Raw genomic sequence first — 144,179 nt, forward strand, 5'->3', positions numbered from 1 at the left:
TTCGCCTCTGCCTTCTCTCACCCTTCCATTTAGCCAATGCAGACAGGAGCAACATCTCTCTCACTCAACATCTTTTGGGTCCCAGATTCCCTCAGGAGCACCGACACCCTGCTTCTGGAACTCCCAGCCTGAACCACTGCAGGGCCCCCAGCTTCCATCCCCACCCTCTGTCTTCGCACGCTCCCGTACTGTTGTGTCAGTACAGGAAACAGAAGCTCCTGGCAGAGGGCTGTGGCTGCCTGTTTGCTCCAGCCGCCCAGACTCATACAGATGACAGGGAGTTAACACAAGGGCTACCAGGAGAGCTCAGTCTTTCTGCAGTGCTTCTCACTACACAGATTTCTGCAAAGTCCCAGGATTGCCTGGGACTTTTCCCTCCTTCCCTCTGAACATAAAGCCACAGAGAAATGGCTGGAGGGGAGCGGGGGGGGGAGGGAAGCAAAAAGATGGCGTGTGGTGGTTTGAAATGAGCAAGATGTTAACTAATTTTACTTTTAATCTTCCCTTTTGCTGCAAAGTGAGCCATTCAGGCATCACATCTTCTGCATTTTCCTTGCCTCTTTCAGAGAAGCATATTGGGGCAGAACTTGCCAGCTGTCTGCCTCCTTCGCCTTCTGCTACCATTATCCTGAGGTACCACCCCACCTTCTGGCCCTCCAGCTTGTGGGGGGGAAGGAAGAGGAGGGAGGGAGGATGGGGAACACAGTTACTCTTACAACACATCCATGGTGGGGAAGCCAGAATGAACCAGACAAATATTCCAATAGGACATGGCATAGATGGAGAGCTCTGATTTCTCCAAGCAGAGTTTACACCTGCCTCCATCCATCCCTGTGCACACCCCCATGCACAGCCAGAGCCCAGCACCGCAGTTTCACTGTCACTGCCTTGTGACTTCATTAACCCTTCCCCATTAAACCCTCCCATCAGACACAGAGTGCGCTGCCCCTGCTCCCACCACGGGAGGATACTCTGATGCCCACACTCAGCCAAAGCGGTGACTCAAGTTAGAATGATGCATTTCACCGCCTGTGGGCTCCGAGAACATCCAGCAGCCTGGCAATCCCAGCCCAAATGCCTCGCGCTGCCTTCAAGTAGGTGTAGCTGTTTGCAAAATACGCAGCACACAGAGCCTGTGTGTGGCAACAGCTCTGCAGACACAGATGGATTTAAGAGATGTGGAGCATGAACACATCACTGAAATCTAGCATTTTTTCTGTACCACTCTACACATAAAGCAGCATGAAAAAAAGGACACAAAAGAGCATTTCTACTTATCCACATGCTCAAATATTCCCCTCTGGTTTGTTTGGGTTTTTTTATGTAATCAAGCCCTGCCAATCTAGCGTTTCACCTCAAACTGTTTTAACCCCTTTGGAGCTACAAGTAAAGTGCATTTTAACTACCATGTCATGCCCCAGTGGCATAAAGGGGTAGCCTTTTTTTAGCAGTAGAACTGCACCAAATCAGACTTTCTGCCCAATCATGCTGTAAAACTGGACAAAAACCCAAAATGCTTCATGAACAAGTGTGAAGTTGAGAAACAGGGGTTGTGTACCTTCCCCTAAATTCATTTGCTCCTCTGTTCTCTCTTGTCATACCCCCAGCATTCACCCAGAACCAAAAAGTAAATAGAGGTTACTTCATCAATGCCTTATGCAATCAAAGACAATACAAAAGACAAAGACAAAAGTGGCTTTTGTCTGCTGCTGATTTTCATACATCCCCTTCTGCCTCCATCCTTCTTGTCAATCTCACAGTACCTCATCCCACCCAAAGCTCCGTGGCTGCTGTCTTTTTCTCAGCTGGAGGCACTGTATGGCCGTCAAACAGTCCCACCTGACCCAACAAGCCACTCACACCTCTAAGGACACCACCTCATCACTTAAGTGCTCTACAGCTTCCAGAACTGAGCAGTAGTTTGACCTGCCACAATATATCTACACAATCTCGTCTAAATCAGGTTTAAAACTTACAGGGGGGATAAAAAAAACAAAACCACCACACTAACAAGATCAGACAGTTGTAATGTAGAATTCTCATCATAATTATCAAGGTCATCACACACTGGGATGACTCTATTCCTTCTGGAAGAAACTGGGGATTGGATTTCAAGTCCTCAAGTCTTCCTTGAAAAGCAATCGGCCTCTCCCATATACCACTAAGCTTCTAACAAATGCCAGGCAAGATTTCTGCTGACCAAAACAAGCTTTCCAGACAGAATTAGCAACAGTCTCCAGTATTTCCTTAGAGACAAAGAATGCTTCAATTAAGACTAATAAATCCAAGGAATTACAGCTGAAAGGAAGCTCAAGAGTCTTTCAGCCCACCCTTCTTCAAAGCAGAGTTTTCTACACTGCAGAACTCCTTCTGATGTGAGACGGTAGCACACATCTCCGAAGAACTTCTACAATTGCAGTATTTTGCATTAGCTTCTGCCATCAACTCTGCAAAGTCTGGGTTGGTGCCAATATGAGCAAGGGAAAAAGGCCTGGTTTTCTACCTACTCCAGCCACAGAAAGAAGTCCAAACAGAAACTGAGAAACAAACCAACCCATCAGGATCTGAAATACTGCACATTCTAGACTGCAGCTGCTAGGCAAGCCATAACATCAAACACATCCCAACAGCCATAAAAAAGAGTCTGTCAAGAGTCCGCTCCATCTTACGAAAGCAACTCACACCTCGCTGAATTCATGTGCTTTCCAAACTAGGCATTTGTTAGTTCCAAGTAGCAACAGCAGTCATAAGGTATCAGTTGTGCTCAGTTGTTACCAGTGGTCTCATGATAATGCTGAAAACTAGAAATCCTGCCCAAATTAACAGCCTGAAAAAAACCAGGGTACCACAAAACCACAGAGAAACATGTCCTGTGTACCAGCACTGAACTGGATCACCACCCATCACCGCAGACTGATGAGCAGACACAGCTCTCACTCTTTCCCTCTGCACTGCTCTCTGCTTTAAAATCGACTCTTGAAACAATCAGCCATTGCAACATAAATGAACTAGTATTCTACTGAGCAGAACTCAGAATTTACACATGGCTTTAAGTACAGGCTTTTTCTTGTCCATTGAGTATATGGTGCCTTTCTTGTACTTCTGGTATTTTTCAACTATGTAGCCATCTAGAAAACACACAGGAGGTCTTAAAAGTATCAGTCTTCTCTAAATATCACCAGAAGGCAACACCACAACACTAAACACAACTCCACAGGAACATTTTGGTTTTCTCTTCTAACATGCCTTCTCCAACACTGCTACCTCTGCTTGCTTTCAGGGATAATAATGCCACTGAAATCCATGAGGTGGCATTCATTTTTACCAACAGATAGCTTGAGCAATGACTAAAGAAGGGTTCCCAGAGCTGCAGAACAGGCTCTCTTTACATCCCCTGTATTCTGGGTATGGAGAGGGCACAAGAGGCCAACACTGCTTGCACGTTTTTCTTCACGTCAGTGTTTCTAAGTAGTGCAAGCAAGTGACCGCAGATGCACAGGACTCTGCAGTTCAGCTCTCCATGTGCCGACAGCAGAACCATCTCAGGGGTCTGACATGCACAGACAGGTGACCCTTCCCCACACGTGGCCCAAGAGCTCCCCTTTCTCTCTAGCTGCGCACACAAACAGCTGCTGAGTTACCCCAGTTTTCAGACATGACTGAGACACTTGCTGTCCCACCAGGCAGGCAGCCATAACCTCTGCAGCCATCCTGTACTGCAGTGGCACTAATATCAGTAAAAACAACATAGGAAACACAGGGTGCTAGGTCAGTGAGAACGCAACAGAATAGTCATCCCTCTTGCTTGAGCCTTCTTCCTACTCTTCCGTGAAGGTTCTGCCCTTGGCATCTTTTATTTTTCAAACATCTTTTTCTCCAGCCTTTTGAGAACAGAAATGCTTTGAACGCTGCATTTCCAAGGCCCTTTATTCTGAACTGCTATTAAGCAAAGCGACCCAAGAGACATTTCCCGCGCACAGCGAGTTCTGCAAACGAGAACTGAAGGGTTAGAACCAGCCTGGCTGTGAGGAAAACACCGCTGATGCTAAGGGGGACTGACAACCTCTGGTGTTCCTCTCTAGTTAATCTGATGACTTACTCTTAGAGCAGACAACATGAAATCTTTTTTATGCTGTTACAACTGAAGAAAAATTAAGGACTGTTCCTTCCCATTGCAGCAAAAAGCAACCATTTTAAGTGCCTGCACAGCGTTTAGGAATTTCACATCTGCACTCTACCATTTAAAAACCCGCCCTGAATTTTTCACAGAAAAAACACCACCTATTTATACATTCACAGAACCTTTGCTGTTCTCTTTTTTCAGCATTACATAGGGTCCCTACCCAAATTCAGCCCTGGTCTTCTTGCTGTAACTCCGTTTTTGTTTCTGAGATAACATGCTCATTGCCAACTGCACCAGCACTCACCAGAAGCATCTGTACAAGTCAACACATCTCACAGACCTCAGACACCTCACCTGCACACAAAACACAGGACGGGAAGGCAATGCCTGAAAAGCCATCTAAAATGGCAGAAGGATTTTCATTTTATGCTTATGAACAGATTTTCAGAAGTGACTAGCAATTCCATGTGTTTCAGTTTCTACTTTTTTCTCTCCAGGTAAGTATTTAAGAAGCTGGATTTCAAGGCACTCCAGTTTAAATCAGTTCTCCCTAGGATGGAATTGCAGCACTTGTTATTTCTGAAAAGTCTTGACTAAAACAAAGAGACTCAATTTCATGTGAATTAATGATGCTCTGGAGAAAATAATCACCCACATATGAAGTAGTTTTAATCTACCTGGTTCATACGCCAGAAACATCTTGTGCAGACTGCATAAGTATCACTTTATATTGCAAGGAACTAGGGAAAAAGGCCACCCTCAAACTCAGAGCATAGCAAAAAACACAGGGAACCCCTGCACCACACCACAGCGCACGCCCTGCTATGATCCCTAAAAACTCCATTCACTTTATACCTGAAGCACTGCTAAACAGCAAGTTACCATGATGGAACAGCACGAACCAGACTTTTCTAAATGCAGCCATCTCTTAATTTCTTATTTGTCTCCCCCACACTGATGTCTTGCAGGCTCCCCTTTAATGCCTGCGCACGAGTTATTAAATAAATGACTGTGTGCAGTGGCAGTGGCCCATGACACGCAGCCACTCCGCACTCCCGATGCAAATGCAGCGGGATGGATGAAGCTGTCACGCTGCGTCCTCGGAAGGGTATTTGTTAGCCTCATTTTGCTGCTGTCATGGGCTGTAGATGTTACTCCAGCCTACCCTCATGCCAACAAGAGTTCAGAAGGCACTGCAGGAAAAACTCAGTGTGGAAAGCAGCACATAGAGTGCTCAGCTTCTCTACAGAGCTTTCAGAAAAAAACAAAGATGTTTTAATACATAGAAAATGCATGTTTACAAATGTACATACATGTCCAAAAAGGTGTCTCATGCTAGGTTTTGAGGCTGAATTACCAAGTGCTTTTGCAGTTCCTTGATAGAGTTCTCAACATCAGCTGCTCCAGTGCATCTCCAATTGACAGAAGTTGGGGATAAAATTGGGATATGAAGGATACAGGCAATGAATAACTACCCCCTAACCAACACCAAGAATGGAAGAGACGCACAGTTCAAGAGAGGCTAAGGTGGCTGAGCACCTCTGTGCCAGCTCTGTGGAGCACAGGGACCCATCTGCTGTCCACCTTCAGTCAGCTGCTGGGCTCTCCACCAGGACTGCTCATCCCAGCAGTGATTTCTGAGGCAAGTACTTGCATACTCTAAATGGCTGTGATGCAACCAAAGTTACTTAAGGACAGCCACTAGAAGCTGGCAGCTTTTGACAGGGTAACACAGATAGGACTCAAGTGTCTCTGAGAGAAGCCAGGATTACACACTGTATTTCTCCTGGTAATTCAATCTTCAGAAAATAACTACTTTTACACATCCTACTTTCCCCAATCTGACCCAGTCAGCGGCACCCTAATGATCCACGCACAGACACACACAACCACTCCACCATATACACACAGACACACATCTACAAATTATAAAAGCCAAAATAACTTTGGCACAACACAAAGAGGTGGTTGTCAACAAAAACAGATGGTCAAAGAATTGGGCAAACACTCAGAGTTCCAGAAATGAAGCTTTTGCTTTCATTCTAAATGCCACACTTCTTACCCAGCTCCAGACAAGAGGATACATGGAGCCAGTCACAAGCTCGCTTCCTGCCAGGCTTCTCTGTTTTCATGACAAAATTAAGAGTCCACAGATGGAATAACTCAAAGCTAATTTTTACACAGGTTGGTTTTCCCTCTCTCCCTCCTCCCCATGATTCCAAACAACAAGAATAACATATTGTACGAAATTAAAGAAACAACTACAAGGAGGGGGGAGTAAAGTTGCAGTGAGGTCATTTTGTTGCTATGACTTCAGTTATGCCGGGAGTTCTATTTAATTTGAGAAATTATTTCTTTTGCACTGTGCCTAGGAAGTCTGCTTCAGCCAAAAGCCTGACAGTATCACACTCCACTATTCCAAGTTCTTGTTTTTATTTCCTCCTGCAAACTCAAGGCAACTATCTTATTCTTTCACTGGCCTGTGATCTTACGGCCAACAACTTACAACAGTCCAAGCTTTCTCCCAACAGTCTTGCTCTCACTGTTTCCTCCCCTCTCCCAATGGAACTCCAGTGGAAGTTGGATTCCCACTGGATTCAACAGAGCCCAGTGCAAAGCAGACAAAGGTAAATCCTAGATGTTACTTATAGGAGAGGATGCCTCGCTCACAGCACAGTCTATTCCAGGTACTTGCTGGACACCCCTCTGAAACTCTGGATACAGGGTATTGAGTTCATTGAAGGAAAACAGACAGTATTAAGAATCAGGAATATCTAGCAAAGAATCCTTACCTCTTAAATATGTAAAGTTCAGAGAGATCCCATCAGCATATTGAATTATTTTTCATTTTTTTCAGATGGGCATTCCCAAACACTTGGCCAGCACCAGGGGTGTTCAAATATGTGGGCTGAATTAAGGTTGATCACCTCCAAGAGCCACCACTTGCCAATCGGCACTGCCCTCTCAGGCTTCATTTAACAATAAAAAACCTGTGCTGCAGTGCATTTTAAAACTTTGGTAAAACATGGTTTTGCTGGGACACAGAGAAATTACTTAGTTTTAATGTGAACACCCAAAGCTTTGAGCAGAAATGAAGGTGACTGGCCAGTTTAACATTAACAGTTTCCTGGGGGTCAACTTGGTATAAATCCAGCATCATTTACAGAAGCTCTGCCCAAATGTCTAATTTTCAAATTAATTTTTTTCAGGCTTGTTACCGCTGAAGATGAATAGAGCACACGGACATAGGTCGAGGTGTGGTGAAAGGAAGAGAGCAGAGTTTATTTTTCCTCCCAGGATTTATAGGCTTCTTACCACAGCCAGGGATTGGGTGGTCAGGATAACACTTTCCCACTGCACTGGCCATGAGAGATGCCCATCACAAGATGTGTAACAGAAAGAATGTACACATATCTATGTTTACAGTTACTCTCCTGGGAAAGTCCTTAGAAAACCATGTCAGCAAGCTCAGAAGCTGAGTTTTCAGGGTGACAAGGCTGAAATAATACAGTTCAGTGCTGACACTGTAAACAGCCCACATAAAGGGCCAGCAGCTGCCATGGATTTTGGTACAAGTAATGAGTGACTTGCAACTGGTTGATACCAACATTTAAAGCAGTTGAAGAACAGCCTATGAGGAGACTTGACCACTTTCCCTCAGTCTTTTGTCAGCACTGACTGCACTGTGTGGATGCAGCTATATATTTCCATTTACCATACCCAAGTAATTACTACTCCACTCCAGCTTGAAACCACCATCCTGTTACACATGGGCTCTGTGCATTTCACAAGCTCAAGCAGAAGCACTAAGACAGCAACAAATTCCTCTCAGGTGTGAGGTGTGACTTTGTAGTGACATTCCTGATTCTTAAACACCGCATTCAGCCCCTTTTTCTCTATGTTAGAGAGTTTGCACATCCCCCCCAGCTATCATAAAGAGCCAGTTTGCCCACACACATCCACTATCTGGATCTGCCCTCCATAAAGCTCCCATTATGGACTGAGCAGAGTGCTCATTAGCCAGAGCCAACGCTACAAACGACTGAGGTCAGCTGACTGAGAGACTGACCTTTCCGAGTATCATGCCTCCAAAATAAACTGCACCATCCACACCATTTGATGTCCCGGTTAATTGGAACCTCTTTTTCCTGCATTTTGTCAAACACAGTAAATGTCACAGCAAATTTTAAGTGACAAGAACTTGGAAGACACATTTAATTTCCCAGTGGCATACAACAAACTAATCCAGTTTGCATTACGCTTGTTAGAGCTGATCTCAAAGGTCCAATGGGTAACTAGAGTTTGAGGAATGTTCATCTACAGATTAGCTCCTGCCCTCTGACCTCAGCAGGAGCTTAATTTACCATGATGCAAACTCTCCTCCACAGAGCAGAGTTGTGGGGAGCTGGAAACTCCTGAACAATGCACGGAATCTGCTGCAGCACTACTGCTCTACAGATCACTACAGAGCAGGTGGGAAATCCAAGGATGGGCCAGGTGAGAACCTTCAGGTCACACAGCATTTCCCTGTGAGATGCACAGAGCAAACACATGCTTCAGCTTGGGCATATTCAGATACAGCTGAAGAGCTCAGACCCTCACTTTTTCTTCTCGATGTAATTAACTTCCAGGTATATACGGGTTGAAACACTCTCCTACAGAAAAGTAACTCCGGATGTTGCTATGGACCAGAACTCCTCTGCTCAATCTCATATTCTGGGCCTCTAGGAGCTTCTGAAGTATCTTTATTAAATATGTCTTGTACTAAACCTTCCCTTTTCCATCTTGGATGGATATTCACCTCCTTCCAAACCCACTACAGTTATTGCAGCTCAGTGGATATCCACAGGAAAACAGTCTCAGCCCATGATGGTTATTTAGGCAATTGGGTTTTTTCTATTTCATTAGTTATTTTCCCTGCTTTCTAACTTCTACACAACCTTAGTCAGTTTGCTCTTGAAGCAGTCCATAATTTACTACATACTCACTTTCAGTACATATAGTTACTTACATAAGCATGCACTCAAACGCCAGAGGCAAGTTTTAGGATTAGCTGACTGCTCTTAATATGTTAAATCCCAGTGCACCTTTGTAACACAGAGACCTTTACCTGGTTGAGAAAAAAATCCAAAATGTCCTTAGGAACATGAGACATATTTTAAGCAAGCATTACCAAAAGCACCTTTTCAGAGTCCCAGCTGACAGGAAATATAACTCCACATCCATGATAAATTGTCTCCTTACTAGATTTAATGGCTGTCATTTAAGATGCTGTTTTCCTTCCTGCTGGCTGCATGATACAAAACCATCACATATCCCTTTGCTGGTCTGGACAGCACCATGGGGGCAGGTGCACAGAAGGTTCCACAAAGGACAGACCACATCCTACTCTAGGTACCATTCTCACTGAGATGTGAGAGAAACAATGACAGCAATGGCAGCTCCATCCAGACCAACCCAACACTGCGTGTGGCTTCCTCACCTTCCCCCAACTGCAATTAGGGCAGCCTGCTCCTTGGGAGATTGCCAGGCTCTGAACAAGTGTTTGGGTAACAAGGAATAAAACTGCAGCCCACATAATCCACCAAGAGCACTTGATATGTATGGTAGCGCAGGACTCCATGGGCAGACCTGGCCACACCCTGGTGCTCATGGGGCTACAGATGACACATATTCCATGGAAAAGACCGCTCTTATCAGAAAGGTGAGCAGTCAAAGACCACTGCAAAGCTGGGGACAAAGCCACAACTACACAAAGCAAGAACGAAGTCTTGAATCAAGCTTTTCAGAGTCGTTTAGGGAATCAGAACATGACACATTTTATTCATGACTAGCTCAGATATATTTATGAGCTTTTGCATACTCCCAGTCATCTACTAACTCCATTATCCTGCTCTGCCTTCAAGATGCCACCTTGATTTACCACTGCCATGGGCCCAGGATCCTTCAAAGTCAGGGGAAAAGTCATCTGCCCCTCTTCTCTAAAGCCCAAAGACCAGAGAGCTTCCTTTCAACCACCAGTGAGCCAGGAAAATTTAGCTAAGTCAGTAAGAAGTCATCAATGTACTTCTAAGAAATCTCAGCTCCTTTTGTTTTACACCATTTCTGCAGTAGCTTCTTTCAGAAAAACATATGCTGCAGCTCAGACCAAAGAACCATCCAGCCCAGCACACTCTGACAGAGGCCAGGAGCACACACCTCAGCAAGGGACACAGAATAAAGCAGGCCCACGGGGATGCTCGTTCAGGACACGGGCCCGGTCCCTAACAACATGCGACTCTGGGACAACCTGAGCTCAGGACAGATTTTCTGTGTTTAACAATCCCCCACAGGTTTCTATTCCAGGCACACCTTCAGACTTCACCCCTGCCTGACAAGCCATCACTCAGCCAAGTCAGACCTGTCTGCAAACCTTCACTCAGCTCCCCAGAGCCCTCCTGGCTGCCTCTTTGTTCAGCCACACCTTCAACTCCAGCACCCAATTCATCTGTTCAGATCAGAGCAGACAGCTCTCCCAAGAATCCTCTACCACCTAAACAAAGGTCCCATCCCCTCCATACGTGGGAGACAGACAGCAGATGTATGACAGAGAATCCTTCAGTCTTAGGCACAGTTCTGTCACACACTTGGAACCTGCTGTGGCGTGGGAAGATTCTGACACAACACGAGCAAGGCAACTACCCAGTGCTGTTCCCAACCGCGCTGTCTCACAGTCATCTCAGCTTCTCGCCCAAGCTTTCCTGACAAACCTCCTCGCTCCTACCCTAACAACTTCCTCCATCTCTCTTCACAGAGCAATGCTGTATCTGAAGAGTTAACTCCCATAGGGACTCTCCAGATTTCAGCATCTTTATTGCCTTGCAAGAAGATGAAAAGCAAACAGCAAAAGAAATGGGGAGGAGGAGGGAATGGCCAAATCCTCAGTGCAAGGTCAGACACTAATACACCATCAAACTAGTAACAAAGAAAAGTTAACATGTCCCTTGGGTGACATCATGTACATTCCCTGATATCCTGTCTCCTTTCCCCATCTGTCCCTTTGTCTCTGCGCTGACTCCTGACAGGCCAGACCTACTGAGACACATCTGACAAGGCCTGCCCAAAGAGCAACACTGCATGGGAATTTGATAAAACATCCAGTGGACACCCCCCTGACCCTTCCACTTTCTCCTTCCCTCCATATCCACTTGGAAATGGATTCCTTCGTCACCCTGCTCATAACTGACCTGCACTGGATTGCATCCTTTCTCTGGGCAGCTTTATTACTAATTCTAAGCACTTGGTAGCTGGTCCATTTCCTTCCCCATAGGAAAGGAGGACCCTGCCACATGACCAGAGACACTGCTCAGACAGCACAGAGCTTTTCTGCCCAGTCACCAGGATCAACACTTCCCAACTAGCGGCAACTGTTCACTCCACCTCTTTCAAGCTCAGCTTAATCCTTTGCAACACAATTCTCCAAAAGGTGCAGAAGGCAATTTATCAGCTTGAAACCTCTGCTCAGATACTCTGCTTGGGATGGAGATTGGCTTTCAGCACCAGCAGCTGAACACATGACCTTGACCATCCTGCTCTTCCACTTCTTCACCACCCAGCACACATCCAGTTCGTACCCACCTGCAAGCCAGAGCCCTCCATAGCAAGCGTGGCAACTCCACATTTTGCATGGCATTAAGATCACTGCCTTTCACCCAGAACAGAGGAATGCTGCTCATGTGTGATTTACTCAAGTCACTGACCACAGAGGAAGAATTCCCATATCCTGAAAGAGCAAGTGCTCATTTTCAGCTCCTCCATCTCACTTCCCTAGGACACCAATTATTAAGGCCCTAAGTTCTACTGATATCATTTAAAACAAGTCCCTTGGAATAATTTCCCTTGCTCACTCATTCTCAGGTGTCAACTTTTAGGATCATGAATTCATGTACTACACAAAAAAAATGTAATAAAATAGAGTCTGTAAGATATACAAAATGGACTAGGCTACACTGCTCCAGAAGCAAAAGAGCCTCCAGCACTACAGATACATTAGCCAGGAGGGTCCTTAGCAATGTCCCCCTACCCCTTACACCTTTTTCCCTGGCATTTGCCTGCTTCCTCCATTAAGAGTGCAGGCACTGCAGCCCAGCTTGCCTTGCACTCTCGTTTCCTCCAACATGTGATACAAGGGGTCTCCAGCCACCGAACATGCAAGCAGAAAGCGAGCAACTGACCCTATGCAGACTCCCACTTTCACCTACATTTGCCAAACAACCTCTCCAGCCACAGCACATTCCAGCAGTTTACAGCTTCAGCAAGAAACATCGTAGTCTCTGAGCAACAGCCTTACAGAACACAACCCTGTTCATCTCCAGCCATCATGTTTGCTCAGACATCATTTTAGAAGTCTGCTCGCTTCATTCTGCCTCAGGCCCAGATCACATCAAGCAGACCAACCCCAACCAGAAGCACGAGCTCTCTAAAGCCTCAATTAGCAAAGCAGAGGCTTCTGTACAACTGAGAAAGCCTCTCTAATGAGAGCTTTCCTTCCAGCTCTTTGATTAAGCAAAGTGGCCAGAACAGCAAAAGTGACAGAAATGTTCACTGGGGGCCTTGCATTTAGCCTGTGTAGGCAGCCAAGCCAACAGCAGCTGACGGGGTATGTGAGCACACACTCCATGAGTGAGAACCCTGGGAACAGACAGGCAGAGCTCTGCACCACAGTGCTGCCCATTTCTAACAGCGGTTACCCCAAAAACGCTACACACACAGTCCATTGAGCTTGGAGCTCTCGGTATCATGAATGCTTTATCTGAAAAATGGGAGCAAGACAGAACTGCAGAGATTTTCTCTGCCAGCAGGAGCAAAAATGGGAAGGGGAAAGACATATGCAGAGTAAGGAAAATACCGTATCAAAGGTAAAAATGGCAAATGAAATACAACTCAGTGAAAGCTTAGCTCTTTACCAGAGGTTAATAGCTCTTTATCATAAGACTTTCAAGAGTCAATATCAAGGACAGCAGGGGAAGATTCATACTGTGCGGGTTCTGACACCTGCAACTGGGAGGTTCCTTCATAGCAAAACAAATCACAACAGGTCTTCTGGAAGACCGAAGTGGTGGATGGCCAGGACTCTCTGTAGCTCTTGGAATTTCCTTTAAACACCCTAGTGCCATAGCAAACGGAGCGCTGGACATTGCTTTTGAGCTGAGGCAGTCAGTGGGATACACTGGACACCCAGCTGCCTCTCCTTAAAACAGCCATCATCATCTTACTGAACTGCCCCCTGTCTGTATTTCACATTTCCCCACAGCTGGCAATGAGTTCTCTCATACTGAGCAGTACAGAGCAGCCCCAATAAGCACTGCCACTTGCAGCATGTGCCTCCTCCAGCAGAGGCAGGAACAATTCAGTTACTCAAGGAAAACACCATTAACAGCTTCCTTTTACACCATTCTTCTGGAAGCCAGAGTCCAATGAAATCCATGTAAAACATTAGGTTTATCCATAATGTCCTGCAGAAGCATGGCTACGCTTCCCTCTGGAAGCTGTGGCTGCATGCAGCAGCCAGAACCAGACGCAGTCAGGCAAGTTCTAAAGAGCTAAATGCTCACTGCCAACAGCCGCTCCTGCTTCCTTTCAACCTTCGATAGCCAGAGGGTTAGCATGTACATCCTGCACCTTTAGAAATGGTCTTAAATCTAACATTTTTGCTGCCTTTGTCCTGTCAGATAGGATAACTTCTTAAGTCATCCACTGCTGCATGTTACACATAATTGAAAAAATTATTTCAGATAGCTATTACAATGCTCCAGTGACATTTCTTTCACTTGACCAGCAATATCTATAACAGCATCCATCCTCCTCAGGATTTGGAGCCGTAGATATTGTCCTACCCAAACAAATTTCCACAGTGATAGGCAGTTGGTTCTGCCTTTATTTTTCCCATCAAACACAACTGAAGTAAAACTTTCCTGCTTGCTAGACTCCGATGTCTTCCCTACACAGTTAGTTTACATATGTTAAAAGATTTATCAGCTCCTTCTTCTCAGGGAGAACAGCCACATCATGTTTTCCTGAAATTACCATACAGATTGCTTATAGAGGGACTAATATGATTTTCCTTATTTAGAAACCAACAGCTGTGTAATATCACATGTTCTATTTAGCCTGGTTTTTGTCAAGCTTGAGCTGTCAAAAGCAGACATGCTGGCCACAGAAACAAAAGCACAGAGTTCATCCCTGGACCACTGGGCTTGCAATAGACAGACCAGAGCAAGTTAAGACATGAGCAACCAAGAATATTCTAACTTTTGGCTAGGAGCTCCTATGGGAACCATGGCAACACAGGAGGGCTGCAGTCCACACAAGGCTTGGCCTCACTGGGAACACCGGGCTAGCCTGTTTTTGGGAGAACCCAAGCAAAGCCAGCTGGCCAGGAAACAATCCAGCAAGGGTCACAAGATTGCAAAACCATCAAGGAGCCCCTGCAGCTTGTCCTAGGGTGGCTGGAATCCACTCAACTGGCACCTCCTCACGTGTCTAAAACAAAGCTGGAGGCCAGACTTAGGGTCAAACATCAGCCCCTAAACCTATGCCAAGATAACAAGGTTAAACAGAGGGTCCTGAATTATTCCGCATGAAATCAAACTCCCCTTTCCCTGGCCTCAAAATTTGTGACCGGACGCACATAGTTATTAGCCAAGTGATACCAGAGGTGTTCAACTTAACTCTACTCCCTTAGAAGAAGACTCCTCTGCAGACAGCTCTGCATGAATAAAAAAAAACAAAAAACAAAAAACAAACTCAGTAGGTTTGAATAGCCAAAAAAAGCATCTAGAATTTGAAAATAAACCAGCAGGAAGTGTTTAGGGAACATTTACACTCCATTTGTCTCATGTGCTAGCCAGCTAACATCACATCCCCCAAACAGCAAAGTCTCCCATTGCCTTTCATTCCTCATGTCTCTGTGTTCACACACCAGAGACATCAGCCAGAAAAACATCCCTTTGTACCACCACGATCTACCTTGTCCCAAGGCACTTTGGAATACAGTTAAGCACCTGCTCAGACTAAGACCAGTCCCAGAATCCTTTCTTTCACCAGTGCACACACTCCGCAGCCCTGCAGGCACAATTCCTAGCAAGCTACAAGGTAAAGGCTCCTCTTGTCTCCCTAGTTCTTAAAGCCCAATAAAAATTATTTACAGCGTCTCCGGGCTATCTGGTTTAATCCTTTCCAGCTCAAGTATGACACTTGCTGGGACACTATTAGGTTTCTTACGGTGCTCTGACTAGCAATCACATCTGTACCTGACTGTCAGGGGACACTCTTGGCTGAGCCGGCCACCCTGGTCTATGCTGAGAGCTCTAAAATTTCTCAATTGAAACATTTGAAAGTTAATGAACCCTTCTAACACAAAGCTCCCACAGCTTGAGAGTTCTTTTATGAGCGCAGCACACCGTGGATGCACAGGAAAAGCTCACTTCAGGCAGGCCTCTCTTTTCAGAACTCATGCAGGCAGAAGGCCAGACTCTCAGGCACAGCAAGAGGCACTCAGGACCAAAAGGCACCACCCCGCAGGATAGCTGGGTGGCTCTGCCACGTGGTACTCCAGGCCACAGCCCGCCCCAAACAGGGCTGGCTACAATCACAGGCACTCACTGGACTAATACATGGCTGCTATAAATGGCAAACCACTCTTAACTCTCTGAAAACAGTCATCAACTCCCAGCCACTGTCCAAATGTGAAACAATTACAAAAAAAGGTCAAGAGTCACTAACAAAGAAACATCATTGTGGGGGAAAAAAAAAACATCTTTTCAAAGCAGTATTTTACTTACGTCCATCTTCATTTGAACCTCGGGTCCTCTTTCAGGAACGCTTTCCTGTCCTGTGAAGCGGGATCTAGAACCAAAGCACCCCCCACAGTTCCACATGACCATTGGTAAACCCCAAAATCCATCAGTAACCCAACACACAGAGTCAGACACAGAGAACTGGTGCCGTTTTTACAGGCATTGAACAGGTTCTTCCACTGAAGGCAAGTACGTGAGGCAAGACCAAGGAAACCCAGTGCCTCTGCTCCAGAAGCACAACCTTCTTCTGGCTTCCACTCATGCCAGCTCATATTCCTCCCTCCAGGACCGCGCACCTGGCCCAAATGACACCATCCAGCCCGGGGATACCACCACATTTAACTGGGAGCATTGGAATGGGGCCCAACCCACACCCAAGCACAGGGCAGACTAGGCTATCGTTGCCATAGCAGAGAAAGGGACTGGCTTTTGTCTTTCAGGTTTTGGGTCTCATTTTTTCCCCTTGTTTTTTAATTGCTAAGCCTGCAGTTGGGGCTGAGCATGGGGAAGGGGGAAGGGAACAGAATCTGGTGAACAGCTGGGGCCTATCACTTTTCATTGCAGGTCTTGGAGAGATGTGGTTGACAGAGTGATGCACAGAGGCTGTCCCAGTTAATGACTTCACCATTCTCCATCATTATCCCCATCATTAGGAAATTAGGAGGACAGAAGGTATTTACTGTAAACCTGCCACCTCCCAAGGAGAGATAAATAGAAACTGATAAATGGGATCTTCTGGTGCTGTTCGTCTATTAACCTTCTGCTTCCCAGTTTAGGCATATGCACGCTATCCTGCCATTAATATCCAGTAATTGGCATAGCAGTGGGCAACACGCTCCTACCTTGAGCGTCAAGCCACGCGCACCACGGCGCTGCGGCTGGCTTCGGGGAGGGGCTCCCACGCACTGCTCACACCTCAGCCCCGAGGCTGAGCGAGCAGCCAGACCTGCTGGGTCTGAGCATCAGGCATGGGTTTGATGGCAGGAGACTTGGGAGGAGGAGAGGGCACTGTGTGTGCATGACCTGCCCTGCATGGAACCAACAAACCAGCACAAAGGGACATCGGCACTCCCAGCTGAGCACCCACCTGTTTTGTCAGCATACCTGCATCTACAGCTCACAGACACCTCTGCGGATCAGAGTCCTACTCACTGCAATCTCTCAGCGTCCAGCAAAGAAGCATTTTCCTCACCATCTCAAAGCCATGTGTTTTGCAAGCTGCTAAAAAAAAAAAAAGGGCAAGATTCTGAGGGCTTGGAATTTACTAACTTACCTTGCTGGTCAAAAACCAGCTAAGGTTTGAGCAACCTGGACCGACAGTTCTGCAGCTCCCTGCCCACACAAAAAGCTCTCTGCACGTGCTGACTTGCTTCACTCCTACAGCCTGAACATCTGCAAAGGAACAAGTTCTCAGATGGACAAAACAAGCCACTTCTTTCCTCAGCAACCCAACCCTCCAAGGCTGAAGCAAATCCCTACTTGAAGACCAGGATTTTACCCATCTGGAAAGCAGGGCCGCTTGCAGGTCAGTCAAACAACTACAACCCTCTTCATTGTTTCTTCCACCTACAAGATTACCCCACCACTTTGGAAAAACTCTGATCTGCTGCAGCTTTCCTCTGCTACTTGACATTATTAACTGCTTTACTTACCCTACCTCTAGCATTTTCACATGGTGTGCAGGTGACTATAATTCAGAGACACCAGCCAAGACGACAGCTGCATTTCTGATGAGGAACAATCAGAAAAACTTAACACAAGTCTTAAGAGTCCTACACTATTATGGCAATATTTATCAACATAAAACCTTTTCCAGAAGTTCAGGGCAAACAGAGGGCCTGCTCTTGCATGTACTAACCTGGCAAGCAGCTCATCTGCTCTATGCTGGATGGATGGCTCCAATACCCTGGAAGTCAAGTGCTGCAGGCAGGAGCCATGCTCGCTCCTTCCTCGCGTACTCTCTTGCACACATCAACCCACTGCAGGAGACCAAAGCCAACGTGACTGTGATGGCGAGTTCTAATGGGAACACCAGTATTAATTCCCATCTGTCTAAGCAACTGGCAGTGTCCATCAATTACAGCAAGAGCCAACTAACAGTTGCAGCTGCAAAATAATAAAAGCAGAATTAACATTTCAAGTTCCTGTCATTCACCTGAATTTTTTACAGTTGTAATTAGCAAGCTGCAGAAGCTGTCAACAATCAACATCAGCCAATCTGTCTGCACCAGGAACCCAACTGCCTGCCAGAAATTGTCTTCGACAGGTTTTTTTCTCCCCTTGCTTCCCTCTATTAAAATTTTCCCTTCAAACCCCCCTAACACTCTCGTGCTTTTACCACCAGTCACTAGAATTGAACATGTCAAAACAGCGAGAGACAGAATGACTGACACTTAACTGATAAAGTCATAATTATTTCCTTGCTCCAAAGCTCAGTATCAAAACATGCTGCTGTCTGCCTCCCCAGGCCTCTGCTTCCCTGCCAGTGAAGAACTAGTGCTGCAGCCCCTTCCTAATAATGTGGCTCTTACTGAGCCCCAAATATTCCATATGTGGAGAGGCTGAGACAGCAAAAGAACCTTTCCAGCTAAAGGCCTGCTCTTTGAGGAGCAGGTGCAACTGTTTCCCAATCTTTAGAAGAAGACCTTGTTACACACATTAGAACACACAGGGGCTCCATTTCCTCAGGAGCACCTGAAAGCCCAGTGCTCCCAGGGCTTCAATTTCTTTTTTCTGTTGTGCCACACCAACAAGAAACAAACCAAAAACTAACAAATAATCAGAACGAAACCAACAACTCCAAACATTTGCTCATTTTAGTGTCAGCCAGAAACCAATTCTTTTTTTAAAGACCCGAGAGCAAGCAAAGCATCATCCTTGGAGACTACAAGCACCAGAACCAAGATGCTGTATTTTCAGGGTAAAGTCAGGTTCTGTTGTATGTTGGCGGTTTAATGCAGATTTGGGGTTTTTTTTACTAAATCCTCACATTTTTAAAGCTATTGATCCTCCTTGAAACCAAGCTGTGATACAGGTGAGATACAAGTCACCAGCAGTTAAGAGCTGATTTTTAACCTCTGCATTCAAAGCTGGCTAGAACACACTACACAACAAGCAGGAACACCTGTAAATGGCCTGGGATAAATGGCTCTCACAGGTGCATACTTTCAAGTAATTATCATCATGCGAACTCGGCGCAGCTGGGGGAGCTCTCACCCGCCGCAGCAGCGCTGCGCTCATCCCCAATGTCGCCACCAAAGGCAGCCGAGCGGGGCACAGCCGTGGGTAATGGTTAAAACAAAGCACTGCTTGGAAGAGAAGCCCTAACAGTGCACTCCACACGCCCTCTGCTACCCGACCTCCACTTAATGCATTAATCCATCTGCCAGCTGAGTAACCACAATGAAAGGATAAAGCTACGTAAAAAAACCACAAAACAAAAAATCCAACAAAAAAACCCCAAGAGCCTCAACGATTTGTATATCCACCAACAAAAACCGCATGAACCACTCCTTTTCTTCAGAAAGCACTGCACAATAGGTTTCATAGACAACTTGTGTAGATAGTTGCAAACCCGGTAGACTTAATGTAACATTACTACGTTAATGCACATACTTGCTCCGAATTACTGAGTTACCACTGTCTTAACAAACAGTAATAGTGGAAGGAACACAGGGCAGAAACCCGTTCCCCGGCACGTTTATACACATAATACTGATAAACTGAACAAATACTAAGAGAAAAACCTATTTCGTAACACGGAAATATCTGAGGAGCACACTAGAGGAAAAGCTCCTTAAGCACAAACATCACCGACCTGAAAGCACAACAAAGAAATACAAACTAAAAACGTACTTCTCCAGAAACTGAGACTTAAACCTTTTAGCACAATATCAGGCAAAATCCACATACTTTGCAAAGGAACATAAATCTCTTTTTCCCCAGCTAGGCAGTGAGACAGGCTTCCAGCCTGGGGCAGCGCCTGAAATCCTTGCGCTGCCCCTTGGAACCAAACCCATCTGCTTCCCAACACAGCAAAAAAGTTTTTCACAGTTTTTCTCAAACCCAGCCTATGAGACTGGTAGCAGCAGGAAGGGTACAGGACCGTCTCTTGAGCTTAAGCAACTGCGGCTTACACTCCCATCCCGCGGGCAGCCGCAGCCCAGGCCAGGCACCCCTCAGCGGCTCAAAGTCCCAGGAAACAATTCCCTCCAGAGCAAGTAAAGCCTTCTTACCGACAGCCGGAGTCCCAGGGATGACGGGATGTGCAGGACCAGAGCTTCCCGCCGCGTCCTGAGGGACGGGACCGGACCGGACTTTCCCGCCGCGCTCTGAGGGGAGCAGCGCGAGCTCTGAGGGACCGGACCGGACCGGATTTTCCCGCCGCGCTCTGAGGGGAGCAGCGCGTGCCTGAGGGCAGAACTTTCCCGCCGAGCACCTGAGGGCACTGCACGTGGCCTCGGCTCCAAGGCCACGTGACGGGGGCGTGAGGGGCAAGTGCGCGCCCCCTGCTGGTCAGTCCCGGCGCGAAATGGCGGGATAAAATCCCCGACCTTCTCCTCATCCTAATGTTTGAGACTAGAAATGTACTAGAGCACGACAGATTCTTTCAGATCAATAAACAAAGTGAAGGCAGTACAGGAACTGACACAAGGGAAGCCTAAGGAAGCCTTGAAGCCCTGTGGCCTGGATTCACAAATGGAATTAAATATATATATATTTATATATAGCGCCCAAACAGTGAAAACATTTTTCTGGTATCTAATCTGAATGTCCCATTTCAACTTAAAGCCACGATAAACACTCCAACTGCTTCCCCAGCAGCAGAGGCCATCTCCCAAAGGCTGGTGGTGCAGTTCCAGCAGTCAGATGTTCCCCAGAACGGCAGAGGGGCACACAGGACGAGCTGTGCCGGGTGCCAGGGGGTGCCAAGCTCGGGCCCTTGGCCCACGTGTGCCGGGTGCCAGCGGGTCCCGGTGGGCCCACGGCGCTGGTTCCGTGGCTGGAGCTGCTGTCTGGAGCAGAACCCTCTCAGGAGCTAGTGCAGATGCAAAGCCTGTGAGAGGAGCAGATGACAGAGGTCAAGGCGTGCCTGGCTGTGCTGGAGTCACAGTGTGAGCCAAGCTGTCCGACTGACCGCGAGGGGCCCGGGCCAGGCTGTCACTCTGGCAGCAGCAGGGGTGCCACGGCATTTAAAATTCCTGTAAATAAGACAACAGTGAATATTTCACATGGAGCATAAACAGGTACTTTCACACACACACAAAAAACCAAACCAAGCCATTTCACACAAAAAAAAATTTAAAAATATTTTAAAAAATACCCAAAACCAAACCAAAACCAAACAAAACCCAAAAAACAAAATGAAACTGAGCAAATAAGCAAACATTGCTGTATCCTGGTCTCCTGCCACAGATCCTATTTCAAGGGATGCTGCTCTTATAGTCCCTGACCTCTTAGCAAAGGGCTTGGCCCTGGCTTTCACTGCTGAATATTATTTCTCTTGGGAATAAGAGATAATGAAACTGAAGTGATGGGAAAAATATTTATGACTCAGGAGGGCAACTACAAGATGTTTTGAAGCATTTTCCCCTTTTAAACTCTCAAGTCCAGGGGAGGGAAACTACAGACCAAGTCTTTTTAAACCCTAGGAAGTCTCGAAGAACTGTTTTATCCTATTTTAATCTTATCAACAGCAAACACACCCTAAGGTGTTCAAGAACCACCCACCACCAAGTACTCATGGCTAATTTAAAAAAAACAAGTTGTTTTTAAAATTGTATTGTGACCATGGAATGTCTGGAGAGCCTGAGTGTGCTGAGTGTTACATGAACATTGCAGACTCATGAAGTTTGAAAAACCGTATTTGTCAGCAAACAAACGTCCTGGAGGCTGGGTTGTGGAGCTGAGGGGTAAAGCCTCATCACTGTTTGTCACGGGTCCCTGCAGTGTGCACAGAGCTCAGCTGCACAGTGAAGCCAGCACCCAGCTGTGACACAGCTGGAGATATTTACCTGTAATCCTTCCCATTGCTCCTGCCCTTCCCAGGCCAAGGCAATGCAGGTAACTCACACAGTGGCCAGCTCAGCAAGTAGAGAACATTGCAGGCAAGTGTCTGTTCAAACACAAGGGAACTGGGATTCTGATGGACAATATTTACACCTTGCCCCAGCTGGCACCCTTGTTCTGGGACACCACCCTTGCAGAGAACAGCACTGCAGAGTCTCAGGATGCTTTTCCCCTTTGCCAGGGAAAATGGGGCAATGTGCATTCAGCAGCAGGGAAAGGAGTTATTAGTAACAGAGCCTGGGGATGAGGAGGGAACTCTGGGCACAGGATCCTGTCTATGTACCTGCATTTGCACCCATTGCCCACACAGTGAGTGTCACCCAGTCATTCACTCACCCACCCTCAGCATCTCTTGTTGAAGCTGCCAGCAAGTGTCCCAAAGATGGTAATAGTTTTGATCAAAATGACTGAGTTCACCAAAAAAAATAAAATCACCATTTTCTTCCTTCTTTAGTTCCACTGATTATTATGATTAAAGGAACAAAGGAGAGGAAAAATAAATCCAAAATAATTTCAACACCGAGACCTTTCAACACCAAGACCCAGCTCTAAGCTACTGAGCTCCCCACTCGCACACTGCCTCCTTCTGAGACTCCAGCATACAGCCTGAGCAGAGTGTCAGGGAGTTTGTGACACTCTGTGACCAAAGGAGCTGTGGCCCACGTGACTGTGGTGTTTCCTTCACCCTTGAAATCACGCATAACTCCAGCAGAACAAAGTGCCCTGGACAGTGTTCATCCTGGGACAACTCACTAGGAATATTTTGCCTAATTAAATACACTCCATTCTCCACCGCACAGCAGATCTCTCGGTGCTGGAGAAATAATATAATTTCTTTTCAGTGAGATGGTTGTGCTTTTCCTAGAATGTAAATTAATTCCTGCGGGGAAGGAGAGCGAGGTCTGGCCCAAAGAGCGCTATTTGGCATGATCAGCTCTCCTTGCTGTCTCACAGTCATTCCTGCACAAAATCTGATGTGGCAGCTTGTTTGAAACTTGTTTATTGGGAAGAGGTCATAAGCTGAGCACTGTTCAGAACAGGTCAGGCTTCTGATTAAAGGGCGAAAAAACTGAAATGCTTCACATGCATCTCTGAGACAGAAGCTTGATGAGGAGAGAGAGCTTGTTGTAGAAGAATGTTGCCAAGTACCTCACATGGCAGGCAGCAGCAGACTGCAGGACTGGTTAGAGCAGGGGAAGATTAAATAATTCTGCTGTCGGCATTAACAAATAGTCACTGTTGTTCTTCTGTACTTCAGGACAGGTTCATGCTGGAAGAAAGGAAGAAATGCTCCTCTCAAAAAGGGAGATAATATGAAACTGTGTCAGCCCCGAAGACCTGAGAGTCAAAACAGATGGGGAGAAAGAAAAACATCGTGAAATGATCTGCAAAACAAAGGAGAGGCAGATCATCTGCCTATCCCTGGTCTTGTACCACCCCAGTGGCTGAATTCCCATGTCCTGAGCCCCAGCTCCGTGACTGTTTCCCCAAGGTCTTCCTTCCATCTGTTGTGCTTTTTGCAGCGTGTGGAGAAAAAGAAATTCAGGGCTTTGCTACGTTATGCATTGTTGCTCTTACACATTCCTGTCAGCTCCATGTCAGCTGTGCTGTCCCAAGCTTTAGAGGCTGCAGCCTCCAGCCTGGTGACGTTACCAGGCTGCTCTCAGCGCCATTGAACCGGAGCTGTCATGCACTCCAGAAGCACCAGGCAAACAGCCATGTGCTTCCTCTCCTCCTCTCACTCTGCCCTTCTCCTTCCAACTTCATGGTGACGCTATTCCAGGGAGCAGCCTGCAAAGAGAAATTCCTTGTTCCCCGCAGTGCTGGTGTAACAGTTTTCTTCTTGCCAAGCTCACACACTCTCCTGGTCAAGCCCTGCAATGTCCTGCTGGGGGACTCTGAGTTATTTGCATCTGGAATGGAACAGCAAAACCATTCCAGGGCCCCCTGTAAATGCTGAAGTAACTGCAAGTCAGGAAAAAAGCAACTCCCAGATTTTCCAAGAAGAAGAAAATGCTTAGGAAACAGAGTAGGGAGAAACAAATTAAAACATGAGAAATCAAAGTTCTGTGAGAGGCTTGAAACTCCACTAAAAAAGTAAAATCTGATTAATTTTTCAAGGATGATTTCCTGATCAACAGCTGCACAGAGAAGGGATGGCCCAAGCTGTTGAGTACAAGTGCGTGGTCCTTAGCTGCACTTTCCCTGGGAAGCTGTGCAGCACTTCCCAGGATCTCCTGCTCTCCTGGGGCAGCCCACTCCCAGGAGCTGAGCTCAGCACTGCGTGCCCACAGGATTACTGAACCGGCAGAGCTTTTCCAGGAGCTCTGACCCTGCATTCCTCAAAGCTCTCTCACTCCTTAGAGCGTTATGTCCCTCTAACCTAGAGAGCACCAAATAAATCTCTCCAGCTGTTAATCCCAGGCAGGCTCTTGCTAAGTGCTCCCTGGAGCATGAGGTGCTATTTTCTTCAGCATACACCAGCCTTAACTGTACTTATAACCCAACCACTCCTCTGGTGAGAGCCTAGAGCTGGGAGCAGGGACCTTCAGCCCCACTGCTGCCCTGCAGGGATGACAGAGTAAAACCCCAAACCTGTCGTCTGCTCTGTTCCACACAGGAGCCAGAAGATACCATTTATGCCACTTAAAGTACAATTGTTGTGTGTTTCCAGCCGGGCTTCCAGCATGCAAAGTGCTGGAGATACAGGGAGTTTTTAACAGATACTTAGAAGCCCTCAGGTGAGGCATTTATTATTAAGAAACCAGAAAGTCATAAGAAGCCCAAGTAAAGCAATAATGCTGCTTCTGACACATATATTTTGCCTGCAGCCTTCCATGCAGTGCTTCTGAAAAAACAACCAACCAAGCAAGCAAGCATATCAGCATCCCACACAGCTCCTCGCCTCTTACAGTGCTGAACTTAGCCCTGGGGACAGCACAGCTCTGGCCTGAGCCTGGGCCTGAGCACCCCAAACATCTCCTCTTGAACTACACTCCAGCCTGAGCAGGTTTTTTGCCAATTAACAAATCAGTGTTGGATGCAGAAATTACAAAGGCTCCAAAGCAGTATCACCTTTTGAAAAAACCAACCAAAAAGTGTTCTACTCTAAAATTAAAGTGGGGAGGACACAGGAGAATTGCCCTCCCTCGTGCCTTTCCCTTCTGCTCTTTAGAACCACTTGAAGGACTTCCTTCTGCCCCACCCCCAGTTAAGACACTGCTCTCTCATGCACTCTCACACTCCCCCTGTCTCCCCATTGCAGTCTCCAGCAAAATGTCAGAGGAAAAGAAAAGTGACAAGCTCCCAAGAAACTGAATAGCTCATTCTGTTTGAATATCACATTAACCCAAAGCTCTGCTGCTTCATTTGTCAGCTTTTTCAGCACTCTCCATCTCTGCAGCCCCCCTGACCCGGGTGCTCTGATTAGCCATGATCAATGGGCACATTTGTGGGAGCTCTGTGCACACTGCTGGACCCTCGGCCTCGCCCGCTCATGCAGATAATAACGGCTCTTCGAGTCACTTGCCCATAACTCCAAGCTTCATTAAACAGGGGGGATGTCACCAAAAGTCCCTTTAACTGTCTTTTCGTTTGCCCGTAAGGGAAAAATTGACAGTGCTGAAAAATGGGATTTGGAATATAAATAATCCCTGGTTTGGGTGTTGTAGTGAATGTTCACAGTTGCCTGAGCCCCCCTGCAGGAGCCTCCTCGCTGGCATGGGTGGGAGGAGAGGCTGTGCAGAGTGGGGAGACTGCACAGAACAGGTACAGCTTCCATAGGAATGATTTTCCCAGCACAGAGCAGGCACTGGGCAGAGAGTCAGTCACCTCTGCTGCTGGCTGACACACTACTTTCCATCTACCCTAAAGATGAAATGAAAGTCTGATAAATATCAAGGGGAAAATAAGAAAGAAAAAACTATTTTCCCAAAGCAACGAAACCCAAACCCAACCTTTGCATTTATAGGTCATGCCAGATATTTCCCTGACAGGCTGTTCACAGGGGTCTGAACCCCAATTACGGTAAAGAACTACGTAACTCCTTATCTGCCCCCCCAGGATGTCCAGGACTATTCTCCTCTGATCCCTGAGGAGCTTTCTCCAGTGCTCTGTACAGATCATCCCTCCACTGCCTCAGTGTGTCTGAGCCAGGAATTCTTTCCAACAGAGCCTTAGGGCAAGCCCTGCACCCCTTCCATCCCCCAGGAAAGTCTCCAAATAGATCCTCCCATACACTTCAGCCAAGCACTGTGCTTGTCCTGCTGCAGCACATTCCGTGACACAGACAGGCTCCCAGTCATTTCCATGGACTCCAGAGCAGGTTCATGCACTGTCACCTCTGCTGGGAAGAGCTGCAGAACCAGGCTAAACAGGAGCCCCTTCCTTTGGGAGACTCCTGATCCCAGAGAGAATTTCCCTTGCCTCCAGAGCAGAGCCTGCAGAATAAACCACTGTCTTTAAAACAAACACTCCAGCATCGGGCTTCTCATTAGCCCCAGACTTTTGTCCCCTTATTCATGGGAAGGAGCACCCTGGCCACGGAGCAGTCGTTCCAGTGCTCTCCCTCAATAGGGTCTTGTTTCTCTGTCGGAGCTCGCGGCTCTGCTGGGCTGAACTCCCCAAACTGCAGCGATTATTCTGGCTGAAACAAGACAGAGAGCACATCGGGATCAGGCCACAAAGACTCCAATAAAGGCAACAAGCACATAATAAAGCCCCGTGACAACTGATCCTTACAAAAGGCTGTCCTTACGGAGTGATGTATGGCAAGAGTTTTCGGCCCGGTGCTCCCTGCTTTATCCGGATCCAGTCAGCCCTGAAGCTGAGATGATTTCTGTGCTGTGCTCTCGTTTTCTCCCTCCTGGCAGTACTGCCCACGGGACAAGGGACAGACTGACAGAGGCCAGCAGTCTCAGCAGGGACACTTCTATCCCAAACCTGCCCCTCCTGTCCTGCTGTAAAAGTCTGAAAGGAGGAGCAAGGGGGAGGAAAGGAATGCTGGACACACAAAAAAAGAGGGGGCAATAAAGATGACATGCTTGTGCAGTTTGAGGGAAGGCAGTCTGAATATGCAATGGGAGTGCAGGCTGAACCCCAACACCTGCTGGATGTAATGGACTCTGAAGTGTTGTTTCAGAATTAATCAAGTCATTTAAAATCATAGCTGTAGTCTCCATTCACTACTCCTGTGCATAAACGCACTGATCCCGATACTCATCCATGTCGGGTGACTTGAGCAATATATCACCATAATTGCCATTTTAGGGCTGCAAATTGGAGCTAAAATAACCAGATGCAAAAGAGATGGCCATATCATACTCTCAAGATGGATCTACAAAGTTCAAGGAGAGTTCAAGCATGGAAGAGGCAATAGAGAGGGGTCAAGTGTAAGGAGATTGTTCATGTTCAAGAGGAATTAACTTTACAAATATATTGTTTCTGAGGTGGTAATTGTACCATCTTACAGCTATTCATACCTCATTGAATCTTTGCATTCTTCTCAGCCATTAGAGTGATTGTTCCTCGTTGAAATAAATTTGATTTTGACAAAATATTCTGTTTCAAAACTGCAACTGCAGTTTTGCAAAACTGCAAATTTCCCCAGGATTTTCTGCTTGAAGACAATTCCTTCTGAAAGCCCAGAGCACAGAACCAGGTATGAGATCTTCAAACTACAGGCTTAGCACCCATGCGAGTAACAGAACTCAGAATTTGAGATCTCATCAAAAAGAGCCTTTAGAGCACAGCTCTCACCCAAAATAATACAGTGTGGCTGTGGGCCTGGTGTGGGAGCTTGGAAGTATTCAAACACTTCAGCTACCATGGATTTTACGCTTGCCAACACAGGAATGCCTTTCAGCACTCAAGGATAGTATTTTCCAAACAACTTGATGAACACAAGTTCACATAAGAGCAAAGTCAGTTGTCCTCTGAAGAAATCAAGTGACAGAGCATCAGGGCAAGGACCGTAGGAGCAGGAACAAACTGTCCTGCCTTGTTTGGCCGAGGCTTACAGCCAGGTGATGCCCCACAGGAATACAAGCACTCCTGTCCTCAGAAGTCCTCAGCAGTCCTACACATCTCTGCAAACCAAAACAAAGGGCATTCCAATCAGTTGTAGGGCAGGTGCCTACGGAACTTTTAAGCCTCTCACCAGCACTAGTTCAAGAAATTGCTTATCTTTTACACTTCAGAATCAGGTGAGCCCATTAATTTTGTTCCTCTTCCCAGCTTCAAATTGCACTATTTAAAGTCTGATTTCAGCTTATTACTGAACCACCCCCAGACCTAAGAATTACTGGCAGAGTCTAGTAAGCCACCTGCACAGCCAGAGAAAACGCACTTCCCGTTGTTCCTGTAAGGCTGGCTAAGTGTCCCCTGCAAAGCTGTGATTCCAGCGTGCTGCTGAAACACCCCCAGCAGACAAAGGGGCAGCTTCCAGCCCTGTAAATCAGCCTAGCACCATTGTGCAGGGAGAGCCGTGCTAATTCATCCTGCGAGGAGCCGGTGACCTGAGCCCTCCCCACAATGGCAGTACAGAGAGCTAATGTGCTATGGGTTACTTGGTAATTCCTGCAGCATAATTGGCCAACATGGAAACGGTAGCAATGACTGAAGTTCATAACTAATTGCAGCCATTACCGAGACAGCATTATTTATGATAAACTGCATGCACTAGGCCTGATTCCGATTTCACTCACATCTCATTCCAGGCAGTTGTTTGACAGGTAGCTGGTGATGTCTCCCTGCTGGAAGAGGCTAACCCTCATGGCTACAATTGTGTTTTCAGCATATCAATTCTACATCACGCTGAGAACACCAGGAAAGCAAGGGTTTTGGGGCTTGAACTCTAGGCTGAGGGGAAAGAAGTCTGCATCTAAATTGTTCTTTGATTGCCTGACAGCAGAACTCTGCTAGCCCATTCCTGGTGCTTCAGGCAGCCTGCTGACCTGTCTGCTCCTTTACTCCCATGTTTACCTGGCTGTCAGGTCAGGTGGGACTTCTGCAGCCCCACTTGACAGGTTCAGCACTGGCAATTCAAGTGTTTCAAATCCTCACGTGCTGCTTTGTATGGAATGGGAACAGAGAAGGCGGATTGCCTCAAGAAGCTTATATGCCATTTACAGCTCAAAATAAATGGCTTCCGTTTCCCATTTCTTCCAGAGGTCTGGCTGTTGGGTTTCAGCAGGAGTTTTTGGGAAGTGGCCTCCCCTGGAAGTCTGTTTTCAGCTACTGGTGCTCAGCACAGAAACCCAGCTGGAGGGAAGGCGGCTCAGGGCAGCATCACTTGGGTACTGCCCTAAACGCAGACTCATACACAAACATACAAGAATGTGTGTGTGCACATACATAAAATGTATGTAAATCAGGTCTCCATAAAGTGCCCCAGTTGGACACGCTCATTACATTTGATCCAGGCAGGTCAGAGCCTGGAGTCCCTTGCGTGGAATGAACAGTTCCGTATCTTGTCTAAAAACCATCATCTGCAAATGGTAATTTTTCGCCACCTTTCATAAACACCAGCAATAGTGCAGCCCTCTCTCCCCCTCTCTTTTTCTTATTCAGGATATCAGGCAGATAAGAGTTATCAGTAAAGGTCATCCTCAATTTCTGTACAGAAATGATCTGTCTCCGGTATGTAATAAACATTTATCCATGCCTTTATTAGCTATATTGGATCTGACAGTTCTGTTAAACCATTTTCTTTCATTTTGCTAGGTCATGACGGTTAATGCTGCTAAAAAATCTCATCACTGCTTTTGATCACTGTATTGTCTTCCCAGCGTTAGCAGGATTTTGTAAAGGTAAGCACTGGCTGGAATGACCTATTAAAGTTACAGCCCGTTGAGCTCCTGGCTTTTTTCTCCCCACAATAAAAAGCGAAGGAGTGCAAAGCATAAATTCTACTCCCGGGGTTATATTTAGTTGGGCAGCTGACATTTAGGAGAGCAGCCACTTCAAGCCCACTTTGCATCGGTTTCGCTCCATCTTTTTCACATCCTCGAGTGTCTGAAATGGTGCTGGGAGCCACAGCACGGCAAATGAGCACAATTAGTGGGACCAGGAGGTGATGTCCCGGTTAACCCCCACCATGCCAGCAGCATGTTAGGCAGCTGCTCAGAAAGCAGGGGCTCAGTATAAAGCCACAGGAAATACCAGAGAGTACAAAGACCCTGCTGAGCCTTCCCAGAACTGGGATCTGCAAAGGCAGCAAGAGGAATGCAGCTCCCTCTCGTGTACCTGGGCGAGGTTCATGGTCAACGCAAGTCTGCCAGCCTCTGGAGGAAGTTCAGTGTGTGAGTTTAACCTGCTGCTCCATGCAGTAAGCAGAGGGCCCCTTAGCCTGCTGTCCTGCCAAGCACAGCAGCCAAAAACAACAGGTTCACAAGGTACAGGTATCCCTTGTTGATGGCTGGCAACAGAAACCTATCCTCAGAAGGAGCCTGCACTGAGTTGTGAACAGCTTACACACAGTCACAAAGCCCAAAAGACCACTCTACTGAGGGCAGAACAGGGCAATTTGGGGATACTGCAGCCACAGTGGCTACCTTAAACATGTCTAGCTAAGAAGTGCCTTCTACCTGCAGTCCTGTTTTCAGACTGTAACAAAGGCTTGAGATCAGTGGTACAAAAGAGCATATCATCTCTTTCTGTAAGCGATATATGGCTTTTCAATTTCCTCAAGCAGCCCCTTAGTCAGCAGCAACAACCCACACCATCCTGCTCTCTTCTCCAGCTGTACCCAGCTGTAGCTTCACCAACTTCCAAAGGAAAATGGGAATGGATGACTGCAGCTACTCACGAGAACAACAGCAAAATATTTTCCCGGTCTCCACGACAACAGGCATATCAAAGAGACAAATCTCTCTGACTGCTTCTCCCCACGCTCTCCATCTCCCTGTGTCCTGCCCGTCTGCGCTCCCCACTGTCCATCTGACATGTACCTGCGGCAGCAGAACACCTCCTGCCTTCCTATAAAAATGACTGCCAGCCTCGTATACACAGGGGTTGGTGTCCCTGCTGCCAGGACCCTGGTCAGCCCCAGGGAAATGCAGCAACTCCCATCCCTGGCTTTCCTCTTGCCAAAAATACCGCAGCTTCCAACAAAGGAAGATCAAGGGTGTTAACCCTGCCGCCCCAGCTGGCTCGACCCAAACCTTGTTCTCGGTACCCACGTTCTAAGGGAGAGGCCTCTTTCCCTTGCTCCTGGGTGGCCAGCCAGTGTCAGCAGCTCCCTGTGATAATTCACGACCAGGCACGGCCAGTGCCGAGGGCTCGGCGGCGGGGACCGCTCAGGCTCCATTATCCTTCTCTCCAGCCCAAGCTGCAAGGGCAGACAATAGACACACAGCCCCAGAGACGCACTCTGACCCCGATGCCTCGGACCACCAGGCTGCTAAACAAGGGGCAGGACCCCTGTGGTCATGGGAATCGCCAGCCTGCCTTTAAAATTAACTGTGTTTGTTGGTGAGCTTGGCCAAAGCTGTCTCTAACACTTCCAGGTGTACACTCTCTGCAAGATATTCTCAATCTGGATACAGACAGGTGAGCACAAAGAGAGGAAGAGAGAATGCCTCAGAACAGCGTTTGGATGAGCAGCCGCTGCCTGTGATTTTTTGTGTATAGCTTTAGTTTAGCTAGTAAGTCAAAATTTGCTACTGATCCTTTCCATACTACAGTCAGCCAAATCTGTGCCTTGTTGAGGACAGCAGCTCAGGCCCAGGGCTCTGTTTGCTGTGCTCTGCTTAAATCTGCTTAAACGCAGTGAAGTGCTTTCTGTTGGCTGGGAGCAGCTCACACGCTCCAGAGAATTCATGATCAGCAGCCAGCTTTGACCAGCTCACCTTGTACAGCTCCTCCTCTGCACATCCCAACAGGACTCAGAGGGTTGTGTAACAACTGGTTTGGAAGGGCCAGTTCTTCCAGGAAGATGGCAGTCCTGATTTCTCTATGAGCAAGCAGATTTGTGCAAAGAAATTGAACACCTCATGGACCAATTTGCCAAGTTGTCTTTACAGTGAGATATGCAACATATCTTAGTATATGCTGATGGACTGGAGAACAAACACAGTGCTAAAAAGTAAAATGCATAGCCAGATAATGCAGCTGGTAGTTAATGGCTACAGTATGTGACACTTCATATCCACCGAGTCAACACTGAGCTGATTTGCCTTCCCTGCTTTCTGCTAAGCAGGCTGGCAAAGAAGGAGAGTGGTTGATCTAGTAATGTATTTAACACAACCTTGAACTGAACTACAAGCAAAAGCCAGAAGCTTGCCTCATTTTAATAGTTAAATCATTTCTTTCTAGGACAAAAACATAAAAACATAACCCCCAATCCTGCCCTGAAGTCATTACCAGCATGATCTTCTATTTGAAGTCTTGCAAATGCTCAAGGAATGGCCCTTGTGATTTGGCCAAGGCAAACCAGGCACTCAGCAGCTCTACACAGGCCAGAGGAAATGCAGATCCCAGTATGAGAAGATTAAATTATTATGGCTTTTGCAACAGGGGGCACAACTGTGAGTGGCCCCCTTCCTCTGCTGACCAGGCTGTGCTCCTCCCTGCCGTGAGCACTCACTGTCACACCTAATATTGGCAGGCTTTGATAATTATAACATTGTCAAGATAATAGCAGGGAAGTTTCAGTAGAAACTCCATATTCAAGAGCCAGCTGTGCACAATCCCAGTTGCTTTTTCTAAGAAGATGCCTTCAAAAAGCAAAATTCAGCCTTAGCTTCTGAGAAAAAAAAAATAAAAATAAAAATAATTCCCCCTCACCAAAAGTAAAAGAAAGGAAAGGAGGTTATTGGACAGGAGAGGGATAAAGACATTATTACATGAGTTTACATGTATTATTACATGAGTTTAAATTTCTCAAAGTTCTCAAAGGCATTTTGGTCACATTGCAAACAGAGAAGCAGGCCTTATATCAGAATAATTATCTTTGTGAGGTATACTGATTGCTCTGATCGAGCTGGAAGAGTTTGGGAGCTTTGCTCCCTCATTCACCTTCTTGCAGGACATAACCATTCAACAGCTCAAACGAGATGGGATATAATGTGATTTATGGCAAGAATGGTACTATTGCTCAAGTCCAAAAACTCTGTATTTCTTAGGGTTTTGGCAAACTTGCTGCTTTGTCCACACAAAATAATGGCTTAAGAAATGAAAGGAGAAGGAAAAAGTCTGCTCCGTGTCCTCTTTGTCCTTTCTCCCTATTTCACTCTGTCATCCTGAGTTGCCCAGGCTAAGGGCTTCAGGACTCTGGTGAAAAAGCCCAGCAAGGCGAATGCCATGCACTGAGCCCTAAGGGCACTGGAAGCTCCCCCTCTCCTGCATTGAGGGCACCCCTGCAGCCCACAGCCACTGAAGGGCTGAGCTATGGCACTCACACAGTCTTCATCTGCTTCTTCTGTGCTTTTTGCTCACCTTGGCCTCATTCTACACTTCAAATAGTTTTCTTTTTGAAGTCCTCTGAATTCAAGTGACTTCGCCAGTGCTTTACACACCTCTCCAAATATGTTGAGACATCAAAACTATATATTTGCTTCTAGATTCAGGACCTTTTGGTCAGTGGACTGCACTGAGCAGTGCTGGTCTGTAACTTCAGTCCCAAAGCACTTTTCACAGAGGGAGAGAGAAAAAGGATCAGAGTTTAAAACCACCTCAAGCAAAGCCAACCTTCACTCTCTCTTGCTGACACCTCTGAAATTCTGACAGGTCTGTATACAGCTCTTTAGCATATCTCAACTCACACAGTGCAAGTTACAGTCCAAAAGGCAGGTGATGGGGGGAATCCCACAATATTTTACATCATTTGTCCTGAGCAGCGTTTATACATTTCTAGGCCCTTGGAGGAGTCAGAAGAAGGTAGTGGAGGCAGAGAGACCTACCTGTGATTCACATAAACTGGGGATGTGTCTGTTCACTGGCTGGTGTCCTGTAGAGTTATATATACAGCAAGAGTGATGTGAGCATAAATGACCAAGCAGAGAAATGCCTTCCCTGACTCTCATTTGCAGTACATTGCTGTGTGAGCAAGTACCAGCACAGAAGATGCAGCACAGAACAAAACCCCACAGGACAGAGCTGGAGCCTCAGGCCAGAACCACTGGAAAGAGTATTCCTTGAAGGTGGGAAGCTACTGAGGGAATAACAACCTCTAAAAGAAATCAACAGAAATGAGCAGAGATGGTAGCTAGCTGGATATGCCTAGGAGACATAAATACCAAAATAAGAATGGCAAGTCCTTCCCCTGCTTCTGGCAGTACTGCCTCCTTTGGAGGCCTTTGAAAAGCAGATCACAGCGCTAATAATCCATCATTTCCTCCCATGGACCAATCCAAATAATTGTGTCCCACCACCACCTCCCTGTCAGGAGACTAAAAGACAACAAAACATTTATTAAATGCTTTTGAGTACACCCTGTAATTCCAGCAGAGTAAGGACAGAAATATATATATAGATAAATAAATAAATAAATAAATAATTATATTTTTATATATATATATTGCAAACAAAATATGTCTCAGCAGCACAGGCTCACTGCCCCAAAAGCACCAACCCCAGGCAATGGGTTACCTGCATGCTCAGCTCTTTCTGCCTTTGGCACCCCTGTGCCTTGGACAGCCAGCCTCCCATAGGAGGCCGAGAAAGGGGCTGCCTCAACCCCCAGTACTGGGAGTAGCACTCCCAGCTCAAGTCAAGAGAGTGGAAAGAGTCTGAAATCCCTGACAACTTTACTTCCTTCCCTCTCACACCAGGCTCTGCTCCTGCAATTTAGTTCAGAATTCCTGCTGTGTCACTCACTTGCCCTTCAGGACTAACAAGTGGACATCACAATGGCTTGCGGAAGGAAAGGTATCAGCAGAGCATAAGGAACAAATCCAAGGGATGGAAAGCAAGGAATAAATTCCAATGTTTCAGCCCAAAACATTAAAGTCCTTATACAGCACATAGATTTTGAGGGGTTTCCTGTTTTTTTTGTGTCTTGGACAAGCAAGGGAGCAGGCATTTTGCTGGGAGCTGCTGAATGTGGAAGGGCAACTTCAGGATTCATACCCACAGCCCAAGTGTATCCCCAAGCTGGCTGCTCTCTCCTTTGGGAGGGGCACTGTGGGACAGGCAGGAGAGGGGGAAGGAGGGAGGCTTTTCTTTACACTTGTGCTGTGCTGAATGTGGACCATCTGTGCCCCCAGCTGGAGTGCTGGAGATGGTCTGGCACTTGAACCACACCATATTTACAGATCTAAACACAAATGGCTACTGCCTGATTGTTTCATGATTCATTAGTCAGACAAGCTCTCCTCTCCCGCCAGCACAGCTGTTACAGAGTAAACCTTTGTCACTTAATAGGCCTGATTATTACTTTCCATCAAAGGTATTGATCTGTGTCATCTCTACTTAAGGGAAAAGGGGAGAAGCGAAAAGGGGACCAAAATGTGTCGGGAAAACAAGAAAGGGGGGAAAAAAAATTCTGAAAGAATGACATTTCTCTGGTGAGCAGGGGCAGCGGTCAATGCATCTCATCTCTCCTGCCTGTACTGTGCTGGTGTATTCATTTGCCACGGTGCCGAGGTTACTGGTGGAGATGAAACGTCTCACATGATGTGGCGCTCCTTGCGCCGCACCAGACTGCTGCACTCACACAATATGGCCATGCATATAATTGCTCGGCCAAAGACACTACGTGAATTAACAAACAGAATTTTTAAAAAAATAGAAATCAATTAAGACAAGCAGCAGAAGGTAAAATACAGGTTCATCTCCAAATGGCACTGCAGAGATTGATGGCAAGACGTGGGTGAGCAGCCCCGGGGCTGAGGCCTCGGCCGCCGTGGTCGGTGCCGCTCCCCCAGTTTACACCCATGGAGAAGCTGGTCCTGTTTGTTCAGGGCTCGGGTGGGATGTGGCTGTTACATCATTGCCATGCAGTGCTCTACCACAGCTTGAGAGCTCCTCGTTGCTCCACAGCCACCTGCCAAGCTGCCATTGCAGCAATCCGGGGTTATTGTGGAATCACTCGCTCCGCTGGCAGGAGGAGGTTGGCATAAGCCAGACTGGGAGTTTCATGGGCCCTCTGACTCCCAGCACCGTTAACAGCAGCATTTTTGCTTCCTGCTGCATCCAGCATGCCAGCAACTGGGAAGGCAGTTCAGAACCACAAATGTGATGCTGGGGAGTGAGCAAGATTTCCAGCAAAGAGTTTTACTCTCCCTTTTCTTTGCATTTAAGGCATCATCTCTCCTGAGGCCCATTCCCAAAGCCCTCAGCCAGTCCTCTTTGAGACCAGGTGAAGTTCTGGGAGGTACAGGACAGAAGAGACTAAGTGAAGTCTGCTTGGCTTGCACCCACAGCAGCACAACAGTGTGACAACTGGGATCACAGAGGAATAAAAGCAATAAATGTGTCTTCAGAGCCAAACATGATATGCAAAACCAGTTTAGTGTTCTGAGTGCTGCATCCAGTTCTCTCTCCCAATTCCAGAACAGTTTCAGAGCAGTCCCAAAATGACTGCTGCTCAGCTACCCCAGAACATGTTCTTTCTAAGTAAACCCCACTCCCTTTGTTCCAAATCTCAAGAGCTGTAGAGCAGGGCAAGGAATCATCCTGTAAATCCTTTTGGAACAGAGAACTCCAAGACCCAAACACATTCCTACGCAGTACAGTAGGCATTTTCCTCCCCCAGCACCTCTCAGGAGCAGTCTAGATGTACAAGGAGCTTGTCCTCAACCCCAAAGTGTATTTTCCAAGCAAAGAGGCCAGCAGGACATACCACAGGGAAGACCAGTCACTAAAGGCAGAGCACTGGTGAGAGAATGAAGAAGGAGTGGGAATGCACATCATTGCTGTGGAGACATGCTCAGAGCACATGGTTTCCCCTGAGGTCAGCCTACCTTGGGGCCATAACTGCCTGTCCAGCCAAGGTTGGAGAGGGCACTGACAGACACTGTCCCAGCATGTCCGTGGACAGGGAAGGCATCCCCACTCCCAGGAGAGGAGGACACAGGCAATTGTGCAGCTCTGACATGGAACATTCTCTTCCCATCCAGTTTCCACCCAAAGCTCTGAAACAGACCAAAAAACGCATGACTGAATCCGTGCTCCTCAGAAAACCTGCCATCTCCATCCCAGCATTTCCCCCAGCCGACCCAGGTCCCATCATGCCCCCTCTCTCCCCGAGGCACCTGCACTTCAGCCCCATGGAAAGGGAATTCAGAAGGCTGCAGCACGTGTCACCAAGCGAGAGCCGTGGCACACACAATCCCTGGAAAGAGGAGCTTGGCAATGCTGCGTGAGCTGCGCTTCCCGCCAAGGCCCGGCGCTGTGCCGGTGCCAGGACATCAGCCGTTCAGCCAGCAGGCACAGCAGCAGCCACGGACACGGAGCAGCAGAAGGGAGCCGTCAGACCCCAGAGACACGCTTCTTCTCTTCTCTTCTCCTCCCTGCTACAACAAGGAGCAGGGGGCCGGGGGAGTGAGGAAGCAGCGAGATGCTGGAAATGTTAGCTTAAGCCATTGATCTTTCCAATGCATCAAAAAAGAAAAGTGCTTAGTCAGTGCTTAAAGAGAGACCCAAACCAACAGACTGAGGTGATACCTTAGAGCTCAGGTTATGAGCAGAAACCTTGCCATTTGAGAGCTTCCTTGCCATGGCAAAAGGTGCCCTTTTGTCTCTGAGGCATTCAGAAGGAGGCTGAGTAACACCATCAGGAACAGGCTGTTGGGAACAATCCTGCAGCAAACAGGTCCTCACCATTGTCAACGCTTCACTTCCTTCCCTTGGAGACCATCTTTGATTCTGGCAGTTGGTGACAAGACCAGAGCAAGGAGCCAGCGAGGGAGATGGAAGACACAAAAAACCCCAAACCAAATAACTCAAAAAACCCCAGCCAACCAACCAGCCAATCAACCAACCAAACCTCCAGCCAAGTAGCTCTTAAAGCCTTAGCTTTCCAAAATCAGTCCTTTCCAGGGACTTGCTGAGATGAGGGGCTTATTAGTGATTTTCCTTCCTGACCTCACTGATGCAAATCAGGAGCAATCATAGGAGACCCACATCACACCTGCTGTCAGTGCAGCCCAGTAAGACCTTGCAGAGACCCCGCAGCATTACCAGCAACATCTCCTCAACTTCACTGCACAATTCAGACAGCAACTTCTTCCTGGAATACATCACAGACTACATCCCAACACCCAGCATTATGGATCCTCCTTCTAAAGTCAGCAGGCACTGCTGCCTGGGGTGGATTTCCCATCAACTTCCAACACTGATGTTCTCCCTTCCCTGATCTTCAAACAACCCCCCTGGACGTCCTTGGCAGGCACCAGGGGCCTAAGGCCTGATGACATGACCCACCTGCCATAAGCATGGCTCTGACTTCTCTGCAAAAGGCAACAGCTGGCCGAGTCTATCCCCAGATTTTCCATATAAATACCTACATTGCTGTTGGTATAAATTGCAGTGGGGCTTTGTCAGGTTCCCTCTGTGAGCCTGGTGAAGTACTGCCCCTCGCAAGTGAATTGTGTCATCAGCCCAGGACACCATCCCTGGGAGGGGAGGGAGGAAAGGGAAAAAGAAAAAAGGGAAAGCTTCAGGTCAGACAATTGATTACGGCTCTGAGTTACAGGGGGCTATTGATTTTTCATTAAACACCATGTACTGCTGTAAAGCAGAAAAAAAGTAATTCATTGATCCGAGCTGTGGGCCATGTTCACTTATTGGCTTCCTGCCACTTCCCATTATTCCCAGTTCTAAATGTATACTGAGGTCAGTTCATTCTCATCATTGCCTCCTGTCACCAGAAATGTCTTTCAGTAACTATTAGTTTAATCACCCCTTTCTTACAATGATAATGAGTGATAATATCCAGCATTATGGCAGATTCACGAATATTATTCGATGTATTCTGGTATTGCATTCCACAATGCTCCAGTTAAGGGTCTGTCAGTGTCTCCATTACAAAGCCCCCAGGCCTTGAACTTTATAAATCACTCCTCGAAATTTGCTGCTGCCAGAAGTAAAAAGCAGAGGATGTCTTGGTTCTGGAGAGAATACTGCTGGAAGGGAACTCGGCAAAGTCTTTCTGGCCACCTTTTAGCTGCAGTGAATGAGAGCTGGAAAGGGGAGGGGAAAAAAAGGGGGAGAAAGAAGAGGAACTTGGCCAGCTGAAGCTGCTTTTTGCAGTGGATTAAAATGCCATCATTTCACAAACAGGATGATCTCGCTGTTCCGTTGGACGGCGATTCAGGGACAGGCACGCTCCTCTCCTACAGCTGACACCCAGGCAGCACTGCCATCCTGCCTTGCTGACAGTGACACTGGGAATTGAGCATGTCTGCTCTGAAGCCTTTGCCTTGTGTTTGATAACCTGCACTTCGAGGGTGCTGCCAGCATAGGGCCAAGGGCTGGAGCCCTCAGAGTTTAGTAGCAGCTGCTGGGGTAAAACCTCGGCCTGGGAACAGTGGCAGGTACAGCTTTAGTAAACAGTTTGTACCCGATTCCAGCCCAGAGATTTAGGGGGAAACTGGTCAAATTTGGGATTTACACCCACTGGAAACTTATTACAATGACAAGCATTCCACAGAGATGTCACTGGAACTGGATGCCCTAAAAGCAACAGTAGGCTCTGAAGCGTTAATTTCAAAACTGCACTGATGAAGATTCACTGAGGTGAACAGTCATCAGGCAAGAGGAGGAAAAAGAGATATGGCAGGATCCAAAACTCTGCTATGATGAGAGAAGAGAAATAAGCAAATAGAAACTGCCTCTGAGCTGCCTCCAGCAGCACAGAATCAGGGCTGAATGATGTAATTGTGAAAAAAAGACTATTTTTATAAAAATAGCTAGATCATAATTTTCTAATATTTAAAAACTTAAAATATTTTCTCTGTCACTAAGGAAAAAAAAAAAAAGCACAAAGGACTATCAAGTGGCCATGCATTTTAGGCCTTCTGTAGGCCTTCTTAGACTTTTGTCTTAGTCTTGAAAGAATTGAAAGACTCATTCCAGGAGAAAACAGAGGAACACAACAGATGAACACCCAACCATAACTTAGCACTACACTAATTCAGTAGAATTACTCTCAGGTGGACCCTACTCCAGCACCCACACACTGCTGGCAGTACTAATAATGACTTTTCTGCACCACCATTTAGGGATGCTCCAAGGAGTCCAGCTCAAACTCTTACCTGGAAGAGCTTACAGACACTCATCCCCTGCACATCAGGTTGTTGTCCAACCAAACCTGCCCGTGCTGTTACACACAGGCCGGGTTTGGCCTCTGTTGCTAAAGCCTTGAGTGTGTGCCTTTGTCACTTAGCCTGGAGGTGCCAGTGCCACCCTCCCCATCAGGGTTCCAGCCCTGCCACGGCCACCACCAACAGCCACTGCTGGAAGGGACAGAACAGACACAGCAAGGGGCACCCACAGTGCACAGGGAAGAGGCTCCTGGGGACAAACTCCAAAGGGGCAGCCAGAGCAGGACTGAGCAGTGTCCCCTTGCCCGCTCCAGGAGGAAGGGACCCCTGGGAATGGACATGTACACCAGACACCCGAGGGAGTTCTCTGTTTCAGCGGGGGTCTGCAGGCCCCCCCAGCCCTGCTGGAAAGCGAGTCCCAGCTCCAGGCACGACAGCAATCACTCATTTGCTTCCCCGCATTTCCTCGCATGAGGTGGCTTTTCCAATGTGTTCCGATACGCTGCCTCCCCCTGAAGCCAACCTCCTGCCCAAGCTCTTCACAGTTTGTGGTGAAGTAGAGGATGAAGCCTGCTAGTTCCTGCTTCTGAGTCCAGAGCCTGTTTGTGAGAGGTCAAGTGGGGCTCAGAAGGGCCATCTGGACAGAAAAGGAACAGCAAATTCCCACCAGGAACTTGCTTTTGTACCACAGCGCTCTGCAGAGGGAGGGGGAAGGGTCCTACGCACAAGGCAGAGATGGTGCCCACTGTAAGCGAATTCCAGTGAAGAAAACAGCTAATGGGTGGGTTATAGGGTGTGGGAATAAGGTAGAGGATGATGGCAGGGACAGAATTGATCAGCCTGAATGCATCAGGTGCAGCCCAGAGGGAGCTCTCCATTCTCAGAGGATGCTGCATGGATAAATAATACTTTTCTTACCAGGCACATAAACAAAAGAGCAGCATGTCCATGTCAGGTAGTTATATGGCTCCTATTATCAATAAGCACTTGGCAATCTCTGCTGTGTTTATCCTCACAACACCCTGACGAGGGAGGGAAAAACAGTCTTTGCAGATGGAGCAGGTTTGCCAGGATAGATCTTGATTGTGGCAGGGCAAAGTATCTGTGATGCCAAGGAGAGCAGGACCCAGACTGTTTGAGACACTTCAGCCTCAGGATATCACTTGGGAGTCAATGTACAAATACATCTGAGGGTTCTGGCCTACCTCAAGCTCACACCAGGAGCCTGCAGCAGGGCCGACTTACCTGCCATGTTCTCTGGGAAATGTTACTCTCATGCCTGCTAAGACAAACAGGAATGAGAGGAGCATCCTGCACCTGCAGGGCACTGCCACAGCCTCCCAAGAAGTTAGAGAGAGCTCAGAGCTGTTATTCTGGCTGCCCAAGCACTCCTCGTCTTCCAGAAAGCCCCATGCCTGCGGGAGCCAGGTCATTTAAAATGGATTGGTTGATGCTATTACAAATCACCCTAGGAATGAATCTCTTACTGGCAAGACCTGTTTATTCCCCTAATATCCCCACCTTGTGCCAAATAAACAGCGTTGATGTTACATCATTTGCAGGGAACAGAAAACCTCTGCAGAGCTGCAACCAACAGCCCTCTCTTGTGCCAGGACACAGCACACATCCCGGGGTAATAAAGGCTTCATTTCATGCTTCAGCTCATCTGGGCTGAGACTGAGATTCAGCAACGTATCCAGACTCAGCTCTGACTCCACAACAACTCCCACCTAGTCTTGCTATTAATGCTCCCAGATTTTATTCACATTTTTAACCCTTAACACTGATTAAAGCAGAGTTAAAAGGAAGGGGAAAGGAAAGGAAGGCTTAAAGGGAAAGGGAAGATAAAACCCATTCACACTCTGTACTTTCCACTTCTCAGCTAACTTTTGTGCAGACCAGTCTGCTGCAACCAAACCTGAGAGAGAACTGACACATTTGAAGACAGCTCAAGTTCAGATCTGCAAGGATCATGAAAACAGGTTGCTGGTTGGAGAGAACCAACATCTTACTTCAACAGCAATTTACAGCCCATCTTCAGAGCAGACCCCTCTCTGACTCTCACCCAGCGCTTCACCATCCGTCCATGCGAAGGATCTGTCAGAGCCCAGGAGGCTGCAGAGCATCATGAAATATGTGTGTGCTTTGTCAGAAGCATGGCCTAAACACTTACAGTGCTGTAAATATAAACTCAACAGCTGCTGTGCCTTACAGTTCAAGGTAAGGCAGAATAGCTGACGTAAATTGTGCCAGTGTGCTATCAATATAAAACAACAGGGCATGATACATTACCGTGAGCCCTGAGCACTTCACATCTGTCTTGACACCACTGTGGGTTTGACACCCGTCAGTTCAAAGGAGAAAATACAGCCTGCCGAGGGAATCGCTCCGGCCCTGCACCAGGGCGCTCGTCCCACCACGGAGCAGGCAGACAGCACGCTCTGCTCAGGCAGCATTAAAAGATTTGGGCCATGACACACAGGCAAATATGCTGATCTGTTCCATGGGAAAGTACCTGTCAGGATGAGTCTCAGTCCAGCTGGGTGCCTATGCCAGCACATAACCTCAAGCACCCACTTGAAGAGAGCTGCTCGCAATTTCAATTTATGCACATACTTATGATGCTGTGTTCATCCACGAGGGCAGGCTAAACCAGGCTCTGCCAGCCCCTGCCTCACCACAGTGCCTCAAGCAGCCCAAATGGCATCCCTGGCCTCAGCCAGCCTGGGGGCCAGTCTGCCCTGCACCACAAATGCCACCATGCCCATTACCCACTGCCAACTGCACTGGTTTTAAATTCTCTCTCCCTGGTCTTGAGGGAAGGCTGCTTACTTCTGAACAATAGAAGGCTTGGTTAGATTGTTATGGAAAGCCAGCAAATATATGGAACTCGTCAAACAGGGTACAGCCTTGAAGGCTCACATGGCAACTGGACACTAAAAGTTAGGGATACAAGGCATCACCAATACCCACCTTCCTGAGCCAAGCCTTTCCTGATCAAAGCATGGCTTAGAAGGCAAGATATACCTAAGTCACTCCTTAAATAAAGTCCTTTGTCCTTAAAGATTTATTTTTTTTAATTGGCTCTGACCTGACAGAAGCCCTTGGCTTTTGGATGTTTCTCACACTCTAAAACCCCAAGACCTTTCCTCCACCCTGCTTTTGGAAAGACATTTACCTGTGACAGAAAACTTTTTGTTGAGGTCAAGATACCTGTGTGATTCTGGTGACAGCATTGATGGCATTGACACACTGAGCAAGGCATGATGCTGGAAAATCAGGGTGGGAGACAAGAGCATGCTCAGGTCTCCTTCCAACACACACATGGGCAGAGCACTTACCTGTGCATGGGACCCAGGAAGGATTTTAGGATCCCTGGGTTTGAAGGGATGCAATGAGACTTCTTTGAGGTAAAGCTTCAGGGCTGTGTTGGGTGTCAGTCCAACCTGGTTCAGAGAGTTCAGGTGCTACTGTAGCAAGGCACATCCTCACAGGCCGAGCCCCAAGCACATTTCCTCTCACACTGCAGCCTGGAACACACCTCAGTGCCTGGCCAGAAATCATGAGAGCTCAAGGACAAGGTGTGCCTATGGCCACCTCTCCTCCATACTCATTCTGCAACAGCACCACTGTTCTGGACACCACAAACAGAGTTACTGATTTTCACAGGTAATCAGAGTTTCCAAGGCTCCAACCTTTGCACACAGGCTTTGCCCTAGGGAACAAGCAAGCAGAGCCAGGCACAGCAGGTATGTGTGACTGCTGGTGAGTATTGCCAACCATTATAAAATACAGGAGAACAGCAAGCAAGGTTTTAGCCAGTTTAAACAATCCTGCAGGGAATACTACCAGTAGAAACTAATACATATGCAAGCAAGAGCAAGCTGCCTGGGAAGCGGAGCACTTTGCCTCCAGTGTCAAATAAAGCACAACACTTACATTGCCTTTGGTCCAGCACTAAGTGCATTATTTAACATGCATATATCCCCAAAAGATTCTTCCTGGATATCTACACAGATCTTGTCCCCTTGTGCTCAAAGCTTTAATGCAGGAGGGCAACATTATGCCTGTGGTCTGAATGAGGAGTGACTAGTTTTGCTTGTCTGGAAACAGTCCAGATTTCTCCCTAAGTACCTGGGAGCAGAATTTGCCCATGTGGAGACATCCCCCAGCCTGGATGGTGATGGCAGTCACTTGTGATTTCTCAGGAGTACTCCAAGTCTATGTTTAACCCCCCTGTGTTGTACTGGGGATTTGTCTTAGACCCGCTCGTTCATCCGCCCCTGCTGTTGGTGTAAACTCAATTTGCCTCGGTCCCTGTCCTCTCCTCCTCTTACAGGAGAGCAGTGTCGCTCTCCTGAGCGTTCCTGCCCCATATGTTTGTGAAACAGTCCTGTCCAGAGCGAGGGGAAGGGTGGGTGAGGGCCCCCACACAAAGTGGCAGTGCTGTGCCAGGAACAGAGATCCCAAGCAGGGGTCAGTAGCACAAGTGGCTGTCACCACGTCAGCCCGGCACTCCAGGGGCTGAGCACTTCCAATTGCGATTCAAATCTGCCATGGAGTTCATCATGTTTATTTAGGCATTAAAAGCAATTTCCCAAGCACATGTCTGTCACATTTAGACACAAAAGGCTAGCCTGTAATTAGGACGTGTATGACCTCACTGGCTTTAATTGGAAGAAGCCGGCATCCAATCCATTTCCCAGATAGAAGAAAACTGGCATTAGGAGGGAAGTTCGGTGTCAGCTGGTAGAATGTGCACAATACCTGCTGTAATGGGCCCCAATTCATCATCAGCCCCTGCACCATCAGGACTTTGTCAATGGTTTGCCCATCAATTTGCTCATGCACCAACACATGAGATCAGGAGACAGATACTGTGTCAGAGAGAATGATCACACAGCAGGAAAAAACAAAGAAGAAAAAAAAAAAAAAAAAAAAAGGGAAAAACCCAGGACTAGCAATTTCTGCTTTGGCAAGGCAGCAGGGTGGGCCTAGGGCCAAAGGCAGGGTTATCCCAAGGGGCTGTAACTCTGCTAATTTTCCACCTGCCTATGCAGGTCAGAATTTAGCCCACCAAGGTTTGCTGGAACTTAATGCACAACACAAAGAAAATATTTAAGACTGAAATACCCCAGCAAGAGCCGGTAGTAAGGAAAAGTCCATTTTTTGTAGGAAAATGCAGCAAAGAGCTCCAAATTCTGCTCCACATATCCTGCTGCAGAGAAGGTTGGATTTTGGCCCATTTGAGAGCTGACAGGCACACCTCTACCTGCTGTGCACTGCTGCTGCCTGCACGAGAGGCCACAGAGCTACCAGCTACCCCAGGCACAGCCAGAGCCACCCCAGGGACAGACAGATGTGGTGTCAGTCATTCCAAACACAGACCCTCACCCTCCAAAGGAGTCTGTACTCAGGCCCATGACATCCTGCCAAGCAATTTTTTGGTTTGTCCCAACAGGGACAAGGGTGGGAAACAGCTATTGTATATGAACTACACATCACTTTATTATTAATACTTTTTACTGTGATAGGAACAGAGCCTGCAACTCTGCTACACCCAGAACTCGAGAAGTTTAAGAGATGGGGCAAAGAACATGCAAAACAAGCTTTAGAGATGAGAGAGACTCATCTTCACTCCATCACCAAGAACCACTGTATGTTAAAACCATGTCCTCAGTGTTCTGGAAGAAGGACAGAAAAATGTTCACTCCTTTGAAAACAGATCCCAGGTCAGTCACTGCAGTTACTTTTGCTGGCTTTACTGCTTCACCTCCAAGAAAAAAAACCATCTCTGCTCCCTCCACAATGAGCAGCCTCACTCTTCAGCTAACAATATCATATCACCAGAAAAAAATTGTGATTTTTCATACCTCAGGAATTTCCAGTATTCAAAAATAAATATATTAACAGTCAGATAGAGAGAAAAACCAGCAGAGAGAGGGACAGGTTTTTACATTGGTTTGGGATAAAAAACTTAGATCTAAGAACATTTTCCAGAATTAATTACTTACTTCCCATCTATATCAAGCTTTTTCTTTTCTCTCTCTCAGACAAGCTAAATATTTGGTCTTTCCTGGCTGACATATTTCACCGGGTGAGCAGAAAACTTAAGCGAAGACATACAACTGTTCAGGCACAATGAAATGCACCAGGTAAGTGAAAGTGAAGGAAAAAGACACCAAACTGTATCACATAATTAGTCTGAATTCTGTTCTTAGCAGTTAATGGGCTCTAACACAAAGAAACTGGCCTCCAAGAGACAGCCAAATTGTGCGATAGCTGTAGAAGGCCTCTTGCTTCCTTCCACTATTAATTCCCTCCTTCAAGCCTCAGCAAAATAGCCCACTTCTCCACGTGCCTTCCATTGGTTTCTGCTCTTGTCCTGCTCTGGTTTTCCTCTGGCATTCCAGCTCACGGGGGTGATCTTGTACTTGTGTCCCAGTCCCCCCGGGATCCATGTGAAAAGCCTGGCAAAGAGGAAGAGCTGCACGGGTTACTGCAGCACGTCTGATCTGTATTCCGAGCCACAGCTGGAGGACAGAGCCCAGGCAGCCTCCAGCCACGGCTCCAGGATACAGAGCTGGGCCAATGAGGGAAAGACGCTGTCTGCTTGCTGTTTCCAGCAGACATAAAACACAACTCCCAATGTGTGTTCCCAATAAAGAGGGGCTGGAGGGGTGGAATTAATAGCTGCTGAGCGTATCGTGTGCAGGATTGATGGCTTAAATAAGTAACACACACAAAAAGCACGCAGAGCAAACACGCAGAGGGAGGCAGGAGGGAAGGAGCAGGCACTGGCCTGCAGAGCCTCCTGTGCCACCGAGCCCCTCTGTGCCTTGGAAGGGCCAGGGCAGCCCAGGGCCACGGCAGGGCCTCCCCAGGAGCCGCTGCCGCCCCGAGGCCTCGCTTCTGAAAGCCATTGGCACCAGAGCCTCCAGGGGCTGCTGCTGCTGCTGCTGGGGAGGGCAGGGATGGCACTGGGTGCCACTTGCAGCCCACAGGTGTGTGCCTGTGCGCTGGGGGAGCCCCAAGGGCGTGGGGAGGGGGTGTCAGCCACGGGAACGCAGTGCCTGGCGTTGCACATGGACAAGAGAATATCATTTCTTTAAACTCATCTTGCATTCAGCCAGCTGCATATAAATTTCCCTCTATCTCATCAAGCTCTCACTGTTTGGCCTCCTCTGACTGATATTGGCTCATCATACTTAATCTAGGGTGAAATTTCCTCGTCTGAGCTAAATTACTCGCAGCCATCAAGGGAAACGATATTTATTTTTCGTGGGGCTAATGACCTGTCCCCCGGACCCACCCACTGATGGTTATTTACTAGGGCCCAGATGCTTGGGCTCAAAATGAGTGCTAATGTCAGCGGGGGCCATTCCTCATCCAGGGCTCTGATTGAATTGGAGCGATCCCATTGACATTGACTCGGTGACTTTTAAGGCCATTACCCTCAGCAAGAGATGAACCTCTCATCATTGCTCCGACACTGACAGCTGATTAGCGACAAATTACAAGCGGGAAGGATCTAAGACTTTGTTGGGAGAGGAAGGGGAGGAGGGAGAAAGCGGAGGGGGAATTTGGAGGAGGTGTGGGGAAAGCACAGAGTCGGGGAACTTGGAGCGAGGAGTACAGGGAAAGGAAAGAGTGGGAGGGAACAGCAACACCCAGAAGCTGATGCGCTCTTTGCCTCGATGTAGAGCAGGGCCCACAGCCAAAGGTTGCACAGAGGTAAAGACACGTAGTGACTGCAGGGAGCCACAGTCAGAGCAGGGCTGGGAGGAAGAACCTCTACTTCCAGTCAGTGTCAAGAATGGACAGTGGGGCCAAACATAGCTGGGGCAGGCAGACAGCTTGGTGGCAGCTGTGTGCCAGCTCCCAGGAATCACAGCTCCTGTGAAAACAGAACAACCTCCAGGAAAGGAGAGGCGAGAGCTGCCTGACAACCCTGACATGCATTTCAGTTAAGGCCCTCATTCTCAGCAACACCAACACGACCGAAGGTACTGTCACCGTGACCTGTTTGGCCAAGCACACTGGTACCTGAATTTCTCTTTTCACTGCTCTTACATTACTGAGGGATAAAGTTTTAATGACTCCAGGTCACACAGTCTGTGTCAGAAACACAGACACTTCTGCTGTCAAACATGGGAGCAGCCAGGAGCCCACACCAGTCTCCTGTGCCAGCTCCCCAAACGGGGAAGAGTGGGTAGGTGTTAATTTTAAAGCAAGTGGAGAAAGATAACATACCTTAAAGAAAATGCTACCTGCTGTGCATACAGCTTTTATCTGGATGATTTGTGAAGCAGACTATCCTCGCCCCCAAGTAAAAGGGAGTATTTTCAGTGGCACCATTAATTATGGAGCCATCCTGAAAGGCATTACAAGGAGGCTTGTTGCTCTGCAGCTCTCACCACACTTTACAGCTCACAAAACACCGGCCGTATCAAAGAACAAGTGTTATGAAATACAGACGAAGAAAACGCTTGCAAGGCTGAACTGCCATGGTCACAAGTGCCCTCTCAGAAATAAAACCTGGCTCTGGGTGCTTGGCAGACAAATGCAGGATGCCAAAGTGCAGCCTGTCAGCTGAGGTCTGAAACCCCAACGCACCCTCAGCAGCAGCCATGGCAGTGTGAATCCCAGCCCCCAGCTGCAGGAAAGCTGCTCTGAGGCCCCAAGCCTGTGGCAGAACCTCCCCTTGCCTCTGCTTTACAGCTGCATCCGGCACCTGTCTGCCACTGCTTCTAAGGAAAGGCAGCCAAAGCAGTCACACTGCTCTCCCCTTCTCTGCTCCACACCAGTTCTTACAGCGATCTCAAGAGCTCCCTAGGCAAGGCAGCGCTGACACCCTAAAATCCCCTGGGGAGGAGCAAGGAGCAGCGCATTGGACAGGTTACTGTGTTCTGTGGCCTGCCCAGAGCACCTGTGACCTCAGCTGTGCTGCTGGAGGCCTAGAGCTACTCCATTTCAGCAGACACAGCTCCCTCACTGCAGAACGGGTGGAGCTGCCACCAGGCTAGGCTGGAGACAACCAGCTGACACATACTTGGATGCAGTGACCGACCAACAACCCTACACAGTGCTCTTCACAGTTACAAACCTTGTCCCACCTCCTGTCCTTCAAGTGTAGGCAGGACTCAGTGGCCTCCTCAGAACATCCTCTGAGGGAACGCAGCTTGGCTTTTTTGACATAAGCATAAGCTAGGGCAAGCGTATCAACATGAAAGGTGTGCTAAGGCACGAGTGTCTGATCCTCATGGGAAGGTCCCTGGCTTTAAAAGATCCTACTTGCAAAATTTCCACCTCAGATACCGCTCCATGAGGTCATCATCCTCACTGAGGTTTTCCTCATACAGAGAACTCATACTGCCACAATTTAGGCTTCCTTTTACCTAATTTCTATCAGTCTATCCAGACCAGTCCATCAGAGTGCAGGGAACCCACCTGTCCCTTCAGCACTGGCCAGCCTGCTTTGAGAGAAAGTTCTGCCAAACCACCACCTCTCAGCTCTGCAGCACTACCCTCTCCTGAAGCAGGTCAACAGCAACCTGGAACACTCAATAGAAAATAAAAAAAAAAACTTCTATGGACAGCAGGCTGGGTTTGATGAGCTCTTTTGGAAGGAAATGCAAAGAAAAGGTTCACCAGCTTGCAATAATATTGAGTGGATGTGGTGTACAGGAATGCATACAGCTTCTACCCTAAGAAAATCTTGCTCCAAGAACAGGACAGAGGAGCTTTTCTCCTTATAACTCATCTCCCCAATGAATTGTAGGCATTGTAGGGCATTTGTCATCTCCTAGAGCAGGAAAGAAATGTAGGTAATTGGAGCAAGTCCAGTTGTCACCTGGTCAAACAAAACACAATCCATTCACCAACTGCAGCACCACAATACTTGATCACCAAACCGCACCTCAGAGCTCACAAACAGTATAAAAGATCTCACATCATCCCTTTAAAAACCCTACACATTAGGAGGAAAAGACTTCTTGCAACATGTTCTGAACAAGCCCAAAGCCACCTGCCAGTGGGAGGAGGTCTGAGCCAAGCTGCCAGGTAAGAGCAGCCCGTCTCTCCGGCTGCGGGGCGCAGCGGGAAGCTGACGGAGTGCCTGGCTGCCTGTGTGTGCTGCACAGTTGCTGGGGTGGGTCTGTCCAACCACGCATCCAAACAGCCTAATGCTCCCCTTCCCAGCCTGATTGGTCAATTTAGGTGACATATTTTGGGCATCTCTGCTTACTCAGTGACTGCAACTTGTACCCCGTCCACAAATCCCCATCTGCAGCTACAGATGGCCCTTTTTTCCCCCCTTCCTCCCTTCTCCATTGTGTAGAACAGCTCTCAGAGGCTGCAGAACAGAGGCAGGGATGCAGGATTGCTGCGCTCTGCAACACAAGCCAGCCAGACATTAAATTCAACACAAGTGAGGAAACCCCAATTCTGAACCTCCAAACTGTCCACTGTGCAGCCAAAAGTCCCTTTCTCTGGGTCTGGCTCGCACACAAAGCACAGCCCGAGAGCAGCAGTTAAACACTGTTGTAGGACAAACCAGGAAAAAATCCTGCTGAGGTTTTAACTGTGCTTGATTCTTCCTTTAGTCTTTAAAATACTTTATGTCCGACTTTACAAAATGTTCTCTTCTTCTGCACCTCATGAGGAACAATAAGACTTACCCCAACCTGAGAATAGTTCCAGAGCCTGGAAGATCTGGTCAAGTGCCACGAGGAAATCCACTTTTATTTCTGTTGCAAAACACATACCTGCTTTTTCTCACATTCCTAACTCTTCATTTTCTACTTCACTACTAAACAGCAACACGAGATAAACCAGACCTGTTTCACCACCCATTCAGTCTCATTTCTCTGAACCTCTAGTGCAACAGGACCCAGAGCAGGGGGAATGAGTTAAACAGCAGAGAGTAAAGACACAACTGTTTGTACATACACTCACCTCTTTCAAAAACCGCCTCTTTCAAACCGCCTGTGCTGCAAGGAGGAGGTAATTTTCCGGTACAGTGCTACCTAATGCTGGGCTGTTGATGCTGCCAACCAAACTGTTCTCCAGCCCCAGGGCTTTTGTCTAGGAATGTATTTGTTGTTATTCTTTTGCCTAGGAGAGTAATTGTGGTTATTTTTCTTGGTTATCATCACTGTTACCTTCAAAGCAAACAAGCAAGGCCGCAGAACCTGACCATGCTCCAGTTCTGCAGGAATTACAACTGCTTTTACACTTCAGCTGAGGCAAAGCAAAGCCTTGTCATCCTCCCTACATTGTTAAAGTGCCTTGCCTGTATTTCAGTCCTTTACACTACAAATACATCTATTTATTGGTTTTTTCCTTTTTTCTTTTTTTTTTTTTTTTTGAGCCTGTACATTGCAAAGTCCTGTGCTTGTAGAGGCCCACCTTGAGCACCGTTAGTGACATTTATTTTACATTACTCGAGTCTGAAAACACATTTCATGTGATATTTTGCCAGCTGGGCCCAAAACTATTAATCCATTTTTAAAATGCAGACCATTTTGTTTTTAATCACACACTTCTATTTTGAGTTGGGTGCACTGTAATCCATGGAGTTCTGTAATTTTCCACTTCATTTACTTTGGATTTAATGAGCTGGTAATAATGTATATTTCCAACTGAAATGACTGCCTGAAATGTGGAAAGTCACAAAAGTAAAGAACTTGGACAGGGAATGTTGCTGCATGAAGTTTTATGGAAATAAATTGAGCAACATTAAGACCTGGAACTGTAAGAGAGTGAAAGCCATGGTTAAGCACTGATTTTCTGTTTTCAATAGTTTTTAAAAAATGTTTTTAGTGCTTACTGTTATGTTAGGCTGAAGAAGTCTTGCTGCACCTCTGCACAGCATCAGCTGGAGCTGTGATTTTCAACTGCAGAGGGGAAATCCCCTCTTCGTTAGAGCCTTAGGTGTAATTCCCATGGCAATCGGCCCAGGAAGACTGGGATGATCCACCTCCCAAATCAGGCTCCTATCCCCTGCTTGGGCATCAAGGCCAGGGGGGTGATTTGGGAAAGCTCTGAGGAACCAGAAGCTTCCAAAGATGCTTGAAAATTAGGCCACTTAATTAGATGTACAAATATGGGGCATTGTTTTGCACCTTGAAGTGTGGTCTTTGATGGCTCCTAGATGCAAACCACTTTTCCTCTGCTCCAGATGAGCAGGAATTTCATGCTAAGCAATACCAACAGAAAATTTCACCTGTTAAATGTGTGTTTATTCCTCTCTGCGTGTATGTTCCATCTGGGCACGGACAAAGGACGTCATCTTGTCCTTACACCTACAAAATGCTTTTTGGTTGCCACAGAGGGCAAAGATCAGACGTGTACAAAGTAGCCTTGCTTCATGTGAAAGCTCAAGAGGAAACTTGGCAAAAAAAAACCCCTAAGCTGTCTCTTTAATGGCAAAACTGTGTTTAAAGATGCTGTTTAAAATATTAGTTTAAATGCTATATTCACAGCCCTGTTCTGCAAACTGTAAACAAAAGCTGATTACCCGAAGACATTTTCCTCTGTAATTAGGTTCACTCCTCAGTTTAAAAAAGCCCCACATAACTTGTAAGGAAAAACAGTCATGTGGTACATATCCCTTGCTCTCCTCCGAGCCCCTGAATAATGTGACTGTGCTAATTGGTACCCATTAGGGCAGGAATCAGAATCCCACTGCCCCAAACACGCTGCGTTTTCCTGATAATTACAGTGCTGGCAAACACCCCCCCAACAATTTCGGGGCTAATCACACTGAATCCTGCATATACTGTGATGCTGCATTATTCAAAAAGGTAATGAAATTCCAGGAAACATCAGATGCAGCAGGTACACGAAGATAATTCTGTTTTTATAACCAATTTCAGTCAGATAAATACTAGAATCCTTTCCAATTTTCCCCCCATGAAACTAAAGTGTCACTGAGATTTACAGCCCCCTCAAGTTCTCTTTTCAGAGGAACATTCATTTACATAAACAGATAATCCCAGATAAAAATTTCCATTAGACAAAGGTGAAATGGATCAATTTTCTCTGCCAAGACAAATCTTAAATCTTGAACAGATAGGGTCATTATTACACCAGGCCCATTTCAGAAATAATGTGTTAAAAAAAAAAAAATCAGCCGATAGCAGCCATTTCCAGCTTTCCAATTATCTTTAAGAAAAGCTTATTCTGTGGACAATAAAGCACATTACTGCACAATATGATACAGTCCATAAAGATCACAATGTTTTATGAAAGGTTAAAGAAAGCTCAGCACATTTAGGGGAATGTCATAACCCACAAAGTCTTTCAAGACTCGAGCGGATCCCGGCGCAGGCGGTGCCAGCGCTGTGCGGCGCTGCCCTCCCGCTGTCGCTTCCCCTGGACTTGGGGGTCCGTGTGCTGTCACACGGGACAATCGGGCTCTGCCCCCGGCCACCAAGAGAATTACCTGTCCCTTCTCAGCGCGCTGCGGAGGAGCAGACGGTCCTTGATGACACTTAGCACACCCACGGGGTCCCTCTGCCCTTGTCCTCAATGAGCAAAGGGCTCCTCTCAGCCCGCAGGGACACCTGGCACACAGAGAAACGCGGAATGAGGGCACTGCTTCACCTCCAGCCCAGGCAGAACCCCCGGCTCTCCTCCCCGGCACAGCCCCCTGCTCCCCGCCGCCTGCCGTGGCCTTCCCCGCAATGGCAGAGCAGAGCATCCCGCCCCGCAGCTCTCCCCCGGCCCCGAGCTCCAGGGGGAAGGAAGGCCGGGCAGCTGGGGCAGGAATAGCCTCCCGCGGCAGGGCGGCCACGCTGCTCTCCGGTGCCACACAACTTTGTCAGGCCCCTGGGAAAGGAGTTTATGAGGGGTGACAGCAGTGAAGAGAAAGTGCCAGAAATCACTGCCTAATAGACACAGCAGTCAAAGCTAAACAAGCAGCAACTTACCTGACACGATTTTTCATCCAAGAGGAATCAGATTTATTTGCCATTTAACTAACTGCTCCTTACAGACATCACAGGAGGAACAGGGAGATGAGTGGTATGGGAGTGGGACACGTGGCTAGTGTCAGGAAACAAGATCCCAGCACAAGAGATAACCTGCAGGAAGGCTTTATCCTGCTGGCTGCCTAATCCCACCCTGCAGATCCCTGAGCCTGCTCAGGAGGGCAGGTGATAAGGCTGCACAAATCCCTGGGGGAGTTTTAGGCACCACAGGAACTTCAGAGCTGGGGATGTGCTGTCACTTGCTCTGAAGTATGAGAAATGGCAAATGAGACACCAAAAGGTGCATCTGGATGTGCCTTTCCAAAACCTTACCCTACACCACAGCATCAGGCATACTTATCTCCACTCCTTTGCACCATGAGAGCACCAGGTGAACTCAAGAGTCTCCTGAGTGGAGATCTGGTTCAATGACTTAGTCTGAGGTATTTTAGTTCCTTTATTGTGATGGATCTTCTGGACCAAAAAGACCTGTTGGGCAGAGGCTGCTTGGTGTCATTGACTCTTAGAGCAGCCAGCACCCAGGACCTCTGGGTTCCCTTCTCCCTGGCCATCACCAGCAGAGAATGCCCTAAGTGTGGAGTAACAGCAACTCATTCCTCTGTGGAAAGAAGGCCACCATCTATCTAAATGCAAAAAAAAGATGTGAAACTGCACAAGCAATCTTTTAACTTCTCTTCAAGGGTCTTCTGGTTCAGCCACCAAAACCAGAGATACACCAAATCTGAAAAGTCTAGTGATATGGAATCCTTATTTGCTGGTAAAACAAATCACCGTGTGAGCAGCAATGAAAAGTTCCTTCCTACATTGCTAGAAATGCGAGTACCTTTTAGTGACACCAGAAGGAAAAAACCTGACAGGGCACAGCTGAGCCACTGGACTGTTCACTACAGCTCTATCAGCTCACCAGAGAGCTGGCAGCACCAACACTGGATGGAACTGTGCAGGCTGCAAAGGATTAACACCACCCTGGTATCAGCTCTCATCAGATTTTTCAAGCCATGTTTGTGCTTCTATTTCTGTCCTACAGGAACATGACAGAAAGCCTGCTGTCACCTTCTACAGCTTCAAACTAATTGTAAACTATTAAAAGAATGACTTTGTGCAGAATTTCTAAATGACAACTGGAATTTTAGCCAATAACTTGGGTTTGAAAAAAGGGGATTTTCTGTAAAGTAAATAAATGCCCTGGTGCCAAATTAAAATTAATCACAAAAAACACATTTGCTTTATCCCTCCCCAGACTGCAAAGAGCCCATAAATGGTGATTGGTTTCAACTTTATAACCTGTCTTAGTCCATGTGTAAGAAAAGGATCACTACAGCTCACAGAGGAAGCAAGAAAGAACAACAAAGATCAGAAGCTCAGCACAATCAGCTCTCTCTTTCAGACACACACCAACATTCAGATTTCACTCTCTGTGGTGGACAAGGGCTGAGACATTGTCAAGAGGGTGTTTGACTTGCCAGTTGGTTTAGGCTGAGGAAAACAGGTCTCCAACAGACTACGTGATTTAATGATCACTGCACAAAAGTCACTGTACAGGGGGGACTTGGGTTACCCAAAGAAAGATCACTGGATCACCTTTCAACTTGAGACTTGGTCCCAAACACTTCTAAATAAAACAAGGTAACTGCTGCAACCCAGAAGAAATCACAAACAACCCAAGCAGGATTTCCTACAGACCAAGACAACTGTGGTAGATCATGTCATGGTCTCATCTGCCCCATCGTGCAACCTTTCAGCTCAATTTTGAGTAGCAAAGGATGTAGAAATCACATGAAAAGAAAAATAATGTTGATGTTCAAACGCATCAGGCGATGTGATTAAAGCTGTCAGGCACAGAAATCAGCATGGCTTCAATACACAGAACTTGCAGCTCACTAGAAGGCAGGACGTGGCTAACTTCATAATTTTATTAAATTGCTTTAATTTTGAGCTGAGAAAATCTTCCAAGTAGAGCCATACTTCCTTTAACTGCTACTGGAAACTTTTTTAATGTGTGGAAATACTTGCTGTTGCTATCACTGGCATATCAGTCATAACATCTAATGGTGTGGAGATTGTTGCCTTATAAAATTCACAGCTGGGTAGCTACATGGCTCAAGGCTAAAACCTATTTTAAAATCCAGAATTTTAGGAGGGAGAATGTTTATTAAAACATTTTGTCCATTAAAAATATATGACATATCATCGGTCATTCCATGTGATGCAGTGCCAGCCCTTTTTTAGGCAGCCCACTTGGGATGACTGCTGAAAACCTGGCGAGCCTGTTTGACAAGTCCACATCCTAATAACTTACTAGTCCATCAAAAAAACCCCCAACAAACAAACAAACAAACAACCCCCACAAACAAAAAGCCCCAGAAAGGCATTCCAGCAGCCTGAAAGAAACTCACCAGTGCCCCTGACGTAGCATGCCCAGAACTCGCTCACACACAGAGCCACAGTTGGTCTCTTCACGCTGACAGTCACACACTGACATGCTTGCTTGATCTCCTCATGGCACAAGTTACACTGAAATAATAATGAGGCTGCAGGTTTTCAGTTGGGTTTTTTGTAGTTTTTTGGTTTGGTTTTTTTTTAAATGAAATGTGGTGAAGAGAGAAATGTTGATAAATATTCTTTCAGCAACTCCAGGGGCATTTGGCATCCACTGCCATGAGGTGATGCATGTCAACCTGGAGAACACAAGGATGACTACTAAACAAAAAAACCAAGATTGCTGTCTCTTTGACCATTCCCCTACCTGTACTCTGTAAGGAGAGGTGCTGGCACTGCACGGGAAGGATCCCCTTTGTCCCAGGTGAATCTCCCTCCCCAGTGACTATTCCCACTGAAGTCAGCGGGATCCCCCACGGAGGGACCGATCTCGAACACGAGTGACCGAGTTCCCCATCTGATGCCACCTCTGAAACAGCTGGCACATCAACAGTTAATTGAGAACATTATCCGAAAAGCTCTGACAAAGTTGAAAGGACTGGGATCCCGAGAGGTGGATATACAGTCAAGGTCATTGTGCTCTCCCGGGTTGTCGCTGCCCTTCCTGCAGCTCGCTCTCCCCCGGGCTGGCAGCAGCAGGTCTCACCGTGACCTGAGGAACCACAGCCCTTCCCAGCTGCCTGCAAGACATGCTTCCCTTGGGATTCTGCTTCCTGCAGCAGCAGGACCAACAGGCCAGGCAGCAACAAACACGTCTCCCTTCCTAAACCACTGACACAGCTTCTGGGTAGCCGAGGAGTTGAGGAGGAGGATGACACCTTGGATGTTCCGTGTGGTCTTTCTCCCATCAGACCCAGCCAGACTCCTCACAGGTGGCAGAGCCTACTCCATGTGCAGAAAAGAGGGCCAAGCTGTTCAAGTTACTTTCCTACTGCAGGAGAGGTTCTTCTGGGAAGTTAGCCCAATCATGTCTTGTGGTCCCAAGAAAGCACAGCCTGTCCAGTACGTCCTGGTTCTAGTCCCAACTGAGTTTTTGCTTCGGACTAACTCTCCAGCAAAAAGAACACCATGTTTTGTACTTGCAACAAAAATGTCACCACTGCTAACAACCAGGAAGATAACCCTGGCTGCATTGCACATCCCCTTGCAGCAAAAGGCATCGATACTGTTATTCCTACTCATAGGGTACCAATGTTCCCAAAATGTCAGTCTTCTCTAATGACCCTAAAGGGATTGAAAATTCAAGTGCAGTTCTGGGCAGGGAAGCGACGATTAAAAAGAGACAGACAGAGAGAGCCCGTAGCTGTTCCGAGCAGCCTTCCAAGTTCTATATATTAACTAAGCCTATGCACCAAAGCCATGTTTTTAACTACTGTCAGCACTGCGGAGTCACTCCAGCAGCAATCGAGCAAGCTGTTCTGCCTCATGCCTCATCACCATTTCTCACACTCTGCATCAAAGCACCAACATTAGCAAATTCAGCTGCCCTTCAAACTCCCAGCTCCAGTCAGGAGGAAGCATCTGCGGCCATTCAACTCCTTGCGAGGCTGCTGAAAAAAGTCCCAGCTTGCCAGAGATACCCAGAGTAGCCAAGCCCGGCGACTCTCCGTGACACATGGCCCTGGGACAGGCAAAGGAGCTGCGAACAGCTCCGCATCCCCACGCTGCTCTCGGATTCCCACTCCAAACCCCGCCCCGGCAGCCTGGATCATCTGCGGGCTTTCAGGAGTCACTCCTGCCATCCGGCACGTCGGCGGGAATCAGATCTCAGCGGGGGAAGAGCACACTTCACATGTTGGTAAGATCGCTTCCCAGTGACACAGCACAGGCTGACACAACTGCGGCTCCAGCACCGTGTCTCCTGCGGAGCACAAAGCTTTCATTCCAGCAGCCACTCCGACGGCACAACACCGTCAGAAGGCATCCATCAGCCCAGCAGACTGTAGGAAAACAGGAAACAGAATCAAGATGGGCTTTGGGCAAGAGTAGCACAATTCTAACTCCTCACGGCTCAGTGTGCACAGCACAGACAGGGAGCTCAATCACTGCCTCGTTTTTCCCAGAACACTGGGTTACTGTCATTCCGAGGTCGCAGAGAAAGGAGGAGCAGAGGCAGGACAGAATTCTCGAGAGTGGTCAAATTCAAGCGCTCTGCAGCCACTTGTGGGACATGCTGGTGAGTTTTGTATGACCGATGAGATGCAGTACACAGCATGATTTGTGGGGGGAAATGGCAACTGCAGAGCAGAGGAAAATTCCAACAGATTCTTGTAAGACTGGCAAACAATCTTCTGTGCACCTTGCTTAATGTTTGACAACTTAAATCAACACATTAGCTTAAATATGTGGAAGTAATAGAGGACATGGTCAAATAAGTTGGTGAAAAAAGGAAAAAATTAGGTAGGAAAGCAGAGTACTGATTCCCTTCCATCTCTTCTCTGCAGAGAATGTTTAGTCCAAGTAACAGCTGGAAAAGGAGCATTCCAGGTCTCCCAGGCCCACATGGAGGTGGGAATAGAACATCTAGTAGCATGAAGAGTGGACAAACACATGACATTACAAAATAAGGGATTAAATGCAATTGCAGGACTTGTTACACTGTGCTTGGCTCTTCACCGACTTCCCAGCACTTCCTAATACACAGCCTCCCCCACGGCACTTAAAAGTCTCCAAGATTTAATGAAGCTAGACAAAGAAAGAGGATAAGAGAGGCAAAATGACCCCTGTATCTTCAGAAGATCAGGGAATTCCAATTTTAGTAATCAAAACAACCGAGGAAAACCTATCTGAAGACAAACTAAGTAGCAAGGGGAAGACCCCAATCTGGCAGTCAGGTGACAATATCCATGGCTGAACATGAGCTGAACAAAACAATCTTTTCCTCCCCATTTCCTGGAGCATTTTTGGAGGCAAGGCAAACCTTCATTTTGATATCACCAATTCTCAAATGACACCACTGCTACTTAGCAGAGATTGTGGCATTCAGCAACACAGACAGGAGAAAAACACGATTTGCATGTGTTCATCTTGGCAGATGACGAAAAAGCAAGCCAAAAGGAAGTGCAGTGAGATCATCCCAAATGCCAATACCCAGACCTTGCTTGGGATTGAAGCAGTGCTTCATGGATCAGATTAAAAAGCACACTAAAAGTTTGGAAGGAGTTTTGAAAAAGGCCTGGTTGATTTCAACATAGAAATCCTCATCAGAACCAAATGAGAACATGTATCTGTGATCCTACTTTCAACAACATTCAAACACCTGGAGCTGTCCACAAGCACCAGGGAGGCTTTATGGCAAAACTCACAGGATGACTTTACAGAAAGGCTGGCTGGACTTTTAAGTGCCTTAGAAACACAATCCCCTTTAGTAAATTTGTTGTCAGACCCCAGCCAGGTGAGAGGAGTCTTGGACTTCCACAGGAACGGGTTCTTTCTTGACATACTTCTCCAAAATTACCTTATGGACCAAAGTTGTCCACAATTCCTAGAGTCTCACCTTCATTATGAATGCATCAACTAAACTTACCCCAACTAGAGAAACAAAACATCTCTAGTCAAAATAATTGGTCTCAAAATGCCTTCTCTTGTGGCATGAATTCCAGGTGTGATGACACTTTTTAGGCAGGCCAGAGCCTAAGAGACCTTTAAATATGAAAAACAAAAACCCCAAATCATGCACCTAAAATTCAAAACTCCACAGAAAGGACTTTTTCCTCCACCAATTTCTTTTCCTCTACCAATTTCACTGGAAGCAGACTGTTGTGCTAGGAAACACCACCCACATGATTATGAATCTTTCCAACGCAGTTTCTCTCTTTCCCTAAAAATCCCTAAAGTTCCCCCAAAAAAATTTCTTTATTGTCCCCATACCACTTCCACCTTCAGAACATATCCAGACAAAAGCCATTTGTCAATTCCTTCTGGTTCTTTCAGTTCAGGACTCCGTTAAGTGTGCATCTGCTTAACGTGGGGGGATAAGAGGTTGTTCAATTGGCAGCGGAGCAGTGGGCTGGGCAGGAGAGGTGCCTCCTCCACTGTGTGCACAGGGTGGTTCTGCTGACTGCAAGGGCTCACACAGCAGGGAAAAACCCAAATGCCATCCCTGCTCTTGCTATTGGCAGCTGTTCTCTTATCACCAAAGAGAATTTATCGCACCACTGACAGATGCTGAGATTCAGAAGCCGGAGCTGAAAGCCAAAGGGATTGATTCGAAAAACAAAAACACCCCCTGAAAAAAATGGGGAGGAAAAAAACAGAAAGCTAGGAAGAGCCCTACCAAACCAAGTCACTTCAGTGCACACATCACACAGCATCACTCCATGGGGAGAGGACAGAGAGCAGAGCCCCCACACAGATGCCAGCAGGTCTGGCTGCGGCACTCCTGGAAGCTGCTCAGTGCTAAACCGAGGAGCTGCAGGAAACCACAGAGAGCTTGGCCACACAATTCCTCCTCATGGGGACAGTGGGAGAAGTCCTTCAGGAAAGAGGATCTTGAAATCAAACTTCCTAGGCATTAAAGTCATTACTGAACACAAGATGCTTGCATTCCTAATGGTCTGTCATGAAGGGAATTGGTGGATCAGGGCTGTCCTGGGATTTCTATTCTTGCACACACACACACACTTTCTCTTTCAAAGCTTCTTTGACTCCTACAAGGATACAAGTCTTAGCTTCTTACATGTGACTCCACTGCGTACCAACATCCAGGAATCCATTGCACAGCTGCTGTGGCTGCTTCCAAGAGCTGGAGACAAGACTCCTGTGTTGTACACAATAAGGGGCTTTAATATCTCCCCTCCCGATGTCACAATGGCCCGGTGCTCATGGACACTCCACGCACAAGAACAGCTACATGGTCTCTGTGGCCATAAAGCAGCGCCTCTGCTTCATCCACAAGTTTTGCCAAATTGCTGCACACAGCATTCCGATATATCCCTTCTGCTTCCTGTCCCCAGGGAAAACATAATTGTGTTTATCACAGGCAAAAAAACCCTGAGCTATCCACCAACACTGCTGTAGGCACAATGCAGAAGAAGACATGCAGTGCCTTCCACCAACACTCCCAGGTGCATTCTCCTAACTAAGGCAGCCTGACAAAACGTTTAATCCCTGGGCACTAATCTGTCTTTTCTGGAAAACTCAGAGCAAGCTGAATTCTCCCAGAGCAGCGGATTCCAACAGCGGGGAAAGGAGTGCCAGAGCACCTCCCATTTCCTTCCTTGTAACGTGGAAAGCCCCCGAACAAAACTCGGAGGAGGCATTTTTCCGGGCACTTCAGAAGAGGACCACACTGGGAGCCAGGGCAATTTTAGGAACACCAGCACCACTCCGATGCGCACTGCTAGTGGCCTGCAGTGGGGCGAGCCCCGAAGCTGTCTCTTATACACATCTCACCACTCCGATGCGCACTGCTAGTGGCCTGCAGTGGGGCGAGCCCCGAAGTGTATGGAGTGAGGGTGAGGGTGAGGATGAGGAGGCAGCTGGCGGGAGGCAGGCCAGGTGCGGCGGCAGGACGGGCGGTGGCGTGGAGCGAGGCTGACACCTGCAGGGCGAGCTGGGCAGGAGCGGGAGGAGGCTCAGCCACCCCCTCCCGCCCCGCAGCACGGCCGGGACACACAGGGAAAGCAGGGACGGAAAAAACAGTTCCAGTGCCTCAAAAATCAGCACCGAGATTATTTCCACCCTTTCGGGTTTAAAATTGAACCACTTTGGGGACTGCTCACATTCTGCTATCAACATTCGACATACCTGGCTGGGATCATTGTTCTGCCCCCAGGGTTGCCGCCTGGAAGACCAGAGCATAAACGGAGCAGGGCACGAACAGATCCTGCGATCTCACATAGTCCAACCAGGTTTCCTTAGCGGCTCGGCTCTAGTTTTCCAGTGGCAGAGCCCCACCCCTCTTGTTCTCTACGTTCTCCGGTCCGGAGCCGCGGAGCCCCGAGCCCTTGGCCAGGGTCAGGTCACGGCTCCTTGCCGGGGGCGCCGGCCACCCCTCCGCCCTGGGCACTGCAGCTGCCCGCTGAGCTGCCGGCTCTCCGTGTGCTCCTCAGCAGGCGGGCCGGGCGAGCACGGGCAGTTCGGCTCCTGGGTGACCTCCTCAGGCACCTCTCTGAAAGCCTTCCCTACCTCTGTCTGCACAGCTGACTCCAATCCCAACAGGAAACCATGGAACCTCTCAAGCGCGTTCATCTTTCCTCCCAATTAATCTTATCTGCCAGTTAAAATTCCAGATCCAGTGTAGGAATTAGGGCAAGCTATTTACTTCCCCGGGAAGGTCAATTTAGGTCAAAGCTACCTCGCACAGATGGCTAATTTCAATCCCTTACACATACAACACAATTGTTCAATAAGCTCAAAATAAATAGTGTAAGTAATTAATTTAAAGCTGCCCTAATTGTTTCTCAATTTTCCCTATTAATTTAACCTACAACACTCCTCCTATCAAAGCTTCAAAGCTCTAACTTAACAGCCAATTAAAGCTTCTTTAGGAGGGAGAAAAAAAAAAAAAAAAGTGCTGTCATCGCCGATTTCTTCTGATTGAACCCCTTAAAGCACTTGGGAGTTCATTTAAATTGCACCGGGCTTAGAACCAAAGCGCTTTTTGCAGGTATAATGTTCTCGGTAAGCTAATGAGACAATGGACGATTAAGATTAATTAAGGTTTTTAACTCGGTGTCAACTTTCTGATCACCCTTTGGCCTGAAGAAAGTGGTTTGACACTGGAGCAAAGAAGACATCTCTGGGTGTGTCAGCAGAGCTGGCAGGAGTGCACACAGTTCTCCCTCACCTCACTGAGATCTGGGGCTCTCTGCTCCTGCCGCAAGAGCTGCGGCCGAGGATCTCCCTGCACAAAGTGTTTTCTCTGTGCTTCTTTCCTAAATCAGTCTTACTAACTCCATTAGTAGCAAGCTTGGGTGAATGGGGAATCCTGAACCAGAGAAGCAGTATGGAACAGAAAACAGAAACCAAGTAAAACAGAAATCAACTATTCCGGGTCAGGCTCCAAATACATCCCGGGAAGTTGAAACACAACCAGCAACTTAAAGCTAAGCCTGCTCAGTTATCATTGTTATTATCTCTGTTATTAGCTCAGTTATTATCTCTGAGAAACTCCAGGGCCCTGGGGTTACCTGAGGGGAAAAAGGTACCCAGTGCACCGAGCAGCTGAGGAGGAGGGAGGAGGAGCTACCAGCAGGTCTGCAGGGGCAGCAGCAACAGCACTCTAAGGACATTAACAGGAAGAAATCTCAGTGTATGATTGATTGAGTCAAATAATCAAGGGCTGCTGCTGATCAAACCCAACTTAATTTGGGGAACCGAATGGTGTAACACAAATTTGGGGGTCACACAGCACAGCTGGTTCTGTTCAACACCTGGCCTTGACTGTCAGTGTGGATTTTCAACTCCCATCATCCCCATCTTTTACTTCACATTACACATCTCTGCCATGGGAAAACCCCACACACTCCTCAAGCCGTTTGGTTTAATGAGACCAAAGACCTTTGCAGGGGCCTTCCTGGCACAGTACTGGCAGGGAAGGCCAAGTGAACCAGGAGGTTTACCCTGTGGCACACTTGTCTGCAACTTTTAAACCAGAAGTTTTATTATAGCCAGGGTATTACTGCTTTTCTCCATTCCCCCACTATATCTTCTTCTTATTTTTTATTTTTTTTTAGCCAAAAGTATTAAAAGCAGCTGGTACACAACATACAACTTTTCTTACTGAGCCAATGCAAACTCTTGGAAGAATCTTCCTCACTGCTAAGACTTTTTTGGTACTTCTTGGAGTACACAGAGAAACCCTCAAAATGCTAATAATCATGATGTCAATTAACCAGAGATTGCTGTCACGCAGTGCAATTGCAATTCCCAGAGGGAATGATAGCCCTCGGTGGTGTTAGGCTGGACAGGTGTGTTCCTGGCCTCTCTCACCGAGGTTTGCAGACTGGGGCCTACCTGAGAGAACGCCTGACTGGCCCAAAGGCACAGTTGTTTCGGAGGGCTGAAGGGTCCGGGGGGGCCCAGGGGGTCCCCGTGGGTTCAGAGGTTCTGAGGAGTACTGGAGGGTCCTGGAAGGTCTGAGAAGTCTGAGGCACCACAGGGTTGTGAGGGATCCAAGGTACCTCAGGGAAGCCTGGAAGTCTGAGGGGTCTGGGAAGGACTGAGCTGCCCCAGGGCATCTCAGAGGGCCGTGAGAGCCTGAGAGCTCTGAGGAGCCCCGAGAGTCTGAGATGCCCTGGGGGGTTCTGGCAGGTCTGGGGGATCTGAGGCACCCCAGGGATCCCTGAGAACTCCAAGGCACCTCAGGGAGTCCCAGAGCTCTGAGGGGTCCCGAAGGTCTGAGGGGCCTGAGGGTTCCCAGGGGTCTGAGGGCTCTCAGGGGCGCCGGGGGTGTGATGGCTCTGACGCTCCATGGGGGTCTGCGGGGCTCCTGCGGGGATCCCGAGGCTTTGTGAGCTCTGAGGGATACCGGGGGCCGTCCCAGAGCTCTGAGGCGGCTCTCGGGCGCCCCCTGGCGGTCACTGCCGGCCAGGGACGAGGCGGAGCCGCGCAGTGACGCCATCGGCGAGCGCCGCGCGGTGACGTCATGACGGCCGTTCCGGCGCCGCTCCCGCTCCCGTTCCCGCTGCCGGCCCTCGGGCCGTGAGGGCGGCTTGGGGCGGTCCGATGCGGCGGCGGGCAGGATGCACCAGAAGCTGCTGCGCAGCGCGCACTACATCGAGCTGGGCAGCTACCAGTACTGGCCGGTGCTGGTGCCCCGCGGCATCCGGCTCTACACGTACGAGCAGATCCCGGTGTTCCTGAAGGACAACCCCTACATCACCGATGGATACCGCGCCTACCTGCCCTCCCGCCTCTGCATCAAGAGGTGAGCGCGCCCCGCGGCCCCGGGCCTCCCCCGGCCCCGCCGCCGCTCACCGCCTGCCCCGCCTTGTGTCTCCTCTCCCTCAGCCTCTTCATCCTCTCCAACGAGACCGTCAACATCTGGAGCCACCTGCTCGGCTTCCTGCTCTTCTTCACGCTGGGCATCTACGACCTGACGGCCGTGCTGCCGGCGGCCGGCGCCTCCCGGGAGGACTTCGTCATCTGCTCCGTCTGCCTCTTCTGCTTCCAGGTGGGCCCCGGCCCCGGCCCCGGCTCCGCTCCGCGGCGGTGTCGGGCCGCTCCCGCTGGGCCGCCTCGGCTCGCTCCGGGCACGGCGGCGCTCTGCGAGGCCAGAGCCGCTGCAGGGGGCTCGGATTTGGCCTGGAATGAGCTGGGGGAGACTGAACCGCATACGGCTGGCAGAGGAGGGAGTCAGTGGCAAACGAGCGCGTTTGTCCAGGCCGTGGCTCAGAGCCTCCGCAGCGCTGACGCGGCTCCAGGCGGCACCGGCTGCTGCTGGAAAGGGCCAAGCACCCGAGCAGGGAGAGCAGCCGTGGCCTGATGGTCGGGAAGGGCAGGAGGGCTGCTGGCCTGACTTGGTACTTGTCAGATAAATCGGTTTCCACGACAGACTTCAGACGTGTCTGTGCAGGGCCGCTGCAGCTGCTGTGAAGTGCACTGTCCTTGCAAGAGCACAGAGAGCTAAAGGCACCGGCTGTGTTCTCTGCTTGGCACAGGATGCCTTTGTACAGCCCCAAGTGGGGAGAACTCCCTCCCTGGCTGGGAAAACACTGCTCTAGTGCTCCTCCCTGCTCCTGCAGCAGGTCACAGAGAACCAAACTCTTCTCAGGGAAAAGATTTTAAGCCAACCTAGGAGCTAACAAGCAGGTTGTGTGTACAAGTTATATTTCTGTGTGTTCCCTCAGTAAAGGCACGTGGTGGCTGGGCAGTCAGGGCAGATCTGGGCTTTGGGCTCTGCCTGGGGAAGTTTGGCCCAGCAGAATTCATCCTCCCCCTGCACTGGTGCCGATGTGTCTCCCTGGAGCACTGGCGGCTTGCTGAGCCTCACGAGCTTACTTTCCTTACTTGTGCAACTGGTTATCATGGTTTGCAGTGTCCTGCTCCTCCTCCCCACTGCCAGTGAAGCTTTTTGGCTGGCTGGCTGGCAGGGATCAGAAGTGCCTGCACCAAGGTGTGCTGCACAACACGTCACAGGCTGGGCACCTGCTCTGGCTGCAGAGCTGAAACCTGCTGTGCCCCCTACTCCCTCGTAAGGAATTAACCCTCCTCCTCCTCTGTGCAGGTGTGTATGCTTTGCTCAGTAGGATATCACCTGTTCTGCTGTCACCGCTCCGAGAAGACCAGCCGGCGCTGGATGGCACTGGATTACGCGGGAATTTCCATCGGGATCCTGGGCTGCTACGTGTCAGGCGTGTTCTATGCCTTCTACTGCAGTAACGTGAGTCAGGAGCATGTGTCCTTGCAGGGTTTCTTCAGTTTGTGTGCTCTCACTGTGGTTTCTGTGCTGCAGCAGCAGGGTTCAGTGCAGGTGCCCAAATAGAACAGGAGTGGGGAGACAGGGATGGGAACTGGAACACGTCCCTCTGACCTCAGCAGAACTGTGCTGGCTGAAGAGACAGGCAAATACAGGTTTTCCCTTCCAACTGTTGATTACACAAGCCTCAAGAAAATATTTAAATTTCTCTCAAGGCAGGGAAACTTTACAGGTCCTACCTGTATCCAGTGCCTGAGGCACTGGATCATGGGATGTGTCCCATCACAGCAGTTACTGGAACAGCATTGCCTGTGAGGTAGCTGCTATGAGGCACAACCACCTTTGCTTTCTCTCCATCTAATTGAAAATGAATACATGAGTTCCCTCTTGAGGACTGGGAATACAGGATGTGGTGCCCCTGAACAACAGACTCCCTTGCCCTCCGTGCCAGCTGACAAACACAGGGCCCTGCACTCACAGCGGGGACAGGCTGAGGTATCGCTGTGCTCAGTCACTGAAACTTTCTGCCCACAGCTGACTTTTGCATGTGATAAGAAACCCACAACCTTGCCTTTGTTTCTTTTTGCCCTCAGTACTGGCGCCAGGTGTACTTGATCACTGTGCTGGCCATGATCCTGGCAGTGTTTTTTGCTCAGATCCACCCCAGTTACCTCACACAGCAGTGGCACAGGCTGCGCTCCGTCATCTTTTGCTCCGTGTCTGGCTATGGAATCATTCCCACCCTCCACTGGGTTTGGCTCAATGGCGGCGTCGGTGCATCCATTGTACAGGTAAAAAATAAAGGGAAGGAAGTAAGATTGCCCTTTGCTTTTCACTTGCTGTCTTCGAGTCCTCTTACACTTGGGGAAACAATGGAAAAGCAGGAGTTAAAATTCCTCTAAGGACAGAATTCTTCTGGTCAATATGATCCAAAAGGGAACGCTGAGAAATGTGTTGAGCGTGGATAGGCAGCTTGGGAAGCTTCACTCTGCCCTAAAGCTGTATGGGAGATCCAGGTGTGTCTGCCTGGGCACGGAGCAGCCTGTGCGGGCAGACTGCGCCCTTGCCAGGGCCGGGGGCCAGGAGCTGAGGCTGTGGAGCAAGAAGGAGCCTGTCAGGCTGCACGAGTGCTCGGGGCTGGCCACTGCCACAGCTCCAGAGGGCAACCAGGAGACTGTGGCATGATGGGACGATTATTTGTCTCCTCTTCTGCTCCCTAGGATGGCAGCAAAAATCAGCATTTAGCTGCTCAGCCCTCTGTCTCCTTCACAATCCTCTAACAGCTCTTTCACGTTACTCCTTTCCTGTTTGTCTCACCACTTGGAGTTATGCTGTGAAAGCAGCAGCCCAGAACAGTTAAAGGTAGTCCAGTGTGCCCCAGTATGAGCCACTCTGAAATCACTGCAGTTACCCAGGCACCCCTGATGGTGCTGAAGGAAACACTTCCTTTTCATAGTGAGCACAAACTGCACATGCCTGGGCTGGCCTGATGGATGGCTGTCCCCTGCAGTGAGGGTTCAGCCTGGTCCAGAGCTGCTGTGGAATGTGGCAGAGCACCCCTCAGAAATAAATGTGGCCTTTATACAGGACATTTCACACTGGCCCTCTAAAAATCATACAAACAGCAGTTGTGCCCCCCACACTTCCCCATTTGGCTTCCCTTGGGATAGCAGGATGGTGTCTGTGGTACACATTTCATTTCCATAATTCAGAAAAATGGCCCAGTTTGGTAACCAAACATTCTGCTAACAAAATCCACCTGGTGACTGAGTTGCTGGTTATTGACCACCCCATGTGAGCAGTCGTATGGGCTGCAATCCCAGCACACGTGGGACGTGCAGTGCGGTGTCCCTTGCCCTGGTGGTTGTGTGCAGGTGACCTTTCACACACAGGTGCTATGTCTGCTGCTGGCTGAACTCAGTAGCTTGCATGTAGAAGCAAGAGGCTGGGATAAAAGAGGTTTCTTCCCACTCAAGCTTCCCCAGAGTTTGGCATGTGCATCCCCATTGATTTGTGCACAGCTAACACAGGCAGGGAAGGAAGATTTGGTGTTGTCATGCCTTTTCCTTTTTTATCTTGAGGGAAATTTTTTTTCATTTTTGCCTTCTAACAGAATAGGAGAGCTTCCTTTTCTTTTGCAGGAGTTTGCTCCACGGGTATTTGTCATGTACTTCATCGCTGCTGTAGCTTTTCTCTTCTATATTTCCAAAGTTCCAGAAAGATACTTCCCAGGTAGGAAATTCTCTTCTGGCTGTGTTTTTTTCCTCTGCAGTTAAGCTTCCTATAGTGTCAGAGTCCTTGCTGTGGGTCCTGAGCTTCCTGGGAGAGAACAGGCTGACCGTGTTCCCCATGCAGTGTTCCCAAGCAGAGTAAAAGTGGAAAGAGGCAGACAACTTCCATCAAGTTGGTTAAACAACTCCCTGTCACCCCTGACAGGCAGGGTCTGGCAGAGCTCTGCAGGAGACACATTTCTGATCGCACTGCCGCGCTGTGGCCGTGTTCTACAGCTCAGCTCCGTGCCCCTCTTCTCCCCCACAGGCCAGCTGAACTACCTCGGCTCGAGCCACCAAGTGTGGCACATCCTGGCAGTGGTGATGCTCTACTGGTGGCACCAGTCCACAGTGTACATCATGCAGTACCGACACAGCAAGCCCTGCCCCGAGTACAGCGCGGACTTGTGAGCCAAGGTACGGCTGTTGGCATCCTCGGGGAACAGGATCCTTAAAACACAGGCTTCAGGAATCCTGGCCTCAAGCTCAGGTCGCTGCCCCACCATGGGTCCTGACTGGTGCAAACAAAAAGCAGGGATGTGATGCCAGGCACTGCTCACCTGTGCTGCTGCACTGGATGAGGCTCTGTGGAGCTGCTGGGCCCTTGAGCAATTTTAGAGCAGGCTGGACTTAGCCCTGCCAGATCCCTTGCAGCTCAGTGTCACAGTCTTAGCAGTCTCAAACCATCATCGTACTTGTCCTTTTCCTCAGGCTTTTGTCAGGTTTTCAGTCTGCCTGGAAGTCTTACCATTGATCTGGATGCTGTGGAAATCAGATGAATTGCCAATTCCATGTGCACAGTGATTTACCTTGTTCCCCTGCTCTATTTCAGAGGCAGCATCGGAGGATTTGTGACTCTGAGGGTCTGGACCTCATGTGATGAGCTGCGCTGTCAAGGACCGAGGCAGTTCCTTTCCTGACTCCTGGAATGTCACCCCCTTGCTGGGACAAAGCGTTCCTGCAAGCTTTGATAAACACAGCAGCACAGCCTGGGATCTGAGGGGCATTTCCTTCTCAGGCAGTTCCTACTCTGCAGTCAAGCACCAAACAGCTCTCGCTGGAGCAGGACAGCAGGAGGCTGAACTAACCTGGCATGCAGATCCCAGTGGGATGTTTTGTTGCCTGGCAAACACAAATGGCTCAGCCAAGGGTGCTCGGGCCTGGACACCAGGTTTTCAGGTGTCATTTCTGACAGCGTGCCTGTGAAACTGTAGCAACCGTGGGAGCCAGTCTTGGATCCAAACCACAGCCCTGTGGGCTGTGCATCCTTCAGCCTTGGTGTGGAAGATGTGCTTATGCTTCAGCGCTGGCACAGGAACACATGAACTGGAACGCAGTGGATTGGTGTCCTGCTCTGGATGAGCTCTTCCCATTCCCTGGGAGATAAGATCACATGACATCCAGCACACCTAGATCTTCACTGCAGGTCTTTGAAATAGCCTCCCCCAAAGGGGGTCGTGCCATTGCTTGGAGGTATTTCTGTAAATCCCATCAGTTATATGGAATGGGTATTCCAGAATATTCCAGGAGTAGCAGTAAGCCTGTGTGTCTGTGTGTGTTGCTGTTTCACAGTGAACCTGCTGGGGATGCAGATTGCTGACCTTTGGCCTTTCCATGTGTGCAGAATGATACTGCACTCGCAGACACCGCTGTCCAAAAGGACCTGCTGCCACCATCCTGCCACAGTGCCAAGGGTGTCTGGAATTTGAGGATGTGCTGTGGAATCATCTCTTACAAAACCAACACCGAGGAGCCATGAAATACACTGGCCATTGCGTAGCTGCAGCCCAGCATAATTAAGCTCCAGGGGTGCCAGTCTTCCAAACAGCATTGAAATCCTTTGGACTTTGGGGCTAGAGACAACAATGCTGTTGGGACTAATCCTGAGTGGCTGTGTCCTTGTGGAGAGGGCTTCCCTGTAATCCACTGCGAGAGGCTGGCTCCGTGCAGGGACTTCCTCAGGCAGGCAGGCTCTGCTAGCTGCCCAAAGCTGCCTCTTCCTGGGCTAAGGCAGAGGAGCAGGACTTGCTTTTCTGTCAGGACGTGCCAAGGTGACCTGGAGTGGAGGTGGAAGCTTACAGAGAGGCACCTGAACTCCCAGGGCATGGAGAAGGCAGCAGACGAACTCCTCCTGATGTGCTGGACAGGGATGCTGTCTGTTTAGCTCAGAGGGTGGTTTTGGTGCTTTTTTTGTTGGTTTTTTTAACCTCCAGAAACCAGTATTGGCAAAACTGCCTCTGCATTATTGATTCAGCTCCCAGAGCTTTAAGCCTTTCAGTGTGAACACTGATTTTTTTATGATTTTTTTTTTACTTGACAGCCAAGCAAGTTTCAAGTGCACTAATTACTACTACTGAAGCCTGACAAGGAACTTGCGAGTATCCAAGTCTGTCCCAGTGTTATATGTACAGTAATACCTGAACCATGTGTCTGTGCTCTGAAATCACACTGACTTCAGCATTTGCTAATGTATTTTTTTAATGGGAACTCTCATCTACTCTAGCAGTTTTCACCAGATAAGGAAACTGATTGCCAAGCTGTGCATTTTTACCTGACACAATTTATCAAGCTGCATGATGGTCTTTGATGTACATACCAAACTGATAAATAAATTCCATTCATAAATAAATTCCAGGCTTTTTCCTTGGAGTAACATCATCCCTGCATCTCATGCAGGGAAACCACAGATACCAATGGCTCAGCCTCTGAACGTGTGCCACATCCTGGGGGTTACAGAGACTGGGATTTTGGGGGGAGAATCTCTAGGTGAATTTGCTGATGAACTCAGCTTTGCAGCCCCCTACCGCTACTCTTGGTTAACAGAGCTCTGCTGTCACTTCATCTGTTCTTGACCATTTCCATTCTTACTTCAGCTCACCCAAGAGTAAAATCAATCCAAGGAGCATTCAAAAAACCTGCTCCAGTAAACAGCTGCAGGAAGGAGCTCACACCACATTATAGTTCTGTCCAGAAGTGCAGAGCTCAGTCCACAGCAGTGGCATTGGGAACTGCACACGCTCTTCTGCAGGAAGGCTTTAAGGAGTAGCACTGAACCAAAGGAATTCAAAGTAACACGTGCTCCACAGATTTTTAACCAGCTGGACACAGCAAGATGTGGCAGCAAATACAACTACTTACAACACTTCAGAGAGTCACAGGTGCTTATAGCTACCAAACCAGTCAGCAGCACTGCTTCTAATGAGAAAACCAAAGCCTAGACACGAATACTTCACGATGCAGTGTTGAAGAGACCTGCAAAGGCACTGTTACCAGGTTTGTTTATTTAATAACTCCAAGGATTTTATGATATACATCAGCTTCACAAAAAAAGTTAAAAGTTCTCGCTTTAGTAGTACACAAAAAAGCTTTAGAAACTCCAAGTCTAAGAAGAAATGGAAGTGTAGTTCAGGCAAGTGCACTTAAAAGCTGAATGCCAGCAATTTTAAAATAGTTTTTATGCTCTTTAATACTAGGTGATGCCTCAGTCCCAACTTTAGCCATACACACAATCTCCTTGACTTCCTTTCAAGATAAGCACTGTGGAACATACAGCAGCCACCCTTGATGCTTAACTCATATTCACTCAAGTCACAAACATGATTGTGGCTGCTGGGTTTCCAAAACCACAGCAACTCCAAGGGGTACGTGATGTGTGCGAGCATGTGTATATTTTATATATACTTTTTATATATAAAAATACACGATATAGTATAAAAAACTCCAGATAAACTCTTATTCTCACAGTAGCAAATATATCAACTTATTTTCACAGTACTCGGTTTTACTCACTGGGACACCCAGAATGATTATAAGCTTTTTCCTCCAACGCTGGTGCTCACAGAGCCCCCCACCACACACAGGGCAACCAAAGCATTAATTATATTAATTACACACCTCAGGGCCTTCTGAGTCTGCAGACAAACACAATAAACTGGTTCTTCCTTCTGTGATCACAACCCTTAAGGGCTTCTTAGTACCTTGGGACAGATGCTGTCTCCAGCAGCTGATCCTAGAAGGTCTGTGCTTCAGTCCCTCAGCATGCTCAAGGAGAAGCTGTAAAAATCCATTGGGATTTCTGTCTGGAAGGGAAGTGTCAAGCCCTTACCCTGCCCTCTTGCTACCACAGGCAGCACATATATGTCTAGTGCAGCAAGGGCTTTCCTGATTTCAAGTAAGGTCACGTTGCACTCCACACCTCCTGAAAAAAGGCAAAGGAGATCCCATGCCCTGACAGACACACATTTCACCTCCTTTCAATCATGGACAGTGGGTAACCCAGAACTTGGGTTCAGCTGTGCATTACTACATACACCAGGCAAAGTCAGCTTAGCGGGGAGCACCAATCTCACATGGACCATGAAAATCATGAAAGAACTCAAGACAAACAAGTTACCTTTAAGCAAAAACCTGCTTGGTATCTCGAGTACAAAGAACCAGGTTTGTTAATGCCATTAGGAGGCAAATATCATAACTCCTGGCAGCTCTGGAGTCACTGGGGTCTGCAGTTTGCCTTACCTCTCTCCTTGAGCTTTGCTGTGCTGCAATACAACTACTCCAGACCCTCTGCCAAAGCCCCCCGCAGCCCTCCTCCGCCTGGAGTCTCGGGGTAAACCAACAACACATGAACACCTTTCCTATTTTTAATTTACCTGATCACTTCTGCCACACCGGGTCTGCTGATGCTTCCTCCCTGTACGTCCAACAGCCCCCACCTCTCCTCCAGGCCCTGGAGCCAAGCCCCAGCACCATGGGCATGGTTAACCCTTACCCTTGCTTTCCCACTGGGAGGGCAGCAACAGCATGGCTTTGGTGAGGACCAGCCACATTTAGGACCACCGTGTTCATCTCATGTTGTGTCCACCCCATTGCCCCATTTGTCATCCCACGCTCTTCCAAGAGCTCTTCACACTGGTAACAGCTCTGAAGGGTGCTGAGAAAGGCAGCTCCATAAGCATGCACAGAGGGAAAAATAAAAAAAGGAAAATGACTGTTAACCTGAGTGTCAGAAATGCTACACAAGTTGGCGTGTGCTTCTTGCAACCTTTGGCACCAAACGGGTGAGAAGAGCAGTAATAAAGCCTGGCAAGTCCTGTGTTGAAATGCTGCTACTCAATCTCCTAAGGGCTTAACTGCTAAGCCTGGAAAAGGCACGCTGAAGCAGGCACAGCTGCAATATTCCACTTACACCCTGTGAAAAATGAAACCGAGGAAGATGAAGGCAGCAGCTATCTATACCCCATCACTGTGAGCTACGTTCAGATTCCAGGGCTAGGGGAAGCCATCTCACATATGTCCTAGGGGGCATTTTATCAAAGTGATCCCAAAGGGGTCCACAATTCATTTTCAATGTGTTTTCAGTGTATATTGTAAGGGACCAAATCCACCCCCCTCAGAGATGTCAGGATCACAGATCTGTACATCCAGCAGTCGGGGGAAAAAGCTCACAACCCTGCATATTTCACTTCACCTGTGACAGGGGGGACATCAGGACACCCGGCCACAAACAGTGATGTCCTCCATGTGCAAACAGCCAGCTACCTACTCCTGAGCCTCCAGTGGAGCAGGACAGAAAGGGGAGCCAAACTGAGTGTCCAAACCTCCCGTGTCCCCGTGAGGATGGCCATGGGAGCCAGGCAGACAGGCTGGGCTGAGAAGTGCTGTCCCTGCAGATGCTGGCTGTGGCTCAGGACAAGCTGCAAGGCCCCAAAGCTGTCCCACCTCCACTCAGCACCACCTGCTGTACCACAGGTAGCAAACCCTGTGCTCGGCAGCGTTCACACCTCCTCCTGTCAGCCCAGGCACCTCCCGGAGCTCCTCGGCCTCCGAGGTGCTGGGCAGCAGGACAGGAGTCCTGCCCAAAAGGTTCTGTGTGATCAAAGGCAGCTCGGCAGCCCTGCAGCCAGCAGCTCCTGCTGGAACACAGCCGGGGCAGGAAACATCTCCGAAGCCCAGTGCATTTAGCAAACCCTAAGAGAACATTAGGTTACAGTCATTTCATAAAACTGCTGTGCTAAAAAACCAACAGGTTTGAGAGAATACACATTTTCTTCACAGTAGAAACCCAAGAGGAAAAGACACAAATCCCAATTTGTAATCAAATCACTCCAATGGTTGTACCTCACAGTCAAGTCCACAAGTCATCTGAAACACTCTGTATGTGCCTGAGGACAGCCCCTCTTCCAGTGTGCTGAGGAGTCTCCCAAGTGCTGCAATCCCAGCCATGTCCCTGCTGGCTCACTCCCCTACACATTCAGGCTTCTCACAGATCACTAAATTATCTGCTTCTTTAGTTTTGACTCTACATTACCTGTTTGCTACTTTTCATTAATGGCACTTACTATAAAAAAAAAAAAAATAAAAAAAAAATTGACCATTTAGGCACACCAAGAAATAGTCTGCCTTTCATCTCTGCAGCTGCATAGATGTCTGCAAAGTCCCAAGCCATAGCTGTGCTCTGGAATTCTGGGCCACAGCCCCTTGAGGATGTGGCTGCTTTACTTTTATGATTAATAAAGGTAGTTTTCACCTAGGAAGCAAAGACTTGGCTATTTCCAGCACATGATGTGGTTATCAGTGTGTCTTTAGGTCTGCTGAGACACGAAGAAGCACCGCAGTTCATTAGCCCCCCTGTACATATGGAAAACATTTTCCATGTGCTCCCTGCCTCTTCCGCTCCACCGGGGCACAGGGCAGAGGGATGGAAAGGCAACACCAAAGTGCACAAGGACAGTATGTCCCAGGGCCCCAAGTCAGTGACAAGGATTCACATCCAGCTCCTCGTTTCATTCCAGGAGCCATCTGCCACAAGGAAACAACATTCCTGATCTTTTTCTCAAAAAGACCCAAATCAGAACTAGCCATTATCTGCAATTCCACCACGCACGCAGGCCACTGCCTCCTCAACCTGAACAAGCTGTACAACCCAGGCCCCTGGCATTTTAACCACGTAAGTTACTCCACTAAACCTTTATTAAGGGACTTGGAGAGGTGGAGTAGGGGGAACCCACTGGCAGCCTCTACTGTTTAGAAGGGAACGGAGCTGCTCCAAAGGGATCTAACTCCAGCGCCTGCTGCGGTTGGCTCTGCGTGCTCTGCACCACCAGCTCTGTGAAGGGCACTGCACCAAAGTCATCTGTTTTCAGCCCGTCCCCCCCGTGAACGGCCCCGTGCAAGGAGCTCTGCCTCGGCCTGCCAGGCACCACCACGGTGCCGTGGTCCCCGCGGCTGTCCCCAAAGCCCTGGTGCTGGCCATGGCGCATCAGCTCCGGCGGGTGGAAGGGTTTGGCTCCAAAGGGATCCAGCAGAGTCTCGTCCGTCTGCAGAGGGTTGGCTCGATCCTTGCTGTCAGTCAGGGCCACGCTGATGTTCTCCTTGGAGTCCGAGATGGTCAGGAACTCGTTGCTGCTCTGCGAGTCCCTGCGGCCGGCCTTCCTGTGCCGGCGGGCACGCTCCGGGGTGCGGTAGCTGGGCTTCGGCCCCTTCTTTGTGCTGGTGGGGGTGCCGTGGTGGCGCTTCCCGTTGTTCTTGGGCACCTCCTGCTTCATGCGCCTCTGGCGGGACGACAGCTTCTGCAGGTTCCGCTGCTGCTTCACCTTCTGCTGCTGCTGGCTCCCCGTGATCTCCTCAAACGGAACCAAGCCAAACAGGTCCTCTCTACTCCCAGCACACTTGGGGAGAAGGGACGGCTGAAACGGGGTGCAGCCAAAGATATCCACACCCTGCGGAGAGCTGGGGGAGAGTAGAGGCTCCATCCCTGACCCCTGCCCACCTTGCTGGGGCACCTTTTTGCTGAAAGGAGCTTTTATGAAAACATCGAAGTCATCCTGCTCTTGGCTGGGGCTGGGAAAAGGCACCTGAGATGAAACAGGTCTGTCTGTCTTACCTCTTGCCTGAGGCTGCAGAGTGAAGAAGGGCACAGCTCCAAACACGTCAAATTCTTGGCCAGAGTTGTTCAGAGCGCTTGGCACCTCAGGTGGGGACATGGGCACCGAACTGGGCTCTGTGATTTCACCGCTGCCCACACCGTCTCTGAAGCGAGCGCTCGGGAGCCCTTCCACGCATTTTTGTTTGCTTCGGTCACAATCGGAATCGGAGCTCTGCTTTTCTTCCTCCTCTTCTTCCACCTCTTCCTCAGAATCCATGAGAAGAGGTCGGTGGCCTAAATTCTCTGGTTCTGTGTCATTGTCATCATTGAAGTCCCCGTTCTCTCCATGCAAGACTTCTTCATCCTCCTGCTCTTCTTCTTCCTCACTGCTCTTGGGAGAAGGAGGATCAGATTCAAAATCACTCTCTGACTCCTCACCACCTTTTGTCACGTGTCCCTCTGCACTTTTCCTCCCTGCCCGGGCATCTCTAAATGCATGGCTCAATTTTCCAGCCTTGGTTGGGGTCCCTAAGTTATTTCCTTGATTGCTGGCTGAGTTATCCACTTGTTTTCCAGGGGAACCTGCAAGTCCAAAGAAAAAAGCAAATGAAAACTTGAAACATATGAAGGCAAAACTTAGTCCACACACCCCACAGCCACACATTCCAGGAACTGATGCAAACATATATCCTGTACTTAGGGAGGCAAATAAGCTAAAGATCAGATCTGACATATCAAACAACACTCATAAAATCAACAGGCAGAGCTGCCAGCTTAACTTCTAAAGCACAAGGGGTCTGGACATACAGTACCAGTACTTGGGGGCACACAGAAGGGGCTATGGGACACGGCTGATCTCTAGAGACAGCTTTTCAAACCCAGTCATTATACATTTTCCTCTGGGAAAATACGAGGCAGGAGGATTTAAACGCTTCAATTTTCTCTATTATATTTATTTTAAGCAGACAAGCTGTTTTTTGATATGCTTCTGGCTTTGGTAGTCTGCTCTGACAAACAATGCTCTAGTCACAAGAGCAGCTCCTTCTGACTTCTGCAGCAGCTGAGGCACAAAAGCTCTTGCTTTTCCTCAAGTTTGAGAGCAATGCTTTCTGCTTTGTGTCTACATGCAACCTGTCAGCTCAGCTTCTCTATGGCAAGGAAATCTATCCCTTTTCCTCTGCCAGCTTCCTCCCCACTATTGACTGACAACTAGAACTGAAAGAACAATTCACTGATGAGTGTTTTGTGGTGTAGTTGCCTTGGGAACACTGGAAGCAGTAAAAATTTTGCAGCAGTACAAAAAGGAGAAGGCAAGAGCAGGCAGAGCAGGGGAGGTTGCACAGTGGCACTGGCACTTGTAACTAAGCAAGCCCAGTTCCTCCCTGTGTCAGAGCCCCATCATGTGGGGAGATGTTTCCAGTGGTGTAACTGACTTGGATTTCTACTGGAAGAGAAGGGGCAGGAGGAAAATCAAAACACTCAAGTCTCCACTGGGTAAAGCACATTTGCCCTCAGAGCATCCTCTTGGACACAGACAGGGTGTGTAATGTTCCACGTGGTGCCAGCAACAGCAGTGAGAATTCACCTCCTGGCAGGCACAGGACCCAAGCCTGTGTGCCACTCTGCCCAGAGAGGCTGCCACAGGCACCCTGGCACTGAGCCCCTCACACCTCCAGCATCTGACACCTGCTGGGGCCAGGGCTGCTCCTGCTCAAGCAGTTATTAGAGAACTCCAGCCACAGCATGGCACTGGACCCCTGACCTCACCCAGCCAAAACTGATGGCTTCCTCTTAGAGCTTTGTTATCCAAACACTGACATTTAACCCACCCCCTGTGTTCAAAGGACTGAAAAAGCTAGGGATGGCTACAGGCATCTGATATTTCCCAAAAATCATCCTCAGCCAGAATCCGGCTCGTAACTCTTGTTCTTGCAATATATAAAATATTTACTCAGTTAATTCCTTTTTTCACAAGGAAACCAGCATGCAACTTCCAGGCCAAGTTTGATTCTTTTCTTTCTATGCTCCAGTTTACGAGAGCCATTTCTTCCAGTTTTAAAGGGAATTAACAGGGATTTCCTCATCCATCAGCTTCCTCACTCCTTTGCAGTTACACTTAAAATAATCAAAATTCAGCAGCAATAAAATTCATGTAAGGATTTAAAAACAAGATGACCAGAATGACTAAAAACATCAGGTGATTAGGGCTTTGAGCTGTTTCTTCTTGCCTTCTGGTGTCAGATTGCTTCTTATCTACTGTAATTTTAAACGCTACATATTTGCTTTACCCACTAAATTAGAATCTGGATTATTCTGCTGCTTACTTTAGATTTCCCAAAGGTACAGCCTTCACATTGCACTATATAACCCCCCTAGCCTCCAAATCCCGCTGTTTCCAATATTTACTGGAACACTGATGTTAGCATAAATGCAAATAGATTTAAGAGAAGAAAAGAGGACTACTTCTAGGTTAGATGTTAACACCACTTACACAACAAAAGGCTCAAACCTCTTCTCTATGTCCATATCCACAAGAGTTTACAGTCCCACAGAATGCTTAGACCTTTGCACCTCATCTCAACATGCAGTAAACAACTGATAAAGCAATTTTTTTCCAAGGAAGAATTGAATCGCAGTGTTATCTTAACCTGACTTACCAAAAGGTTTAAATGTCATTTGTTAAGTGCTGCCACAGTCAAGCATCCCTGGAAAACCAACTATAACAGGCACTGAGGAGACAGAACACTCAACCTCTACCACGAGCAGATGAGCTTCTTAAGGGAATGTCTGAGGCACAGGAGGTGCAGCTCTCAGCCCCACACCTCTCCAGAGGATGTTTCCCACAGCACTCTCCATGTCCCGGCATCCGGCTGCTCCAGCATCCCAGCAGACCCACCTGCTATCCACAGCTGTGATTCTTATGGCAACACACACAAATGATCCTGGCCATCAGGCATCCAGACAGCCCAGCCTACCCACACTAAGGTTTCCTCTCTTCAGTCTGACAAGTACAGTCTCCAGAGGAACTGAGATGAATCCAGGAACAAGTGACTGAGCGGTCCCTCTTGCTGGAGACATGCATCCACAGCAACACAGCAGCCAGGTGCTTCCCCCCTGTACTTGGAGCTCTGAACCACTCTTCAAGGGAATGCTGAGCACCTTCCTGGCTGACAGAGGCAGACACAGGGGAAGTGCTTGAACAGCAAGGAGAATAGCAAAGTTTGGTGTACCTGTTGATTTTTACTTGGCCCACAGCAGCCTGTCCTGGCCCCGGTCAGTTCTGTGGGCTCTTGCTCCACTGAGGGCACTGCCATGGCTCGCTGGATATAGCACACCCCAGCAGTTGTGCTGGCAGCAATGAGACAGCCTGCAGGCAAGGGAAGCTTAAGGTGTGGATTTGTAAGCATGTGTTCCTGCACGTGAAAAAACACGGTCCAAAACATCTTTGAGGCCACACAAAGACACAGCAGAAAGACTTTTTCCCCTTCTAACACCATCAGAGCGAGTCAGTAACTGCATCTCAGTTCAGCAGTGGTTTCTGAAGGTTTCCAAATTTCTAGCTCTTCAGCTGAGACTCCTCCTTCTCCAGACTCCTTGCCAGAGCTACCAACATGATTTGCTTCTTGCAGCAGGAAACCAGTGTCTAGGTGTTATGTACAGACTGGGAATTACCCAGAAACTCAAAACCTCCACTAAGAGCTCACTATTCCAGAGGTGCAGAGCCAGCACGTATGGTACTCCACTGACAATGTCACCTGGAAAGCAGGTGGCACACAGCAATGACACTGTGAATAGCAACTGCTCCCGATATGTGGGTTTAAAGAAAACACTTTCACTCCAAGGAGTATTTCCAGAACGGTGACAGCACTGCTCCCACACTGGAGTGTGTCAGCAAAGAACAAGTATCCTCCTTTATCCTTCTGTGTGTGCTGAGGTTAGCCACCTGCTCCAAGCAGGAACTACTCTAAGACACTCATCGTGCACGCTTTTAGCCCCACCTGGCCAACCCTGAGGGAACAAACCATCTGTGTACCTACCTTGGCAGCTGCAGCGGCTTCAGGTTAGCCCCAGCAGCTAGGGCTGATGTTAAAACAGCATCAGACAAGAACCAGAACCAAACCAACTACACAAAAACACCCTCCCTAGAACTATTGTTTTTTAAACTAAGATAGGAATAGTTTGGTCTTCTACACTACAGTTGCCCCTGTTTCACTGCTAATGAAGTTAGCAAACGAAATAAAGAGTGCTACACACAGAAACAATCCCCCCAAAGGGAAAAGCCCCCACCTAGTGACAACTGAAAGCTCTGGCCAAACAGATTTCCCAAGTGAAGTGTTGTGTCACGTTGATTTCATGCCATCTTGTCAGGCTACAGTGCTGCAGAGACCTCCAGACACCCATTTATACAGCAGTGCTGCACTCTGGTGCACAACATCTGTTTGCAATGTGCTGCTCAGATTACCACACTTCTAATCAGGTTTGCAGCTTGTAGGGAACAATTGTTCCTTGCTCAAATGCGAGCCAGGTGGAACATCTTTAATCATATAAGAAGATCTCAATCTTCAAGGAAATTTTCTGTTCCGATGTTCTTTTTCGAGACACAGGATTATAAGAGGATGAATTCCCTCGAACAACTGCAGTAATTACATGCCTTCTGCTGGCTCCTCATTTTAGGGTATCGTGGGGGTAGCCCAAGAGTGGGGCCTAAGAGCTTTAAGCTCCCCTGGAATTGGGAACATACTGCCACCATCATTTCATAACAATTTGCCACATGTCAGCCCAAGGATTACCGGCAGGCTGCAACTAAATCTGCACCAGTTCTCTGACAACAGCCAGGGCAGCAGCTGCTCAACACTGTAATGGATTTACACATCTTACCACCTCTATTTTCAAGAGGAACAACAAAGGAAGAATACTACACTTGTGTCTGGCAGTTATTACTGACATTCTTTTAAATAATTACTCCAGAGATTCAAGTGCAATACAATAAGAGTGCAATGTGTCCATGACTGCTGCATGACTTGAAAAAACTTTTAAAAAATCAGTAGATGATACTGGAGAGAAAATGCAGACATATCATTGATACCTATGAGGAGTGAACAATTTCAGGTTACTCAGGAAGTGCTATCTAGAATAGCTCAAGTTTAAGATTATCTCAATACAGGGAAATATCCTGAACCTGCATTCAGCAAGCACCATGAATAACTGAAACCACAGCCAAGAAGGTACAGAGTAACATCTGCAAAGCTTTCAGTAACTACAGATATTGACAAGAACTCTCTCTGCCAAGTTACCTAAACCTGAAGTAACAGCCAGATCACTGCACAGGGCTGGCCATCTTTAAGCCATCAACATCAGCTGTCAAAGAAACATGAATAGTTGGCAGGAGCATTTTTCAAGTTGGAAAAGCAGCTCAAGTCTTTCTTGTTTCTTCTGGTCTGGTATTAATAATTATTTCTTCAATTCTAGCAAGCTGTGTCTCCTCTAAAGGCCAAACTGCAGTGTGGTCCCAGGGCTCCACCCACAGCTGTAGTACCGAACTTGCAGTGGTTTGAAACCCTGTTAGAAGGCATACACAAAAATCAGCTGAATGAATAATCATCCCCCATGTCTGTCCCTGCCAGGACAGCACATGTTTCTGCTGTGACACTGTGCATATCCAGCAGCACCTACTGCAACAGGGCATTCTCAGGGCTGTCTCCAAGGCTCTGGATGATTCCCCTGGCACTGCTGTCTGGCACGCAGACCCACACAGCTGGGACAACACACCACACCAAAAAGCACCTCTTGTTCCAAGACAGACACCTGCAGTGACCATTTGAAGACACCAGCACGTGGCTGAGTGTGGGAAATCTGGAAGTCAGAAGGAAGCTGTTACAGAACTGGACTTGCTTTTATTCAGTCTCTGCACAGATAACAGGCCTGCACTGGCTCAGAAGGGGTTACCCAAGGAGGCTACAAAAAGCAAGGGACTTGATCACAACTACATCACATGGTGTACATGATCTGTACACCAGCCAGCAGAACTGTTAATGAGATGACCTGAACCAAAACCCCATCCCGAGATCCAAGTCAGGCGACAGCTCCCGGAGATTCCTCCACAGGAGCCAAATGCCTGCAACAGCTTCAGGAAACATTTCCCAACACCTCTGTTCCTCACACAGCCCATCCATGTGATTCTGAGTGTTACCTCACTTCTTGTATTCCTTCTGGGAATTGCAGGATTAAGCTGAGGGAAGCAAAAGGCCATCCTAGGCTGGCTTCATCCTACAAATCATTAGTGTGATGAAATGCAAGATGACCAAAGGCACCGAGTACAACTCACCAGCCAACTCTACTATATTCATGACATTTCCTTCTTACATGTGAGAGCAGCACCAAGTGTTTCTTCTGAGCTTCTGAAACACTTGATAATAACAAAGGGGATTACAACATAATTACAAGGGGTTAACACACACTTGACTTCCATTCCAAAAGGCTGACCACAGGAGATGTTTCTTCCACTGTCACCATCCAGTTCAGGCATTCCAGAACCAGGATCTGTTTTCCTCGTGTGAATGTCTAAGTGCCCCAGTGGTGGCTATTTAACTGTGCTGTCTTCTCTCTCTTTCATTAAGAAGTTGGTAATGTAGAGTTTGCTTCTATCAGATCAAGCACCGGAATTCTTCCCCAGGCCAAGTTTCTTTTCCAGTCATCTCAGGTGTTAGAGCACTACTATTTCCCACAAAAATCCAGGCATAAGGTAGTGTGCGTAGCAACTTAACTTGTGAGAATGATTTTAACAGGATACACACCAAGGGTGAGAGACACCAAGAGCTTCCACAGTGCTTCCCTATTCCCCAGACTGAGAGGAACCCAACATCTGTGGGCTCATTTTGCACCCCTTTCCCTCGGGGCACACCAAGGGACACAAGTGTTGCTGCTGGCTCTCCATTCCCACAGGACAAAAATAAGCACAGAAGGCCTAACAGACAAGCAGCTGGAGTCCATCCAGTTCCAGGTTTCTTCTCCTGGTGACCTCTGCAGCAGTGCCAGCCTGACATGCACTCTCAGCTCAACAGGAAATATCCCAAGTCACAGCAGCCCACAGGCTTTCCCAACGATGATCAAAGGCCTCCCACTGCAGCCTCTGCTCTCCCCTGCCTCACCTTCCAGACACCAGTTCACATACCTGGTGACACTTGGCCAGGTTACCAGCACTTGACGTTGCCAAGTCCCAAGGTGACACGTGATATTCCTCATCTTGCTGTACTCTCAGGAGGTGACAGGAGCCAGGTCATTACCGAGTGAAGAGCTGCTTTCAGCAGAGAACCCTAAAGCCTCCAAAACCTGGGTAATCCTTGGGGTGGCTCTACTCAGCCACAGCCCACACACACAATTTATACATCAGACCCATGCCAGAGCAAGGAAAACCTTTGAGCTGCAACTGTGGTCAATACAGCAGAACACAACTTCAGTAAGAACAGCCACTTTTCAACAAAGTCAATTTTATTTACTTTCAAGACCTGGTGTTTATATGGTCAACATTTCATCTCATGGTAGTTCAACATGTCAGAACTCAGTGGGGTCAGAGGCCTGGCCAAATAGTGCTAACACACTCCCCACTTGGCCCCAGACATGTTACAATAAGGAAACAAAACTTGTGCTTTAACACAACCCCAGAGTCTCTCTCACAAATGCTGGAACTGAACTCAAGTTATTAAACCTCTGTTCCACTTGCCCTTGGATGCCCTGAGTAAGAGACACAGGTAGTTTGCTTCTCAGTTACACGTTTCGCAATCACAAGGAACAAATCAGGAAGAACGTGTCACACAGCAGTGCTAAGTACAAACGGAAATCAAAATATTAGGGAAGGACGTTTGTCAAGTTTGTCCCAGAAAGCCTTCAGCTAAAAATTAATCATGTCCAAGTCAACAGCTTTCTCCTTTTCTTTCATGTCTTGCAACAACACTTTTCAAGACATTACCAAGAACAGTCCAGTGGGGAACACAAACCAGCTTTTAAAAGATGAATATTAACATTTAAAGATTTATTATACCTGATTTGTTTTGTAAGTGCAATTCACAGTTAACAGATAATTAGCAATACCTTTCTTGAAACCAAGCCAGTATTTACTCTTGTTTAAATGCCATTTCCATGTCCACAGGAAAAAAGGGTATTGAAAAGTGCACAATTTTTTCCCAGTGCCACAGCTGTCAGTCCACAACCAGCTCAACATGTCTCAAACAACCTGGTTTTTCAGCCATGACTGAATTTCAGGAGATTTTTCCTCCCCTTAATAGAAGCAACTGCCTTTTTTTTTTTTCTTTTCAGTATGTCAAGAATTAGAGCTTGGATTCCAAGTAACAAAAATAAAGCATGTGATAATATACAGTGAAGACATTTGTTACAATCTAAAGCTGTACTATAACCCCCTAAAAAACCCAGCAACAATCAAATGCACTTCCAAGTGAGGACAGCAATAAAATAACCCCTGGACACAAGGGTATGGAATACTTGGCTGGAGACTGAGTACCTGATGGTTCCCAACTTAAATGGAGTGTAAACTATTCCTGTTTGTTTTGCATGTGAATTCAGGCTCACCTATAAGTCAAAGCAAACTCTGGAGTGAAGATGCCAGGGAAACCTTTCTGAAGAGCAACTAGAGAGCAAACCCTTCTTCACTAAATGGCTTTCACATGGCACTGAGCATGAACAAGGTGAACTTTTCCTGAGAGAGTGCAACAAAACCACAAACTAAGAACACAGCCCTAAAGCAAACAGAATGAATCCAGATCTAGGGACAGGAGCTGCCATGGGCACAGAGGGATTTTCACCAAAGGCTTTGCTGGAACACAACAGCATTTCCCTGTCCCACCTTCACCACGTGGAGCACTGGAGCACTTGGCAGCCCTAGCAGAGCTTCTCCAAGAATGCAAGATCCAAGTGAAAGAAAACACAGATACTACCTTAGGTTGACCCCAGCTGGTTTATTTTAAGGCATTTTACCTGAGCTTTTGAACTTGCATAAAAACAGTCTTTACAAGTTGTACTAAGGCACCTTTCTCACACAAGAACTCACAACAAAACCCAAGTGGTTCCAGAATTGACTCAGCTCCTTTTACCACACAGGCTTTGTCAAAGGTACCAAAATAAGTACTAAAGTGCTGATCAACCAAATGTTAAAACTGCTGCTTAAGTTGCAAGATGATGCAGTTTCCCACTCACAACACCCACATAACACATTATTTTTACTTCCATTCAAGGTAAACATAGTCAGAGCTGAACTGAAAAGCAATAAGGAATGCCGACCCTCCCCGTGTATAGGCAACACAAAATGTTTTGTGTTTGACTTGTACCAAAACCGGGCATTAAGTGCATAGAAGCTTATTGTCTTCACTTGGCTGGACAAGTAAACTACAGAAGCAGTGTGACTCAGAGGCAGACTACAGGGAAGTAGCAAAATCTGGCCTTAGTAAGGAATTTGACTTCAGCAAAGACAGCCATGGCTCTGCCCCGTTGATGCCAAGGCACTGGCCCAGCAGAAGCACACCCTACACAGGCTGGGCCAAGGCTCCACAGGCACCAGGAGCTGGATGCACAAGTGGTTTTAACTGGAGGTAATCAACACACCAACACATCCCTTCAACCCATGTGCAGTTAGAGGCAGCCTTTGCCACTCTTTGGTCCCTGAACTGCTGTGCATACTTCAGCAGATACATACACCTACAGGCAGGTATGCGTACAGCTACGAGGTAATCACGTCACAGATGGAACTTGCCTTGCTGAGAAAGGAAAGGAACAGAACCAAAGGGATCTTCAGGAGGACTTGTCTGTGGAGCAGCATGTGGCTCCACATTCTTATCTGAAGATGCTCTCCTGTCCACCAGCCTGTCTGTAAAAAACAAAATGAAACAGAACAAAAACTAAAGTAAAATAAAATAAAAATGGCAGGACTTACACCTATGCAAAGCTATGCACTGTACAGGGTGAGGGAGGAATATCTTCTCTGGCAGGGGGCTTGACAAAGGAAGGCTTGTAAGAAGCACAGCTCTTGCCTGCACAGCTGGTCTGACTGCAGGAGACAGGCAGAGCGCCTGGGAGGCTCTGCAGCCACACCTGTCCCTGCTGGAGCACCGGGGTGATCCCGAGCCTTTGTGCAAATGCTATGAAAGCAGCGCTGGGGATTTTTCCCCAGTGAAAAAGCAGACTCACTTTCTTGGCTCCCATTTCTGCACAGATGATTAAGTAGTTACAGGAGCTGTTTAAGAAATGTACTTCTTCATAATGCTGTCAGAAATGCAGCATCAGATGTCACTTCTGGCCCATCACTAACTGATGATCACAGCAACACCAACGAGAAACAACAAGAGCCAGGAGCTCCAATCTGTCACTGTGTGTCACAGCTCCCCACAAAGGTGCTCGGTTCAGAAATCCACCCAATTGCACGTTACCTTTTAATACAACCAGCATTATTCTAGTAGGAAAACACCAAGCATAAGCAATGTATTCCAGCCTAGGAATTGGATCCCCTTTTACAAGAGAAGTGATTAATCACCCCAGCAGCACCCATCACTGCACACACTGACATTAATCCTCTCAACACACCAAACGCGATGGTAATGCCAGCCTGACAAATTGTGGCAACATCTTCATCCTCTACCAAAGGCTTTCCATATTTACTTAGGTGTTACTGTCATAAACACATAAGCCTTAAAAACACTTGCCAGAGTTAGAAACATCTTTAATTTATGTATAAAGTATCATCTCAACAATACAAACTAGCCTTCTGAGAAGAGACAGAAAGGATTTGTGTTCTGAGAACTAGTCAGCGCCACGAACTTACACACCACTGTATGCGAGTTATGAAGTACAGGACAGCAGTTGGCTTTAGTAACAGAAAAGTAGAACCACTGATCAAATCTCCATCTGCAATATTTTTTTCTCTAGATGGCAAAAAAGTTACCTAGTACTCAACAGCCTTTTTCCCCTCATAGGAGATAACCTAAATCTAAAGGGAACTCAGCCTTCATGCTTAATACATATCTAAGGAAATTCCAGTAAGTCTTACGCAGTTAAAGACAATTTCATAGGCACGAGACTTAGTTTTACAATAAATCTCCTGCCCTCGCATTATTCCAGGCAAGTCTGAGAAAGTACCAGGAGACAACAGGAAGTAGAATTATTTCTGCTCTGACTGCAGCAAAGGCATGACCACTGCCAGGTAGGTTCATAGGATCTTTGGCACAACACCCTCGGGATCCAAACGCCGAGTTCACAGGTCTCTGAAGGTACGTGTGTATCTACATGCACACACAGACACAAACCACCCGTGCTCCCCCTCCCCTGAGGGACACCCAGCCCCAGGAGCTCAGAGCAGCTGGAAGGCAGCCCCCATCTGTACAGACAAGGCTGCCATCTAGTGTGCTGCAGGCAAGGGAGTAATTCAGGGTTATTTCTGCATTCTCCCTGTGGGAGTGACTAAAGCCCCTAATGCTGGCTCCTACTGAGCAGAGCTGTGCTGTTGGGTTTAGCCTGCTTCTCAGATACAGCACACCAGGTGTGTGATCACACCCAGCTCTCCTGTGCACTCAACTACCTCCAAGAGCAAGCCCAAACTGCACCTTGGTTATCATCTTCTTTGGTACTTGCATTTGTTCAAAACTTGTGGCTTAACCAAGTCAATCTCACCCCACTTACAAAAGGAGTGCCAGCAGTCCAGCAGCCCCAGATTCTGAAAGTGGGTGGTGTTGTGCTGACCATGGGTACAAACTAACCTGCTCCAGACTCACCAGTGCCTTATTTCAGAAGACTAAGGGCCACACGTGGTAGGAGCAGGCTTCCAGATATTCAATTCTACTACTGAAACAAACCCTTAACTTGCATTTGGAAGGAATGCTTAATTTCAGCTAGTACTTGAGCCATTTTTCCCAGCTACCAGTGAGACATTTGACTGTAAAATGTGAGCAGGCTCCATTCCCACATCAAAAACAGGAGTCTGATCCGATCCACACAGGACACAAAGGAAAACTAACAACCAGAGTTCCACAAACGAACCCACCCAGTCACTTCCCTAAAGGATTAACGGGTAAGGTGCACATCCAATAAGAAAAATACTCAACTGAAGGCAAAGGTATTTTTTTCAGTTACTCAGAATTCAACTTTACTGTACTTTTAATTGCAAGAAACTTGCTGATAGACAGCCAAGCATATACAATCTGTTTTTTAACATTGTCACATCTTCCAAGTCCCCCTAATAAATCTGATCTCAACAACACCAGTTATAGGAAGAGCAACTAACAAGCATGTGTTCAGCAATTAAAAACAGAAAGTAATTCCAAGTAAAAACCATGGAGATAACTGACTTCACGAGGAAAAAGTTTATTCAACTATTGCCATATCAGTACAATAAACCAGCCCTTACATGTAGCCACTCAAAAAGGACAGTACAAAACATTAACATAATGTAATAGATCAATTTTCTTTCAGGCATTTTCAAAGGACATATCAGACCCACACAATCTTCTGCTCTGGTGTGCAAGAAAAAAGCTGGAAAGGAATAAAGCAAGCAGCCAAAATTCTCTTCCCATCTGACAACATACCTCTGCTGTTGAGAGCCTGGTGGCAATGAAGGTGACACAAGCAGTGGAGAAGAGCTAAGACACTACCATTTCTGCAGTAATTGAGCCAGTAACTACCAGTTTCAGACGGTGAGTTCCTAGTGCACATGTTTTCAAAAAGGAAAAGGAAAGGAAGACAGGCCCAACTGTGCCCTCAAATGCTCAGAAAGAATGTTCTGTACACAGCCTGCACAGTCCTCGGACAAGCAGGTGTTGGAACTGCTGAGCAATCAGAGCCCTCATTTACTGGGAAGCAAAGTAAGCCTTCAAGCGTCCCTTACTTGATCTTAGCAGGTCAAACTCTCTGTCCAGCAGCTCCTCCTCTGTCAACTTGGAAAAATTGTCCTCTCCAAACGGGTTCCAACCTGACATATCAGGTGGGTTACTGATGTTCTGCTTTGGGTAACTGGCAATCGCTTCAGCATCAGGAATACCTGACCTGTGGAGTCAGTTTGAGGAAGCAAATAGAAACATGACAGGATTGGTTATCAGGGTCAAAATTTGAGACACCTTTCAGAAGGCCAAATCCTACACCCAAGCAGCACACATGCATTAAGAGCTCATCCCAACATAATTTGAAGGCCAACTGAAAAGAAGCCTAATAGGAACTTACACAAATATATAACCTGGTTTCTAACATCAGTGAAATTGGACAGATTTTTAAGTTGTTTTTATTTTTAAATCAGAAAGGAAAGGTATTTTTTATTACATCCTCTGTTGTTCACATGAATTAATGCAAAAGTCATCATTTATTACCATCTATTAAGCAAAAGCAGGTCCAAGGGCCACTGCTTAGGGACTGTATCTCTTCTGAGGTGTACATCATGTTACATGCTCAGGTCACACCTCTGAGCACAGGAGTAGGCAGCACATCAAGGCCAACTACAAAGCTGCTCTTAACAGGTATTTGAAAATTCCTTTCAGATGCTACTGACCAGCCCAAGCGAAGGGGTCAGCAGTCAGTTCCTGGAGTAAGTCCATGAAAAGGAAATACTGGAAAACATACTTTTAAGAAATTGTACCAGGCTGATCTGTTAACAAACTGTCTCGCTTTGCTCCCAAAATATCCTTTACCACTGAACACCCACTGTCCAACTGCTCAAAGTAATCTCTTACCACCAAAGCAAGTAACTTGTGAGAGAAGGATTTGGCAGTGCTAACCACAATTAGTGCATGTAGGGCTCCAGTAACCCCCAGGCTGAGCTGAGCCACAGTTCTCACCTGTTTGCAGGGTAGGGAGGATCTGCCACTGTTCCGCCATGCACTGGGAGAGACCTGGGGTAGGAGATTAAGGCTGGTGCAAAGTCTTGTGGAGAAGTGATATATTCAGGGGACTGTGCCTGCTGTGCCCGCTGCTGAGCCAGCATCTGCTGCTGCAGGAGAGCCTGCTGGTACTGCTGCACCTGGGGAAATCAGGGCTGTGTTAGCAGAACACACATGGGCTGGCAGAAGCTCTTCTGCCAAGTATCAGCAATGCTCCTGCAGCCAAACACACCCAGGGCCCCCCCTCCAGAACACAGGGGCACAGAGACGCCGCTCTGACACGCCAGTGCCACTGCTTTGCTTTTCCAGCCTATTATTACCACTCACATTTCTGTAATTACTGCACCCCAAATATGTGCTACTGCAGCACTGCTAATTGCCTTTTCATCACAGTCTATTCTTAAATCTTAATACAATACTCCAGCACAACTTCTCCTGATCTTTAAAAAACAGGCTGTGGCAGTTAGCTCTCTTGCTTTTCAAGTAAGAACTGCAATATCACTGTTTTCAGCCACTCTCTGTCATGCAACATCTATTTGCTGCTGTGGCTAGTACTGCAAACATTAACCAAGTATGTTTCAAACGAGCACAGACCTTCTCATGAAACTTGGGATAGATCCTATCCTATTATTAATACTCAAGTGCAACTCCAGACAAGCTAGCTTGGATTAACTTTCCCCCAGCCACATATTATTTTATATGCCAAACTGCATGCCATCAACTGTGTCAGCTCAGTACAATTAGCCAGGCACTTCTCTTACTGCATCTACACAAGAGATTTACAAGCACAGGCCATATTTTAAGACTCTACCATCTCTGTGACATACCATGGCAGGATACTGTGACTGGGCAGGCTGCTGCTGGTACACAGATTGCAGCAACAGCTGCTGCTGGACCATCTGCTGGTGCACTGCTTGGTGATACTGCCAAGACAAAAAAGAGCTTTAAAAAGTAATGATACCCCCTCAGAAATAAGCAAGTATTTAGTTAATGCTTCTTCTGACTGCCACATGTATGACTCCACAGCGTTTTTGAATTAAGATATTATATTAGCAAAAACCAGCTTGCAATTCAGTCACTGCACTTCAATCACTCTGGTAGGAAGCTTTTTCCTTCCCCCACTCCCCAATCAATTCTTGACCAAAAATCCATCAGATTTTATTTTTAGTAATTCAGCACCTGGTGCACGTACAATCGGGTACTGCAAGCATAACATCATCAGCCATAATGACTGCTAACATTTACCCCGAGCTCCTTTACACATGGGTAAAGCCTTGAAGTCACAGAGCAGTGATGCAAAGCAAGACAGAATTCAGGGTCAAACTGCAAGAACACAGCACAAGGCAAGCAACTTCCTAGGACAAACATGGCAGGGCCTATGAAGGGACAAAGCAAGAGTAAGAAGGGATAGGTGTTCTTTTAGCTGGAGAAGTATAGGCAGCAACAGCCCAAGTGTTGAACTGGCACGATTCCAAGGGTAATGAACATACACCATGAGTGTCAGACACTTGTCTAACAGATCTGACTGTACCTGCTGGATATAAGCATCCTGCATGGTGGGCTGGTGCTGCAAGTGGTGCAGCTGCTGCAGTCTCCAGTCTCCCTGCTGCAGCTGCTGGAGGACCCTGTGCTGCTGTGGAGTGGTCCCTTGGGACTGTGAGATGTCTTGTCCATTCCCTGGTCGCGTGGTTCCTGTGACAGACAACACTACTGACATCCAGACACCTCAGCTTCAGCCAGAGCCTTCCCTGGCAGGTTTTCACCTCAAGCTGACACTGTCTGCCAACTTCTCTTCCCACTATGACCAGATTTCTTTTAGATTTCTTAAAATCTACCAGAACACCTGGTAGATACCTAGTCGATTTCTTTAAAAGTAATTCCAGGCCTGCAAATTTAACCATTTCCATGTGCAAGATGCTGGAAGCTTCCCCGGTCTCATGACAGCAAGCTGGGTTCCAGACTTCTGCTTCACTACCACTTAAGTTACACACTGCAGGACCTCAAACCCCTATCTCAAAGCACACAGCTTCACATGCATTCAACACAGACCTATTTTGAATTCTTTTCTTTAAGGAAACTATTAGCTCATCCATCAAACTCCCTTCAACAGAACATCTGATCAATTTTACCATTCACTTTCTTTTGCAACTTTTAAGAGACAGGTACTACCACACATTTCTCTCTTGTATAATGTGTTTTATATTCTCAAGTCCTCATCTGTTCCTGTCATAACAGAAAAAGCTTTTTCAGATGGATGTTACATGGACACCACCTGATAAAAAGTACTTATATCTGGGACATATTCTGTGGCCTTCTGAGACTTTTCCAATACCGTATCTGAAACTACTCTTCCTTTCCTGCAGCAGACACTTAACATGTATAAATGTCACCTATTTGTGTGAATATTTACCAAAACTCTTTCAGTATAAGAAAAGGAAGAAGGATTTTTCAAAAACCCCTTTCACTCAACTGAGTCTCCCCTTACTCCTCCTGAATCCACAGTGCCATGTGGAACAAATCTGTCAGTTATGACAGAAGTGACATGGTTCCAGCCTACAAACACCACCAACATATTGGTGCTATCTCATAACTTCTTGAGAATATTTCTCTTACTACAAAAAAACCCAGTTTGATACAGAAGGGCTCTGTACTTTCTGTGCATTATTCCCAAGTCAAAACAAGCGTGAACTTTTGTCTGCAGTGGCCAAGCTCATTCAGAAACCAGTGTGAAGCACAAGGGAAAAGCACTCTCACTTCTCAATCTGCATTTAGTTTTTGTGGCCCCTCGAATTTACTACTCACTCATTTAGAGTCTTTCAGAAATGACGAAGATTTGGTTTTTGGTATATAAAAATAAGACTGATAAAACTGAGTTTTACATGTTATGTCTAGTGGAGCAAGAAGAAGAATAGAAGCACAGTTCCTTCTTTATTTTGATCCATCCTTACACATTAAGTTACCTTTTTGCCCACGATGAGCGAATTCCCCAGGAACTTGTACTTTGACAGGAGTTGCTGAGCTCTGGATCGCCAGCACGCTGGGAGGGGCAGTGCTGGAATTGGCCTTTGGTCTTTGTCGTGGTGCAATTGAGGTTTCTGTTGGTCCAACAGCATCTGTTATTCTGAAAGGGCAATTTTTCCCATATAAGGTACTTGAGAAAAGGACAACAATTTCTACTTCAAATCTGACACGGTACAGCTCTTAGTAACTGAGTTATGTCTTAATCATTTCCACTCTACTTCTGCACTGCACAGATGTTAAAATTTGTTTCCTAAAACTCCAGTCCCATACTTGAGTCCACCACAACCCTGTAATTCCAAACAGGACTACTGTCCATATATACAAGAAGTAAGAGAAAGGAAAATATACGTTAGGTCAAATTATTTCTACTTCTACTGATTTATTATATTATTGTTTCTCTTTTTTTTTTTGCAAATGGAGCTGATAATTATAGCTGAATGTAGAAGAAACCAAGTCATACATGCTGGTAGACCCAAACCCAAATAACTTCCATTAACAAGCAATGAAAAGGTAAAGGATTTATCTAGTGGTGCCTCAAGCACATACACAGTAGATTATAGCAGTAATCAGAAGCATGGAGAGGAATTTCCCAGGTTTCTAATATATTTTTACTAATAAGAACAAAAAAGTGAATATTTTTCCATAAAAGTTTCAATTTGTCAAAAAAAATAGCAAAACCCACTTCCCTTCAAAATAATAGTTTCTCTCCCTGGATTCTCAGTAAAATGAGAAAAGTTAGAGTGGAATCCAAATAGACTTGAAGCTCTTGGGAACAGTTTATCTAATAATTTCCACTGTGGCAATATTTCATTTATTAACAAGCATATGAAAACAGACTTTAAACAAACGTGCAGCTTAGTAACATTAGAAGAAAGACAATGTACAGTCACATCCTGTGCTCACCTTGCTTTTATTTGGCTTTTTCTAGCAGCTGCCTCACTAGCTGTCATGGGTTCAGGAAGAGTTGAAGGGACAGGAGAATTCTTGGGAAAAACAAATTTGAATAAATTAAAAAACCAAAATCCTGAAAGAAAAAAATTCATTCCATATTGAAGAGGTATGCTTGGATTCAAGACCTCCACGTTACAAGGCTTCATGCAGAACTCCACAGCTGTAGATTAAAAAGGGTTTAACTTCACAGTACCTCTATATCCTCTCCAAGTGTTGCAGAAGTGAAGTGGAACCTGACTGGTCTGACTCTTTTTTCAACTGCTTCACTTCATTTACACTGCCAGCTATCAGCACTAAGGTACGTGTTCTCCAAGCACTTTTGTGGGACTCCACAGAGACTTACTTCAACCTCAATCTCTAAAGCAAAGCCCAGTCTTCTGAAGAAACTGTTCTTAGCACCCTCTGCTCTTCCACCACAACACAGATTCCAGAAAACTGTACAGTGCCAAAGCTTCGATGGGCTTGTACCTTCCCCCCACCTCAGTCACATTCCTGAATGAATCCCACATCACCTAGACCCTGTTTTACAAGGAATATGGCAGTTTGGGGTGAAGGAGGAAATCCATCATCTCTAATGGCAAATGCACATAATGAATGCAAATCTCTATCTGGTCACAAGTAATACAAACAGCTCATTATCAAGTATTTCAAGACTTCCTGGTTTGTTTTAGTCTGTGTTTCCAAAAGGCAACACTCAAACTTACTGAGAACCTCCTTCTACAATGATAAAGGAAACAAGGAATTCAAAGGGATCTCAGAAAACTCACTTGTCTGCCTCTGAAGACAGACATTACTACAACCTGTTGTAAATTCAGTTTTGAGATGGATTGCTCTTGATACTTGTCTTGAGACTCACTTTATAATACTCAGCAGTAGCTAGATGTCCCCAAATTCCATTGCACTGCAGATGTCCTTACATCTGTGAGGCAAGAGATGTCAGAGAGCAAGCTCAGACCCCCATGGAAAGCAAGGGTAAGAAGGCAGGCTGCCTCAACTATGGCTCTGTTTGCTTTCCAACTCACAATGCATTAACACAACTGCTAAGGATGCCTAAGTGAAGGGTTGATCCATGCTCTTGACACTCCATTTACAACATTAAGCCCTCTGTGGTCATCAATGTTAATACCTGAAAACTTCATACTGATTTTATTAAGAGATAACCGATGGCTAAAATACTAAGCCAGGTACTGGTATGGTATCAATACAGTCCATGAAGCTATGCCCTCAAAATTAAGAGCATATTTCGTTTACAGAGAGCTCATATCTCATGCACACATCAACCCGAAGTGTTCTCTGCTCTGTGTTCCACTTAGGAGCCAGGCATGGCAGAATTGATGTGATCTCTCAGCTCATCTGAGAGACTTCTCAGTACTACCTACACTGTGATACAACACACTGAAAGCAGAATTGATGTGATCTCTCAGCTCATCTGAGAGACTTCTCAGTACTACCTACACTGTGATACAACACACTGAAAGCAGAATTGATGTGATCTCTCAGCTCATCTGAGAGACTTCTCAGTACTACCTACACTGTGATACAACACACTGAAAGCACAGAGGGAACTCAAGAGTACTTACGTTAATATTAGACACCGGACACTCCTTTTTGGCAATTTTAAAGGCAAAGTAAGATACTTGAAAGATATCAGGTCTCTGCTCTTGATCTGGTTCAAGCATATATCCTGCAAAAATTGATAAGACTTATCACTGCTAGATTACAAAAAAGCCTGTTGAGACAGTATGCTACCAGCAAGGAAAAAATCCAGCAGTTACATTGAATCAGCTTTCCACCCTAACCGTCATCTACGCTGTTATCTTGGGTTTGAGGGAGTTTTTTAATACTTTTTGTAAAGTCAAGTAGTTTACAGGGTCAAAACCAGCTGTAGAACATGTATGCTGCTTGATAAGCTGACATTGAGCTGTGCAAAAGGGAGCTAAACTGAAGCAGGAATTAGTAATTGCAGAGAAAAACAACACAAAATCAACTCACCAAACTAACATATTACAAGATTAAAACAGAATTCCATGTAGCTACAATGAGATTGACAGCTCTTACTGTTTAATGCTAAGACTTTTGTCTGTAGGTTTCACTGACTGTGAACAATTTTGCATATAAAAAACCACAGTTTAATGAATAAAAGGACCTTCCCCTGACAAGACATACAATTCCTGATGCTCCCTCTCAAACCTTAAAAATCCTAAGGTTCTAAAAATATGTCCTGCTATGAAGCAAATCAACAAACGATGATAATAAAACATCTCACTTTTGATGAGCAAGGTGAACTACACTTGCCAAATGCTCAGTACAACAGCCAACCTTACACATCATTTTACAAAAAAAATCCTCCATAGGTGGAAAAAATCATTTTGGACAGATCCTAGAATTTTACCCAAAGCCATTATTTCATGTCCTGTACAGTTCCACTGCAAGTTTAAATTTCAACAGATTTTACACAGTAACAGATTCCAGCACTCAGTTGCAGCACCATGACATGGAAGCAGGACACTCACTGAAGTGACTTCTGTCACTGGATTCTGAAATGAAAAATTCATGGGGTAGGGCATGTTCAGCTTGTTCTTCCCCAGCCTCTGCCTTGTAAAAGAGCAGAGATGAAGCCACAGTCCCTGAAATACCTTCCACGACCAAGTGCAGCTTCTTATGACTTCCACTCCAAATGGAAAGAAGGGAAGTTTACATAAGGAAGTTTACATTCTGCCTCACCCATATACATTCCATGTCAGTATTGCTCATCCTGGCACAGCCATCCATTGAATTAAAGAATCTGCATTCATACCTAGGAGAAAGGATTAAAACCCATACTTTTCTAAAGAAAACCTAACACTGACAGAGGAAAGTACTTAAGTAATTTGAAAATTCATCTTATTTTGTCACTACTGGCAGAAGACAAGTGCTTACCATAAAAACAGCTGTTTCTCAATTATCAATGTGCACTCAAAAAGTGCTTTGGATTTGGTATGGCCTATTATATAAAACATAAACTACATGGTCAACACATCCATAACTTAGAGTTACAAGAGCTCCTATTCAAACCTTTTGAATTTTTCATATGCTGTCTGTTTCACTCTTTCAAGTGAGGCTACTCTAAGTTGAAAACAAAGACAATATGCTGATGATGACTGCAAATATTAGTTCTCACATCTCTGTGCCTCGCTAACAGATGAATCACAAGCCTCAAAGCTGTTTCTTGGCCAAAATTTTCCTTCACACACTTGGTGCTGCCAAACTTTTGCCAGAGTTTGTGTCTGACACTTGGGGTTGCACAAGATTTTCCAGACTTTTGTTCAGGTATAGATCATACAACTACAAATAAAATTCTCCCCAGTGCAATAAACCTCAGCACACTGATGTGGCCACGCTAAAGCTGCACTTCAAATTTCTCTAAGCACAACTGTCCAACTTGGACAGAAAATACTCTCAACACTCTGACCCTTCCACAGAAAATACACACTTAAGGGCACAAAGAATGAAAAAATAGAGCTAAATAATAAATACAAGCAGTCTCTGAATTCCCTCTATTCCTTTGGGATTTATGGACACCTAAGGAAAAAAAAACATCCTTGAGCCCCAAAGAAACGAAAAGGTTCCTTGAGCTTCAACAACTCTCTTGGGGGACTGAGAGGCACAGCTGAACGTGGCAGGTCTTGACAGCAGTGGTGCTGTGCTCTGCTGGCTTCATGAGATGGAAGAGCTGCTGCCAGGGCCTGTGTACTTACTTATCAAGCAGTGAACGCTGTGGGAGTATCGCGAGCCATCCGGGATAGTGAAGTTTCCATCACAAATGGCAACCTGGCTTTCTCCAAAGGGAAGGGAAAAGAAGCACAGCTTATACAGCAAGCAGCCCAGTGCCTGTAAAACAAACACAAGCCCTGTGAGGGGAGGAGGGCCAGCCTGTGCTACGACAGGGCAGCTCTAGCAGGACGCTGCACCCTGGCTGCAGTGCATGTTCACACGCTGTGCAGGAGCTGCACTTGGGAACACAGCTGACGTGACAAGCTGATGGATCAAGAGCAGCTCTAACAACACTTGCTCTTCCATTTCTTCCTGTAGCAAACCAAGTACAAAACCAGAGTGCACCAAGAGCTGCATTTGCAGTGTAGTATCACCACAGATATCACCATGCTGTGCACTAAATTGCTTTTTGTTTCTTCTCTGCACATCCACTAATAAAAACACCTTTCTTGATCATGCTGGCAACAGGTTTCCCTAAAAAAAATCACTGGAGGCTATCAAGCAGAAACTAGAGCCAATTTAAGACATGTTCTAAATCGCATCCCTCTTCCTTTAAACTAAAAAAGAATCAAACATGGGATTAATTTTATTTACAAAGATTTAACTACCCAAGGTATCTCTACTGTTCTGTGTTCTATAGCTGTCCAACGTAATTAATCTTCCAGTAATTAATTTTTCAGTCAGTCAAAGCTGGTTTTAATTCCCCCTTCCTTAATCAGTCCCATACATCACACTATCCAATCTTTTGCTTACCCAGATATCTGCCTTGGTAGTAATTGGCTTTCCTCCATACAGATTGATCATCTCAGGAGCTCGGTATGATAGTGTAGTGTACCTAGCAACATAAAACACAGAGGACATAGCTAACAATCTTGTCTCAGAACTGAGAGGCTGCTTTCCCGATCCGCCATGCACGCACCAATCACACGACTTTCAGACATGCACCTGGAATTACTGTCTTGTGTGACCCAAGTCATTACTGCATTTGCAGCATCACAAATAATACCTGGAGCAGCAGTATGACCTGTCATACACCAGAATAAGAATTAAGTCAGGTAAAATTTGCTCTTAGCATTACTCCCCCAAAGCACAGACTTTTGCCAGAGTGCCCGTGCACACGCAGCCAGGCACCTGACAGGGGGTAACTGCAGAGCCCTACAAGGGCTCTCCCTATCTCACACTAACTTCAAAACACTAACACCCCAAAACAACTGCTAAACTGAGAGCTCAAATACTTCAGAGCTGGAAACAGCCTGTATCACTCACTTCATGGCTTGAAAACAAGCAGCCTGTATTTACCCCTCTGCAGAGTTAGCCCAGAAAGGCAAAACCAAAATAATACATGCTTTCAAGAGTGTGTCTCAGGGATGTTGAAATATTTTTCTTATCAGCTTTAGGAGAACAGACATGGACCATACTCTGCAAATGAGACTCTATATTTATCCATTGCAGGGCTTATTTACATCAGTTCTTGGTATCTTAGCAAGTATTTGCTTAGCAGTATTAAAACAGCACAAATTAAAAATATCCAACACCTAAAATGGCCAGGAGCCATTTTTGACACATATTTTTGAACAATTTACTTGCACAACAACATGCTTTTTCCCAACAGTTTTATTTTAAGAATCTCAATTTTGAAAAACAATCTGTGAATAAATGGAAGAAATTTTATCAAATAGATCCAGTCTTTTACTGTATTCACACCAAAATAAATTCAAGATCAGCCATTAATTTCAATTCATTAGTGATACATGCACACCACACTATAATACATGGAATTTCTATGCAGCACAGTCATTGCTTATGACAGATCACCTAAAAGTAAACTTACTTTTTAATTTCTTCTTCTACCATATTAACACCATCTTTTTGAGGGTTCAGGTATTTGTTAGTAGCACTGCCAAAATCACAGAGAACGTAATTCCCATTATCATTTAACAATAGATTCTCCACCTTGAAAGAAAGTCAACACACAAAAAGTAGGTTAATCCAGAAGCATTAACTTCCAGGTTAAGCATGACTCGATGTTCTCACACACAAACAGGAAGTTCTCCAAAAAATCAACTGCTAAACTTCATTTTAGCAATAAATAATGTCCGAGGGTTACAGTTTTTTTACAGCTCCACCAACAGCAAGCTCCCATCTAGAAACCTCCTGTATCCTCAATCCTTTTCAAGCAGATGGCTGATTTTAGCCTGGATTTCCTTACAGTGAAGGTCATACCTTCAGATCCCGGTGAACTATAGGTGTTTTGCACTGATGCAACCGGGCAACAGCTTCACAGGTGTCACAAAATATTCTCATTACTTCTGACTCGCTGAAGCCTGTCTGCAGTCGCTGGTTCATCTGGTTCACAACCTGCCCAGCTAAAGAAACAGGAGAAAATTCTTTCACGTAATTCCCATCGAGTACAGAAGTAAAGACCTAGTTAAATGCATTAAGCCCACAAATATGATGCCAGTATGTTTTCCACAGTTACTGTATTTGAGCAAATCAAACCTGCTTTTCCAACTGCACACTCTTGTATTGCCCTAAACGAGAAGTTATTGGCTCAAATGAAAACAATCCTGTCTGGGTGGCTGAAATGTTTTTGAAACCAACCACTGCAAACACAAAAAGCATCCATCACACCAATATGTGACCTCAAAACTGTCTCTTGCTCTAGGATCCCAAACCCTGTCAACCAACTGAGTTCATGAATTCATTCTCTAGACACCCTCTCTGTCTTTCTGGGAGACAAAGGAGGAAGAAAAGGGAGGCAGGGAAGGAAGGAAGCAAACAAAGCCCTGAACCCATCCTCCAAGGACAAAGATCTCTCCATTTTCAGAGGCTACTTTTAAGGTTGGATATCAATACACTCCTGTTTCTAGCAGTAATTTTACCAGACACCACTAAGCTCTTTGTACCACAATGCTCACCACACACTGAGATGAAGTGGGATTCTTGCAGAGACACAGCAGGACCTTGATGGGCACTCTGTCAAACAAGGATGCTTAGAACACCGAAAGCCAATCACTGTCAAATGATCAGACAGCTGACATCCATGGGGCTATTCACCAGGATCATTAGGGAAAGAGTACTACCAACAAGGAGTCACAACTGAGCTCCCACAAAGGTACAGAAATTCACAAATACAAGCAGGGTAAAGGACCAAAAATGCAGCCTTATTCATCACATACTCCTTATTCCATTCCCCAACATGTACATTAGGGTTGTCTTGGGCTCCTCGTGGTACAGATTGCACAGACTGTAATGCTCACTGCTTCTGCAGCAAATATACCCCACATACACCTCAGCTCAGTATTTGTTGAGCAGTATAGACCATGGGATGGGTTCTTTCTAGGCTCAAAGTATTTACTTGGTACTTGCAGCACTTAACCCAAGTAATTGGTGATACTGGAACAACTTTCATCTCATACTAGCAGCACTAAGTCTCCCTAGATTTTAAACCAATTCCACAAGTTAAACTCACTGGCAAGTTTATTCCACAAATATGTGACCTGGGGGGAAAAAAAGCCCTAAACAGACAGTCCCTGACTTAGGTATTGTTTCAAACAAAGTTACATTGTCTAACAGAAACAAAGGGCTAACATCTTTTTTGGACAGCACTATCAACCTTTATTATGCCCATTTGTAACAAATCACCTGTCAGGTAAAGCTTCTTTCATGTTGTCATCTAATAGCAGAGGGAGAGGAGTGGTGAAAATTTGCTGATGTTCCCTATCGAGTTGTGTTCCAGGTAACACGTTATTTAGCACCACCAGCAGAACAGCACAACTGCACTTCATACCTGGAGAATTCATTTCCCTGTTTGTAACCATACTTCATTATGAAGCTTTGTGGAACTTTTACATTTTGCCCAGTGCCTAGGTAAGGTAGTAAAGCCAACAGGAAAGAGAAAGGAACTTGCTGGATTCCAGCTGTGACACACAGGTGTTATCCTGTTAGATTAAGGAAGTTTTAAGTAAAACCGCAGGTGATAGCACAAACATTTTCCTCTGGAAACCTAGGCAATGACTCTTACCTCGACAGTACTCCATGAGGATGAGCACCTCCCACACGTTATCACTTAGTGAGTTGACAGCACAGTCCAAATAGCTCACAATATTCTTGTGCCCAGATAACTCCTTCTGAAAAAGAAAATGCACATTACACTTCAGTACTGGGAAAATAAAGAGCCATTTTCAGTTGCTGCTGCAGCACTGGAATAAATTGCTTCTGCTTGGGAACCAGATGTACTGACCAAAGAGAATACACACATTGGATCTGAGGTATCAAATACATATTTGAGTAATCCCTTCAGAAATTAATGAGACATGAACCTAAAGCCAACATTAGCTTCTGTAAGTCCTGGTGTAAAATCAGGACCACAGGATGGAGAGCAAGAGGTGTCTAGAAACACCAGAGAGGCATTTGATGTGCGTACACTAGAAACCAACACATTCTCCAGTTCCAGCTAACTTGGCTCTCTTACCATGATGGTGATTTCTCTCTTGCAGATGTTGAGGTCTGGCACGTTATTGACACACATTCGCTTCAGGGCGCAGCGGGTCCCGCTGGGGGTGCGCACCAGGAACACAGTTGAGAAGCCACCTGGAGAACACAAGTGCAAAAAGAAGCAGCTGCTTGAGTTTCTTGGTATTTCTCTAGTCAACAGCACTACATGCTAAGTAGTACAACAGTACAACAACAGAGACTACTTCTGTCATTGAGTGACCAGTCACAAACACCTCAGAAGTTAAATATTGGTTACCTCAACCTATTTCATTTAAACCAACTATTCATGACAAAACCACCCAAGTCTTACTATTTTCTTACAACATTACATGAAAGCATTAGAAAAACATTTTCATATTCAAATCAATTCATAAAGCACAGAAGAACTACGCATTGAGACATCAACCCTGCAGCACTTAACAGTCATTCAAAACTCTCAATCAAGTCAAGGTACATTAATTCCCTAAACCCACATTATAATATATAAAAAATAAAACATTTAGAAAAAGACTTGAGAGACACTCTACAAGTCATGTGACTTTTCAGGTTAGCTTCAATAGCCTCCCTGGAGCCCCAGACACCATAAGCAAGTAGCCCTAGAGACCTGTTTTTATTTAAACCACAATGAATGTGTGCATAGTAGAATTAAGCATTTTCTTACAACCAGTCCTACCAGAAACATCCTCAGTCCAATAGTGGCATGAACTGGGAACCACACAGTTGAGCCTACTTCCCAGTATGAGGTTTTTTTTCTCTCTTCACTGGTAGAGAAGAATCAAGGAGGCAGGAAATACACAAGTGAAACAACCTACACAGTAAGTACTTCCCAATGCTCAGGAAACCCAACGCTCTGCTGTTTCAGCTGCTTCCTGTTAGTCCTGCCTGCTGCTCAAGGAGGCCACACTGGCATCACCTCAAGGCTCACATGCACAGCTTTCCCACAGTTACAGGAAATCCACCTCACAGGAGGGCTCATGTAAATCCCAGCTTAAGTGCTGTCTGATCCCAAGCCAACCAGCTCCACAGGAATTCTGTACTAGGGCAGGAGCTCGAGTACATCATCAGGACACAAATATGTGAATTAAAACGATTAACTACTCAGATAATCAGGCAGCCAATTGAAATGCACACTTTCATGGTACCCAGTAGCACCTGCAAGCTGTGTTTATTGAGTATAATGTGCCTCATTTGATGCAAGCCTCACACGCTTGAGCAAACAAGCAAGTAATCACTGCCAGTCAAGAAGCTAAATTTCATTTAATAATTTCTCTTGAAGATTAAGTATTTATTATTTCTTAACTTAATTCTCATTTAGTCAAATGACATGCTGGGCTATCAAAGCAGAATTACTGCCAAGTTGAATTCAACAGCCTCACCCTAGTTTATATAGGGCCTTCCTAAAATATCCACAGGACACCCACTCTTAACAGCTCAAATTCTTGGCACTGAACTCCAGCTGGGACTGAAATGATCCAAGAGGGCTCCAGCCTGGGGAATTCTGCCAGAGTGATATGCAGACCTTCATTAACAGAAGTGTTTTTGTACTCTCCTCACAATAAAGCTACCTGTTTTTTAAACACTAATATTTGACCAAAAAAGATGAAGCAGTAGTCAGATAAAGCAAGAGACTCATGATTATAAGGTAATAATCACTTCTTGACTTTTAACCAGTTTTATAGCATTGAAATTCTCTCTGACTAGCAGTAAGACGAAACAGAACTCCAGATTTCAAGTTTTCCTGTGCACCTGTTCTGATGTAGCCTGAGCAGACGTGTGTAGGTAGAGCCATCAGTGGGAAGCAGAAAAAAGCCCGTAAATGCTCCGCCGAGTGCTGCTCTTGCCATTAGGTGGCGATACGAGCCAGCAGTTGAGCCCGAGGGACTGAAAAAGCGGACCTGGGGCTGTTTTGGCAGGAAGCACACCCCTGACCTCGAATGGTTTGCCATCAGTAAATACCACCGCTATAAAAATGCTTTCCTCCAGGAGACAAGTGGCACAACCCTGAGCAAGACCCGACTAGGTGAAGTGTCCTGCTATCAGCTCGTGGGGCTTTCTCACTGCTCCCCTTCCTGTTCTCCCCCCATCCCAGGGCCCAGCGTGGGGCTCAGCTGCTGTCTGGTGTTCAACACAACAAGGAGCTTCATCTTTCAGTCTCTTATTTCCACCAAGATCACTCCAAACAACAGCCACACTGCACTTGTCCCTGGAATGCTTCGTAAGAAGCCTCTCTACAGCATCTATAGTTATGTAAGCCAACACTCAGCAGAATTAAACTCCTTAAAAAGCTCACACACCTTGCTTTCCTTGAACTGTCTCTCTGTCACCTTAACTACGTGCTTTTGGGATCTTATGTTGATTGTTCTTAATGAAATTCTACATCAGCCACACGTGTTTGGTTTTTTCCTATGTGTATTTAAGGTCAACCTTGACTAATTTCACAGGCTGCAACATGCCATTTACACTTTATCATGTTACATTCCCCAAACTCCAACCAGGAAAGAGCGGAGCTGTCAGAATTCTAACTACACTATTTGCTTACTCAGGTAAAACAAAATGAGGCTGAAAAATCTTCCAGGAACTTCACCATCTTTCAGACTGCCAAGAGCCATTTTGTGGAGATGGTCTAGAAACATTTTAACAAAGATACTTCCGATAAAGTTAGGCATATTACGTATACGCAGACAATGCTGGTTTTGAAATAATACCCATTTTTTTGAAACATACAAAAGCACCAAATGCTGTTTCTCCAAGCAGTGAATCCCTTGACTACTTATTCAAATCTCAGACAAACACCACAGAACTTCTGGCACAGAAGGATTTTACCTCTACAGTAACACACAGCAACCACCAACCGCATCTCTAACAGCTGAAACAAGAAGGGTAGGTATTACACTAGAAATGGTTCCTTACACATCCTTCACAACTCGGCTGTTTCGGAGAGGTGACTGAGTTTTTAACATCCATTCCCATTCAGACAAATAAATACTCAAATATATGTTTTGATAAAGCTAATGATTATATAAAATTACATTTTCAGATACAGTATTTACAACTGCTTTTTCTGTACATTTCAGTCATTCTGAAATGAACGAAAGAATGAATGAAAGTCATTCTGAAATGAATGAAGAAATAAATGCATAAACAGAGAGAGATCCTAGTCAATCTCATGTGCCTACAGAATATTAAGTTGCAATATGAATATACAGTGAGGTATGTAGGAACTTCCTCAACAACTCAATATAATCTTGTGTTCAGGAGGACACTTTTTGAAGACATAAAGCCATGGAGCTGTGAGCCCTAAGAGGGTTCCAAGGGCAACATGACTGCCTCCATCAGAGCACAATTCCACACTGGCTTTACAGTCCCTGTGGAAAGCTGTTGTTAACAAAGCCCAACAACAACCTCAAGGATAGTTTATTTCTAATTTGAAGCCTGCTGCCAAGTGAGGCTCTCAGCTTCACATGACCTTGGTCAGGGAGATAGCCTCGTGTCCCTCACCACAAAGCTAGAGAAACAGGTTCAAGTGCAATTATTTCCCTGTGACCCGTTTACCCACACATATCCTGCTGACTCTCTTCTTCCCCAATTTTGCACCAAGACAGCCATCCATCCACACGCTAATTTCCTTTAAAATACCAGGTCAGGCTTTTTGGTGTTCCAGATTGAAGCTGTGCAGCTATTTTTGACAGCAAAACCTTTAAAAATGCACAGAATTGAAACACTTGAATTTCTCATCAGATTCCAAACACTGTGTGATTGTTGAGGGAGAACCCTTCAACTGGAACTTAAAATGCCTTTTACAAGCTTTATGAAATTTTTTTCATGAAACATTTAGATTTTGTCCCAAGTTTCACCAGAGAAGGAAGCCACAGTTATGTCTTCCAATTCCTGAAGGGCCTCCACATGAGAATATGAGGGGCTGTGCTACTACAGTACAACACAACTTCGTGCAGCAGCTGGTGGGTCCCTCATGCCACATGCCAGCTTCCACACTGTGGGCTGAGGAGCACCCAGTGTTCACCATCCTAGAACACTGCCACACTGCTTGCTCCAACACTGCTGCCTCAGTGCCCCTTCCCTGGCAGCCCTGAATATTCCAGACCCTGGGAAGGTGCCATCGTGCTGGGGGGCTGCCAAGCCAAACCGTAACACCCGTGTGTGTGTGCTCACTGCATCTCGCTGAGAAAGGGCAGCGTTCACTAACACCCATCACATACACACCTTGCTGTACATTTACATCTCTGCTTTTGTGTGCCTGCACACGGACATGGATATTTTAATGAAGCCTACCTCACAAGCCTCGGGCATGAACACAAGGCTCTGAGACACAGCTCCACTCGGAAGAACATCGGACAGATGTTGCTCCCATTCCCCAAACCAAAACCAGAAATAGCTCCCTACCCCTAAAATACTCCATTTCTACACACACACTTCAGTGTTCAGTATTTCTCCACTTTATTTTAAGCATGCAGACAATGCATTCCAAGGGACATAGCACTGCTCCCTTTCCCACTGCCCACACAAATTCCCACCATGTAACAAGCTGCCTATCAGGGCTAGTTTGGACAAGCAGCACTGTTTTTCTCAAATCGGCATCCGCTCCTACGGCAGCACTGGGAAAACAGCAGCTGTGAATCACATCCCAGCAGGACATCCCTGTGCAGCCACAGTAGCAGGTCTGCCACACACTCCTCTGCTAATGGCACTGTTACCCTGCCACAGGCATGTATGCTGGATTCCAGTTCTCCCAGCAGCAGCTGTGGGCCAGCCTCACGGAAAAGCTCTGACAGAAGCACCACAGACTGCCTGGGGGAGTCCAACACATTTAAGTTACTGAGCGAGCTGGGAAAGCTGAATTAAGGTCTGCTATAGACTTTTGTGAAAAGAGCTGTTCTTATTAACACCGGTGCACCCAAGGGCCAAACTCTTGATGCTTTTGATATGGCCCAGTGAACAGCAACAGGAACAGAGCTCTGTGTCCTGCAGTACAGCCCAGCATCACCCACCTGCCCCTCCATGTCCAGGTGACTTGTTAGCCATGCTTGGCTACTGCTTCCATGGCACCTTCTGCCTGACAGCCTTGGCTACTTGGCTGCTAGAGAAACATAAAACACCCATTCCCTAAAGCAGATACATCTCCTAACACACATGCAATTCCAGCAGTAATCTAAGCTTAAGGAAGATGAAAGATTGAAAAGCTCATTTAATGCATGCTTAAAAACAAACAAACAAAACCCCCAAAAAAACTAACAACATCAAAAAATCCAAGTATTTGACACACCCTTCAAGGAATAGATCTTATGCGCCCAAGACAAAAGATTTTATTTCTTAGGGTAAAGCTGATGCCTTATCATAGTCTGGCTGGAAAAAGACCAAATACTTCTCTGTATTTCTAATCAAGCTCCTTGAGAGTTTGTCACAACCACTGTACTACTTTCATGTATTACATCATCACCACCTCTCTTCACTGAAAAAAGATAATCTAATGCATTTACCTCTACAACTACATTTAACAGAAGTTTGTATTTAAGTCAAGTAATACTTCCTTTCCTGTCTGTAAGGAAAAGACCACAGAACACGACCAGCAGATCACCAACAGTTCAATTTACTGACTTTGAAAATTCCTGTTACCCTCTACTTAATCATCAGTGCTTTTCATGAGAAAGCTTTTCGACTTACCCAAGACATTGATAAGACACCTACAATGAGAATCCACCAGCACAGTTTACAAAAAAATCCCCAAACCCTGAAAACTTCAAACAGTAGTTTTATCTTTTACATGTCTTCCCCACCTCATGTCTTTGTTCACTGAACTCAGCTGCAGCTGCAACTTGGTCTGACCTGAAAACAGAGTGAGCTGAAAAACCACAACAATGACATCATCTGTGCATGCAGACAAACACAGAGTTTGCCATTCTACAAGGGTGAGGTTAAGAGCACAAATTCATTTTGTTTTATAGACGAATTTCAAATATCATTCCCTACCTTTTTTTGTATAAAACTTGATTTTAGGACCAGTATAATCAAAAAATCAAATATAGTTACCAGTTAGTTAAGTCAGTAGGTATATGATTATATACATATACATTACATGGCCAACGTGCAGATACCATGACTTTTTTGGAACTGAACTCAACTGTCATACCATACAGTTACCAACCAGTTGAGAAAACCAACACCATGTCTTTACCAAACTCACTCTCTAGCTGGTCTTTCACCTTCCTTGCAATCACTGCTTTAGCTGATTTCCACATGGAAGGCCAGCGTGCAGAGCAAAGCAGGGCTCTGCAGGCCCCTGAGCGGTGGCACGGGAACAAGGCCCCGCACACAGTGCCCGGTTCATGCTGCCCTGGCCCGGTGCCACCTCTGGCTGCCACACAAAGACAAGAGGCACCAGGCTGTGCAGACACAAACCAAGCCGTTGGGAATGCCGGCGGCACTTCAGGCTGAGGCACATGGCACAGCAACACTCTCTGGTTCCCTCCTCTTCTAAGACACCTTACACATATCAATTAGTAGGATGGAGCCCATGTCTTCACTGCTAGGGAGAGCCTGCAGTCTCATTCACCTTCACATCTGAGTGCAATTCACTGACCATTTCATCCAGGAGCATGACTAGAATTAGACTGACTGCTTGGAATTAGTGCTAAAACACCCAATATGAATAATTAAGGAGGAGTTCCATTACCTTACCTCATAGTCTTTAGCTGTCTGCAGATCCATATGTGTGTGTACCTATGTGCATGTCTAAACTCTGGCAAACCAAAGGAGTACGCTGATACAGACTTACCCGGACCAGTAAACTTAAAGTGCACAACATCTGAGATCCAAGCAGCTTACACCAATAAATAGAATTGTAAGCCATTTTAGGCAAAAATAATTCCTTGGCACCTGTATGGGGACAGGCAGTTCCTGAACCTCTATCTGGTACATGCTGAAAACATTTGAGCACTTCAAACTGCATATAAAGCATCTCTCAAAACATTGTAGCACTTCTGTGCTTGGGATTCCCAACTTCACACCCTAACATTTACAATTTTAAAAGATACACTGAAATTTCGTAACAGTCTAAGCAGCTTGATAATTTTAAATGAACAAACTATGCTGCAAGGGCAACAGGACTCCAGATAGCAGAGTCAAGATTATCAAAATCATTTAGTATCTCTCATATACCTCTCATGTTTCAAGGAGCCAGTCAACAGAGATAACTCAGAACAAGGCAGTTATTTATTAAATGATAAAATGATTAAATGACTGATCTGGGAACTCGTGGGTTTGGGGATGTCTCAGACAATGGAAGTGTTGGGACCCAACTACCGTCTAAACTCAAAGATGTCCCTGAGCAAAAGCCTCCTCTTAAAAATGCAGCTCTAAAACTTGAAGTCAGTTTAACAAAACCTCAAGTAATAAGCAAAGCATAAAACATCTAACAGAGAAATCAAATATCTGAAGAAAGCACAAAGCTGGGAGGATAATACTGTAAAGTCACACCAAGATGGATGGAACTTGAAGACTACAAGACTAAATCAAATAAGATGCAGTACACTGCTTCCTTTTGAGTTGCCAAAACAACACAAACTGGCTTTTCTATCTTCAGATTGCCTAGGGAGACTCTGGATTGCTCCTTCTGGGATCAATTTCTCCTCCTGTTGCTTCCACAAGTTCTCACAAAGTAAAAGCCAAGTGACAATCCATCTAAACTCACCCCAAGTTGAAGGTCTCAACTCTACAGATGCAGACTGTGCCACTGAGCTCTAGGGAGACATAGCAAGGCTCAAAGGATGCAATTATTTCATTTGCTTTTCTCCAAACAATTCCTTTTCCTGCACATCACACACAAACCACAACTGATCCCATTTCTAATGCTGACACACGTAATTGCATTCACTCTTCCTATTCTAGTCTCATGAACACAGGTATTCAGGTCAGGTTCTCACACACACATGTCATCAGAGTACAATTCAGCATCTTACATTCTTTAATGATTTATTTGCTCTGCACCACTTTCACAGTTTTATGCGAATTAATTATCCAGAACAAGAAAAAACTTGTTCAGCAACAATTTCTCTAAATAAAAGCACATTCAATTTTTCAACCTGCAGGAATTGCAAAAGAACATAAGAAAATGTCATATTAATCACTGACTTCCAAAGCTGTTTTTTGTTTCATAAGAAGCAAAATGCTGCAACAATTACTCATTACAACTGCTACTGAAAGACAAGATGCACAGATAAAAGCCACAGCCAGAGTAACAAATGTTTTAAAATTAGTCAGTTCAACAGAACTGAAATAAACCAGGAATAGGATCATGCCTATGTTTTGGTACATTAATTGGTAGAGACTCGCCTATTGAAGTTTCTAGGCACCACAGGAGCAAATCCACCCATTAAAAGAACAAGCAAGTTTAGAAGGAAACCTAGCATATCCAAGTCTGAATAACAACTCCTCAAGCCCTGTAACATCAGAATTCCTACTTTAGTTTTGCATGTGGCAGCTAGGCACAGCATGTTACAGAAGGCATGAGGAAGAAGCCATCACAGAGCCAGGATGTTCCCAACTCTACCTGTATCTTTTGTACAGACTCACGACTCAGGGCAAATCCTTTCATCTTTGTTCCTCCATCTGTGGAATGAAGACTCTCCCAAGATTGATGAAGCTCTTCACAGCAATACCAGCTTTGACACCTCTTGAACAGCAAGTTTAAGACTGCTCAGAGATGCTGACCCTCACCTGAGTCTCTACAAATCATTCCTTCAGTGCTCTCACCGCTAGCCTCAGAAGCAAAGCAGACCTAGTGACCAGTAAGGCTAAGGGAAGACTCTTCTACCTTTAACAAGGAGAACACACCAAGGTTGCCAATTTCCAGTTCCATTCGACAAGAATGCTTTAACACCTGATGCTCAAGGACAAAGCAGCATATTTTCTGCCATCAAACCAAAATCAGTATTCCTTATTTCATTAAGACAGTCCCCTAGGATCAAAGCTGGGTTTTTTTATTTCCACTTTTCTATTCTTCACCCCTCACTTTGCTGCTTTCCTCCACCCTGCCTCTATTCAGAAACCCAGTTTCACAGATGAACCCACCCATACCCAGGACATCCCACTGGAACTAGAAACAAGTAACCAACCTAGACAAGCGTGAGCAAGGAGCATGTGAATGTGGAGAGGCAGGGAAAGGTTCCTACCTTATTAATCAGGAGACAAACACTGAAAGAGACTGAAATCCATTCCCAAGACAACCAGAAAAGCAGGAGAAGTGGAATTCAGGCTCCTTTCTTGTCAGCAGCTAGACAACGATGCAGAGAAACACAGACTCTCTCCTTGGGGAAGAGCAAGGGTTTCAGGATCGCCTCACATCTCCATCAGCTGGAGCAGAAAACGCAGGACAGGCCGTCTCTGCCGCAGCGCAACAACAGCCCAGAGATGACGCCACCTGCACCAGTGGGACCTGCAAACTACCCTCAGACTCCAGCTCCAGGCATCACTAACAGGCAAATATCCCAAACACACCATGAAACAGCTGTTCGTCCAGCCCATCAACTGTTTTTAAACCAAGCCTATGAACACAAATGAGGAAAACCTTCCATTTCACAATAGATGCTTGCAAATCTAACAGCTTCTTTGGAGAAGGACGGCATCTGAAGCAATCAAGTTACCATCCGGCGAGTGACTGACCCTAGCTGTGCTCTGGGTTAGTCCCCGAGCTGTCACCCAGCTCTCACACTGCCCTTTGGCAGGCACAGAGCATTCATAGTGTCACTTAACACAGCTCAGCTTACAAACACCAATTCCTTCGACTGCGGCAGCCTGCTTAGCCAGAATATCAGAGGCAAAAAATAGCTGCAGCAAGTAAAATATAGCACAAGGTTAAGGAATTAGGAGAATGAAGACAAACAAAACACTGTAAACCAAAGCAATGCAAGAGACAGGCGGCACAACCTATTTGAGCACCTCCAGCATCTCCCCTCTGAACCAGAGGTGATGAATACTCAGCTGCGAGCGAGACACCCGTCCAAGAGCACATGTGCACATTTCCAGAGCAAACCAACATGTACAGCTGGAAAGGCAGCTGAGCTCACACAGTTAACATGCTTATGCAATACCACATGCTCCTTCCCTGCTACAAAAGCCAAGCGGGGCGGTGACTGTGCTGCTCCCTGGACACTGAGCCCCATCCCTTGGTGTTAACTACAGCACTCCATGCACACAGACCCACTGGAGGACCCCTTTCCCATGGGAAACACATAGGTTTACTGACGGACAGCTCTGCCACTACCCTAACAACAGCCCAGAGAAACACACACCCTCTGCCCACAATTACTGGTTCCTAGTTAATGTGTGTCTGAAAAGGAATTCTACCGCTTTTATCCAACAATTTGTCTTTTCCATGCTGACATGCAAAACACTGAGATGTTATAAAAAAAAACAGATTTTCAGTTAAACCAGTAAAGCACACCAAAAACACATTAAGATCCTGAGCAGCTTCTTTCAAAGCTATGCCATGTCCTTCTCAGACACAGCTAACATAGCCTTCATTCTTCCATACTGCCTTATCCTGTGAGGGTGTCCAAGAGCTTTCTCCTGCAACCCATCTGCACACATACCCTCCTCCTATGACTACTGTAACATTAGCATACTTTACCAAAATCCAAGGCAAGTAGAAGGCAGATGCACTGGCACATGTCTTTCCTCAAAATTTGGCAAAGGAAAGATGGCCTCAGTTTGTGTGTGATATTAACATGATACTGCTACAAATCAAGCTCCTTCTCCTGCAACCATCCAACTCTTGGCCAGTAGCCTGAAAACTTAGCTCAGAATTACTAGGTTCCCAAGTACTTCCTCTTTATTTAACTACTTCTGGCAACACAAAAATTAAAGGGATGACATTCTCAAAAGAGAACACGACTGTGTGCAGTTAAGAGAGGTGTAACACAACCCGTCCTTATACACACGATGCAGGAACGAGCGTCCGCAGGGCATGCAATGACTAATAAATGGATAATCAAAGAGCATTAGACCACGTGTCCTAGGAGCTGAACTTGGCCCTAGCTGTACAATGGATGCCTTTGTCAGCCTACAGATGTTTCCCAACCTGTTCGTTTCTCCACCCATGTCCCAGAGGCACGCAGGAGCCCTGGGGAGCACAGCAAGAGCCACTGCTCTGCCCAAGTGCCACCACAGTGGTCACACACCGTACTGTGACCGAGCTGGAGCTTTCATTCAATAGCTACATTATGGGAAAAGAGACATTTCCCTGCCTATTGGTGTAATACAAGGGTCACACACTAATGCCCAAACTGCTTTTGGTTGGTTTGCCTGCTCATTACACCGAACACAGCTACATGCTGCACTAGCCAAACACTTCTTTCATGCCCTGAGTCCCAAAAAAATGTCCCCACATGACAGCACAGGCTCCCTGTCTTTCACCAACCACAAATCAAAAGCTGGTCTAGGATCTTAGCACCTTCCAGTCTGCAGATACACTTGGTGTAAGGCAGCTGTGACTATTTTGGGGAGTGTAGAAGAGATTCACATGTATTGTATTATACTTTCAGCCAAAACAAAAGTCAGTTTCAAGTACTCACTCTGCTTTTTCTCCCTCATATCTTGAAATGGAACAAATGGTATCTGCTACTCCAATATTAGCAAAGCAAAACTGTTTGAGACAGAATGACAGGCTTGACCTTTACAGTCATGTGCAAACAGATTCAGAAATGTTACACTCTGGAAAAAAAACTGACATGACCAAATCCAACTTGAATTCCCCAAGTTAGTTTTCCAGACAGCCTTCCAGCTCATAATCCACCTAAACAACTGAAAATAAAACAGCAGCTTCCGCAGAGCAGCAAGTCACATGCACCAACCAAATTAATGAAAACCAGCACTGCACACAGCACCCTGGCTCACAGCAGAAAACTAGCACACCACAGTCACAACACAAGTCACCCCACACTACGCACATTCATAGCACCTGGCACAGAAATAGGCTCTCCCAGAGTTAAAAACCGGGGCCACACCATGTGGAAACACTTGGAAGTACTAAAGTCCACAGACCCATTACAATGGCACCTCTCTCTATTTACCTCTCCAGAACAAAGAACAACAAACAAGCCCCACCTTGACAGGAGATGAAGCAGTTGTCAGCTATACAGCAGCCTGCTTCTGAATTTACAGCAGCTGCTGGCGCTGGCAATCCTCACCATACCTCGCTCTGGGGATCAAAAATGATGGTATCAAGGTTAATTGAGTGGGGGTTAACAAAAGAAAATACTATCTTGTGCACAACACAAAGTTTGTTAATTTGGATTACAAACTGCACTGTTATTGCTGAGACATAAGGTAGAAAAAACAAAAAACATAACAGAACGTTCAAGACTGCCCTAATATGAAGAGAGATTTGGAAGAACTTAAGTAAACAGCACAACTGTCTACAAATGCACAGCACAAGAGCTCACAAAACAGGACCTGGATTCCTCTCCATTAAGGTGACATTTTACTTAGGCCTAGAACAGGATGAATGCAAGAGGCAAACCAAACCATAAGACTTATCAAGTACTTGCAAAGACTACACACAATTAAAGTAGGACAGTCAAACCTGCAAGAAGCTCATTTATTCACCAGTGTAAGAGACTGGAGGAATGGCTGACTGGCTCAAAATAACCAGGTGGCAAGCGTGCAGGTAACAGGGTGAGCTCAGCATAGGTGGGGCAGCCACTGCTCCCTCCCTGCCCCCTTGAGGCTCTGTCAGTCTCTGGTCCACACTACAATGGCATTGACTGATTCCCTCCCTACCCTGCCCCAAAATGGCAGTGACTGACCCCATGACCTCACCCAAAGTGGCAATGACAGACCCCAAGTCCTCACCCAAAATGGCAGTGACTGACTGCAGGTCCTCACCCAAAGTGGCTGTGACTGACCCACAGTCCATAGTGACACAGACCTGCTGAAAGTTTTTCTCTGACAGGAAATCAAGCTGACTTTACAGAGTGGGTAAATGGGGAGAAAGCCATGGACCCTCTGTGGGTTAATGACCAGTTTACTATTGAAGCTCCTGAGAATTTGGCTGCTTCTCTGCACACACCACAGAAGGCATCAAGCTACCTTCCCCTAAACCTACTAAGTGGGCTGGGGCTTTCTAGCTGTTTCTCCAGTAATGACTCCAAGAGGTTGTGCTATAAGAAAAAATATCAAAGACAGCATGCCATTTCCAGCTTTATCAAGCTTTTTTTCACTTTCTCTCCCTATTGAGAGGCCCCTTTTCACAGAAAACTATGCTTTAACCACCTTTTAAAAACATTCTATTACATAAACATGAACTAATGAACGTGTAAGTACTAAATGAAGCACCTAACAAGTGAACTTCACACCACTTGAGTGGCTTTTTCCCTGCCTCTCTAGTCCTAGACACGAGGTCACTTAGAAAAGCACCATCCCCCTGAGCTACAGCAACAAAGGCTCAACACCACACAGCTCCGAACTCGTCGCTCCATCAGCCGGGCTGGTGAGACACAAACCGCTGTACCCACTCTCACACAGCTTCTTTCCAGACACCAGGGCCAAGAAAAGTCACAGCACGAGACCAGTAACGTGTCTTCCAATGCCCACCCTTATAGAAAGCAGAAAAATCACTTTTACTGCAGTTATTAAGAAAAAAGGACTTAGTGAAGTCCAAGTCAAGGCAAACAACTAAGTAGCATCACTATGTCAAGCCACAGCTTTCTATCTCCTCCCCTCATAATACAAAAATATTTTGCAAACTTGCTGATTTACACTTTTCACACTTGACAACATAAACCGTTCTGCACTGGCATTAGAGATAATTTTTAGAACATGTTTTATATCTGGCCACTTCCAGTTTGCTGCAATTTCTGAACTGTAAAGTCTTTTCCAATATTGGAGTTCCCCATGCACCACCTGTAACTTTCAACAGAGAACTCCCCGTACTTTTATTAGATTTCACTCTCCAAACTTCAGCTGCACTGCAAACACTCTGCTTCAATAAAAGGAAAGACAAGGCCTTCACTCTGTATCAGTCACTTATTCCACATATTTCTACCTTGCCCTCAAAATGGACAGGAATTGATTTTTTACATCAAACCTTAAACTGAATTACCTGTTTTTTCCCCCACCCCTGAGAAGTAAAAAGTAAAAACAAATACCTCCATCCAACAACATACTGACCACTAGGTTATGGAGGCCAAGAAGTCTCCACAAAACAGGTGTGTTTAGAACAAAAGAAACCATCTAACAGCCTAATAACTAGTGCTCTTCAACTTCACACCTTCTTTCATCAAAAGGATGCATTTCCTTTCAATACCATTATACTTCATTCAAAACAACTGGATTATAATGCTCCACACTTCTGCCTTTAGAACACTGCAATAAAACCATTTTGTCAAAAAACTACAGAAAAGCATCTTGAGGGCAACATGGGAAACCCACCCCAAGCTCCATAAGGTCATAACCCGAGCTTTTTGGTATCACTGCTGCCAGCCCTCCACTTACCAAGAGCCTCAATTCTCGGTAATGCCAGCAGCTGCCTTCCTAATACTCAGAACAAAATATGGAAAGAGGATGGGGGTTAAACAGCTTGCATAAAACCGACATAAAATGCTGTTAATTCTCACAGCTAATAAAGATAAAATATACCACACTTCTTCTAACAGAGTACTGTGTAAATAAATAAATAACTAAAAATCTATGAATACATTTGTTAAGTTATTTACATTAATTCATCTAATCTATCATTAATGCTTCATAACACAAGCTCTAACTTGTATATTAGCATCTTAAACGCTATTTCATCATCACTGAGTAACAGGAACTACCTGACAAGTTTATAAGCCTCAGCTAAACTGGGTTTCAGAAACGGAAAGAAAAAAACGCCTTGTGCAAAGAGGACAGGAAAAAAAAAGTTTTCTCTTCTCTCCTCCCAAGAGAAAGATTATGAAGCAGGGGATTTGTAAAAAGTGTTCAGCATTAATTACAGGTAGCAATATGACTAATGCAACAGCAGTAACGCACAAGTCTTACTATTAATTGTTACTGAGGCAAGGGATCGACTGTCAACAAGCAATTCCTGAACAAAAAGCTCTCTCTTGATCCATCAACCCTCGTGTCACCTAGGAGCACACAAGTGCCACTTGGACACACAGTCACAGTGCCCTTTTCCCCTCACACCTGTGGCTGGCACGCACGCACACACACACACACACACACACACACCTTGTTACAGCCCAGCTGCTCCCGACCCTCCGGGAGCTGGGAGAGACTGCCCCGTGTGTCCCTGTTTCCCCAACCCTGCACTTGTGCCACCTGTTATTTTCTTATCCTCCAGGCCTACTGACCCGCCCCAGGGGGAGCTTGGAGACTTTTCTCAAGACAATCTTTGCGGCAGATTTGCACCACCACAAGCATTATCAGTTCCCATCCTAAGCATCCATATTTGACAGGCCACATAAAAGCTGAGGGAAAAAAAAAGCGGTAGAAAACATCTTTCAGACTCAAAAGTAGGAAGTTAATTCACCCCACGGTCACATGTTAAAATTTGGACTTCCCCTGCCCCCAAGGGCTATCAATTTGTTTCTGCCAGCTGAAGAAAGGGGAAAAAACATCATCTGTAGTGACTCTACACACAGAACATCACAAGAAAACTTTTAATGATGTGCTACACTAAACAAAGCACTATGCAATTTCTCTCCTTTCCACCACATACGTTTTCTGTATTCCCTCCTCAAACTGTTCAAGAGCCTATTGTCTTCTTTTTTATTTATTTTTTTTTTAAGTCTCTATCTTGCCATCAGCCCTGCCTAGACATGACCTTCTATCAGACCATGATGACTTGGAAGTAGTTCCCAGCAAGGACCAGCCAGACTTGAGGCAACCAGGTATGCAGATGGCTAATTCCCGACACCATCTTCATACCCCCAAAACAAGATACTGTATTCTAAATATTGAGTACCAAATCCACTTTTCTATGAAAATAATTTCTAGATAACAATGAAAACGTAAATGCTACTCACATGCTCACATTCCAGTTAGTAATATCATCTGCATGCACTTGTTAAAATTGTATCTTAAATCTCCACCAAGAAATGCACATGATCAGTGAAAGTTCACCACTATACCGCTGCATAAATATACTTAGGCACAGACTAAGCAACACACAGACGAAAGGGACAGAGATGAACTATTTTACCCACAACACCCGAAGCAGTGTGCTGTAAACGTTCTGTAACTATGAAATATAGAGGACGAGCCCTGAGCTCAGTGACCTGGGAAGTGAATTACACTTCACACATCACATCAATTACCAGCTCTGGGAAATGAACACCACGCTGTTTCACACACACACAGAGCAAAACTCAAAAATCGCTGTTTTGACGGTGTCCCATGCCAGCACCTAAGGAAGCAGTACAGTTAAGTAAGTCCAGCCAACCCTGTGGCTACAAAAAAAAAATCACACAACTCTTGCTTCGGTCCCGGTGGAAGTCCGACGCCAAGAAGTGCAAGTTCACCACAAGAAGCACAAGCCGAGCACCCTGCAGCGAGGGGAGGCTCCACAGCACAACCTCCCAGCACTGCACCTCCACTCGTGACCGTGACACCAATCTGCCGCCTTACACCAAGGAAGACCAGGAATTTCATTTCGTCGGGTGGGTTATTTTGTTTTCTTTTCCTTTCTTCCAGAATAAGGGGCAAAAGCCAAAGAGGCAGGCTGACGGAGGCGCCGGTGACACCTCACCCCGCCTCACTCACCCGAGGCAGCGAGCGGGGGAACTCCCAGCGCCCTCACGAGCCCCTGGCCCAGGGAGCGGCCGAAGCAGCTCAGCCCGAAGCCCCGCAGGCGGCTCACCGCGGGTGAGCGGCTCCGAGGGGCCGGGAGGGCCTGGATCCGGCCCGTCCCCGCCGCCCCTGGCCCCTTCTTACCTTCGGCAAGCGGCTCCTCGGGGGTCACCTGGTACCGCCCCACCAGCAGCGCCCTGCCCAGGGCCACGCCGCTCCCGGAGCCACCGCACGTCGTCCCGCCGCCGCCGCCGCTCCCCTCGGACTTGGGCATGCGGGAAAACTTCTTCATGGCGAGCGGAGCCCCAGGAAGAACCGGGGAGGAACCGGAGGCAAGCGGCGGTGAGGGGGTGCTCCGCTTCACATGCCGGCCGCGGCACCCGCTTCTCCTCTCCCGCCGCCGGCTCCTGGAGGGGAGGAGGACGAGGAGGAGGGGGAAAGGAGGAAGGAGCAGCCAGCGCACCGGGCGGCCGGGGCGGCTGAGGGGACGCCGCGCGCTGTGCCGGGAGCGGCCGCCCCGCCGGCGCGCGGCCTCACGGCGCACGCGCGTCGCCGCCCCTCACAGAAGCACCCGCCCGGCCGGAAGTGCGGCCGGCCCTGCACGTGCCGCGGGAGCGAGGCGCGGCGCGAGACCGCCGGCCCGCCCCTCCCTCACGCGCGGCTTCCCGCTCTTGGGGCGCCGCGCGCCGCCTGAGGGGAAATGGCGGGAAGCGCTGAGGGGGACGCGCCCGGGGGGACACGCCTGCCGCAGACACCCCCTCAGCCTGGCCCCTCACGGCGCCGATCGTGCTCCACCGACCCAGCCCGGACCGGGACATGCCCTCGGAAAGGAGCCTGCGGGTAGCAAAGCGGCGTGGGGACAGTGTGGTAATGATCGCGGTGGTAAAAATGGCTCTGCAGGCCCGGGGCTGTACAGCCTCTTGCGGCTGTGGAGTGCTTCCAGAAAGGAAACCCCAGGGGAGTGGTGTAGTCTCCTTCTCGTCCAGACATTCCAAACTGACCTGGATTCTTCCTGTATAACCTGCTCGAGGTGACCCTGCCCTGGCAGAGGGATGATCACCAGAGGTCCCTCACAAACCTAGCCTGAAAGTCTGTTTATCTGGCAGAGATAAACAAAAAATAACAAAACCCAAAAAACAACAAACAAACAAAAAAAATCACCCCGCATTGGTGACAAGTATGAATTCCAGTGGTATGTCTCCACATATACTCTATGCAGAGGTTTGAAAGTGATTGAAAAGAAGGGGTAAAAGAATGGGTCTGGACAGAAAACCATCAGCAGTGAAATTTAAAATGTGCATTTCCCTACTGTTAAAGTGTACTGACCAGGTTCAGTTTCCTTATTGACAAAACAAACCAGGGAATTTCCCAGCCCTGATTCACAGTGCCCAGGCTGATTTCACACCTTGGGAGTCCCCCAACCCCATGCAAATAAAAATGTGGTACTTCTGGTTTGTTTTTTTTTTCTCCTTACCAAATGAAAACGTACAGTAAGACCAAAACAGGCAAGGGACAATCTACAATCTATTAATCTCTCACAGGAATGAACGGAGCTGGATTTTTGGTACTGACGGTGGTAATTTAGCAAAACAACCTTTCCCACTGAACATGTAGGTTTTGGATGGATATCACAGCCATTGGTTCAGTAAAAACTTTGGAGAGATCCAAAGTCAAATCTTCAGGATGGTGTTTTGGTAACCAAATTAGTTTAAATTTAATCATGTTACCACACTCTTAGTAGGTTAGAAAATGACTGTCTCTGTACCAAAGAGACAACTTGTCACATATGGAAAATGCTGATAAGCTGTTTGCATGAGCAGCCCCCTTTCTGAGGTCGCTGCTAGCCTTTCAGTAACAGCAGATCAGTTTTTCAACAGCACACAGAGATTAATCTGCTGTTTTCCTTGGGAGAGAAAGGTATTTTCAGTGCAGATGAAAGGAACAGAGTTCTGTGAGAGGGATGACATAAACAGCAGTGTTGTATTAATGAGGCCATTCCTACAGTGAGATATGCCTGTGCCTCTCAGATATTTAGTGTTCTCTTGGAGAAAAAATGCAGCTAGGTTAAGAGCACGTGCATTTGGTGCCACTGACCACTAGGAATTTGCTGCTCCTCAGTAAAAATAATGTATTTGCTAAAAGCCACTGTGACTGAGAGTAGGACTGGCTTTTAGGTTACCTGGTGAGTTTTTATTTGGCTTTGGGGTCCCCATCCCCACCCATGTGTTCTTTTTAAAGAGGTTGAATTATTGCTGGAGTTATTTATAGGCCGGAGAAAATGAACCCTCTTGTTACACTGGGATTAACACTGCTAATCACTGTCTTGGCATCCTGGAGAGCACAGAGGTCTGCTCCTGGGCATAGCTGGCAAATAAGTGTGTCAGCAGTGCACACTGAGCTGCCCTTGTGAGTGTGTCGTGGCTGCAGGGCTGGCTGGTCTCCTGTCAGGAATCTCCAGGAGCCAGGCCACCGCTCCCTTACAGTGTTCCACAGCACCTTTCCCCTCAGGCTTAGCACCAAATCAGTTTTTCCTGTGAGATACCAGCATGTCTTGGTGCTAAAGAGTACCTTTTATTTAAGTGTAGGTCAAGGAAGTTCAATAATAGAGAGGATTTTGACAACTCACTTAAAAACACAGGCCTGACCCTCCAAGTGGGTAACTGAGTGGTAATTTTAAATATGTGAATAGGCCCTCTCTCTTTTATTTAAGTTGTCACTTGAGCAGAACAACATTTCTAGAAGCCATATTAATTTCCAGAAAGGAAGAGGTGTGAGTTGTCTCTCACTGAAGGTATGAAACCCAAAGTAAACTTTGTTCTCCCTTACTGAGGTGAAACCTCTCCTTTGGTTCAGGCGGAGCAGGGATGCTTTGGTCTCCTGCATCTGCAAAGTGTGCAGCAAACCCCACCTATTTAATGCAGCACGTGTTTGGCAGTGTGACAAACAGATCAGAAATGTGTTTCCACTGCTTAAAAAGCAAACAAAACAAATTTTAATACCTTGAAAGTACAAGCAGTTGCTTTCTGGTTGACGTAAAACGGTGGATGATCTGATGAAAACTCTGGTGAAAAATAACAGAAAAAATCAGAAATACAAATCCTGAAGTTAGGAGAGATAAGCTACAAAGGTTGAGAAAATGGGGAATCATAATGCAGAGGCTGCACCAAGGCCAAAATACCAGTGATCATTTGAGGGGGCCATGATGGCTTATGCAATGTCCTTTTTCTTAAACCTTCAACTTGATGAATTGTGAAATGATAGGAGATACTAAGCTATCATAAAAAAAAATAAAAATAAAACAAAACAATATGACAGTGGAGCCAATACTGAACTTTGACTTGATGAAAACAGAGTCCCAGTCACCTGCTGTGTATGTCTCCACCACAGTACTGGAACCTTTTGCTTCTTCCTTCCTTTTATTGCTTGGGGCGTGAAATGTAGATACTACGTTCCTCCTTTTTAACTAGTTGTGTAATGGCAGATCTGTGTGGCACATAAATGATCCACTTCCTGGCTCTGTTCAGCACATAGCACACAGCTTGAAGGTTCTGTCCCAGCTGGTGTCACAGGAGCAGGCCTAGAGGGATTTTTAATACAGCAGTAGCTGTGTTCTCCGTGTCCAGACTGCGAGAGCCAGTGCTTGTGCCAGAGGGCCTACCCATAACTTTATTTCCCAGTGCTGGAAATCTCTGTGCCGGCTGCCTCGGGTGGCCTTGAGCCTCAGAACTCAGACAGGTGCCCTGTCCGTGGGAGCAGAGTAAGGCAGCTTTGAGCAGGCTGGCTCACCTCCATGTGGGAGGAACTTTGTCATCTATAAAATCTGTGCTAGCTGTTTAGCTAGACCACTGTAAAACCTGTAAAGATTTATGGAGGAAAGCTCTAGCTGAGAACACTGCTGAACATGAAACACCAGATATTTCACGTGCGTGAAACGTGATGGGACTCACAGGGAGGAGATGCAGGTGCTCTCCTGCCTCTGCAGAGAACCTGCAGAGGTGTGAGACTGTCAGGTCAGTGACCCAGCTGAAAAAATACTGTATGCATCAATTTACTTCACTACCATGAAATCTGCAAATATAAAGAAGGGTCGTGTTGTTTTAGTAGGAGCAAATGGTCTTCCTTTTCTTGCCATGGGAACAGAATCTCTGAAGGCAGTTTGCTCTCAGAGTCGTCTGCTTTTTGAGAGCAATAGGATGTGATTTGTTCCAAGGCAAAGTGTTTTCTGAAGAGGCTGTTACATGCTTTCCAGATGGGCTCTGCATTATCTGTCCATACTGTTGGGGTACACTTACACAGCGCTGCCAGCAGCAGGAAGTTGCTAATGTGCTCGCTCGCGTGGTTTAAAATGCCTTAAGGTGAGCTGCCAGATTTTCAAACAGAGGTTCTTCTGTTTAGCATGCCAGATATTTCTTAAAGAAAACATACTCTATTTTCTCTTGTCTGTGATACCACTCAGTTGCCCTATTGGCACGGAAATGATGTTCTAGTTACATTGCAGACTAAGAGAAACCAGGTTTTGCTTTTTTCTCTGGAAGGGGTACCAAGTAAAGCAGACAAACAGATGGTTAAATTACATCTTCATAATGAACACACTTTATATTAAAAACTTGCCTGTTGATATTGCTGTCAGCATTCAGATAGATAATTATATGTAGCGATGCCAGATGTGTTCTCTGATGTTGTTTCCACATGGAAGGTTGTCCTGGTGCACGCTGACATGTCTTACACCACTGTCTAGACGTGGCCAACGTTACTCTCAGCCGAGATCGACACAGTCATGGAGACAGAGGTAAATCTGTAATACAGTTTTTCAACCCACTCAGCATAGTGCAAAGGAATTGCTGTAACCTGAACTAAAAATGAGCCCAGACAATAGAAGCATATTGCCGTCTTGGCCTACTAACACAAAACGCCATCTTTTTTTTTTTGCCTTCACATGTCAAAATGAAAAATGTGCAGCTTAAGGGATTACTTTCATATTGTAAATTAAAAAAATAAAACTGTTCAAGAGTGGAAAGAAACCTCCAGTTTCTCCATGCAGGAGGTGAGCAGAGCAGTTCCCCGCTGGGGAGCACATCCACCTGTCAGGGCTGAGCTTGGTGTCCTTCCTCTCGGTTCCCGTCTACCCGGCGAAGCAGCCACGCTGACGTGGTGTGGTGGGCACGCAGCCCAGGCTTTGATCACAGATCTGCACGTCAGAGCAGGCTGCAAACCTGGCTCAGCTCCCTCAGGTGCACACAAAGGTAAGATTTTTATGTGCTTCTCTTTTTCAAGTACACGATACGGCGTTGTCACCGGAGTTTGCCTGTAGTGCTCAAGTTTATCAAGAAATGGCATAAAGCCCCCAAAAAGTCAAGAGTTGCTTTTGTTACTGTTTGATACATGTAGTCTAACATACAGAACATATTTGAACTAAAAATATGGCTCTGGGTTAATTTATCTTGAATTGCCTTTGGGGTTTTTCCTTTCCTCTGGTACTCAGTTTGTTGAGGTGTGTGTATAAACACCCAGGGAAATGTTACATTTCTTACCTAGAAGGGTAACTAACGACCAGAGCTGAAACTGATCCTGCCTAGCAGACAGCATCATGTGCTCAGACTCAGGCTATAAATCTCTGAGCAGCATATGTTGCACTCATGTTACTGAGACACAGCACGGCCTGCCCTGCTGCTCATTCACTGGGTGACGCTGGAAAAAATCCCTCTGACTGGCTCTTAGTAAAATGAAAGCAATATGTGTCTCTGGAGTCCCATTTACTGACTTCAGTGGGAGTTGTGCTTGACAAAACATTGAAACAGTGTAGGCTTCACCCCTGTATCAGCCTGTATTAGATGACTTGGTGTTACTCTGAGTCAGCAGCTGCTCAAAACACTCTTTTGAAACCTTGGAATTTCCCTTTAAGACCCGATGAGATCAGTATCATTCAGCAGCTCGTTTTACTTCCTCAGCATTTTCTCACTTCCGCATTGTACATGCTGGCAGTCGTGATCAGATTGTTTCAAAACAGCCCTGAACGCAGGAGATTTCTGAGCACCCAGCCTGATCTCACAGCATCAGTGAGCCAGCAAAACACCGCTGTGTCAGCTGTTCCTCTGGATCTGTGTTAGGGTCCCGGGGGGCAAAAGATGATCCAGACTCATTTGTAAAAAGTGTAACACAACATTCTGCAAATCGTTGAATTCTGTTACTTTTTGAGACAAGACAGCATGCTCTGGAGAGGATGGAATTGCATTAGCCAAACTCTGTCAGTGTCACCATCTAAAACCTAGAGAAGCTCTCACTGACCATGAAATTACACCACCAGTGTAGGGAGCATACACTGTAAAAACCCAAAATCAATCTTAGAAAGCTTCCCATGCAATGATAGGTTTTTGCTTCTCACCATGCCCCCTCTCACCAGTGAAATAGTAGTAGATGTTTGTCTGCCACATAAAATTGCAGTTTCACGTGTGCCAGAGCGTACAGTGCAAGAGCTCAGTGCTTTCCTCCTGCAGTTCTGCTCTCAGTTTCAGAAGAGTTGTGCCTGCTTTACACCAGTCCAAAGAGAAGGGAATCAGACATTCCATCTTCAGGGCTTTTGTTTCGAAGATAAATGACTCTGTTTTGCAGCTTTCCCTGTGGCCTGTTCCAGAGATCTGCTGCCAATTCAGACTGGCTCGGTGTCAAGACTTGTCACATAGCAAAAACAGTTGAAAAATAGCAACGCTCCATCTGATCGGCTAATTTGGAAGTTTTGTGCACTGGGAGATGTAGCACTTGGGAAGGCAGCAGAGCCACAGCGTTTTTAGGTACCTGTTTCTGTTAGAATGCTCTGCAGAGGTTTACTCTGTGTTTTGGACAGAAAGCAGATGACTCCAAAAGCTTAAACACTGAACGAACGGGGAGGGAGAAAAGAACCAGCTCCTATAGAACACATGCAAATGTAAATGTGGGGCCAAGCACAACACAGCAATGTGTCACTTTGGGACAGGAGATAAACCGAAGGTCAGCTAAAGCAGTGCTGCTAAGACAAACTGGTGACATGCAATTAAAGCCTCCTTTGTAAAGAACAGTCTCATTGCAGAGTTTGGTACTCCTGCAAAGATTCACAATTGTTTTATAACTTTTCACAAGAAGAGAAACATTTGCTTCCTGCCTTAGCTTAAAGGCACAAAAAGAAATAGGGCCAGATTCATGTCCTTTGGGACTTTTCTAGTGATCATCAGAAAGAAAATATCTCCATAAACACTTAACACATTTCACCTTCATCAGTAATCGAGTCCACACTGGTGAATATAAAAGCTTTAAAGTGAACCAGACACCATTTCCAGGGGGAAATTTTGTTTTAGATCAAGTGCAGAGTGGACAGATTCACATCTTAAAGCACATGGTATACTGTTTTGGAAACAAGTTTTAAGTTAGAGCAACTATTTTATCAGAAATAACTCCTTGAACTACGACGTGTGGGAGGCAAAAGAGTTCAGCCATGGTCAGAAACACGTCAGCTGTTCATGTCATGTTGTAATGTGCATAACTTCTTAAAGAGCTATTCAGGCCGTGAACTTTAGCTTTAGTCTAACACCTGCTTCCAAACAAAATTATTGCCTAAGTTCTCTGTGCAATTTTGACTGGAAGCTTCATCCTGCAGAGTCTGTGTATGAAGTTATGTTTGTTTTTTTTTCTTTGCTGTGGGAGTTCAGAGCCACTGACTAATCAAAAGGAGAGTCTCCTGCTTCCCTACTCCTGGAGCCAAACAAGAAACACAGTAATAGGAGTGAGACTTTACATCTCCCATTGTCAAAGAATGGGTTGTGGTGCTGTTACTCAACAGCATGCAGAATTTTATTCCACTGTCATCTCAGCTGTGAGAGATGCTAATTAATTCAGAAAGATTTTTTTTTTGTTTTCAGGATGTGTGTGAGCAAAGCTAGCTGAAATGCCAGTTTCCACATTTCAGACCTGACAGTTAAAAGAAAATTAAAGAAAACTTTGAGCTTGTCAGCTGCTGAGGTTTGCTTGAGGGATACATAGAGAGCAGTTCCACATGGGTGTGTCCTCCCACTTTCTTAAAAAAAACCATTCTCTTTTAGTTCTAGGACTGCATTTCAAATCTTCTAACAACTGCCTGACTGAAATAAGCTTTGTGAGGAACTATTCAATAAAGCACAGTATGAAGCTACCACTGTGGATAAGGAACATGATAGGGTCTAAAGCTTGTTTTGACCACCCCAGCTGCCCATCAGCTTGGAAATGGCATTGAAATCCTTCTCTTTAAGGGACATCTGGAATCAGCTGTGGGACAGCACAGAGCACGGTCACAGAGCAGTAACTCAGCTCTGAGCCCAGCCTCAGCCAAGTAATTTGGGATGCTCAAGTGTTCCCAAGGGATGGACAACATTTTCTGCATTCAGGACTGTAGCAGAACAGAAATGTTACAACAGATGGGTAAATGTACAATACTCTGGTGACTTCTTTATCAAGTGTTATGTAACTACTTTAGGAGCAACCTCTTTTTATTATTTAAAAAAAAACAAAACAAAAGCACAACATCGCTTACACTACATCCAAAGCCTTGATAATACTGCCTAGGTGAACTTAATTTTCCTAAAAGCAGAGTTTGTCCTCTCTCTGCTCTCAAGTGCTGATTCCTACATCCTTGCTGATCTGAGGGCAAATGGCAGGTCATGTGGGAGAATTCAGTCAGCATTACACCATCAGCCTACTCCTCCCATTCCAAGATGCCCACAACCTCACATCAATGGCCCAAATGTACTTAAAATGAGCACACTCTGTATTCAGTTGTGATTAAGACAGCAAGTCCCAACTCGATCCCAAAACACAGTGTTTTTTCTATTTTCAAGCAGAAATGTCTTAGCTTACCCGATTTTGCACTTCTAAGATTCACTTCTTCAGCTTCTCTTTGCTGTCACGTAAAAGAATATTTAAAATTCCCCAGAAAACTCTCCCTTAATTATAAGATTCCCAGAGCAGCTGTTTCAAACAAGGAACAGATCAAACAGGATGAGATTTGTGGTGTGTAGAGTCAATAATACCAACCTGTGGAACCTCTAGTTTACAGTCTTTAGCTGACCTAACAAAGGGCAGTTTTTCCTCTGGAAAGCACAAAATCCTCCAGAAACTGAAGTGAAAGCTGTGTGAGAGCGTCTACTGCCAGAAAGAGAAAGCAGTATCAGTCTCTCTAGGTAACATAGCTGACTGCCTTCCAATTAAAGGCCCATTCCCTGGGAGGCAGATACCTTTTACCTTGGACATGGAAATCATCTAGGAGTCTCCCTCCTGAATTAACTGAGGTGTGTGTAGACAACCATCAAGATTCTTATAAGCCTTACAGGTAGAAAGTTCCAAGAGTGTCACATAAAAGAGAAAACAGAGGCATAACAAATCATTCGTTTCTTAGGAGACTGAAAGTAACGCGTGTTGCTGTAGAAATATATAAGAATTTAAAGAACATAAGACTTGGTATGCAGTGTTCCCCAGTGATGCTTGACACCCCAGATGAGAATCCTAAGGCTTAGGCAGGATCAGTCAAATTGTTTCTCCTGACAAAGCTTTGTCTAAAACTCTGTTTCCATTTTTCTGACCTGTGTTTTCATGTAATGAAAATTTGCAAGCTGTGAGTATTCAGCTTCACTGAAGGCACAAACAAAAATCTTTCTGCTGAAAAACAGTTTAAGCAGTTAGGAGGGAGAGCTCAGGCCTTGTCTCTTCTCTGCAAAACACAGCCTTACTTCTCATATTCTTTATTTTGGGCCATTTCAGCATTTGTATATACCTTGTTTCTGACCTATTATGGGAGGATAATACACATCATCTGTGCACTCAACATATTTCACCATTTTAAGGAGCTAATACACGTTGTTATCAACAGCATATTTCTAGTTTTAATACCTCAGTTCTGACAGTCTGAAGTATGTCTTTAATAGCCCAGGAACAGTCCTACTGTGAGGGGAACGAGGCAGTGCAAAGCAATCCTGAAGCACAAAGCCTGTTTCAGCTCACCAGCACCTTGTCCCAGTGGAGCAGTGCAAGCTGAGTGACACACAGGGCTTGGTTTCAGACAGGTGGCAGAGCTGGGAAGGCAGAAATCTCCCAGCCATAAGTCCCATTAACCTCTGTACCCGTTTCCAAAGGGAACTGTCGTTCCCCTGTTGGTAAGTTTTCATCCAGGCTGTTGCTGACAAGCCATCAAAGCATCCAGCCAATCCTGCTTACACAACCAGTTAGTTGTACAGTCATAGGGGAGAGGACAGGAGCTAGACCTAAGAAGGCTTTTGGTCTCCTGCTGTGCTTAGATTATGATTTAATGCTAAAAAGTTGGCATGGCAACCAAATGCTTGGCAACAAAACGCCAAGGAATGGGTCGAGAGAGGGCCAAGCAAAAAGCAGTGGCCAGCTCTTCCACGGGCAGATCTGTGCCCTGCATACCCATCTTGTCAGCGCTTCTGTAGCAGCCGGGGTTACAGCAGAAGAGGGCATTATTAATAAGCTAGGCAGGTCTGCAATAAGTGAATAGCAAATTTCTCCAAAACACTTGAAATGGACCCTGGCGCCTCATTCAGGCTCCTTTTGCTCCGTCCACCAATTGCCACACGTTGCCAGGAGACGGTCTTGCTCCACAGGAGGACTCGCCACTGGCTGCCATTGTGCTGTCTCTCCGTGTCCCCCTCCTCCCCTGTCCTGCTCTTGCGCTCTGCACTAACAGAAGCCTGGCAGTGCTCTGTTTCTCAGTTCTGACACAATTACTTATTTTAATTTGAAAGTTTTCAAAAGCTTTTTGGTTTTTCTGCAGTGATTAGCTGAGCAAAATCCCCATTCTGCACAACTCCAGGCTTGCGGCACGCGGGCTGGAAAAGGGAGTGCCTTGAAGGGTAGGCTGATCTAAAGGGGGATTAGTGACGTACAGTGGGCAGAACACTCCTTTGCTGCATGAGCGCCTTGGTTGCGTCTCCTGAGGTCCAAGGTATTAAGTTTGTGTGCCTGGTTAGGGTACACAAGTTCCATTTAGTCTCACTTGAGTGGGAACTTTTTGTAGTCCATTAAAGCATGCCCTTGGCTATTTAAATGTTCCCAGACTTTTCTTGATCATATAGGGCCTCAGAAACCTCTCTTGCCTTTGGATATTGGCAGGCTTAGTCCCATGCACATCAGAAAAGAAGCCATTCGTTCTTCAGCCTTCCTGAGGCACTTCCCTCGTACCCCTAAGGAAACTTTTTGAGTATAGACTCAGTACGGGCCCATACAGCATCACCTTCCCAAGTGTGCTGTGGAGAGCTGGGCTGCTAAGCAGATAAGTGAAGTTAAAGGTTAATCAGTTCCAGAGTTGGTTTGCCAAGTACTCTGAGCCAAGGGTCAGTTTATACAGCCATTTGGCATCATCTTCTGTGTTCAGAACAAACTGAAAGGTGGCAGTTGAGGAGGAGACTGCTGTTGTGACAGAGACCTCGGCGCTGAAAGGCTCCAACACAGCGGCATGGCCAGGCTGTAACTAGAGAACACACTACTTGAGCTTCCTCGAGGACCTTGGAAAGCAGACAGGAAATCAGAGGGGATTTCAGCGTGCTCTTTGCAGGGACTTGATGACACAGCCTGTCCCTGGGCCTGTGGGGAGGGCAATTCCTTTGCCTGTTATTCTCAGTGCTGCATCCAGACCGAAGCGTCATCCTGTCTCTACCTGGATGAGAAATCCTTCACTGTCTGCGAGCAAATTAAACTGAGTGTCCAATCTCTATCACTCCAATACTTCTTTTTCTAATTCCAGCATTCCTTTTCTCTGTCCAATACTTCACCCTCCCACCTCTTTTCCCTCCCTGATGTCAGAGACTTACAAATGCTCTTAAGCAGACACACATCAGCTCTTCTCCTCCATATCATTTAACACAGACAAACTGACACAAAGAAAATAATTTTACTTAAGTGGATAGACTAATTAGACTAATTTATTTCATTTCACCAGAATTTCACTGTTCTGTTTCCAATTCACTCTGGCACCATGGGACACATTCCCCTCATTCTTCCTTCCCATCACTAGGAGCAGTGACAAATGAGCTACATCTTGTTACTCTTCTGAGACTCCACAGTTGAAAAGAACATTGGAAAATAAAACATCAACCTCTCTGTTTCCAGCTTTCACAATCTGAACAGAGGAGCTGTCTTGTGATCCAAGAGCACAGGAGTGGATTGTCTATCAGCAATCCCAGCTCCATGCCTTACTAGCTGAAGATAAATAGTTGAGATGTTCCCTTGTACAAACTGGAAGGGGAATTTTGGACTATTTGGGCAGCACGGTGACTCTCCAGGGTGCCAGGTGACATGGTGCAGCTGACCAGTGTTGAGGTGCACATAAAGGTGCACATAAAGCTGCTCATTTCACCCCCTCTCACCATGCAGTCCTAATGACCATGTAAGGAAACCAAATTAGCTGTGCTTATGAGCCTCACTTACAGCTGATTTGTTTATAGAGCTCTGTGAGGTAATTGTAGCTTGTCCTGGTTCATGTGAACTTATTTCCCAGCACTGCTTTTAAGAATGTGTGGAAATGCATACCGAAATCTTTCAGATACACCAGAGACAGACCATAGGCCTGGCACAGATAAACTGCAGGTCCCCCAGTGTGTGCAAGGGTTATGTTTGCCTGTCACTGCCTGCCCATCCCTCTCCTTTTGTCTTTGATTAAAGATACAAGCCACACACTGACCAGCACGTGGACAGCCAGCAAAGTAAGTGCAAGGAGGTTCCCAAGCACACACACATACAGCTGAGGCTTTGTTCTGCTCCTGTTTACTCACAGGGCGAACAGTTGAGCATTGTTTCTGTTTGACAAATTCTAACTGTCCAGCTAGGAGAGATCTAGTTCCAGCTGGTTAGAGTTGCTTGGATGTCTTAACCTCCTCCCCTTCCCTCTTCCATAACTCACAGATCCATCTTACCAGATGAGAGACAGAAAGAACAAGTACAAGGTACTCCTTAGGTTCCTCCCCACTTTGAATTGACACCAGCCTCATCGGGTCCCTACTCCGACTGGCAGCAGAGCTAAGATCCTTATGAAGCACGGCTCAAAAGGTGAACTTGACTTGCAGGTGGCCCAGACCTTAGGGTGCTGCACTTGTGTTACCATTAGGAGCAGTGAAGAGTGACCCTTTTGTAGTCCCCACCAAGTGCTCTCAGCTTGTCAGGCACTGGAGAACAGCAGACACTTGACAGTGTTGGAGCACAGCCACAGGAATCTCAGAGCTGTTTGCTTCCTAATTGCTTTTTTTGCCTTGTATAGCACCTGGTGCAGCAGAGAGTGATCATCCACTGTACAACACCAAATATCATGTACAACTCTTGATCCCAGACTCAGAAAATGAGTATCAGAGCACTCTCTTGTCACAGCAAAGTCACTCATTTTCTGTTAGACAGACAAAGTAAGGCCAGAATGCCACTAAGCGCAGGATTTACATCCTCTTTCCATCAAGTAAATTATGTTACCTTTTTCAAGACAACTTACTACTTTAGAAGGACATTGAGGCTCTAGCACAGCAGAAGAAACAGGTGTCTCAGGGACTGTCATCTCAAGTCTTCACAGAGAAGAGGTGGCAGAATCAGTTTGGTGCTAAATGACATAAGATGTGCTAAAGATCTGCAAAGAGAACAAAGTTCTGGAAATACAGAACCAAGCTGAAATTCCTGACTTAGCAAGGCCTAAAGTCTTACTCCTAAGGACATCAGTGTTACATGAACTCCATACAAACAGGTGCTTGCTTGCTTCACCCTTCAGTCAGAAAGGTGGATTCAGAAACTCTCTAATCCATTTTCCAATTTATCCTACTTATGTTACATTTCAAAACTAGTTTCCATTTCACTTCTTTTCCTTCTGTAATTAAAAGTCAGTCTTTACCTAGTGCTGAAATGACTCTAAATGAGACACACACACACACATAGGGAAATATTTGAGAGCATAATTTGAAGCTAAATTTGTCCCATCACCCAGAATCCTGACCTTTGACTCCTGACCAAACAGTATGCCTGGATACTGAATGCACAGTTCATGTGTATGTAGTTTGTGCTTGTATATGTAGTTAAAGTAATGCAGTTTAAGTACTACAAAATGTGTCACAAAATTCAAATGTAACAAGCAGAACACAAGCCCCCAAGTTCTTCATTTGTTTATCCCACCGTTAGTACCCAAACCAAGGCTGAGTGTTAACATTTAATGGGCTGCTTTAAGCTTCTTTGCATGCCAGCCTTGTGTGTGAGAGCACTGATTTGCCGCTTAGAGGGGGAAATGGTTCTTGTGGGCCCTGTGAGGGAAGGCAAGCTCAGCTTCAGTACCGAGCCTAGCTCATATCAGCAGATCTCATGATTGCCCCTCTTGCTTGTTCCTCCAGTTGCTAAGAATTCTGCAGATAAAGTTCACTTTATCTGAAGGGAGGAAGTTGCTGCTGGATGCAGTCAGGAAGGACAGCAGCCTGTTGCACACAGCAATAGCTTTAGAGGAACAGTCATTTTCCCATGCAGATGGGAAAACAATGTTAACCATACGTGTGCCGTGCCACTCATTCAGCCTGTAACACTGCAGCAAGCTGGAAGGAAAGGCCTCTTCCCTTAACATTTAAAGGGGGAGAAAATAAATTAGTGAAGCTCATTGGTAGCCTGAGCTGACAGAAACAGAAATCTTGAGAGGCTGTGAGGCAGGGACTCTGTACCTTGCACTGCAACAGGGATCCAGCCTTTTCCCCCTGCTCTCAACTCCCCGTATAACCATAACAGGTTGGGCTTAGCGATTAGCAAAGAACACGATGCCCAGGAGAACTGATAGCTGCCGGTCCAGTTCAGCTGCCAAGGGTCAAGGCTGCTGGAGAAAGCACTGTATGCTCAGGAGCTGATCACACAGTTGTTTTAAGAGTCACTCAGGGCTGTCTTTGGAGGGCACTCGGAAGATTAGCTGATCTGAAAGAATGCAGACAACCGGGACATTCTCTTTTCAAATGTGCTCTGCTCAGTCATCCTTTCTTTTGCTCAAGTAGGAAGTCTGAGGACAAGTGATAGCACCTTCCATATCAGGCTGCCAAGCCCTGAGTATTTGTCAAAATTATCCTTTGAACAGATGGCTTCTGTGGCAGTAAAGCTCACCATGGCCATCCCTAGGCTCAGATTAAGTGGCAACATCTCCAAGCTACAAAGGTAGACAGTACCTTCTCGTTTCAGCTGCTAAGCAGGTAATTTAGGGAATGATTAAAAAAAAAAAAAGGGGAATGATAAAAAAAGGGGGAATGATAAAAAAAAGGAGTAAAGCCTTCAAGCCTTCCAGTGGTTATCTCCCCATTAAACATTTCTTCCTGGGAGGGCTGAAACAAGCAAACACACGCAAGGGCACGTGCCTCCCGGAAACCAAAGACAAGCCTCCCTGTGCTGAAAAGAGTGCTTTGCTGAATTCCAGCATAGTATAATGCAGGCAGGCAGCCCCAGAGCTGCCTCTTCTGTAGGAACTGAAGAAAGTGGATCAGGATCTTGTTTACAAGGAGCAGCCACTTGGGTTTGGAGATACTGACATTGAACCTCAAAAGCTGGGAGGACTTGTAATATCCCCAAGGATGCAACATAATGTGTGTATCCCAAGCCTTGGTCCTCTCTGCTTGTGTCTGCTGCTTTATGGGGGAGTTACAGGTTGTACTTTGCAACATCATTTTAATTTTTTATTGCTCTAGGATTAAAGTCCTCGCTCCCTTTAAGGAACCAAGGACCATTGACTCAGTCCTTACACAACCAAAAATTTGCCACTTGGCCAGCCTCTCAGAGGCCTTATATCTGCATATTCTGATAAGATAAGGCTACATCAAAGGTGTGATTAACTCTCCAATTGCCTCTCTGAGCTCATTTAGCTTTGTCCCTGAAGCATGGTTACTTTGAAGTGCGAGTCATTTGCTCCCCACTTACATAAGTCCTTCAGGGCAATCTCTGCCCAGTGTTGGTGCAGTCTGGCTGTCACTCTGCCAGAGAAAAGTTACAGCAAAGCCCTGCCTGGAGCCTGGAGGGAGCAGCAGGCCATAATCTCTTCTAAGCATCAACAGCCACCCTGCTCTGAGGTACGAGTCCCCAGCCCATGTCACCTCACTAGTCTCTTGGTGCAGTGCTCCCCCAAGAGAGTTCTTCTCTGGAGAACAGCATCATTTTTAATGATTTAGGACAGATCTGAACTTATTCACTTCACTGAGCCCCCCCAGTGCAACACACCAGTATAACCAGTAGTCCCAGCTGCTCTCATTCCTGGAGCTCTTTGCTCTCAGTACAAAATCATAATCTGCCATCCCTTCAGAACAGTTTGTTGGATGCCCCAAGTGCTGTTGTATATAGGTTACTGGGTGCAGGGTGCTTGGGCTAAAGAACAGGCAGCTGTAGCCAAAGGTGAGTGATTCCTCCCCAGAGGAATCCCCAGGAGGAAACCCCAGGGCTCCATCCCATAGGTAACCACCTTTCTTGAGCCACAGAGCTGATCAGAGCAGCAGAGCTTCTTTGTGGCTGTGATACAATCTTTCCTTCTAAGGTCTTGACATGCTTTCTGTTCAGGACATGGCTAAACAAAGTGACTAGCACAACCTCAGTGGCAGTCTCCTGGTCACACAGGTTAGCATGTTATGTCTCATCCAGTGATGTTTTAACTCATTCTAAAAGCTAAGTCACTCAATTTAACACAGGTGAAGGATGTTCCATGCTTTCTGAACTCAAAGTCTTTGTCTCCAGATGCACCAAGAGACACAAACACTTATCTCAGTAAGTCCTCCTCATAATGATACATTTCCCATATCAAATCAAATACCTGGAAAAAAACGGCTTGACAATGAAAATTTTAAAATCTGCTGGAAGCCACAGAAAATTTTTGTTTTTGTGCTTTGAAACCACCTCGATATTCAACCATGCAGAGAATTCAGTGTTTGAGAGGGGGTGTTTTTTTGGGTGACAGAAAGGGAGTTGCATTTCCCTTCACGCACTGAGCACGTGGACACCAGGGTGCAAAAAGCAAGATCCATTCCAGACAGGGAAGGGAAAGGAGGGGGCAGTGAGAAGTGTGGAGACAGACCACGTAGGCAAAACAGGAAGTTCTGGCTGAAGAGGAAATGCTTCAATGCTATCTTAAAAACCTTTTGCTGTGAAACTGCATGCAGCTATAGAGAGGTGAAAGGAAAGCAGCTTTCTGCAGATTCAGCAGTCTGAAAGCTCACGTCCTGCCACACGTGGGCTGTTGTCCTTCTCCCTGAGGAGGGGAGGCAGCTTGTGCTGCCCCTGTACGAGCAGCTGGAGAGAGGAACCAGGCTTCTGGAAAGCAGCCTGAACACAGACACTTCCTTTTCTTGTGCACAGGCTGCTTGTGTCCTTTCGGGTGGTTTCTAGAAGTAGGTGAGGCACGCTCGTAATGCTTCAGCAGCACGTGCTCTTCTGCTTTAGAAGCAGCTTGTCCAGTGACCACATCAGCTACATCATGCAGCATCGTTCCCAGTCTGGTTTTGGTTGTCAGGATCCCACACCAGGGCAATGTGGTTCAGCAGCAGCCTCAAAAGCCTCAGCAGCACTTCATCAGCAGATTAGTTTCCCCAGGACTCCCAGAAAGAGTTGTGACATACAGATTTTAAGAGATAATGGATCAATGGGGTCACAGTGAACCTACTGGAACATTCCCATTTAGAAGTGATGTACTGTTCATCTGCTTTAGCATATTGTACTGCCTGTGCAACTAGAGAGGAAGCAGACTCCTTTTTAAGGGCCAGGAGATGAAAAGTGTGAGCAGTAATAAAAGGCCAGAGGTGCCAAGTGTCTAGAGATGAGAATAATCCTTGTGTATCAGGTTGTGATGTCAGGTAAGGCACAGATATCACTAATGACTTGCCTGGTCTTAGCCACACAGCTCCTTCCTTCTGTGAATTATAATCATTACAGGCATTTCTGCCTTCAGACAGCCTTCCTCTGAGCATTCAAGGGTACTCCCCATGAATGAATGACAGGATGAAAGTCAATGAGCACTGTTCTTCTTAATTCTGACATCTCAAGAAATAATTGAAACCTCATGGACCTCAGTTGTAACTTCCCATTTAGTTTGTTAAATGCCAGGACGCCTCTTGTGCAAAAGCAAGGCAGCCTCTTAAAGCCAATTTAGATAATCCCATGATCCACGGGACAACAAACAGGCAGAAATTCTGAGTACAAAGATAGCCCTGTAGTCAACATCTCTGAAGCTGAAAGACTCTTTGTGTTGTGCAACCAGCATCATCTCTGAGTTTTCTCAGAAGCCGGTGTAAAAGGGCTCACTCCAGCCTCCTGTAGAGGGAAAAGCTCCAGTTCTGTAGAGGGTGAAGCTTCCTTGCCTGCTGTGCAGGGCTCCTCCAGCACAGAGGGCAGCTGCTCTAAGGCTCCCACACACATGTACACACACTTACACACATATGATCTACCCAAACTGCTTCTGTTGCTCTGGGGCTTCAGCAAAGCCTGTTATCTGTTTTGCTGAGTCGTCTTCTTTTTCTTTCTAATGATGGTGAAAGGCAGTTTTCAGTTTGCTGTCGGTGGTGATCTCAAAATGACAGGCCAGCGAAACATTGCGTAGACCACAAGGGAGTGTTTTCCTTGGCAGCACGCCCAACTCTGTCATATTAATGCTCAGCCAAGAGCTATTGTCCTTGACAAGTGACTCTGCACTGGCAGAACAGGATCCACTGCACAAGAGTTCTTCCCATGTGCTACACTGCTGGTGTCTTCTGAGCCTTGAGAAGGCTGAAACACCTGCCAGAGCCGGAAAACTCACATCCCCTAAAACCAGTTATTTATCTCACAGAGCTGGGGGGCAGTGATTTGGCATTGGAGAAGAGAAGCTGTTCTACCCAGAACTTAGCTACAGAACAGCACTAAATGCACCCAGAAGACACCTAGGCCAAACAAAAGCAAGTAGGGTGTGGGACAGTGAGGGAAGGGCATTCACACTGTGCAAGGGTACACTGCCAAGCAAGCAGAGTAGGCAGTGCACGGCTGGCTTAGGGCAGGGTGTAGAAAGCACGTCAGAGACAACTAAACCCCCATGTTTTATCAACACTGAAACACCCTGTCCTTGCTCTGCTTTGTTAATGACCTCTCATTTGTGATCAAAAAAAGTGCAGATTCACAAATACAAGATTGGAACATTTTCTTTTGGTGATGAACAAATCCTTCCTGTCACAGAAACCCTCCCACACAAAATTCTCCTTCCATTTATCTGTGACTTCCAATTAATAAATGCTTTGTTGTAAAGTTGTCAGCCCTCCTGAGTGGAGCAGGGCACAATCAAACTGCTCAAACACTGACAGTAAGGATTTCCTTTTGAAAAAAAGAAATGAAAGAACACGATGCGAACGACAGAAAACAGACCTGAAGGGGATTCTGGGGAGCCAGTGAGACCAGAGAGCACAGCACAGGCATTTTGGGCACTTCAGACAGCTCTCAGCTTCAGTCCAGGGCCTGCATGTCAACAAGGCCTAGAGGAAGTGTGTACACACTAACTTTCACCAAGGAACAGAACCACCTGAGTGTGCCCAGCTGGTGTTTAAGAGAGATGACTTTCCCCAGCAAAAGTTAGACCTTGGTTATGGCTGCTGCCTGTTGACACACAAAGCTGCTGAGCCCAAAGGAGAGGTGCCCCCAGCCAGCATGGTGCACAGAACCCCACTCACCTGCAGGCAGCTCCTGGATCCCCCTGCAAGGTGTTCCCATGCTCAGGGAGGTATCTGTGCTCCCTCCTACTGAGAATGTGGTAAGCTTGAGGTCATGACATGTTCTAGTCAGATAAATGCAGGAGCTTGGAGGACACCCATCCATGCTGTGCTGGCTGCTTCTGAGGGCAGAGATCTCTGAACCCGAGAAGTCAGATGGTTCCAATCTCCACTAATTTGTCTTTCAGCTGAAAACTTTCTGGTGCCTTGTCTCATTCACTGGGGAATCTCACCCCTGCCACTTTGATTTTGCTTTTAAGACAGAAAAGGAAAAGAGACATTCTTTTTATTCTTTTTCATTCTGTACATCTTGGAACAGAGCACTGTGTGTCTGTTTTATTTTTAACTGTTGATGTTGTGATCGCTTTCTTATTTGGGATATTAGGCAAACCTTCCCTTCCCTGATGAAAGAGTGAGAACACCCACTGCATGTCTAAAGCAAGAAAATGCAAGAGAAGCTCCACAAATGGTTTTGCTCTGTTTTTGAGATGGAATCTGAAGACGAGATTCCTGAATGAAGTCTGAGTTTTATGGAAATGCATTACACTTGTGGACTTTAAAGAGAAATCTAGTGTTGCTGTGCTCTGCCATTTGTAGCTTTTTGGTATTCTTTACATAGACCTTTTCTCTTTTTATACTTAGATGAGGTTGTGCTTTCTTTCCCATCCCAGGGGATTGCCAGTGAGGTTTGAATAGAGTAATTTATTTTCCTAAATTCAGAAAGTGTTACCATTTCTTTGGCTGAGTCACCTAAGCATGATCAGACACAATTTTCAAAGGTGGCTGGGGATTTGAGTATTCAGTTAAACCAAGAGAAATTGAATCTCCCAATCCTCTGAGGTGCTTTGGGAAAATCTCTTGCTAAATGTAGCAGCTTAATGATGATCTAAAGATACATAAAGACATTTTCATCTCTTTTACTGAAAAATCAAGGGCTACCTCCACACAGTGGAAACACTGACAGGCATTACAGAACATCACAAATTCCATAGAGGCAAATCTTACTCCATTCTTCTGGACTGCAGCTCAGGTAGTAGCCCTGTTTGTTTCCTGAAGCATGGTTATATTACAGGGCTAGGGCAGTGTATCTGCTGTGTTTTGGGGCTGCCTTTCCACAGGAATCATAGAATGGCACATCAGAGGTTTGCAGCATGTTTTAGGATACAGGAAGTGTTCATCTGGGTCAGGTGGTTTGATTCAAGTTCTCATCTCCATATTTCCATTCCTATTCATAAGTCAAATAAGAATAGGCATGAGGACACTGACAAGCAAAGCTGTCAGAGCACTGAGGGCACCAGGTGCCCTTAGGTGCCCATTGGCCCAGCAGCCCTGCTTAGGCTCAGGCATTGGCTTCTTCTCCAAGTGCTGTGCTGCTTGTTTAGTTTTATTGTCTGTGTCCTGCTGTCCTGACTGTGCTTGTGGCTTGTCTTACTGCTGTTTCTGTTTAGGTGCTGCAGCTGCCTTCCTGAGGCCTGCTGTGCCCCAGGCCTGCTCTCTGCACAGCCAGGCCAGCGGGTGGCTAGCTGGACATCCCAGCCCCCCTGCTCCCACTGCTGCTTGGACAGGTGTGCTGAGTGCTCACCTGACACCCATCCTTGGCACTGGGTAACAACACAAGGGCTTCAGTAAAACCCCTGGGAAATGCAGGCAGTGTGTTAATCCATCTTCCCACCTGTTGTCCGTAGATTTCAGCCAATTTCTAGCCAGTGGTTACTTTTAATCTGTTCCCTGTGCGCAAGGATTTTTGTCAAGGTGCAAGCCAGACCAGTCACTGATTTTTCAAGAGGCTTATTTTGTTTTATTAAATCTTGTGCAGAGTTAAATACTGGAGTCCTTGGTACAAAGGAAGGTAATTGTTTAACAGACCTGGTCTATAGGGAACTTAGTGGAGATGGCTTCTAATAAAAAGCATCTGGAAGGATGCCATGATGTAATTGAAAGGCCACCCCACGGAGCAAGGCACATGCTAAAACAGGAGGGTGTGGATTAAGCTCTGCACAGCCAAATATGACCATGAACATGTCATCCTGTGACAGCAATTTTCAGGCCCAAACTACTACCTACCCGTCTTTCCCAGCTCCTGTGCTGGGAGTATTTTCTGGAATGCTGTGAGGGGCTCCCCAGCTGTGTGCCTGTGGGCCAGCTGGCCCTTTTAAGGGCTCCACGTGTCCGAATGAGACTCAGGGCTGGTGCCTTGCTGTTCTTTTTGTTCAAGAGGAGCTGCCAGCAGCACTCTGGGGACACATCAGGGTGTGCCTGGCACAGCAGGCTGTGTGCAGTGCCAGACTGAGTAACCCAGCTTTGCTAGAAAACCACCAGAACCAGGAGAAACTGTGCTGCCTGGGTGGAGCTGAGAAGATGATGGAAGTTCCCTAAGCAGTCTTTCATTGACAAAATGGCTAGACAACCTTCTCCTCCCTTGTTTCTATGTGCTTTGGTTTGATGTCCATGTGGGAGTCACAGCAGTCCTGATCCCTGTCCTTACCTGGTGTGCTATTAGCTCTGTGACTGGCTTCCTAAGGTCAAGGGTGGGCACAGGTTCATGGCAGCAGCTCTCCTAGGAGACAAACTGGAGCCTGGATGTAGGAGTACTCTGGAGCTTGGCAGCCAGCTGTTTCTCCCAGTTTGATGCAGTGCCTCGTGTTCCACTCCCAGTGTGTTTCCTCTGGTGAGGTGACACCACCTGGTGCCAGCCTGCAAAGCTGCCTCTTTCTCTCCCTGGCCACAGCCACCTGCTAAGAGCCTGTGCTGGGAGGGCACTAAAGCTCGGGCAGGGAAATGCAGGCACCGAGGACTCGAGTTTCTCTCAGCAGTATTCCCACCTTGGGTGGCAAGGCTGCACACAGGGTATGGGTTTATGTAGATCTGCTGAGTGCCTTCATGAAATCCTGAGCGGATTTGGCAACTGGGAGATGAGAAAGCAACTTCTCTGCTCTGCACCTCATCTGCTATTTTGTACAAGGCCATAAGATCACAGGCAATGAGGAGATGACTCTCTCCAAACCCTAGAGATACAAAATCATGCCAAGGGGAGGGGGGAGAAAGTGGGATGGTGTGGAAGAAAAAGAAAACCAAAACCAAACAAACCCCATGAAACCAAAACCAAACAGAAAAACCCACTAACAAAAATAAAACAAATAAAAAAGCACAAAGCAACACGAAAACCCCCCACAACTGGCATGTCCTTCCACCACAGTAACAGGTACTTGAGTTTTGCGGTAGCCTGGTAGATCTAGGGGTTTTCTGGAACACATGATTGGAAAGGGGTCCTTTACAGCCTACATCTTTAACTGCTAGAGGAAACAACCAGTGTAGCAGCAACCTAAATAACAGTGAGGCATAAAATCAGAAACTGACACTCAGGCTTGACACAGAAACAGGCAACAAAGAAGCTCTGAAAAACTGTTCTCATTTCCAGAGAATTTCTGTGAGCATAAACACCAAGCTGAAGTGGAAGTGACCATACAGCATCTGCAGCCATGAGAGGACAGGTCTTGCACCTTGGTCCACTGAGAGAAACAAAAAACAGAATTGTGGGCAGTTTTATTTCATCTCCATGGTCTTGGATTTATGTTGGATAGAGCAATGTGTTGCCATTTGCTTGCCAGTTTGTTGTGACTTCTGCCCACAGTATCAAAATCTCTTTGTAAGGTTTTCCATCTCTGTTTGCTCTGATAATAGCTATCAGGACAATCTGGAAACTTGTCCTTAAATGTCCAGCTGCATCTCCAGCACTGGTGAAATCTGACTAGCACTTCCTAGCATGAGGCAAACACATAAGAGAAGCAAAATGTCATACTCAGATATGAGTGGATTCACTGGGGAGGAATCCAAGGTCTAAGCAGTTTGCTGGCAAAACTCAGCTAGAAAATTGGGATTGGAGGAAGCTTTACCAGTTCCGTGGCTCCAAAGTTATGTCACATTTCTTTAATTGCCACACAGCTGCTGTAGGGCTGGTAGTGCTTTCAAAGATGCTTTCATCTTGCAGGCAGCAACAGACTGCCTTTGGCAGAACCAGCCTCTGATAATATTTAAGCACAGACCACAGCATGTGGCAAAATAACTGTAGCAACTGCCTGAAGAAAGCCATTAAAGTAAGCAGCTGTTTATTCTGATGCTTAATGAGTTAGCAGTTAGAGTGTTGCAATTTTACACTTACTGAAACGTTTAAGTGCCCTTCAAGGCAAATGACAATAAACTGGGGTAATGTGAGTCTGGTGTTTATCTGGAACTTACCTTCAGGTACCTGCTCAGAGCTTCTCAGCACAGGGGCCATGTGCAGCTCAGCAGTGTGAGACTGCCTGAGAGGGAGAACAAGTCAAACCACACGACAGGAGAGATTGGGGGGTACTTCTGGCAGCTACTGGAACAACAGCTGTTGTTCTAAACATCAGGTTTGGCTGTTGTTAACCTGAAACCTATCATTTTTATTT

At 46.5% G+C, this 144,179-nt stretch overlaps 2 protein-coding genes and 2 long non-coding RNA genes across 6 annotated transcripts in view; 1 reads left to right on the top strand and 3 right to left on the bottom strand.

The window, feature by feature from the left end:
* Positions 1 to 12,861: 12,861 nt before the first annotated feature.
* Positions 12,862 to 62,623, bottom strand: LOC107202915. 2 transcript variants are annotated; one of them, XR_004497113.1, is made up of 6 exons: positions 62,417 to 62,623; positions 53,683 to 53,803; positions 36,933 to 37,103; positions 20,196 to 21,161; positions 17,819 to 18,066; positions 12,862 to 17,181 (listed from the first exon to the last, which is right to left on the bottom strand). It is a non-coding gene; the product is annotated as an uncharacterized LOC107202915 (long non-coding RNA). The 2 variants fall into 2 exon arrangements; XR_004497114.1 differs by lacking the exons at positions 36,933 to 37,103; positions 53,683 to 53,803; positions 62,417 to 62,623 and adding an exon at positions 23,179 to 26,953.
* A 2,620-nt stretch (positions 62,624 to 65,243) lies between these two features.
* PAQR3 (progestin and adipoQ receptor family member 3) lies at positions 65,244 to 71,930 on the top strand. The gene is made up of 7 exons (XM_015623966.3): positions 65,244 to 65,540; positions 65,624 to 65,786; positions 66,840 to 66,995; positions 67,625 to 67,822; positions 69,173 to 69,263; positions 69,570 to 69,718; positions 70,134 to 71,930. Exons 1-6 carry the CDS (start codon positions 65,356 to 65,358, stop codon positions 69,710 to 69,712), a joined length of 936 nt encoding a protein of 311 aa, XP_015479452.1. The 5' UTR covers positions 65,244 to 65,355; the 3' UTR covers positions 69,713 to 69,718; positions 70,134 to 71,930.
* A 631-nt stretch (positions 71,931 to 72,561) lies between these two features.
* BMP2K (BMP2 inducible kinase) lies at positions 72,562 to 120,555 on the bottom strand. Of its 2 annotated transcripts, XM_015623962.3 has the most exons (16): positions 120,179 to 120,555; positions 103,227 to 103,345; positions 102,777 to 102,882; positions 100,976 to 101,118; positions 100,584 to 100,705; positions 99,506 to 99,587; positions 98,737 to 98,869; positions 96,580 to 96,683; positions 94,952 to 95,031; positions 93,988 to 94,148; positions 92,559 to 92,719; positions 91,855 to 91,950; positions 90,986 to 91,167; positions 90,046 to 90,203; positions 86,926 to 87,039; positions 72,562 to 77,747 (listed from the first exon to the last, which is right to left on the bottom strand). In XM_015623962.3, the coding sequence occupies exons 1-16, from the start codon at positions 120,324 to 120,326 to the stop codon at positions 76,318 to 76,320; spliced, it is 3,339 nt and encodes a 1,112-aa protein (XP_015479448.1). In that variant the 5' UTR covers positions 120,327 to 120,555; the 3' UTR covers positions 72,562 to 76,317. The 2 variants fall into 2 exon arrangements, with proteins under 2 accessions (XP_015479448.1, XP_015479449.1); XM_015623963.3 differs by lacking the exon at positions 86,926 to 87,039.
* Positions 120,556 to 143,835: 23,280 nt separating this feature from the next.
* LOC107203244 overlaps positions 143,836 to 144,179 on the bottom strand; it is a 1,849-nt gene continuing 1,505 nt past the window's right edge. The window contains exon 2 of the long non-coding RNA XR_001521091.3: positions 143,836 to 144,179. This exon is cut by the window's right edge and continues 940 nt beyond it. This is a non-coding gene — a long non-coding RNA (uncharacterized LOC107203244).

Source organism: Parus major, chromosome 4, assembly GCF_001522545.3.
Source record: "Parus major isolate Abel chromosome 4, Parus_major1.1, whole genome shotgun sequence".
Taxonomy (NCBI): domain Eukaryota; kingdom Metazoa; phylum Chordata; class Aves; order Passeriformes; family Paridae; genus Parus; species Parus major.

Bases quoted from the DNA above. Each gene is read 5' to 3' on its own strand.
- BMP2K (XM_015623962.3), bottom strand. From the start codon at position 120,326: ATGAAGAAGTTTTCCCGCATGCCCAAGTCCGAGGGGAGCGGCGGCGGC. The intron at 100,706-100,975 runs GTATGACCTTCA...CTTTCTTTCAAG, and splicing joins TAGTTCACCGGGATCTGAAG to GTGGAGAATCTATTGTTAAA. The intron at 87,040-90,045 runs GTAAGGGACGCT...TGTTTTTTACAG, and splicing joins GTTTGACCTGCTAAGATCAA to ACAGGCTGGTGGACAGGAGA.
- PAQR3 (XM_015623966.3), top strand. From the start codon at position 65,356: ATGCACCAGAAGCTGCTGCGCAGCGCGCACTACATCGAGCTGGGCAGC. The intron at 65,787-66,839 runs GTGGGCCCCGGC...TCCTCTGTGCAG, and splicing joins TCTGCCTCTTCTGCTTCCAG to GTGTGTATGCTTTGCTCAGT. The intron at 66,996-67,624 runs GTGAGTCAGGAG...TTTTGCCCTCAG, and splicing joins ATGCCTTCTACTGCAGTAAC to TACTGGCGCCAGGTGTACTT.